Raw genomic sequence first — 136,707 nt, 5'->3', positions numbered from 1 at the left:
ATTAACAGGATTGCTCTGGGTGGAGGGAAATGGATGGGGGCGGATAATTAATGAAGAGTAAGGGTGGATACAGAGAGACCAGTGAAGAGACCATCCATGAAGGGAACTTTTAGTGGAAAGGGGCATGGAATTTATATGTGTGTAGTGGGTGGAGTTGTCAGCCCCTGATATGGACAGTATGGAAAGAAGCCAAGGATGATTCATGGCCTTCCGTCTTATGCACCTCAGTGGATGACTGTGCCATTAGATTTGGGGCACTGGAAGAGAACCAGCTTTGGGGAACATGATTATGACTTTGGCTTTGAGTGTGTTAACCTGGAAATACCTTGGAGATGGTCAAAGGGGAATTTCACATAGGAAGTAGGTGGTTAGGTGCACAGGACTGGAACACAAAGCTGGGTCAGAGTCATTGGTGTGGCAGGAGGCCGTATTGGAGTGGGCCTGCTCGTAGAGTGAGCAGGAGGTGATGAAATGAAGACAGTACAGGCAATTCTTGCAGTGGGGCTATGAAAAGGGAGAAGAAGTTCAGGGCCCACTGTAGGCTCTAAAGGTGAATTAGCCGGCAAGGATGATTGATGGAATGTTTCCAGCAAGGAAGAGGTCATCCTATCCCCCTCCTCAAGATCCTACATAACGACAGACCAAAAATAACCAGCTCTGCCATTCTGGGAGGCAGGGTCCTAGGACCTGGAAAAATGAATATCATCACGGAGATTGATTCTGCTCATCTGCTGGGCTGCAGGCCAGCCACACTTCCTGAAGAGGGGATGGAAGGTAGAGGTGGGCTCGCAACAAGACCTCAGCTCTAGGACCTCTGGGAGGAGGAAGCTTTGGACTCCCTGGGGAAGTTTCCAGGGTACAAGATAAAGGCACGTGCCCTGGGCTCTCGGCAGTTGTTGCCCCTGCTGCTCCTGACCAGGCAGGAGCAGGGGCAAGCCCTCCCCACAATCCTCCCCACTGGGCCTGCTCCAGGCTGGTATGTCCCCATCCCCTGTGGTGCATGGCACAGCCCCAGCCATCAATCCAGGCCTCCCTAGAGTCCACCAAGAAAGTCAATATTTAATTTGGGCATCATGTTAATGCTATCGATTGCTGCCTCCCCTTCTCCGCTTCCTCAGGCTCATTTGTCACTTCCCACCTACTGGGGGCTGCGGGGGTGGAGTGTGCTGGAGCGCAGAAGAGGCAGAGCTCACTCTGAGGTTGGCTTGAGAAAACTGGCTTGCACATGAGGGTGCTGCCCTGAGCCACCTTGCTTCCCGTTCTGCCTGAGAATCTCTGATCTGCTTTGTTTGAGTTTCCTGAGCCCTGGCCCCAGGGAGTGCACTGAGGTGGGGAAGAGAGAAGTCGACCTTCCTCCCTGGTGGGGACTGTGTCTAATTCCCTGTAGGGTCCACAAGCAGAGCGGATGTGGTTGGAATTGAATGGTAGATAGAACCTGCGAAGCACACCACTGTGGGAGAGAAGTGAGAAGGGAATCCTAGGACCCAGGGCCCAAGGGCTATTCCATTCAAGCTTCTGGAACCCCTCTGGGTGCCTAGCACTGTGCCTGTATAATGCTGTGGGACCCACATGGAGACCTTGAGACGAGGATCCAGCTCTAGGCCCAAGGAGAGGCTTGGGAGTGCTTTGAGCTTAGAGCTCAGCTGGGCAGCAAAAGAGGCCGAGGGGAGGGCAAAGCTCACCTCAAGGCTGTGCTGGGCTTTGCTCCACAGTTTGTTCTTGTCACCTCTGGGGATCCAGATCCAGGCAGATGGGCTGTGCCCCTTGGCACTCTTGCCCAGCCTGGCCTACCCACCCTCAGGAGGGGAATGGAGTTGGCTTGGGGGCCAGGCTCATGCTTAAATTGCAGCTTGATACTTGCCCAGTGGGCTCGGGCAAGTTAAGTAAACTTTCTGAGCCCTAGATTCTTCCTCTGAGAAGTCTCTTAGGGCCTTGGTCACTGTACAGTTTTCAGAGGGTCAGAAATGGGCAGGGGCAAGCCGCAGTGGCCCAGGGGGCGTTACCAGCCTTCTCGCGCTACACACCTGCCAACTCTGGTGCAGCCTTGAGAAGCTGCCAGCAAATGCTGCCACAGGCCACTTGCTATCAGTTAGGCCTGGGCCACCGTGGTACCTTGGCACTCCTCATTAGCCAGAGCCCGCAAGCTGAGACCACATCGCTGAGGGGATAGTTGGGCCAGGCCTGCCTTCTAGCACTGGTTGACCGAACGGTCCGGCTTGGGGCACCAGAAGGTGACAGCAAGACACATACGCACACACATACACACACGTTCAGAAAGAAATTCTGCTTCAATAAGCTTATCCAGAATCTCGCAGTTGAAAAATTGGAAAAGAAGTTGTTTCCGTTTCAGCATATGCGTATTATGCTTCACAGAATAGCATTATTTCTATTACGAGTTATGTATGAAAAATGCCAGACTCTTCTCAGTGGGCAGGACACTTGAATATCTTAATCTGGCCCAGGTGACTCCCATCCGGAGCTGTCCTAGGACGCCTCAGTGGCCCAGTTCATCCACTCTGAGCCGCTCAGTCAAGCCTGGAGTCAGGAGAGCCTGAAGTGGTCGTTCACATAGTCAGTAAACGTTGTCCACTGCCAGCTCATGCCAGGCCCAAGCTGGGCATTGACAGTGCGAAGATGAGGAAGACAACGTCCCTAGGAAGGATACCAAGGAGGAGGGAAGCAGGACGGATTTTGTTTCCTCTGCCCAAAACCTCCGAGGGGCCTTCTTTTGCTCTCAGAATAAAGCTAAGCCTTCCCACTGTGGCCCGAGAGGTGGGGACTGATCTGGTCCCTGTCCGCAGCTCTAATGTGTCCCCTGCCACTCTCTCCTCACTAACGGAGCTCCAGCTATGTGGCCTCCTTTCTGCTCCTCAAACACATTTCATGCTCTCTCCTAGACGAGGGCCTTTGCGCGTGCTACACCCTCTACTTGAAAGGCTCTTTCCCAGTGATTTGCTTTGCTGGCTCCTCATTTTCTGATTGAAGCCATCTCCTCAGAAAGGCCTTCCTTCCATACCCTTCGCCCCTCCGAGTCCCTTTGTATCACATCACGTTTTGTATGACATTTTATATTACAGCCTAATCCTTCCATAGCACTGCTTCCCCCTCCCCCCCCATACGAAATTACAGCACCTGCTTATTGTGTGTCTCCACCCCTCCCCCCCCCCCCCCACCCCGCAACTAGACTGTGAACCTCAGAGCACAGCACAGGGTGAGATTCACTGACATACATACCATTGCCTGGCACATGATGTGAACTTAATAGATATTGCTGAATGGATGTGGAATTGAAGGTTCCCATAGGACAGCAAGAAGTGGGGGACCTGGAGCTAAAGCTCTGGCCCTTCCTGCTCTGCCACAGGCTGACTGTGTCTGTGTCTGGACCTGGGGGTGGGGGGAGGGTATTGTATGCGCAAGCCTGGAAAGGAGAAAGCCCCACAGGACACCAGCCTCAGGGCATGCATATTGCAAGAGGCTCCTTCCTTGCATATTAACTTGCTGCCGGAGGGCGGCTCTGGCTCCTGCTGAGCTTTTCACGGTCAGGGCCGGGGTTGATTGGGGGTGGGGTTTGGGAGGACAGAGTATGGATGTCCAGAAGACCACATACACCTTGGGGCGAGGGTGTCACCTGTGGCAATATAGGCCGGGGCTCGTTCCCAGGTGGCCATGTATGGGTGCTACGTGTGCAGCTGCGTATCCCAGCATGCCCTGCCCTTAGCTGGCCTGCGGTGCACACAGGTGGGTGGCGTTTTACATGTCATCCCTTCCAAGCTCAACCGAGAGAAGGAAGGGCCCTTAGAGACCATTGCGTTCCACTCCCTCCCCCCTCCCCTGCATTGTGCAGAGAGGACAAGGCCCACAGAGGGGCGAGAGGTTGCTTGAGGTCACATCATGAGTCCATGGAGGGTCAGGGCTAATGTTGAGTGAATAGCGAGCATTTATGGAAAACCTCTGGTATACCTGGTGTTGTGCGGGACACTGGGGACTCCCCACGCTAGAGAAGCCGCAATTTGGGAGCTGGGGCTAGGGGAAGAGGGAGTCAGACATGGACGTAAGCAATAGGCTCCAGAGCGGGAGAGATCTCCTCTGCCTTTGTGGGGAGGGTATCCAGGAAGGCTTCTTAAAGAAAGGAAGCACATGTGCTGAGCTTTGAAGACAAACTGAAAGCTCAGCAGGCAGAGAAAGGGGAAGGGGCACTCCAGGAGGAGGGTGCCATGTAAGCAAAGGAAGCATGGAGGCATGAAACAACCTGGCAAGTCTGGGAAACCCTGTGAATCATGTGGTTTGGCTGGAGGGGAGGGGAAGGGAGGGGAGGAGAGGAGGGGGTGAGGGGAGGGGAGAGGAGAGGAGAGGAGAGGAGGGGGTTGCGCTGCAGACATGAGGCCAGGAGGGAGGCAGGTTCTGATCACAGTGGGCCTCGAAGGGCCACGTTAGGGGTTTGGATTTTATTCTGAGGGTTGCTGGGGGAATCACGGAAGCAGACCTGGGTTTTGGAAAGATTTCTGTAGCTACAGAGGAAAAGCGAATTCGATGTACGCATTTTGAGCACTTACTATGTGCCAGGCACCCCGCTAGGTCCTGATGATTCAATTTGGAGTGAGGCGCCCAGTCCCGGCCCCGCGGTGCGACAACAGACAGGTGTGGCAGGTAGAGATCCTGGTGCACAAACTCCAGAAATACTCCAATTCTCTATTCTTGTTAAGTCAGCTCCAGTCTGACTCACGCTAAGCCCTTTCCTACGAGTTGGCAGAAAATGCAATCTCAACCATCACCGGGGTCCCCTGCCACCTTCTCCAGAGTCTCGTGCAAGGACCTGCTGTCTCACTTGGGCCTAAGCATGGAGGAGGGGTCACCTGTCTTTGATCACACAGAGATGCCCATTGTCTTAGTTTACGTGGTCGCTGAAGTTTCCGGCTATTTAGCTGTTCCTCTGTTACTGAGGCTAGGCCTTCCCCCCTCCCCCACCTGGACTCCAGCCTCCCCAGGTGCACCATCTTCCACAACTCCCACCACCAGTCAGGGGTGGGGCTGCTGGACACATGTCCCCACCACTCCCAGGACCCCCCCTTCTGCCCACTCTGCAGCTAGCTGCTCTGTCTCCATTCTCTCCCCCCCCTTCCCCTCCCCCGTCGGCTCCCACCCTCTAGGTGGGAACACCTAGCACAGTCACTTTCAGAAGGTTAGCTTTTTCCAAAGTCAGGATGAGCCATCAGACTTCAAACAGCTTTTGTGAGCAGCCCCACACTGTTCCCTGGGGCTAGGAAAACCAAAGGGCTGGGCTACCAGCTTGGAACGGGGAGGGGAGCAAAACAACATATCAATACATTATCCTCTGTCGCGGGAGTGGGTTAGTGACCCTAGCAATGGCGCTCTGAGACAGCTCCGAGACTGAAGGGACACACCAGGGACAGGAGGGAGCTCAGACAAGGGGCACCGGACTCATTCCTAGGGGGTCTCCTCCCAAGGAGCAGAGTTTCTGCCAGACTGAGCCCTGAAGATGGTGAGGAAAAGTGTTGCAGGAGAAAGGAACAGCAGGTGGGAAGGCCTCTTGGTGAGAGCCAGCGGGGGTGTGTGAAGAACTGACCGTTGGCCTTCGTGAAGGAGGTGGGGCTAGGTGGTGAAAAGCCGAGGTTTGGAGTTCTTGACCATAAAAAGCCTTTGAAAGATATTTACCAAGGGAGTGACAAGACCGGATTTCTGATACAAAACACCACGTTGCTGGCAGTAAAGAATGGATGGGGGAAGGGGTAAAATTGGAGGCAGGGGCGGCGGTTGGCAGGAGCTGCAGAGATCCAAGGACAGTGGCTGCCTGAACCTGGGGCAGTGGCCTTGAGGGACGGCGGAAGAAGACACCAGCCACAGATCATTACGAAGGGGCAGGACCTGGGGCTGGGGGTTGGGATTAGGGGAGGACAGGCCTTCGAATGACTATCTGGGGCCAGTCCCTGAGATGGAGCAGATTGGGTTGGGATGTAGGTGCCAGCAGGACACCCAGGGAGAAGAAGGATTTGGGGTGCCGTGGACCCCTCCCCCCACCCCACCTCGGCATCCCCCCTGCGATTCCCAAACTTCCCGCTAGATGGAGGACTGGTGCTAAGAGACCGGCTCCCCCCCCATCCTCTGCACCTCACCCTGGGAGGGATGGGCCTTCACTTGGGCCTCCTCAAACCCCGCGTCCCTGAACTCGCCACGAGAGCTCAAGTATTTGGGGCCCTCAGCTGCCCCCGCTCCCCAGGACCGTGGCCTCAACCTCTACGGTCCAGTAGTGGGGGTATCAGCCCAGTGACCTCTGCCTCAGCCTCCTCGGCATACCGCCGTGTGCCCGCGAATACAGCAGTGTTTCCGTGTTCCGAGGGGCCTCAAAAACCGGCGGGCTCCCACAGATACGCCCTCAGCTTAGAGACCTTCCTGGCAAGGGCGCCGTGGTTGACCCCCACCCCGCGACGCTCTCCTTCTCCCCGACCCCACGCTGAGGGAGGAGGCACCCGTTCCTCTCACTTACGTCCCGGCCCCCCAGAGGCAGGCCTCCGTCCAGTCCCAGGCCGTCAGATGTCCGGCATCTGGGCCTTTCTGGACCTTGCAGACGTGATGCAAGGTTGGCCAGGGCCAGGCAGAGCCAAATAGGAGGCGGGGCCTAGGGTGGAGTCGACCGTGGGTGCGGCCTGAGGGGCGTGGCCTGAGTGGTCCGGAGGCGCGGCGGGCGGGAGTGGGGGTGTGTTCGGGATCCCCCGAACTTGGAAGCTTCTTCCTCTCTTTCCCTAGCCTCTTGGCTCGCCCGGGAGCCCCGCCCGCCCTGGCCCCCAGTCCAATAGCCAGACAGACCCGCCGTCGGGAGGCTCCTGGCCCTGCTTAGCAGAGGTCATTTGTCGGGAGGCCGCGCCCAGCTCCCTGGAGCTGCCAGGCCTTGCAGGGAGGAGGGTGGACGGGGGATTGCATTCTCGGGCCTGCGCCGAAATCCCTGCAACTTCCCCCCACGCCGTGTTTCCATTCTTTTCTAGATAGGCCGCTGGAGGGCCTGGGGGCTTGAGCCGGGAGCGGGGAGGAGTTGGTCAGGCCCCTGCGCCCCTACGAGGCCCCCCTTTCCTGCCCCTCCGAGCTCAGGCCTGGAGCCGGCTCTAAAAATAGACCTAGGCGCCTAACGTGCCCACCCAGGAGGGGGTCTGGGATGCCTGAGTCACCCTGCCGGCAGGGCCTCCCCTCATCTCTGGGAGCCGAGGCCAACTCGATGGCCGGGCATCACTCCGACTCTGTTGGCTGCACTCTGGGCTCTTGGCTGTGCCTTGTCCTCCTCCCGGGCCCCGGGAACCGGCCAGGCGATGGCAGGCCAGGCTGGGCGTAGCGGTAGCAGCCACAGCCGGGAAGGATTAGAAGTTCTCGGCCCTGATTTATTTAGTTGTTTTTGTGCGTCTGGCGACGGTGCTCCCCCACCTCCCTGGCGGGACAGTCAGGTCTACACCTGCCCTTCTCTCCCGCCCAGGCCCTCTGGGCTGTTCTAGGCTTCTGGGTGGGGACCTGAGCTCAGAGCTGCAAAAAGTCTCAATGTGGATCTTATAGATTCTGGAGCTACCACCCCATTCTACAGATGAGGAAACTGAGTCCCAAAGAGAGGAAGGAGTCTATCACAGAGCAGACTGTACTGTAAGAGCCCTGGATTCAAATCCAGTTCTGCCTCTTAGCAAGCCACTGTTTCCTTACTGTAAAGTGCTCAGGCTGAGGATGAATAGATGATAGATATGTAGGATTGTCCTGATGATTAAAATTACTTTTTAGAAAGCAGCCAAGGCGTATTGGGAGTTTCACTTGGGTTCAACCCCAGCCCAGCAAGTTCATTGCCATCACTGGCACCTATATTTCTCCCCTCTGGATGTGCAGAGGCGGATGAGTGGGTGATCTCCCCTCCTTGGAGCCACTCAGCTAAGGTGGTGTGGGCATGGTCACAGGGACGCTGGGATGGACGTGCAAAACTTGGCTCTGAGTGGGGAAGGGGGAAGGGGAGGCGGCATTGCATCTTGGGCTTTGCACAGGTCTGGCTCACCCGACCCTGTTTCCAGATCTCACGAGGGGGAATATGTGGGTCAATCCAGGTTTAAAACCTGCAGACTTGGGGGCATGAATGGGCTCAAGAGTTCCCAAGTTCAGTTTTACCTCGTTGCCAAAGGGTAGGGACACCTCCCCCGCCCCGCACCCCCCCCCCCCCCCCCCGCATTGAGGAAGCCCTGGCCTTGAACCCTGGTCCACAATCTTAAGGTCTCTGGAAGAATCCACCTACTTCCAGCCACCTGTCCTCTTTGTCAGGCCTTCTCTGAATGGTCAAGGCTGACAGCCCTCCAGTCGGTTTTATTTCTTTATATATTACTTGTTATTTAGGCCGCTTCGAGGCGGCGGGGGAGAGGGGGCGGGGGCGGGGGGAACCTGACTTATATCGGTCAGAAATGTCACTGACCTCTCAAGATGACATGAAATCAGCTATGTAAATAGTGAAGGGGCCAGGGTGGGGGTCAGATATGAACATGGATGTGAGCTACAGGGCAGGAATGAATTATTAACACTCCCCAATAATAATAATGTTAACAATGAACATTTGTGAGTGTTTACTATGGGCTTGGCTTAGTTTCACATGCGCGAATTTAATCCGCCCCCCAATTCCATGTGGTTAGGGTTATCATTAAAACCCCATTTCATAAATATGGAAACCAAGGGCTCAGAGAAGTGAAGGAATTTGCCTAAGAGAACAAAGCCAGGAAGTAGCAGAGTCAGGATCAAACCCTCTCCAACCTTTGATTTTATTTTCTGCCTTGATGAAAAAGTTGAATTTTCACCCTGAACTTCCCCTTCCCCTGCCCAATCCCTTAGGTTCCCTTCCTGGCCCAGTTGCCAAGGTTGACAGGCACCGCCCCCCTCCCGGCCCCCCCCCCCCCCCCCAGCCCAGCCCTGGGCACCACTGGAAGGAGGTGGGGCTGGAAAACAACAAAGCTTCTCTCCACCCAGAGATTCCAGGATTCAAGAAATTTACGAGTCCAAATGTCTGAGGCTTTTGCATGGAAAGGAAGAATCTGGGAGTCCCTGGATGCTCTCCTCCTCACCGCACCGCCCCCAGGAGACTCCTTGGCCTGCCCTCCAGGGCGGGGAGTTTGTCCTTTAGAGGGGCTGGGCCCCTTCTTTCATTCATGCGGCAAATATTTATAAGGCGGCTTAGTCTGTCATAGGCTCTGGGGGATAAAATGGTAGCAAAGCAGCTCTTTGTATGGCTTATAGTCTCGAAGGGCACAAAGACACTCAGATAAATCGGTGGCGGATAACTGATGACACCGCTCCCTCTTCCAAGCTTCTGTTGAGATGTGCCTCTTCTGAAAGACGGGCCCCCACCCCAGAGTGGGCAAGAAGGTGAAGACAGTCTCAAGAAGAGTGTAGAGGGCTGGGGGGCGGGGTGGGGGGAGAGCCTGCCAAGAGCTCGCGCGTGTCGTGGTGGTGAGGGTTACCCTTTCTCATCGTGTGTACGGAATAGCTGCCATCTACGGAGGTCCGGGAACCGAGCTCGGCACTTTCGACGTGGCGTCTCACGTAGCCTTCAGTGCCCCCTTGTGAGCTGCCAACAATTCTGTTTTACCGACAAGGAAACCGAAGCTCCCCGCAAGGGGTGGGGTGATTTGCCACAAGTCACAAAGCTGGTAAGTGGTGAGGTGGGGTTTGAGCCCAATTATTCTGGGGCTGGAGACCCCATCCTCACCTACTATGCTGAGTTCTTGTTTGATTTTTAAGTGAAGAAACTAAGATCCAGAGGGGACTAGGGATTGGCTAAGAGTCACACAGCACAGCACGATTGACTTGCCTTGGTTGGTGGCCAAAGGGAGGCCCGGGTACTGGTCCAAACTGTCTCCCACCAGGGTCTTGGGAGGCCAACGCTCTCCCCTCCCACCCTCCATGAAAGGGATTACTGGGGGTGGGGCAGAGCTCGGAGGAAGGCTGGGGGCCAGGTGGGCCTGGGGGTCCTCAATGCTGCCTGTGCCCTATCCTCACCATGTTCCTGGAGGCCCTGTGCTGTGGGGTAGAGGCCCTTTGGGGTGCCTTTTCTTTGTTTAAAAAAAATTTTTTTTAATGTTTGTTTATTTTTGCGAGAGGCAGACAGAGCACGAGTGGGGGAGGGGCAGAGAGAGAGAGAGAGAGGGAGACACAGAATCGGAAAGCAGGCTCCAGGCTCTGAGCTGTCAGCACAGAGCTCGACGTGGGGCTCGACGTGGGGCTCGAACTCGCGTCTCAAGCCGCGAGATCACGACCTGAGTCGACATCGGACGCTTAACCAACTGAGCCACCCGGGTGCCCCTGGGGTGCCTTGATCAATGAAAGCTACGTCTACCGCCCCTTCGGTGCTTGTTCTGAAATGTCCCCTCCACGCAGGCCTGGGGCCGTGGCTGGTAGTCAGGAGAAGAAGTGTCCTTCACCTTCCGGGAGCTTCCAGTCTGTCTGGGGAGGCGGGGAGTTGCCTGGCTTGGGGATCCTTTTACCAGTGAATATCTATGAGCATTTACTAGATAGCTGGCACCATAAAAGTGCCTTTCTCTTTGTCATTATCTCCCTTAATCCTTTCAGCAAACTCTAAGTGATAGATATTGCCTTTATCTCTGCTTTGCAGAGGAAGAGGTTAGGCGACATCCCCTGGTTATGAAGCAAGCAACAGCCAGAGCCAGGATTTGAACCCAGGGACAGGAGATCTAATCCCAGGCTCTCCTGCAGGAGTTCTCTATACGGTTTCTGGGCCAGCAGCATCTGCATGGCCTGGGAACTTACTCAAAAAGCAAACTCCACTGAATCAGAAACCCTGGGGGACTGCTGTCTTTGAAGAGTCCTCCAAGCTGGAGGACCTCTGCCCTCCCGCTTTGTAGCCCTGGGGCGATTGCAGGTGACTGATTAGGATCGGGAGCCCTGGGGTCGGGCAGAGCTGAGTTCAAATCTCTGCTCCACCACTTCCCAGCCCTAGGACCTTGAGACTTCAATCTCGAACCCTTGGCTTTCTAGCCCACGAAGAGGTAAGGACGGTGCCTTACCTCCTGCAACGGCTGCTGGCTGGGTTAAGTGAGATCCCACGTGCTAGGTGGAAAAAGAAGGGAGGGGAGGCTCAGAGATGGAAAAGGACTTGCCCAGGAGTGTTCCCAGCGAGGGCTCTGTCCTGTGGGTCTGTCCCCAAATGACCAGTTCGAATCCATCTCTACCCTTGCCAGCTATGTGACCTTGAGCTGATGACGCACTGCTCTCTGCCTGCGTCCCCACACTTAGAACGGGCAGCGCAACAGTACCCGGGGCCTCCTGTGGATGATTGTGAGACTGAGATGAGTTTCTCTACGTTTGGTGCCACCCAGTGCTTTAGAAAGGCTCAATAAATCTTAGCTGCCGCCACTAAAGGCCGAGCCGGGAATCAACGCTGGTGTCTTCTCACGGCCCCCACCCCTGGTCAGAACACGAAGAGTTCGCGGGCGGTCAGAGAGCGCGGGAATTCTGAGAAGCAGAATTTTCCCCGTGGCGTAGAGCAGAGGTCCTCCACCTCGGCACTGCTGACATTCTGGCCGGATAAGTCTCTTATTACGAAGGGACCGCCCTGCGTGTTTGTAGGATGTTCTGCGGCATCCCTGGCCTCTACGGCCCCAAGTTGTGACCATCAAAAACGTCTCCAGACATGGCGAAATTGGGGAGCAAAACTGGCTCGGTAGAGAACGACTGAGGTAGAGTAGTCAGGCGAGGTGCTTTGAGGTGCTGTCGCACACCAGGTTAGGTGGGTTGATGGGGGATCCTACAGTGCTACGCTGGGGAGGCAGGAGCCTAGGGTCTGGGTAAAGGTAGGACCGGAATCCAGGGCTCTTGTGTGCCTGTTACCTCCCCAAAGATCCCTCGGAACAGGTGCGCTGAGCCCAGGGGACAACCGAGTTGGGGCCCAGGACTGCCTGGCATGTTCTCCCTTCCTCCCTCAGGTGTCCACCTGTCTGGCCGTTGCCACATCTGCATCAGTGCCCGTCAGCACCTGTGTAACAGGTACTTCTCCAGGTACAGGTACAGGTACTTCTCCAGAAGCTCCAGGGTGGTCAGACCAAGCAGGTGCCTGGTGCTATGCGCTGTTGAAATAAGGCCCCCTGGTTGGGCATCTGTAAATGCTGCCAGGGCCAGGGCTGTCTGTGTGGAGGTTGCCGAGGCCCTGCAGGGGAGGTGGGCATCGGCAGAGTAGAGCACTGGCCCAGCCGCTGGGGCCATAAAGCTGCCACCAGAGGTGAAAGATGGGTCTCTCTGCCACAGGGATGTGGACAGCCGTGGAGATGTGGAGGCAGGGCTGATTTAAGACGGAGGGAGGGAGAACGAAAACCAGAGTCAGAGAGTCAGAGATACAGAGCCAGAAACAGAGACGCAGGTAGATAGAGACAGGGAGAGACAGAGACAGCGGCCGGGTGAAGAGAAGCAGAGAACAGGGCAACTCTGAGATAAAGAGAGGAGAGAGGGACATAAAGATACAGAAAGTGTAAGGAAAAGGACAGAGACCAGAGACACAGAGAGACGGAGATTCGGAGTTAGGGAGGCAGCTCCCCAAACAGAGGGACACAGGACAGTTAGAAGCAGCGAGGCAAAGGCAAGAAGAGAGAGCCAGAGAGCCACAGAAGGGCCCGAGTCACGGGGAAGAAGGCGGGCTAGAGAACCAGAGGTTGACAGAGACACAGAGAAAAGAGGACAGAGAGAGGGGGAGACAGCCAGGGTCATAAGGAGATGGGACAGAGACACCCGGAGAAGCCAAGGGAGGCAGAGAGTGGCCTTGGCGCTCTGGTCTCAGTTTCTCCTCTACGGCCCAGAAGCTGCGTGCGTGTGGGTATTTCTGCACACGTGTACCTGCATGCCTACGCTTGTGGGGGATACCTCCTGTGGGCGCGCGTCTGTGTCTGAGTGCCTGGAGGGTGCCCGTGTGCATTTACCCGCTACTTCCCCAGTGGATGCCTCTGGGTGCCAGGCTCAGCTGTCGGTGAAGGGTACCAGTGGATATGACCCCTCGTGGAGCTTCTTGCTTATTAGTAGAGAAAGACGGTACACACACATGCACACACACACACATACAAATACCGCAGCTACGCAGAGATTTGAAACAGACTCAGGATTAGGAGCGACTGGGGATTCCTCTGGATCTGGTGGACGGGGAAGGCCATTCTAGGAGGTGACTTCGAGGTGAGGCCTGTCAAAGAGCCAGCCCAGTTAAAGATCAGGGGCAAACCCTGGCAGAGGGAGGGGTTGGTACAAGGGAAAATCAACCTGGCGAATTCAAGACTGAGAACGGAAGCCAGTGGGGTCCACAGCTTCTGGGGTGAGGCTAAGGAAAAGATCTGGGGTTTCACTCTAGGTGAAATGAGAACCAGAAAATTGGAGCCGGAGCGTCAACCCAACAGGTACGGATCTGGAACGGCCTGGATGGCTGCTGGGTGGGAAGTAGGGGTTGGGAGTCTCCCGCAACAGTCCAGGCAGAAGAGCGCGTGGCTTGGTCTGTTGTGGCCATGTGTGCGCGCATGTGTGTGCACCTGTGCATGTGGAGCTCAGACCACCTCTGCTTGGCTGTGGGAGCCGCTGGGGCCTGTCCTGGGACCAGGCCCCATCTTGGCTTCTCACTTTCCTCCGGCTTCATGTACTGCCCCTGCCAGATGGAGATTCCCCAACGGCCAGCTGGGACAGTGGGATGGGTGGCCCTTGGGCAGAAGCTGACATCTGGGCATCCTACCCGGGGCCCAGGAGGCCTTGGTAGCCCCACCCGGCAGCGGCAGGCAGGCTCCAGGGCAGCTGGTGGCGATTAGCAGCGTTGATTATCTCGTGGCGATGCCATCTGGGGTGAGGGCACTGAGCCCAGCCCCACAGGATACCCTGCTTGCTGGCGTGTAGAGCTTTCTGGGGCTGAAGCATATAAATGTGTCAGCAACGCTTGTGTGCCTGTATGTGTGTACATGTGTCCGTGTGTGAGTGGGGGGTTTCTGTGGGAGCTGCCCGTGTCTGTGTGCACATGTGTGTGCGCCCCGTAGATCCTCGGGCTTCTCTGCTTGCATACGTGAGTCGTAGCATACGCTACCTGTGGGCACGGGTTTGTGTTTCCCTGTGTATGTGCATACATATCTGTGCGTACCTGCATGTATCTGTACGTTCAAGTACACACAGGGCCGTGCGCATGTCCAGGGATACATTTCTGTGGGTTCGTACGTGCTCATGTACGCGTCTCTGTGTGTCTGTTTATGTGGAGTATGTGTGTGCATGTGGCTGTGTAAGCATAAGTGCCCACATCTGCGTGCGACGTCTACACGTGTGTTGTGAGACAGCGTTATCTGTATGTTCCTGGATATGTGCACGTACGCGTCAGAGGGAGGGAGAGGCATAGGTACGTTTCCAGACTGTGCCTGTAGTATCTCCAGGCTTGGCTGTTCTTGCGAGTGCCTTGGGGTGCCACGAGGGGTTATCTGCATTCCACCTTCTCTGGTCCCTCCGGCTCTGGCTGATCTGGGTCCAGCCCTCCCTTCCTGCCTGGGAGAGTCGACTCTGAAGGGGGGAAAGGTGGGGGAGTTGCCCGGGATGGCACAGTAGTTAAGAACGTGTGCTGGGAGTCCAGACTAGCTGGGTGTGGGTCCCCGTTCCACCACCTACTAGCCCTGTGATCTTGGGCAAGTTGTGCTGTTCCTATGCTCCAGGTTTCCCCATCCGTAACATGGGGATAAGAATAGAATTCTCCCCGGGCACCTGCGGGCTCAGTCAGTTAGGCACCCGCCCCTTCATTTAGGCTCAGGTCATGATCTCACGGTTTCGTGAGGTCAAGCCCCATGTCAGGCTCTGCGCTGGCCGCTCCGGAGCCTGCTTGGGACTTGCTCTCTCTCTCTCTCTCTTTCTTTCTCTTTCTCTGCCTCTCCCCTACCTCCCTCTCTCATGATAAATAAACTTTATTTATTTATTTATTTATTTATTTATTTATTTATTTTTAATGTTTATTTTTGAGAGAGACAGAGCGTGAGTGGAGAAGGGGCAGGGAGAGAGAGCAAGACAGAACCCGAAACAGGCTCCGGGCTCTGAGCTGTCAGCACAGAGCCCAGTGCGGGGCTGGAACTCGGGAACGGCGAGATCATGACCTAGGCTGAAGTCGGACACTCAACCGACTGAGCCACCCAGGCGCCCCATAAATAAACTTGAAAACATTTAAAAAAAAGAAAAACAAGAATAGAATTCTCCCTCCTGGGGTGGTTGTGAGGAGTCAAGGAGTTAGCCTCTGTGAAGTTCAGTTGGCACAGACCCTGACCTATTTGTGTTGCCTGTTAGTTCCCAAGTGCCCCCCTCTGGGACAGCACCCTACCCCGAGGCAGAGCCAGAGCTTACCCACCCCTCAGGCAGGGAGTGCCCAGAAAGCCCCACCCCTCCACTTCCCGCCTGCTGAGCTCAGCATTTCCCAGGCCCCACCACTGTCGTAGCCACATCTGGGACGGCTCCCTGGGCTGGGACGACAGTGGGGCTCCTCTTGTGGCCTTGGTTGGGGTTTCCGCTGACTCAGCGCCTCTGGCTCTTAAGGCGGGAAATCCCAGGCCTGCTCCCCGCTCTCCCGGGTTAGATGGGGCCACAGGGCTACCATTCAACCATGTTGTGTCTACAGGAAGTCTCCCCTGGTCAGGACACCCCAGTTGCTCCCTCCTCCCCCCATATCCATTCCTAGGACTTGGGAACCGATTTATTTATTTATTTGAGAGGGCAAGCTGGGGAGGGGCAGAGAGAGGGGGAGACAGAATCCCAAGCAGGCTTTGCACTGTCAGCACAGAGCCCAAGAGCCCGATGCGGGGGCTCGACCTTACAAACCGTGAGATCATGACTTGAGCCAAAATCAAGAGTTGGCCGCATAACCCAACTGAGCCACCCAGGCGCCCCACTCATGAGTCTTTTGAACCCAATTCTGGGTAGTTCCTCAGCCTTGGTGCCCAGAAATTTGGTTGCTGCCTTGGGCAGGGGACCCTTGGGAGGGTTTGATCATCCCTGCCTCTGGATGGAAGGGGACACTGTACCTGCTCCTTTCTGCTCAGAAGTCCCATCGCTTGTGTAGATGTTTGAATCCCCACCTCCTTCCCTCCCGCTATCCCCACCCCTGGCTGGTGTTCACAGTCATAATAACAGTGAATTATTTATTGAGTTCTTTTTTTTTTTTTTGTATGATACCATTTTTATTAGCTGACAAACCTAGTTTCTTACAGCTCTTCTTTTTGGGGGGTGGTTATAGCTATTCTTGCATGTTTGTTTATTTTTTTATTATTTTTAAGTAAACTCTACCCCCAAGGTGGGGCTCGAACTCACCACCCCAAGATCAACAGTCCCATGCTCCAGCGACGCAGCCAGCCAGGCGCCCTATACTGGGCTCTTTTGTGCCAGACCCTGTATAAGCACTTTCACAGACTAACGGTATACAGGTCATTATCTCATCATACAGATGAAAAAAGGGAGTCAAATAGTAAGTTCCAAGCCACAAAGCTAGAGCCGAGGACAGAGACTGGAGCCCTTCTAACCTCACGGAGTCAGGAAGAATAAGGGAGCTGGCTGGGTTCCACTTCCCCGGGGATGGGGACGAGGCTAGAGCAGAAGGGGTTAATGAAGCGCCCACTCCCACACCCGAAGGGGCCCTCCCCCCAGTTCCAACCGAGAGAAACCGACTAACTGGGACTGTGAGGCTGAGAAGCTAGAAAAAGCTGACCGAGGAGGCATGGGCAGCAGCCACGTCACCGCTGCCACGGAACTGGGGAGGAGGGTCTCCAACACCCCCCCCCCCGCCCCCCCCCTCCCGCAACACTCCTTCCCCCCGCCCGCCCCAGCCTTCTGAAGGCCCGGCCAGGAGAGGCGAAGGGGGTGGCACCGGGGAGGACCTTCACGTCCAGCCGGGCCCTTAAAGGGCCGGACTCCCCGCCCACCCGCCAGCCCCCGCCAGCTGCGGAGTCCCCCTCGCCGGGCAGCTCCGGGCACGCAGGGTCCCCGCCCCGCTCGCTCGCTCGCTCGCTCACCTGGCGGGGAGGCGGGCGGGGCGGGCCTGGGCGCGGGGCCAGGCCGGGAGCGGGGCTCTGCGTCCCGCCGGCCGCCTCTGCCACCGCCGGAGCCCCCTCCCGGCCCTCCCTCCCGCCTCCGGCGCGGCGGGCGGGTCCAGCTGTGTTCCATTAGCGGCCCTGGCAAGTCCCCAGCCCCCTGGAACCGCCCCTCTTCCCCCACCCGGAGTGGCCGGCGGTCCCCGGCAGACAGGCGCGCGCTGGCTCGCGGGGCAGCCTTCAGCCCCAAGAGCTTGCGACCTGGGAAGCCGGGGCCCCGCGCCGCCAGAAGTGACCGAGGACCCTCGCAGCGGGCCTGAGGATCCCAGGCCCTTTTTCCCCTGGCTGGCTGCCCTGGGCTGCCTGCATTACTCAGTGAGGTGGGGGATCCCCAGCCACGGTAAGTGGGGGTGGAGTGGGCTGCCTCCGGTGGGGGGCTGGGGACTCGGCGGCCCCCAACGTGCTGTGTGACCTGGGCCGAATGGCATCCCCTCTCTGGACCTCAGTCGCCTTCTCTGTAGGGGAGCTCTAAACTCCATCCCAGGTCTGCGCTCGCTTGCTCGCTCCCTGCCCCCAAACCTGCGCCTCTGTATTGGGATGGGATCACATCCTCAGGAAGCTTCTCTCCTGTCCCCGCAGCCCCTGCCGTGGCTGGGGCCCAGGGGAGTGGAGGCTAGAGAGGAGGAGTCGGAAGGGGACACAGGCACACTGATATTCCCCCCGCCTCCACATGCGTCCACATGCCTCCCGCGGTTGGTAGCTCTTCCACTCACTGGCGAGACTAGGAGGCCGGAACGGGGTTCAGGGATGGGATGTGCACCCCACTAGGAGGAAGGATGAGTAGGATGGAGAAACAGTTCTGCCCCAGGAACAAGGGGTCTGGGGTCCTATCTCCAAAAGTATTGAGGTGAGGGGTTCTTCCTGTGCTCACTCCCTATTCAGGAAGGGTGATAGTATTCCGTAACAGCTGGGGGGGGGGGGGGGGAGGAACGAGGTCAGACTTGCACAAGAACTTCCCGGCAGGAGGGCCGACCGGAGGGACGGTCACAGGCTGGCTATGGGCACGTGCGTATGTCAGGGTGTATCCGTGAACGTGTGTCTCGGGGAGGATGCCGGTGTGCAGGTAGGTTTGGATGCATGCATGCACTGGCACAGATGTGTGTGTGTGTGTGTGTGTGTGTGTGTGTGTGTGTGTGTGTATGTGCCCGTGTGCCGGCATGTGTCATGCTGACACACGAATGACTCCGGGTGTGCCCGCGCGAGCTGCCTGTCTCGGGGGAGGCCGGATGATGTATGGCTCTCCTGGCCGCTCGCTGAGCCTGCATTGATTTATCTGGGCCCATCCATCAGGGTTTAATAAAACTAAGAGACGAGCATCCATCAGCAGGGGAGGTTGGCAACAAGGTCCTGAGCCCGGCGACCTGCTCTCCCACCCACTGTACCCAGGGGGGAAGCTTCCTTGGCCCGCACACAACTCTGTGATACCTTCCAGGAGACTTGGCCTCTGACCTTGTGGGTGCCTGGCAGGGCTGCCTGGCTGAGCTGGGTGCAGCTAGCCAGGTACCAGGCTAGTATATGCACAGGCGGTTAAGATCTTGAAATACTTCCGAGTGGCTTGGCAAATAGTCTCTGTCTCGAGGCCCCTCCCTATCCCAACTCACCTGGCCTTCTAGGACCCTCTAGATTTCTCCTTCACGCAGCAACTATCCACTGGCGCCATCAGATACCGCCTGGACCCAGTCTCAATGCTCCGGCCAGCATTCTGCTCTGGCTGGTCGGTGTCCGTGCCATACCGGTGGTTAAATATTTTGAATATCACCCTGGCGAAAAGCCTAGCCCAAGGCCTATGGTCGGGCCTCTGAGAGGGACGGGTGCCTGGCCAGACCTCTGCCACCCCAGTACTAGGGCCTGGGCCCCATGGGCCGGCTGCTACTCGCCTATGTATGATGCTGCGTGAACTCAGGAATCCGTGTTCACAGTCTCTGTGGTTTTCAGGTGCTGCAGCTGTGGCCGACCTCTCTGGATCAGGATGTGGGCACCTTGGGTTTCTGGCTTGTGGCTGCTCAGTCTCTGGGCCGCCTGCAGCCATGGGGCAGATACAGGTGAGATGACACAGGAGGCTCAGGGTGCCATAGGCCTCTGACCGGCTCCTTGAGATACAGGAGCCCTGTGTACATATGTGACCCCGTGCCTCGATCACGTGGGCATTTGTAAGAGTCCCAGGCTGGGCTCAGGGTGGTCTGAGGTGTTTGCACCCGTGAGCCTGTGCAGTGTGAGCTAGAGTGTATGTATGTGTGTTTCTGTCTGCATGTTTGTGTATCTCTGAGCATCGCAGAGTCTCTCTGTGCATCTGTACATATCCCTCTGTCTCCGTGTACGAGAGAACAACTCTCCTCCCGGCACGTAAACTCACCGTGTGCACAGAGTGTTGGCAGGGCCGGTGAGGTTCCTGCAGAAGGAAGCTGCATCTTGAGAGAGGCCCAAGCCCTTCCAGTGCCTTTCATGGAGGAGAATCCGTCCTCCAGCCCACGTGTTCCTCCTCCACACGGCTGGCCCTGGATCCTGGATAAAGAGCCCGCCTCGAGGCCCAGACGCTGGATGGGACAGAGGGTGCAGCTTTCCAGGGCCCAAAGCCAGAGGAAGTTGACCGGGCAACTTGCCCTGCCCTGCTGGGTGCCCTCTGGGCTTCGTAGCTTAGCTGCCTCGCTGAGCAGAAATAGAACTCCTAGAACCCTCATCTAGCTGAGGGCGGCACAAAAACCAAGGTGCAGATGTGAGAGGGGTGTGCCCCCAGGGTGCACGTGACTGCCTGCAGGGCTGTGTGCGTACATGTGTGTTTCTGCATGTATGCGCGAGTGCCTTGCTCTCTCCCTTACCGGGTCGCCTGGGGGATGGGGCAGAGAGTTTCAACATCTGTAAGGAATCTGGGCCCATGGCCAAGGGTGAGTCACCCATTGCTGCTGCCGATGCTGAAGACAGTGATAGTCTTTCTGGCCAGACCTGGGGGAGGGAGACTCCAGTGGGGTCACTGGGCCTAGAGATCCAGGATTCCTTCCTCAGTTAGGCAGCCAGGGAGTCCAGTGCCCAGCTTCTAGGAGTTGTCCTCATTATCCTGTCCCAGCTACCGCAACTGCACTGATGGGAAGGCCTTTTGGAGTCTCTCACCTCTAACTCCTGTTATAGCACCTTTCTTAACATTTTGCTCAGTCAGCCTGGAGAGGAGGCAGCCCCATCGTTGCCCATCTGTCCCTTCAGGGTTCTGAAGACCCTAATTAAGCTATCTCCTTCTCTAGGAGCCTCTACCCACTTACCATACCCCGTCTGGACCCCCAAGGTCCTAGAGGTTCCCTTTAGCTTGTGGTCTCTTGAGGCCCTCAGTCTCTTCTTACTGTTTCATAAGGTAGTTATTATCTAGGTGAAAAGTCATTCTGTTGACTCAAGTCTTCTGTCTGGCCTGCCTTTCTGCTTTAGATGTAGGAAGCAAACCCCAGCCATTGCTGAGAACACGTGTACCAGCTGCACGTGGCATCTCTGGTGGCACGGGTATCCCCAAGTCACACGTGTGCAGACATGCAAATGTACTTGTATATAACACAGGCATGCATAATGTGAGCTTTCTTTACCTCCGAAGTGTTTCTCTGCACCCCCCCCCCTCCCCACGCACACCGACTAGGGTATATCAAGGAGAGAGCACATGTATATATCCAGCCCCCATTCCGTCTGAGTTCTAGGGCTGCCCCGAGTTTCTTTTGCTCTCTCTCTTGCTGACCTGCCTCCTGAAATCTCGGGGGTTTGGGTTCCGGGAGTTCTCGTCCTGCTCTGCTGTGAAATCAGTGGCCCTGAGCGCAGCCTCAATCTCTGGGCCTCGGTCTTCCCATCTGTATACTGGGGGTCCTCCTGGCTCCCGGGATAGCCAGGGTCAGAAGGCAAGAGGTAAAAACAGCCCCAAGGCAGCGCCTGGTTAAAGGTCCAGAATGGGGAATAAAAACTTGCTTCTCTCCAGCTTTCCCAAGGGCCTGGCTGTACAGCCACCTCAGCCAGAGCTTACTGAGTGCCCCACTGCCAACTCTCTTCCAGGTGAGCAATGCCCACCTTCACACCAGGAAGGACTCAGGTTAGAACACAGAAGCCATGTATCGACTAACGTGACTGGTGAGTGCCCATCTCGTTCAGCCGTCCCTCCTCTACGTCTTCCTGGAGTGGCTGTTACCCCTTCCCTCACCTGCCCAGCTGAGCTCTTCATCTGGTGTCTCCCCCCAAAGGCTTTAATCTCATCCGCCGACTCAACCTCATGAAAACATCTGCCATCAAGAAGATCCGCAACCCCAAGGGGCCCCTCATCCTGCGACTGGGGGCAGCCCCCCTCACCCAGCCCATGCGGTAAAGGCCCCAGTGTGACCACTGGGAATCAATGCTCCCCAGCAACTCTGGACGTGGGGGCCTGAACCCAGAGGCCCCTGTGGGTCATTTTATCCCACCCTTTGCCAAGGGTCGACCTGGTCTCCACCCCCTGGGGGCTTACAGGATAGGCACAGAGGAGATGCCTGGCAGGCCCACCCTCTCCTCTGTCCCTCCCCTCTTTCTGGCTAGCAGTCGGGGGACAGGTCTGTACCCTAAGGGCACTGTGAGGACTCCAGGATGTGTGTGGGAACCTGGCAAGAGCTGTGTGTGTGTGTGTGTGTGTGTGTGCCCACACACACCTACATGTGCCCACATGTGAAGTTCAAATTCCTACAAGTCTCAGGGAGGTCTGGCCCCTCCTTCCCTCTCCAGCCTTATCTTCCAAAATGGCCCTCTTTCTTTCTTCCTGCTCTCGTCGGGCTGCATGCTCTTTAGCTTTCTCCAAAACCTCTTCTCCTAGGCCAGCCCCGGTTATTCTGGATTCCAGGGCATCCTGGATTCTTTGGAAGAACTTAAGTACAACTGTAATGAAATGGTGACGTGGCCATCCTGGGGAGTCTGTGTTTAGGGCCCTACCTCTCCCCAACCCGTCATCAGACTTGAAGCCTCCTCGAGGGCAGGCACCCTCTCTGTGTTTTCACCACTGTTATCCCCGGCAGCCAGACCCACCTGGCACATAGCAGGCACCCAATAACTGTCGGTAGAGTGACATGCCCATGGCTGTGTCGGTTTGGAGGAGGGGGCCGGTGCGTGTCCCACGCAGGTTCGGCGGTCCCGAGGGCCCAGGGTGGGCGGCAGCTGGCCTCTCACCTGAGCCTCAGGGTCCCCTCCCTGCTCTACCCCCAGACGAGTATTCCCTCAGGGCCTCCCTGATGAGTTTGCCCTGGTGCTGACACTATTGCTGAAGAAACACACCCGCCAGAACACGTGGTATTTATTTCAAGTGACCGATGGAGACGGGTACCCACAGGTGAGCCGGACCCCCTACCCCGCCCCCCCATGGATCTTGGGGCATCTAGCATGCCAGTCCGGCCCAGCCTCTGACCCAGCTTGTGAATTCTGGGGCCTCTCTGCTCCATCCCGGCGCCCACCCTCCAGGCTAGCCCTGCCCCAGCGACACCTATGCCTTTCTTTCAGGGCGAACTGCTCTGTGACCCCCACCAGCTTCCTTCTCTCTCTGGGCTTCAGTTTCCCCTCCTGTGAAATGACCTCGAGGGCCCCGAACTTTGCCATACTGGGGGCCCTGGGGCTCTGATTCTCTGTCCTTTCCTTGTTCAATTCCACACAGATTTCCCTGGAAGTCAACAGCCAAGAGCGGAGCCTGGAGCTCCGGGCCCGCGGCCAAGATGGTGACTTTGTGTCCTGCATCTTCCCGGTGCCCCAGCTCTTTGACCTGCGCTGGCACAAGCTGGTGCTGAGTGTGGCTGGACGCGTGGCCTCCGTGCACGTGGACTGCACCTCAGCCTCCTCTCGGCCTCTGGGGCCCCGGCGACCCATGCGGCCTGTGGGCCATGTCTTTCTGGGCTTGGATGCCGAGCAGGGGAAACCCGTTTCGGTGAGTGCGAGGTCGGGCTCTGGCCTCTGCTCCCGCCTTCTGGGAGCCTGAGTGAGCTCCCGGGAATCTGCATCTGACCAGGTCCTTCCTTTGCTCAGAATCCTCTCGTGGTTCCCCACTGCCCTCCAGATGCAGCCTAAACATATTAACCTCGCATGCAAGGCCCTTCATGATCTGGTCCCTAGAAATGTCTATGGTATTACCTTCCTTTACATCTCTCCATACTGTTTGCTCTGGTCAGTTCCTTCCTAGCTGGACATCTCACCTATTACTTCCCCACCCCCACATCTTTGTCTTTGCTGTCACCTCCCCCTGGAATGCTTTTCCGTGCAGACCCATCTGCGGAATATCTACTGGTCCTTCAAGGCCCAGCTTAAATTTTTTTTTTTTTAACGTTTATTTATTTTTGAGACAGAGAGAGACAGAGCATGAACGGGGGAGGGGCAGAGAGAGAGGGAGACACAGAATCTGAAACAGGCTCCAGGCTCTGAGCTGTCAGCCCAGAGCCCGACGTGGGGCTCGAACTCACGGACCGCGAGATCGTGACCTGAGCCGAAGTCGGACGCCCAACCGACTGAGCCACCCAGGCGCCCCAAGGCCCAGCTTAAATGGAACCTCCTCCGCCTTGTTCCTCTGGGCCAAAGTGAACTTTCCTCCTTCCTCTCCCTCTTTCCTGCGTGTGCGGTTCCGTTTTGCTTTTGGTGACCACCATATTCTTGATGGTCTCCCCAGGAGAGACCGGAAGGTCTCTGAGGGCTAATCCTGGGGTGGAGCCATCTCTGTGCCTCCCTGGCAGCCAGGACACTGAGCTATTTGGTAAAATGAAGTGAAACTGACTTGTGTGTCCCCTGCAGTTTGACCTTCAGCAGGCACACATCTACTGCGACCCAGAGCTTGTGCTGGAGGAGGGATGCTGTGAGATTTTACCCGGAGGGGTGAGTGGCCCAGCTCCAGCCCAGCTGGGAGGGTTTGGGGCACTTCCCAGGGGCTAGTGTGCTACAGATGGGGAACCAGAGAGGGGATGCGTTGAAATCTTGGGATGAGAGGGGGAGGGGCAATCTGACTTCTGTACTGACCCCAGCCCTTCCCCTGTGCTGGACAGTGTCCCCCAGAGACCTCCAAGGCCCGCCGGGATACCCAGAGCAATGAGCTCATTGAGATCAATCCACAGACCGAAGGCAAGGTCTACACTCGCTGCTTCTGCCTGGAGGAGCCTCAAAACAGCAAGGTAGGTAGACAGGTACCTGTGGCACCTACCACAGGTAGGTACAAGTGGGACTCTCCTCCCCTGACCTGACTGAGGTCCAGCACTGGGTTCAGTTGTTCCCAGGGTAGGGAGGGCACCGGAAGTCCCGCCTATCTATGAACTACCCCTATAGGATTCAAGGAAGCAGAGAGCCCACTGCGTGAACTTGTGCCTACCTGCCTTTTGGCACTGAGGGATGTATCCATCTAGCTCTGCCACTACCCAACCCCTCACTGATGCCACCCCAGACCCTCCTGGTGAGGTCAGGACCAGGCTTGCACCGAGGGGCAGTTTCTCCGGGACAAGGGTACCCGGGATCAGAGGCCCGGCCATACTGCTTCCCTCGGGGCTTGCTCGCTGTCCTGGGCCCAGCCCCAGCCACTGCCAGGCTGGTTCTACACCCCAGCACCATGGCCAGCTGCCCTACCACTCTCAGGTTCTTTAGGGTGGCAGGGAAGCCCAGTTCCTCCCTTAGCCCCACCCCCAGGCTGGGCAGCCTCCCTGCCCGCTGGGCATCGTGCCCAGCCTTTGGCTGCAGGAACACAGGATCCCATTGATTCATGGTCTTGTTTTCTCCGACATCACGTGGGTGGGGGGAAAAGGAGGGGGGGGGCCTGTGGGAGTGCCAGGGGCCTGAGCAGGCTCTTGATGCCTTGGGACGTGCCCGCTGAGGGGGTACCTGGGGTCCATGCCCCTACCTGGGTGCCCCTTTCCAGCATGGGCCCCTGCGCTGCCCCCTCTTCAACAGTTCCTATTTGCTCTCTCTGCCCAGGTGGATGCCCAGCTGACAGGAAGCATCAGCCAGAAGGCAGAAAGGGGAACAAAGGTAGAGACAGTGGGTATAGGGGGAGGAGTTCACGGTGTCCTCGGTCTGCTCTCCGCGCCCTCTGTAAACCCCTTGACTAAGCCACTCTACTCCCACATTCTTTCCACCTGCCCCCACTCCTGGACAGAGCTTAGGATGTATAGGAGCCAGCTCTGGGAAGGAAAGATGACTGGGGGCGAGACAGACAGTAACTGGCACTGTGTAGGGCACCCGCTCCCGGCAGTTCTTGGGTAGGAGTGTTGGAAGCAGTGCTTCGTACCCTCTGCTTCCTGCCCATTACCATGCCCTCCCTCTTCCCAGGCCCGTCAGGAGACAGCGGCCGATGAGGTAAGCCTCCCATCTAGACTGGCAAAGAGGAGGTGCCAGCATGAACCCTTTGGACAAGGCTCTGGGGCACTGGAGGCTGGGCGTAGGGGGTTGGGAGGACTACATAGCTCCCAGCATTCCTTCGGGGCTCAACGCTGGGCCCTGTCCGCCTGCTGCCTCTCTCCTTGGGTGGGTGGGTGGGGGGGAGGGTTGGGCTTAGTCCTGGACACTCCTGCTGTGTGGGCAGCAAGCGGCCATACACATCGCGGGAAGAGTCCGGGCCTTGGCTGCGGGACCCCAGATCCTGGGCCTCACCCTGCCCCCCGCATGCGGTGTGACCCAGATCGCACTGCTCTTCCTCTCTGGGCTACAGTGAGAAATGGCTCTGGGTTGCTGGGAGTTGGGAGATGAGGCTTGTTTGGTAGGATTCCCATCTTCCTGCTCCCTTGGACTTCACACAGGACACACGTGATGTTCTGTGTGCTCGCTGTGTGTAAGCGGGGGAATGGGGTGGTGAGGGCTGGTCCCAGGCTCTCAGAACTGACCTCCTGGCCCATTCTTCCCTTGCAGTGCCCACCCTGTGTCCATGGTACCCGGGAGAGCAATGTGAGTGAATAGAGCGTGTGCAGGGTGGGGTGGGCGGGGGCTGGGAGTGGGTTAGAGGTTGGCCTGGTAGCTTCCTGGTTAAGCACAAGGGGGTCTTTGTGCTCTTATCACACCGCCTCCCTGCCCATCCCCCAGAGCTGGCCTTGACGCCCACCCCAGCCCCACCAAGGGCTGCACGGAAGGAAGCCTCACGGCTTGTGATCTGGGCAATGCACTGGGGACAGGGTGGTGACTGGTGGGATTAGGACCTTGGTTGATGATCCCAGCTTTCCGTTCCCCCACGAGGACTCAGGGCCGTTCTGCTTGAAGGCTTCCTACGTCACCTTGGAGGCCTCGAGTAGGGGAAGGCTGACTCAGGGTGACACAGCCCGGCACTGGTGCCCAAACACATGTTGACTCCGGACCCCCCTCCTATCCCTCTCCAGCTGGCTCTGGTCCAGCCTCCCTCTGGGGGTCTAGAAAGACAAGGGAGAGGGGCTCAGTGAGAGCACAGCTGGTACCCAACTGTGCTTCCTCTGTGGGTAGCGTGAGTCATTACTTTCCCACGGCCTGACATCCTGAATTGACGTACCACGTTGGTCCACGAATGGCATAATCCCGGCTGCCCTTGGCTCCAAGCCCCCTGATCTCGGGGGACATCAGGAAGTACCCCCTCTGCTGCCTGGCCTTCTTTCCATCTAGCCCCCCCCCCCCCCCACCGAATCCGGTGAGGCTGATGGTCCCCAGGTATGCAGGAGTTACCATGGCAACCGCGCAGCTGTGCAATCCTAACAACTAGGGGGTGGAGCTAGCCAAAGTCAGGCAGTTTAGAGAAGGTAGGTTAGACCCCTCTGCAAGTCTGACAGCCTTGGGATATAAAGTCGGCGTGGTGCTTGGCCTGGGAAGCAGAGCAGGGGCTGGAATTCAGGCTGTTGTTGGTGCAGCCACAATGCTGTGTGGCCCTGGCTTAATGGCCTGCCTTCTCTGTGCCCTCGGTCTTCTTTCCATCGCTTCGGTATAATGTTCTCTTTGCCTCCCCACCCCCCATCCAGGTCACAACTGGTCCTTCTGGACCCAAGGTGAGTCCAAGATGGAGAACAGGACACTCTTGCCCTCTTTGGCAGTCCCAGCCTGTCTCACAGCATGTGACCCCGTGGCTGTGTGTTTATATTAGGGCTACCCAACCCTATGTGTGTGGGAGGTGAGTGTGTGTGTGTGTGGGTGTGTGTGTGTGTGTGTGTGTTGGAGAGAGTAGGAGGTTGTGCACGTGTGTAAGGATGTGATGAGCTCCCCTTTTCTGGCTCCTCCTGGCATCGGGCTCTGGGCCTCACTTGTGCACACTTGCCTTCCTGCCTCCTCAAGCATCCAGTGGGGACAGGTCCTATCATTTTGCTTCAGAAAACACTGAGTGAGACCCAGCTGTGCCCCTGTGTGGGACTGGGGGTGTCAGAGTGATCGTGTGGGGGTCTGGCGACGTGCTTCCTGGGACACATGTTCTCCTGTGCGTGGCCCGCTGTGACGGGGAGAGCGAGCCCGTGTGCCCGTAGGCCCGACAGCCCCGTGCGGCTTGTGAGCGACGGGACAGGCCGTGCACGCGTGAAGGTGCGACAGCGTGCTGGTGCGAGCCGGAGAGTATGTAGCACAACTTCCGGGGGCCGCCTTCGTGTGAGGGCCCAGTGAGTGCCAGGCCCCGCGCTGAGCACCTGGCCTGTGGTGTCGTATTCCGTCCTTGCCACGGCCCCCGGAATCCCTTTTTGTCGTTAAAGACCCTAAGGCTCAGAGAGGTGACTTGCGACTTGCCCTGAGTCACGTGCCAGTAGGTGGCGGGGGCAGGATTTGAACCGAGGGGGCCTGACTCTCGCCATCACCGGCTCTGTCATTCTACGTGTGCGTGTCCACGCACATGCGTCCATGTGGCCCCGGGCGGGCTGCGTGCGAGCTTGCGTGCTTGAGTAGGGGCGTGGGGGGAGTACCCTCTGTGTGAGACTCTACATTTGCCAAATATAGCCTCTTGGGGTGGGAGGGCCATATGGACGAATGCATATGGAATCCATATGCTGCGTGCACGGTTGGGGGTTGGGGGGTAGTGTGCTCACTTAAACACCCTTGTGTGGTCGATGTGTAGAGAATTCAGACTGGGAGAGCTTCCTCAAGTCTCCCATGTGGTCCCTCTGGTCCCAGCCCCCGATTTGATCTCGTCCACAGGGAGGGAGAGGTGAGCGAGGCCTTCCTGGCCCGTCAGGCCCCAAGGGAGAGAAGGGAGCCCGGGTAAGTGCCCCAGCCGGGCCCACCGCGGGGGGGCCCTCCCCGGCCGTGCCTTGAGGCTGGCCTGGCGTGTGAACTGTCCCCCGACGGCTCAGCCAAAAAACCCTGCAGCCCAGCCCACACGGGGGCGGAGGGGTAGGGTCTTTCTAGGAGTTAGTATGGGGAAATGTCTAGTTTTTAGGGGTCCTTAGAAAATGACTGCTGGGACTGCGGGATTCTTGAGCCCAACCTTCTCAGAACAGGGTCCCACCCCTGATCCCTTGTTCCCTACCCACAGGGCAGTGACTGTGTCCGGATCTCCCCGGATGCCCCGCTTCAGGTAAGACCTGGAGGCAAGGCCTACTTCAAGACCACTATGGGGTCAGCCCCCGGGGAAGGCCACAGGGTGACCCCGGGACCCTCTCAACGCCTTATCTCCCTGCTCAGTGTGCAGAAGGCCCGAAGGGAGAGAAGGGAGAGTCAGGAGCCTTGGTGAGTGTGGGACCAGGGATAGGGCAGGGCAGGGGGGTTCTGGCCCAGCCTCGCCCGCCTTCCCTCACCTGTTCTTTTGTGTCCCCGCCTTACCTCAGGGACCCTCAGGACTTCCGGGCTCTACAGGCCAGAAGGTAATAGGCGTGGATTTGGAGGGGTGGGTGGCAGGGAGGTGCGTGGGCCTTGTAGACTTGAAGAAAGAGATGTCTGGAATCTTCCCAGAGGAAGGAGGCCACCAACCCTATGAAAGGCACAGAGCTGGCACTACTCACTCTCCCTCCCAGTCACCCTGTCCTGTCCAAGTTCCCACCAGACCCAGAGGGCAATGCCATAGACTCCCCGAGAGTGGCCTGGCTGGTTCGAAAGTTCTTTCTGTCGTCTACTTTCCTGTAGTGACTGAAGCCATTCCGTCTCAGGGGAGGCAGAGACCAGGGGTCCAGAAGGCAACTGTCCTTCCTCCAGCTAGAGCTGCTCTGGTTCTTCTGGCCCCTTCTTTCAACCCCAGTCACTTGGCCTTTTCCTTCCCTAGGGCCAGAAAGGCGAGAAGGGAGATGGAGGCGTTAAGGGCTCGCCGGGAAAGCCAGGCCGAGACGTACGATGCTGGGGACCCTTCCTCACCACAACCCCGTGTCTCTCAGTGAAATGCTGGATTTTGCCATCAGAACCCAGCCTGCTAGCCTTGCTCCCCAGAAAGGGGGAGGCTGTGCCCCAGGAGGCAGAGCAAAGAGGGGACAGAAAAGGACCTGAACCCAGGAGCCCTGGCTCCCAGCCTAACAGCCCCTGATCTCTAATGCCCAGAGGTTGACCTCTGATGACCTTGGGACACAGGGATGGAGTCTGGCTTTGGAGAGGGGCACTGAGGGTGGGCAGGTAGGTGTGGCCTCTTCTCAGCAGGGCTGCTGCCTCAGGGCCTCAGGCTTTTCTTCCACCTTCCCCGACCCCACAGGGCCGGCCAGGGGAGATCTGCGTCATGGGACCCAAAGGGCAGAAGGTGAGTTGTGGGTATCTGTGGGATGCAGAGTGGGAGGTGGGGCTGGGGCGGCGGCTCTCTCATACCTGCCTTGTCTGTGCCAGGGAGACCCTGGCTTTGTTGGGCCTGAGGGACTGGCAGGAGAGCCTGGGCCCCCTGGCCTCCCTGGGGCCCCTGGGATAGGACTTCCTGGGACCCCGGTGAGTACTTCCTGCCCCTTCTGCTATTCTTTCCTCGGAGACCCTTCTGCTGCCTGGCCAGGGCTGGGGAGATGAGGCTCGGTCTGGGGGTCCTGGTTGAAAGGAGGGGGCTAGAGTTGGTCTTACTGTGATGTGGGGGCTCCCTAGGAAGCCTCTGGCTGATGCTCTTTCTGCCCTCAGGGGGACCCGGGTGGCCTGCCAGGCCCTAAGGGAGACAAGGTAAGCACACGCAGGGTCAGGGGCGCTTGGGGGAGCTCGCTGCATGATGGAAGGAGAGAGGAGAGCAGTCCAGGGGCAGCAGGCATCCATGGGGGGCAGGAGCCAGGCGTTCAGCTGAGGCTGGCTCAACTCAGCCAGGCCCCTCCGTGGGGAGTGTCCCCATCCCAGGCCCCTCGGTGGGGAGTGTCCCCATCCCAGTGCTTGCTGACATGGGAGCCCTGGCCTGGGTTCCAGACATGGGGACAGATAGGCCTAAGTCTAGTAATGACCAGAGAGGCCTTAACTAGAGGGCCCGGGCTTATTTTAGGATCTTGTGCCCTGGAAACGTCTGACCGTCTTGTCTGCTATGGTTCCTCTGGCGTCACCTAGATTCCTCTTGACCTGCTGTACCAGGGAAGGGGTATACAGGGGTATACAGAGGGAGTCTGAGAAAGGACTAAGTGGGGGAGGGGTGAATGGGCTGAGGTCATGGCCAGGAGCCTCCCCCTTAATACTTCTTCTGACCGCAGGGCAGCGCGGGAGTGCCAGGAAAGGAAGGTCCCGGTGGGAAACCTGTAAGTAAGCCCAGTCCGGTGGGGAAGGGGTGCTGTTGCCCACCATGCCCAGGGCTGCTCTACCAAGGCCTCCAGAGAGAGGGGGGCTAGGTCCTTGGGCCCTCTCTTGGCCTATCAGTCCCTCTGCCCGGCACTGATGTTCACTGCTTCTTCTCCAACAGGGGAAGCCAGGGGTGCCGGGGCTGAAGGGAGAGAAGGTGAGTCCCAGGCCGGGTTGCACCAGGGCATGGTGGGAGTGGGATCTCCTCTCTGAAGGCGACACTCTGAGCATCAGCGGTACTGGACCTTCTCTAGCAAACCCCATCTTTGTTCCTACGGTGTGTGCATAATTACTAAATCAAGAGCCTGGCTTGGGAGTTAGACAGCAGGGTTTGAATCCTGCCTCGGCCGCTCACATGGTTTATGAATGTGGCAAGTCAATTAGCTCCTCTGCGCCTAAGTTTCCACATCTGTAAATGGGACACAGTGGCTTCTCGTGGCTTATTGTAAGGATATCGTTTTGTGATGTCCAGGAACCGTAAGTGGAGTGAATGAGTCAGTTGAACAGAAGGCCCCTCCAGTGATCCCACTGTCCACCTTGATGTTGGGGGTAGGGTGCCGGCACATCCAATGTCTAGGGCTCCTTGTCTTCCTCGGGGTCTCGGCCTCAACTTGTCTGCTCACGGTCTCTCCCTTCTGTTAGGGTGACCCCTGTGAAGTGTGCCCAACGCTGCCTGAAGGGTTCCAGAGTTTCGTAGGGCTCCCTGGAAAACCAGGGCCCAAGGGGGAACCAGGTGATCCTGCACCAGCCAAGGTGAGTGCCCAAGGAGGGGCGCCATTGAGGGGCACCACAACAACCTGCAGGCGTGGTTGTGAAGAGGAGTTGGGTACTTGGCAGAGGGACTGGGTACATCTCTTGGCCATAGAGAGATTGTGGGCAGAGGGTCCCTGCTCTTAGCTTGAGGGGAGGGGGGCTGAACCATAGAGTTTAGGACTGGGCTAGAAGGTCACCCACGTCTCCACAGCTACCTCCTGGGGTTCTTGAGGAGGCTCTAAGATGCCCTTTGGGCAAGCTGGGGTGGAGCCCACCCTTATAGTGAGTGAGGCTGGCCCTCCTCCTGGCGATTGGAGATTGGTTGGGGGTGGAGGAAGGGAGTGGGCTGGGGCGGGTTCGGGTCCTGGCCTTGACTCCCCACCCCACTCCCTCACTGACACTTTCTTTCAGGAGGGCCTGAGATCTGCTGGATGGAAAGGTGATAGGGTAGGTACAGGAACTTTCCAGTGAGGTAGCTTAGCCTGGCCTGATTTCCTCCATCTATTACATGGGTTGATGAGCCCCGGCTCTGGGTGCTAATCTTGAACCCCACAGGACCCTTGGGTATTTGAAGGGTTTGTGGTATGTACCATTGCTGTCCTCGCATATGGCTAGGAAGTTTGGGGTGCCCCGACGTGCCCAGTCTCAGCCAATAAACCTTTTTCCCCTGCAGGGAGACCCTGGCATCCAAGGTCCCAAAGGAGAGAAGGTAAGGCAACACTGGTCCCCTGGCTGCCCCCCTCTGACTCCTGGGAACCTTTCCAATTCTTTCACTTCCTTCCCCAGGGGGACTCCTGCTTGTCCTGCAGCTTAGCGGTAGGGGCCCAGCATCTTGGGCCCTCTACAGGGGCCAAAGGAGACATGGGCCTCCCTGGCTTCGGTTTGCCCGGCCTTCCGGTGAGTGACCAGCCCATCTTTGCCACACTGGTGGCTTCCCTGGCCCCACAGCCCCCGAGTCTCAAGGCAGAGACCAGGAAGGAGGCCCTGAGGCAGGTGTCCCAGGCCTGCAGCCTGGTCTCTCCCTCCACCCCTACGCCCCCCCGGGTTGCTTGCCCCGGAGTTCCCTCTTAGAATCTCCAAATGCCCGGCTGCATAAAAGAAGTAACTGCCCAGCTACCGCTGGAGTTGTGGCATTCGTAATTCCAAGCTGGCCTTTCTCTTTCTGGGGGGACACTGGAACCATGGAGTTTTGCAGGGGTGGGAGTGGGAAGGTGCTCTAACTGTGATTTGGTTGTTTTTCAGGGGAAAGTTGGGGCTCCAGGGCCAACAGGGCTGAAAGGAGAGAAGGTGAGCTCTGGGTTAGCTGTCAGTGACGCCACGGTTTCTTGGCAGGGAGGCAGGGAATAGGGACGATACAGACGAGAGATCAAACTGTAAATCCACAGTGAAATAAATTCATCCGTGCTTTGCAGACTGGAGTCAATGAGCTTATTTGGAAGACCCTTGCCTTCTCCAAGAGAACTCCTTAGTGCTGTGTGTTTATTTTATTGATAATCTAAAACAATTAAGCACGTTTAAGACCACCTTTTAATAAAATAACAATATTTGCCTCTCCTTTACCACTTACGATGTGCCGGGCACCGTTCCAAGTGCTTAGGCACGTATTAACTTGTTTCATCCCCCTAAAACCTTTTGGGGGAGCTACTCCATTATTGTCATTTTACGGATGAAGAATCAGAGGCATAGAAGGCCAAGTCAGTTACCCAAGGTCACATGGGTGTTCGGGTGTAGAACTGGGATCCGAGCCTAGGAATCTGGCTCCAGAGTCTGTAATCTTCGCTGCTCGGCTGGGTTACTCGATTTCAGTGCCCGTGTTCACATTTGTAGTTATGATTGCGTTGGGGACAAATGACAGCGTTGAACTTATAATGCGGTGTTACCCAAATGAGGGCTTCCACGGGTGGATGCGTGTCCAAGCGTGAGAAATACCAAAATATATGTTCGGACTCTGCTCTGTCAGGCAAACCACACCCGTCATTTCTCAAGACGGGGCCCCTGTACCCTCACTTCACAGCTGCCTCCTCTTCTAGATTTCTCTGTCCCAGTAAATGGCACGTCCCTGGCTCCTCAGATCCCAAACCTGCCGCAGCCTGGATCCCTGCCTTCCCCCACGTCATCTCCCCCAGTCCTGTCAACAGGCATCTCTGTCAGCTTCCCCCCCACTCCTCTCCACCTCTGTGAGCGCCACCGCCATCTGAGTCCCGACCAGTCTCACCTGGACTCTGGTGGCAGCCCCCCTGTCTGGCCTGCCTGTGGCCACCGTAGCTCATCCACAGCCCGTTTGCCACCCAGCAGCTAACATAACGTGCCCTCGCAAAAAGAACTCGGGTTTCATTATTTCCCTGCTTAAAATCCTTCATGATTGACTCTGTAGCAAAGTCCTGCTATGCTTAACAAGACCCTGGCCGGACCCTGCCTGCCTTTCCGGTTCTTCCGCTCTCCTCCGTTTCCCTTTCCGTTTCCGGGGCTGTGGATGTGCTGGCCTCCTTCCGCTCTGGAACCAGGAATGTCCCCACCTCTTAGATTCTGTACTCGTGGCTCCCACCATCTCGTACGTTCTCCCTCTCTTCCCCCCTCCCCCTATTCTTTCGCTGGATGGCCTTCTTCTCGTCTTTCTGATAATAATTGTGGTCAACACTTCTCCGACCACCCTGTCCAAAATGGCCTCCCTTGTGTCTGTGCCCTTCATAGCCCTCCTGGCTGTTTACACTTACTGTGACTTAAAAACTACTTCTTGTCCCCCACACGTGTGTAAATTGCACAAGGTGTTCGGGCGTGCTGTTCACTGCGACCCACCAGCACCTTGCCCGGGGCACAGCCGTGTAGGCATCCAGTGAACAAATGAATGAGCTAATGATCTTCGTGTGCTGGGTGAGGGCTGCGTGCGGGGCTAGGATTCTGTGAAGTGAGCCTGGGGAACATGCCACAGACTCTCCTGGGGACCTTGGGGAAATCCCTGGCCTCAGTTTCCCTAGCCAGGAGATGAGAGGGGTAGTCTAGACATCCTAAGAAGCAACTTTTGTGGTTTGTGGCTGGGGACTGACCCAGCACCCTCTCTTTGACCCTTTGCTCTCTGCTTTGCACAGGGTAATTTTGGGGAGGCAGGGCCAGCTGGCCGGCCGGTAAGTGCTCTAGAAACAACAGCTCTTGGGAAAAGGGGAAGACGGGAGGTGCTACCTACTACTGGGGGGGGGGGGACGACAGATCTGGACTGTGCCCCAGCATAGCCCAAGCAGGTGCTGGGCCTCACACGTGGCCTCTTTTTTTTTTTTTTTAATCACACAGGGTCCACCAGGGCCAGTGGGATCCACAGGCATCAAAGGGGAGAAGGTGAGTCTGGCGACACTCTCCCCTCTGCAGCCAGGGTGAACTTCCTAAACACACACTTATCTTGCTCTAATTCAATCCCCACAAGGCTCCCCACTGCCTGAGGGTAACATCTTATTCCTTAGCATGGCATTCAAGACCCTTGATGACTTGGCCCCCACCTTCATTTCTTGCCTGTCCTCCCGCGATCTCTCCTGAGATATCCCTCGCCCAGCAGGGACGCTGTGTCAGGCCCGGCTCCGTTCCCCAGCCCCCGATTCCAGGCCCGGCCTGGTATCCCCCAACCCTGTGTCCTCACTTGGCAGGGGGAGCCTTGTGAGCCATGCCCAGCCCTGTCCGAGCCTCAGGATGGGGACAGCTACGCGGTGGCCTTGCCTGGCCCTCCTGGAGAGAAGGGAGAGCCTGGGCCCCCGGGCTTTGGCTTGCCAGGGAAACAGGTGAGCTCCCAGGTTGCTGCAGGAGAGGCGCAAAGGAAGGGACGAACCCTGCCCGGGTCTTTTGGCTCCCTGGATGGTGGGGAGTAGGTGGGAGTCGATGGAAGGGTCAGTGCTTCTGTCCCCAGAGGATGCCTCAGCCCTTCATCCTGGGACCCGGCCTGGCAGGGCCTACGAAAGAAAGAGCACCAACTCGGGACCAGGCGGGCCTGGGTTCAGATTCTAGCTCTGCCTTTCACTCACGCTTTGACTTGAACAAGTTACTGTTCTCCTCTCTGTGCCTCTGTTTCCTCTGCGTGGTGGTGTTGCAATCACCAACACCTAGGGCCTGGGAATCGCGTGTGTGAAGCACCTCGCGGCATACGATAGGTGTTCAGGATGACCCGTGGTTACCACGGGACTGATTATTATTGTCCTCGCTCTACTGGTCACAGCGAGCACTGCCATAGCGTATGCTGGGTGCCACACACTGCTTCACACACGTTAGCTCGTCTAATGTCACAAGGACTGCAGGGTAGAAGCCAACGCCATTCTTAGCATTCCCATTGACAGGTAAGGAAACCGAGTCACAGAGAGGTTAGGCAGCTTGCCGGGGGTCACCCAGACAGGACTCTGGCTCGGCTCCTCTCTTAATCCATCCGGCATTGCTTCGCTAGGACGAGAGAAGAGATTTTGGACTGTTTTGTGCCCTGTTGAGTTCCCTGGGTCTAACACGGTGCCAGACGCTTAGGGGTGTCCGCTATGAGTGAGTGGGTACTAGAAATGCTTTCTCCCCAGGGCAAGGCTGGAGAGCGTGGACCGAAGGGGAACAAGGTGAGAGAGCCTCGTGGGCACGGGTGGGCACCGCCTCTCTGAGGCGCCTTCCACTTCCTTTTCCTGATCGCCCTGTGCCCGCTCTCCACTCCCTGGGCAGCCCCCAGGCCCCAGCAAAGGGCTCTGAGTGCCTTTAGCTCCCAAGAGGCAGTCTGCCCCCAGCTGGGCCACCTCTGCCCTCCTTGAAGCCTGCTCCTTACAGGGTGATGCTGGGAACCCTGGAGATCCTGGAGTGCCAGGCACCACGGGGCGGCCGGGACTGTCGGGAGAACCTGGCGTGCGGGGCCCCATGGGCCCGAAAGGAGAAAAGGTCAGTCGGGTAGGGGGCACTTTGTTGCCCGGACAAAAAGAAATGGGGCTGAGAGCTAATGAGGTGAAGGACTGCGGAGTCAGGTTGCGAGCCTCGCGGGATACCGGAATCGCTGGGTGATGCCTCAGCTCTTCTGCAAGGCAGGGAGGGGAAGAGCAGGGAGGGTCGGGGGCGTGTTTTGATTTCCCAGACCGAGGTGGGGACAGTGGAGGGGCAGAGCTCTCAGAGGGGCGCAGGGACCCCCCCTCTTTCCGGTGCCTCTTCCTGGCCCGCCTGTCAGCCCTGGCTCAAGGAAAGCTGGCTGCGCCTCTCTCTGACCAGGGTGATGACTGCACTGCCTGCCCCAGCCTGCAGGGGGCAGTGCCGAGCACAGCAGCACTGCCTGGGAAGCAGGGCCCCAAAGGAGAGCCGGGCCCAGAAGGTGTGGGCCGGCCTGGGAAACCGGTGAGTTCCCGCTACCAGCCCTCTGGTCTCTCCCTGCCTGAGCTTTGCCTTCTCTCCCACCTGCACCCTTTTCCCTGTGGGACCCATGGGCCACCTGTATCTTTTAGGGCCAGCCTGGTCTACCTGGAGTTCAAGGGCCCCCAGGACTGAAGGGCACCCAGGTAGGTGTGTGTACGGGGAGCTTGGGCTGCAGGTATGTGTGGTGAGGGTTGGCGGTGGGGGGCATGGGCCTGGAGTGGGGAAGATCAGCCCCAGAGAAGGGAGAAGGTGGAGGTGCGGGGGTAAAGGAGAAGAGGCTGGGGAAGAGGCTATTGGGTGAGTGGGGAATCCCAAGCCAAGGTTTGTCCTTCTGTCTCTTCAGGGAGAGCCTGGACCTCCGGGAAGGGGAATCCAGGGGCCGCAGGTGAGTCTCTAGCCTTCCCTTGGCCTGCCTGCCCCCAGCCTCCCAATACTTCTATTAACCATCTGCCCACTCCTATCTGTCCCCAAAACTATGGGGCTCTGCCTGGCCTCCAGTGCTCAAGGGCACAGCTTTGGGAAGAAGAACTGGGCTGTAGCCCTGGCCTGTCATCACTCCTGGGGGGGGACCTTGGCTTTGAACCCCACCTCTCTGACCCTCACGGTCTTGCCGGGGAGCTCTCTTGAATTTGGGCTGGCAGATACCCCACCCCAGACCAGGTCTGCCAGTGGGGCAGGGCCTGTGGCCCAGTCTGTCTTTTCTAAATTGCAGGGGGAACCTGGAGTCCAGGGTTTGCCTGGCATTCAGGTACGTCTGCTTTTGGCCTAGAGGAGTCTGGCGGGGGAAGGGGCCACTTCGGGCCAGTTCCTTAACTGTGCTTCCTTCTGTCTGCAGGGGCTTCCGGGACCTCGGGGACCACCTGGCCCCACCGGAGAGAAAGGTGCCAAGGTGAGCCTCTGCTTCGTAGGGCGCTAGACCTGCGGTGCTTCTGAGTGCCGTGGCAGGGGGGACAGGGACATGGGAGTGAGTGATGCCCAACGGTGGGCCACCCAACACCTGGTCTGAGGGGTCTCACCTGCCCGATTGACGCCGTTAGCCTCTGTGCTCTCTCTTCTGCAGGGGTCTCCGGGGCTGAAAGGAGCTGCCGGGCCGATGGGGCCCCCTGGTGCCAGTGTCTCTGGGCCTCCGGTAAGGGTCCTGTCTGTGCTCTGTGCTGGAGGCCCTGTTGGGGCCGGGCTGGTGCTGCTGGGAAGAGGGCACAGGGCTGACTGACCGGGCCCCACAGCGTGGGGAAGGGGAGGAGAGAGGCTCAGCCTCCGAGAAGGAAAGCCACACTGTCTGGAGGGGAGGGCACCTGAATGACATCACTGATCACCACCATTTCTGGAGCAGTGACTGCGCTGAGGCCTTGTGCTGAGCTCTAAAGCAACAGAGATTCACTTAAACCTCACAACAGCCCTATAAGGGACTGGCTATCATTGTCCCCCGGAAGGCCAGAGAATGAGCAGGCAGAGTCAGGACTTGAACCCAGGTCTGTCTGACTCAAAGCCCATATGTTAACTCACCCACCCCACTTCAAAGCCTGGTCCTTGGGGGCTCATCTAAATGGGTGCTGCCCCATAGAGCTGTCCACAATGATAGAAATGTTCTATTCTGCTCTGCCCGAGAGGGTAGCCGGTAGCCACGTGGTTTTCAAGCCCTCGAAATGTGGCTAGTGTGACCGAGGAGTTAAATTTTACATTTCATTTCATTTCAATTCATTTAAATTTTAAATAAGCACATGCGACTATTGGCTACCATACTGGCCAGCACAGATCTATCTAGACCAACCTCATTACCCTCAAAGACCTCTCTTTATTCCTGTCCCACCCACGATTCCCATGTTTTATTTATTTATTTTTTTTATGCTTATTTATTTCTGAGAGAGAGAGAGAGAGAGAGAGACAGAGTGTGAGCAGGGGAGGGGCAGAGAAAGAGGGAGACACAGAATTCGAGGCAGGATCCAGGCTCTGAGCTGTCAGCCCAGAGCCCGACGCGGGGCTCGAACTCACGAACCATGAGATCACGACCTGAGCCGAAGTCAGACGCTGAACTGACTGAGCCACCCAGGCGCCCCTCATTCCCATGTTTTAAAAGATGTGCCTATTGAACAAATTGCATAGATTAAGTAATAATAAATGCCTTTCCTTATTTTCATTCATCAAATACCTGTATAATAGTCAGCGTCTACTCCACATGAACCCACTAGAATTTTACGAGATGGTATAATTCTAGCCTAAATCAAAGCAGTGCTACCTTGCAGCCAGGCTGTGCCATGCCAGGTCATGGGCAAGTGTGTAATTTCTCTTGGGTTTCTGGGAATGTTGAAAACAGCCCAGTGAAAGATATCTTTTCTGTGTTTATGGGTCCCTAGAGAAATTCCAGTTCCGGTTTGGCAATATCACTGATGGGGTCCCCTTGAGGGTGCCCTGAAGCCCAGAGGGGCCAGGGACTCGCCCACATCCATGCAACCAGTCTGTGTCGCCCAGACACAGGGTCCCTGGCTGTTCCAGGGAGCCTCTGGGTAAAGGCGGAGGTAAAAGTGAAGACAGTCCCGATTCTCGTGGAGTTGCGAGTCCCGTGTGTGAAGGTGGCATGTCCCACAGGAAGGCAGCCATCAGAATGCCCCTGAACAGCCAGGCAGACTTCTCCAGATCTTCTTCCCTCAGGCTGAACCCCAGCCGGGAGGCCCCCCCCCCCCCAGTCCCAGCCCCACACACCGTGCAAGTTGTGTGACCTTAGGCCAGTGACGGCCTTTCAGAGTCTTCAAATCCTTGGTGATAAACTAAGGGCAGAAATTCCCACCTCCTGCTAAGTCATCTGAGATGACCTTTGTGATGGAACGTGTGGCGAGCACTAAAGGGGGAGAGAGAGGGCGCGAACAGGGACTTTGGGCCGCATATAGCTGGGTGCAGTGATTCTGGTGGGTCTATTACAAAGTTTCTTTATATATTTTTTTTCAACGTTTATTTATTTTTGGGACAGAGAGAGACAGAGCATGAACGGGGGAGGGGCAGAGAGAGAGGGAGACACAGAATCGGAAACAGGCTCCAGGCTCCGAGCCATCAGCCCAGAGCCTGACGCGGGGCTCGAACTCCTGGACCGCGAGATCGTGACCTGGCTGAAGTCGGACGCTTAACCGACTGCGCCACCCAGGCGCCCCACAGAGTTTCTTTAAACCTCAGTTTTCTCACCTGGAAAACAGAACGGGACCGTCCTGCAGGGATGGGAGTGGGGATCCCACTCTGTTCTCCGACAGGTGCTGGGCCCCGTGTCTGACCCCCCGAAGGTGCTCAGGAAATGCCAGTCTTTCTCCTTCTTTCTCTCCTTGTCTCCTACGCCAGAGTCCCCTCCTCTAGGACACAGGCACTGGGGTGCAGGCTTCTGCTTGTCCCATTGCCCTCCCCTGCCGGTGGGCCACATGGCTGGCTACTGTCCTGGCTCACCACTGACCATGGGCTCTCTCCCCTCAGGGCCCTGATGGGCAGCAAGGACTTCCAGGAGCCAGAGGGATTCCAGTGAGTACAGTGCCTCAGGGCGGCAGGAAGCCCCAGCAGGTCTCGCCTCCACACCCCTATCTACTCACCTCACTGTGTTTCTTCCCTGCAGGGTGAAAAGGGACCTCAGGGAGAGAAGGTAAGTCCCCAGGCCCTGTGGCCAATACCGTGGAGAAATTAACAACCCCTAGAGCCCCCCACCCCACCCCCGGGGGAATGTATGCCCACGGTGGTGGACTCCAAGACAGGAGCTGAGGAGTCATTTTGGTCTCCTTGCTACTATTCCGACAGGACTAACAGTAGCGCTTAGAACTTGAGGGCTGAGTGCTTTCCGTGGGGCAGGAACTCTGTATGCGTTCATCCATTCCATCCTCCTGATGGCCTATGCGTTTAGTGCTCTGCTGCCCATTTTACAGATGAAGAGACTGAGGCTTGAGAGGTTGAACAGGGTGCCCAAGGGCACAGTCGTAAGAGGCGGATTCTGGATTTAAACGCTGGCCTCTCCATCTTAGAGCCTGTGCTGCCTCCCGGATGTTGGTTTCCAAAAGGTCCCCCATCCTTGCCCCCCTTTGACAAAGGCTCTTATCTTTTCAGGGCGAGCCAGGGGAGTGCTCCTGCCCTTCTCGAGGGGACCCCATCTTCTCTGGCATGCCGGTAAGTGATGCTGAGAGCTCTCCCCCCGGCCGGGGGGGAGAGGCCTGGCTTCCTGTGTTGGCTCAACATGCGAGGGCCCCGCAGGGCTTTGCGCCCCAGCCAGCTGCCTCCCCACGCAGCCCTGCGCTTGGTGTGAACGTTGCCTATAACCTCTCCCTTCTTTTGCGACCCCCACTCCCACCCAGGGTGCTCCGGGACTTTGGATGGGCAGCTCCTGGCAGCCGGGCCCGCAGGTGTGTGTCGCTTGTCTCCTCTGTGTCTCCACTTGTCCGCCAGCGCCCTGTGGCTTGCCCACCGTGATGCCGCTGCCCCCAGCGGTGGGGCAGAGCTTTCTTTTGGGTCTGATTGCTTCTCCTCTCCCTCAGGGTCCCCCGGGTGTTCCTGGACCCCCTGGACCCCCTGGAATGCCGGGGCTGCAGGTAAAGGAGGCGCGGTGGCAGGGTGGCAGGGCTCGGGGTCTGTGTGGGCCCCTGAGTGGGCCGCATCTCCGCCCGACACCGACGCGTGCCATCCTCACTCCTGTGTGTTCCTGCTCCCCAGTGCGGCATGGGGTGGGGGGCGAGGCTCTGAGCCCTTAGCACGGGCGGTGGGCAGTCCTGGACCTTTCTTGAGCAGGGAATACCCTGCTCTGCGCTGGCCCAGACACCCTATGGACACCCGGGCCAACCTCAGGCCTTGGTCAGCTGTCAGGAACCCAGGATCCGGGTCAAATAGTTCCATATACCGTGTGAAGCTCCCCTGTTTTGGAACGGTGTCCAACATTCATTCATGCAACAAATCTTTTTGCACCTCTGCTGTTTTCCAGACACTATTTTAGGTGCTGGTGCTATAGCAGTGGGCAAAAATAAAAACCCCTCCCCTTTTAGAGTGTGCATTCTAGTAAGAGACACAGACAATAAGCAAGATAAAAATAAAACACAACATAGCATGTTAAAAGAGCGGTATGTGCTAAGGAGAAAGATAAAGCAGGGAGTGGGGTCAGAAAATGGGAGGAGGGCAAGGAAGATGTTGGAGAGGCGTGTTGGAAGGCATCCAGACTGAGCGGAAATGAGCGAGGGAGAGTGTTCCTGACAGCGGAGAGCAGCAGGTGCAAAGGCTCGGAGGCGGGACTGTGCCTGACAATCGCGTGGAGGCCAGTGACAGTGAGGGGAGAGCAGTGGGAGGGGAGATCCGTGTGGCACTGTGATGAGAGTGTGCATTCCAGAGCCAATGAACCTGACCTTGAAAGCCAGCCCTGCTCTGTGCTAGTTGTGGTGTGATGCTGGGCAAATTCCTTACCCTCTCTGTGTCTCAGTTCCTTCATCTGTTAAGTGGAGATAATTACAGCAAGTACCTCATGGGGCTTTTGTGAACGTGAAGCAAGTTAATGCACGCGAAATGTGTGGGACCATATGTCCTAGCACATAGTAAATGCTTAGAAGGCATTAGCCATCATTAGGACCATGACTTCTATTATTATCTTACGCCCGTACTCTCGTTCGTTTGAGTCTTACATCAACTCCAACAGGCAGGTGGTGTTATCCCCAAGTCACAGCGAGGCAAACAGGCTCCAAGAGGTGAAATATCTTGTCTGAGGTCACCCAGCTAGGAACCGGCCGCGCTGGACAGGGCTTCCCAGGACAGAACATTTGCTTCCTCCTGCCGCTGCCCCGCAGGACGGTTCCCCAAGGGTTTGCACACCAGGTCACATTTCCTGAAGGTCCTAGGCTTCTGCAGGTCTGGCCCCCAGCTCCTGAGGAAGCAGAGCAGAATCCCATGGAAGCTTCTTACAAACGACTCCCCCTGCCCTGGAGATTTTATACATCCCCCGCTGCCACCCTGGGGTGAGAATCTGTTCTGGTGAGTCCCCATGGCTGATGGGAGTCTCTGCCGGGATCCAATTTTCTCTGTCTCATCAAGAGCTCAGCACCAGAGCCAACTCTCAGTCCCCCACGGGCCAGCCACACATTTGCCAAGTGTCCCTGCATCCTGCCGCACCACCAGGAAACAGGAATCTGTCTGCAGGGGTCTTTTGCAGTTTGCTTGGGGAAGCATGAGAGTCATTTCAAAGTGACCCATTAACACACTGATGGAGTGTGAACCCTGCCAAGCCACGCTGGGGGAACAAGGCAGAAAGAGTGACTGCAGAGTCTGGTCCCAGGCACCGGAGTCCTCGTCTGGTGCCAGTGCCGTAAACCAAGCCAAGCTGCCACTAATAGGCACCTGCCCCGTGCCAGGCAAGGTGCAAGTCTTCCTGGCCAGGTTGGCCCTGCAGCCCTTTCAGGGAAGGGACGCCCGGCAGCTCCTGTCTTCAGGCTCAGAAGCAGGCCCAGAGATAGACAGCATGTATTTGCCCAAGTAATGTAATCCCACGTAATCCCCATCCGTTTCCCAGCGGGGGAAACTGAGGCAGGGAGGTCAAGCAATGTGCCCGAGGCCATACAGTTAGTAGCTAGTGAGTGCGTAGCTTCTGGCTTCTAACAGTAGGACAACAGGTGGGACGTCTGGTTCCAGGAGGGCAAGGAAAGAAAATCACCAAGTATCCGGCTTGAAGTAACACACAGGCAGTGGGGAGGGGAGCAGGGGTGAATGATTTAGGTGCATAATGATCACGAATGGGTTCGAGGTGTTTTCCCCGCGCCAGGCCCTGTCCTTAGCACATGACCCTGGTAACTCACTCAGGACGCAGAAGGAGTGGCACAGGGGTTGCCGGAGGTAGGCCGACCCCAGTCTGCCTCGGGCCTCGCTAGAGCCTGGGCTGAAATAGGGCGGGCTCGCCGGGGAAGGCGGTGCATTCTGTCACCGGAAGCCGGGACTTGAAGGCAGGCCAGCTCTCAGGACGGGCCAAGGAAATCCCGGTGCGGGGAGAGCAGGGCGAGCAGCAGTGCGTTCACTCTGACACGTATTTAATGCATGCCTCCTCTGTGCCGGGCACTGGGGATTGAAAAGGGAACATTCTCCTGGCCTCCACGGGGTATTTAATATGCAAATGTGCACCGCGAGCCTGCAGGGGCGACAGGGAGTCTGGGCGGCAAAGCTCTCGTGTGAGCTCCTTTATGCCTCACCATAAACTAACTGTCCCTGTGTCACAGATAAGGAAACTGAGGCACAGAGATTTCTTTTTTCCAAGTAGCCCTCCAGAAATTACCCAGGTGGTTGGGGTTCACACCAACTGGCTCCCGAGCCTCCACCTTGCTGTGTTCCAGGGAATGTCTTTTGAGGAAGGTGCTGGAATCACGCTTAAGGGAGGGGTTGAGGGCAGTGGTCCTGACTCTGAGCCTCACCTCTGCATTTTGCTCGTCTTGTGGCCTTTGGCAAGTTACTTGCCCTCTCTGAATTCGTTGCTCTGGTTTCAAGTTGGAGGTGATAGCACCTAGCTGGCCAGGAAGTCCGTGATTAAGGACAATACAGAGGACACGTGTGCAAGAAAGAAACGCCGTTACTTACTGTGCAGAAGCCCCTTTGCCTGATTTCTGATGTCCCTCTAACATGTAGGAAAAACTCCCATCGGACTGGTTTTGGGGGTCAGCCTTCTGGGCCTCCTCGGCTCTCCCTGCAAACAGTCTGGAGGTTTTGAGCTAAGAATGGGTGCCAGCCTTATGCCAGCCAGGCCCCCGGTTCTGCAGGAAGAGAAGAGGCAGTGGGGGTGGCGGGCACGAAGCAGGGTGGCCTTCGGGCTCAAAAGAAGAGCCCGCTCACTCGTGTCTCTTCTTGGCTGCAGGGAGTGCCTGGAAACACCGGTTTGCCCGGACAGCCTGGGCTAACGGCCGAACTGGTAGGTCCCAGCCAGGCGTCACTGGGCAGCCCCCTCCCTGCCCTTCCCTGCCCCTCCCGGGGCTGACTTGTCATGCCAGCTCCCTTAGATGCAGGGGGACCCTCTTCTCTCCCTTGTGCAAGGCAGGGGGAAGCCGGGGTGGCACGGGGCTTCCCAAGGTTCTACCTGATCCCATAAGTCTCCATCCCCCTTCCCCACACCTGCCTGAGCCCTGGAGCCCTCCTGTCTCCTCTCTTGCAGGGATCCTTACCAATTGAACAGCACCTCCTTAAGGTAAGAGGGTAGGCGGGGAGGGGTAGGAATTGGCAGGGAAGTCTCCTGAGGGGATTATCGTAGGAAGTCTCAGCACAGCACAGGGGAGCTACAGACGGAGCTGTTTGTGGGGAATGTGCATTCCAAGCACCCATCTCCGAGGGCCTAGCACGGCGCCTGGCTGCTGCCAGACCCTCCATTTTACTTGCTGGATGAGTGCGTGAAGGAATCCCGCGAAGGTACCCACGTGATGGATGTTGTGGGTAGTTCCTGCCCCAAAGCCTGCCCACAGGAGCCACCAGTGAGGCCCTGTGCCACCCTGGTCATACCGGGGCAGGGTCCAGCAGCTTCTAGAGCACAGCAGGGGGGTGCAAGTGCAGTTATAAGGGTCATCAGGCAGCGAGCTGCAAAGGTCGCATATGTTTGGACGGGACTGGGTTGAGGGCCTGGAAGAAGGCTTCAGCTGTCCTCTGGTCAATGCAGAAAGAATTCAGGGAGGTGATGGGATTTCAGGAACAATTCCAGTGGCACAAGAGAGGGGACTTGGGGTCCCGGCAGGGTTGGCCTGTGCCAGGACATCAGGATCTCACTGGGGGCTCTGGCCGGGCCTCCCAAGCTGGGCTGGACCGAGGGTGACGCGGGCCTCCCTCGCTCAGTCACCTGTGGAGATGAGGGCTGGTCTCTTTTCTCCTCCAGCCCAGCAACTTCCGGGGCCCCTCCCTTCTAGCACTGACTACCCAGTGCCCTGGACCTCCCACTTCCCCCCGTGGGTCCTGGTCAGACCACAGCATGAGGACTGCCTGGCCGGCCCTTGCTCTGGACAGCAGATGTCTCCAGAAGCGGCTTGCAGTTAACCTCCTGAGAGGTTAACTCAGGTTAACCTCCTGACAGCAGCTATAGGTTGATCACAGGGGAGTGTGGCAGCGAAACCCCAGTTCTTCTCCCTTAGGCTCCCGGCAAGCCCAGGGTTCCCCCAAGTCCTGCCCCCGGGCAAGTGATTGCACGACTCTGTGTAACATGTCACCTGACGGCTTCTTAGTCAACGTGCTCTGTGGAGGACCCCAAACCGGAACCGTGTGTGGTCTGGAGAAGGGCTCAGATGCCACCCCGGAGGAAACCCGGGCCCGTGGACAGAGTGCCAGCTCTGGCCTCAGCACAGCAGCACCCAGTACAGGCTCCCACTTACCTGAGACAAGTCACACTGTCTCTTTGAGCATCGGCTTTCTCATCTCCGGAATGCTTATAAGATTACCTGCCTCATTGCACTGTCAGGGTTGAATGTGATAATGTGCACAGGCCTATTCTGATGGCTGGCATCACGGGCGCTGAGTCAGTGACAACCATCATCCCCGGACTTTGCAGCGAACAGTGAAGGTGGAGCGGGGGGCTCCTGACGACGGGTCCAGGGACAACCCCCGCCAGGGGTGGGCGAACCGGGGAGCCCATGCCAGTCGGGATCTGCTGGGGCAGGAGGGCAGACCCCATCCCGCGGGGCGTCTGCAGAGGGCCTGGCTCCTGCAGCCGCTCCTTTGCTCCCTTGGGCAGAGAGGCTGGTGTTTGGGGCCGGCCTTTTCAGCCTGAATCCTCACGGTGTGTCCTCACAGTGGGTGCAGGTTGCAGGAACAGCCGGGACAGATGGTCCCTCTGCGGGCCCCTCCGCCTCCTCCCACACGCCTGTCTGGAAAGTGGCTTTGGCTTGGCCCCACAGAGCTGCTTCCTGGAGAAAACTCAAAGCCAGTGTTGGGATTGGGTCCCCTGAGGATGGAACAGAGCCGCCACAGGGATGTGGCTGGGGAAAGAGAGAGTGTGGGCGGGGGGTGGGGGGGGAGGGGAAGACTGCCGGGCAGGGCGCCTTGGCTGAGTTCAGGGTGGGGTTCCCCCGTTCGGCCCGCCCTGGCCTTCTGGGACCCACGCCCCACTGCCCTCTCCTCTCTCTTGTCAGAGCCTCTGCGGGGACTGTGTCCAGGGGCGGACGGCCCACCCGGTGGCGCTCCTGGAAAAAGGGGAGAAGGGAGACCAGGGCATTCCCGGCGTGCCAGGCCTGGACAGCTGTGCCCGGGTAGGAGGCCGGGTTCAGGGGCGGCCTGGTGAGGGGAGAGCACCCGGCCACCTCACCTGACGGAGGGTTTCCTGTTGTCCTCAGTGCTTCATAGAGCGGGAGCGCCCCAGAGCCGAGGAGGCCCGGGTGAGTGCACCCGTGCCCGCTTCCTGCCCGTGCCCCGGGCCCCACAGGGAGGGCCCTGGCCGCTCAGCTCACCGTCCCCATCCCACTCCAGGGAGACAACGGCGAGGGGGATCCTGGCTGTGCTGGAAGTCCTGGCCTGCCCGGTCCTCCAGGACTGCCCGGCCAGAGAGGAGAAGAGGTAGGACCAGGCCCTCATCTGGGCAGGGCCCCAAGGGGGCTGGCGTCTCCATGTAAGTGGCCCTCACTTCCTAGGGGCAGTTTCATTCCTGCCAGATGTCCTCCTGGGCCCTCCGGTGGCTCCTTCAGGGGTCTCCGAGCGTCGGGTCATCCGGTGCCTCTTGCGGCTCTGAGCCCCTGGCCCTGGTGGCACGCTGGCTGCTCTTGGCCCGTAGGACACCCTTCCGCCCCTGCCAGCCGCTTCCTCTGCCCACAGCTCTTCTCCAGGGCTCGTCCCTCCCCCCCCCCCCCGACCCCCTCTGCTCAACTATCCCTTTCGCAGGGAGACCTTCCCTGACCACCCTCTCAAAAAGCTGACCATGCCCCACACCGTCCCTAGAAACCCCAGTCCCCTTCATGCAGTGCACGTGTCACCCTCGGAATACCGTGTACTTCATTCGTTTAGGAACAGTCCACACACATCCACTGAGCACGAGTCAGCCCCTGTTCTATTTGTTCTTGCCTACCTCTCCCCTAGAGTTGTCAGTGCCACAAGGCAGGGATTTTTATGTTCCTTTTATTGCTGTGTCCCCAGCACCTGGACTAGTGCCTGGGACATAATAGCTGCTCAGTAAGTGTGTTTTGGATGATTGAATGAACTGAACGAAAGGTTTAACGTCAGCTGAATGGCCCTGCTTTGAAATCTACCAGCCTCTGTTGACTCTGGCCGTGGTGAGCTGGGAGGAAGGCTGCAGAGACCCTGGGGCTCTGTGGTGGGGCCTGGGCCTCTCCATCCATTTCCCTTGGCTTCCTTTGCAGGGTCCGCCTGGCATGAGGGGCTCCCCGGGTCCTCCAGGCCCTATTGTAAGTATCCGTGGTTTCCTGGCCCACTTGAGAAGCTCTCAAAGGGGTCACCACGCCCAGACACCATTCTACTGCCTTGTATCCGGGAAACTGGGCAGGGCAGAAAGAGGGGGAATTCTGCTGCCCACTCCTTTCCCTCATCAGAGCATCTGTGGGGACTGTGGCCCCCCCACCATCGAATCCCCTGGAACTGGCCTGCTCCGTCCCACTTTGCCTGTGGTCCTGCTTAGGGGAGGCCCTCAAGGGCACACTCGTGTCTCCCTGTCCCCGTCCCCGCAGTGTCCTGCACCACGGACCCAGGCTGCCCTGGCGGGAAGGCCTAGGCTTCTGGCTCATGGTCTCGGCTGCCAGGGAAGTGTATGGCAACCTGGCCGGATCTCTTCATGCCTCCGTGACACCAGTCACTACAGGGGCCAGCATCGCTGCATTGCTCTGTGGGGCCATCTCTAGGACAGGTCTACGAAGGCCAGACCAGGGATGTCTGGTGTGGCTATGGCAGGAAAATAGAAGTGACCAGGAAAAGTCTGGAAGAACCGAAAATGCTTTCTTTGGAGAACAAGTGGCTGGTGGGAGCCACCTTAGAACCAGGGAGCCACCCGGCCGGGGGCCTATGGAGGTCAGGTGGCAGGCATGATGGGCTTGCTCTCCAGCAAGGTGTCCAGCTAGACTCGGGGGGACTCTGGGGGCTGTTTCTCATCTCTGCCGACGGCGGAGCCATTCTTCCTGGAGCCGAGGGGAGGAGCGGCTGCCTTCACTGAGTCTCTTTTCCAGCTGCCTTGGAAATATTCCTGTGACCTCCTCTCCCCATGACCCCCTGCCCCCGACTATGTCCAGGGTTACTGTGCTTGTGAGTTGTGACCTGCCTGTTTCTCCCACCAGGGCCCCCCAGGTTTTCCTGGTGCTGTTGGCTCCCCCGGATTGCCTGTAAGAACCTAGCGCTGCTCGACCTCCCCTTCCCCCGCCAGCCAGGTCTCTGTGGCTTTTGCTTGTGTCCCCTCCTGTTGAGGCCTGGCCCCTCCTCCATGTTTGTCTCCGTCCCCTGCAGGCACGTAACGACACAGGTTCCCCCTGAGGTCCCAGCGGCTTGGACATCCTCCCAAGTCTCTGCCTCCTTTCCCTCTTCCCTTCTCCCCCTGCTCCTGCTTTCTTTCATCTTCTCTCTTCCACCTGCCTCCCCTGCAGTCTCCGTTTTCTCTCCCCTAGTCCCACGTCACTGCCCCCCCACCCCCCACCCCCAGGCCTGCTTTACCTTCTTATTTGAAGCCGGTGCCTCCAGGGGCCTCTTTACGCCTCCCTTCCCACTTCTGCCTCCTGCTTCTCCCACCTTTGCTGTTGGCTGAAGATTTGCTGGAAGTAGTTCTTGGGGCCCTGCCAGGCGCCTGGCACAGAGCCCGGCAGAGATGCCAAAGCTTTAGGGCTTCACATCGCAGGCTGGCACAGGTTGCCACCCCGCTGCTTGGCAGGGCCGTCCAGAGGCGCCCCGGGGATCCGAAGGCAGCCACGCTCGCACCTCGCCCAGCGTCCTAGAGGAAACTCTCAGCTTCCTCCTCTTCCTTTCCTCTCCCTTGGCTCCGGGCCCGGTCTGCTCCAAGGCTGGGCAGGTGACGCCAGCCGGTTGGGTTTCTGGGTGTCGTGGGGCCCTGCCCCTCTGTGCTCGGTGCGTTGGCCTGCCCCTCCCGCCAGGTGTCGTTAATTGCCCTGCCTCCGTCATCGTCACGAGTGTGTTTAAATCGTCCCCATCGTCACTGTTGCTCCCTCCTGGGTCACGGAAACTAACCTCCTGTTTGTCAGATTTGGTGTTCCCGGGGCCTGGCTCCTCTCCTCCCGGGCCTGGTGATGGAGGCTCAGGGAGCGGGGCCCCTCCTGTCACAGCTCCATCTGTCCCCATGTCCTCATCCTGGCCGGACCTTGTCTGTTTCTGCTTGCTTGGGTGAAGGGGCCATCTGTCCGTCTAGCCATCTGTCTTGTGTTGTGGAAAGGTGTGGGCACCGTCTCTCGAGGGCGTGAGGGACAAGGGGCAGACGCAGCCCCTTAAGGCTGTGGCGAACCCACAAGGGTCGGGGTGGGGGCTCTGGCTTTGACTGAAAGTGACATCCCTTTCCACCCTAAAAAGTGACAGGGACTGCTCTGGAGGGAGCAGTGTGCTCGGGGGGCCTTCCCGTGCCTCTCCCCTGTACCCCTCAAAGAAGGTGATTTGGGGCTGGGGCTGGGGGGCGCACAGGTAAGTGTTGGGTATCCGGTGATACATTTTGGCAGAGGAACGTCACTGTAGGGACGCCACTCCCGACAGCTGCCCCTCACGGGGAGCACACACGTGTCAGCCTCCTAAAGGTACACCCCAGCCAGTTACCAAAATAGGGCACACCGATGACAGTCACCTGCCTGACAGGTACCCTCTGAGGGTCACCTACCTGGGGGGGGGGTGCATATCTCTGTAGTTACCTGTCTTGGGGGTATGCTCTTGAGAGGCACCCGTAGGAGGGAGTTTATACCTCTCACAATTACCCTTCCGGGGTACACCCCACGGTCACCTTGCCAGGGACCCTAGGAAGGGCATCAGGAAAGCCCAACTCTGCCCGGACCGGGGACAGAAGGCTGCAGGGCAAGGAGAAGGAGTCGGGGGCTGGGTGGGGACTGCCCTCCCCTGTAGGTTCTCATGATTTTTCTCCCCAAGGGTCTTCAAGGAGAGCGAGGCCTCAGGGGCCTGACAGGAGAGAAGGGGGAACCGGTAAGAGGGGGCTGACAGGGGAAGGAGACGGATCAGGAACCCTGGGGAGACAGAAGTTGGGCCCCCAGGGATGAGTGGAAGATGGGAGGGGGACTCCTTTTGAAACTCTCTGCCCCTGATCCCTCAGATTGGGGGGTTTTCACACCCCCCACCCGGGGATCAAAGGAGGCTGATCTCCTTGTATCTTGACTCCCCCCGGAAGGGGCAAACAGACTTGCCCCCTGGCTTCTAGCAGCATCCTGGGGGCTCTTCTCCCTCCCTCCTCCTGCAGCATTTAGCTGTTCCTTCCATACCCTACTCCCCCCCCCCCCCCCCCCCCCCCCCCGTCCTCATCCTCCCTGCTCTGGGCATTTTCCTCTGCCTCAGCTCCCAGGGTCCTGGCCAGGCTGGCACCTGTCATCCAGCCCCAGCCTTGCAGTGGCGGTCTCGACCAAAGAAACCTGGGCCTTTGGGAACTGGTCCGAGGTGGTGGCTGTCCTGGGGTGGGTGTGTGTGCCTCCCGAATTGGCAGCTCAGGCATCCTGGCTACGGCTACGCTTTTTGCCCGGGGAGGGGTTCATAATGTCTACCTTTCTTTGTAGGGTCCTCCAGGGCAACCTGGTTACCCAGGTGCCATGGGCCCCCCAGGACTGCCTGTGAGTAAGGGGATGCTGGCTCTGGAGGTAGCAGAGCCTGGGGATGGTGGTCAGGACAGGACCAGGCTGGGGCATCCCCCAGCAGCTCCCTCCCTTCCAAGCATACCAGCCTGTCCCTCTGCCAGGCTGTCCCTGGAGAGGTCCCCAAAGTCCCTTTGGTAGTGCAGCTTGGCCCTGCCCCTCCACTTTGCGAGTCTGCTGCAGCCGCTGCACACAGAAGGCCAGATTCTCAGAGCACACAGACCCCAGCCCTGAGATCTGCCCCTGGGGGAGTGGGGGGGTGGGCAGGAGAGCTGGGGAGGCCAAACCCATGCAGGAGGCTGCTGGGTGGGCGGGTCCCGCTTTCCACTGGGGGCCACAGCGGCGGGTGGGAAGCAGCCCCCCTCCTCCTCCCCCTGCCGTCGTCATTGGTGCCACCTGCCTGTAAGTGCCAGCCTGTGCCAGCTGCAGTCTCCACCCCTCGCATTAGCGCCATGACGGGCAGGCCACGGGGCTAATTCAGCTCTCTCTCTGCTTGCTTGTCAGGGCATCAAGGGGGAGCGGGGCTACGTCGGGCCCCCGGGAGAGAAAGGAGAATCGGTGAGTCTCAGCTCAGGGCAGGAGGAAGGGGTCTGAAGGGAGCAGTCCCTGCCCCGCCTCCACCTCCACCCGAGGAGACTTTCCCAGCAGCCTGTGAAGGGGGAGACAGGACCCCTGCTTCCCTGCCCCCCTGAGTCCCTCCAGCTGCAGCTCAAGCAGGCAGCGCAGGCTGGTTGCTGCGGAGGCGGAGGGGAGGCTGGAAGGAGGATCCCAGCAGGTTTCGCGGAGACGGGCTGGGGGCTGGCTGGCCACGGCTGCCAAGGGGCAGGGAGCCTGGAGTCGGTGGGCAGGAGAATCTCCTTCCCCCCCACCCCGCCCCACCCCACAAAGGCAGGCAGGCGGGCAGGACAGCCTGGGGAGAGGCAGGCCTGGAACCCTAGATCCAGCGTGGAGCCTAGCCTGACCCCGCAAGCCCTGAGCGACCCTTCCCAGACTGGGTGAGGGCAGGAGCTGGGGCTGTTATCAGGCGAGGACATCACATCCGTGAGGTTATCCCTGAGGCTCAGGAAGTGGCATGGCTCACCCAGCATGCTGCAGCCAGTTAGCGAGTTAGGGCAGAGCCTGGACTGGAACCCAAGTCTGTTTGTGGCCAACCTGCCAAACCTTAGTCTTATCTTCTGTTCACACATCGGGCCCCGGTGGGATACAGCAAACCCCACGTGCATTTATGCAATAACGGACATTTCTCATGGGCCTTCTGGGTGCTAGGCTCTGCCGTGAGGGTGTCGCCGTGAACAAAACAGGCACTTGTGTCCCTTCACCGCAGGGAGCTCACATTCCAGCGAGGGAGGCAGATAACCGATGAATAAGCCAATACACATAAGTGATGAGAAAGCAATAGAGAAGATAGAGCAGGGCAAGGGGCTGGACTGGTGTATGGGGTGCCAGTAGGCAGAGGATTGGGAGATCTGTCTGAGGAGGTGGTGTTTGAGCGGAGCCCTGAATAGAGTTGAGGGCGGGGAAGACACGTGGCTATCTGTCCCGGAGAATCCCACAGTGGGAGGCCCTGGGTGGGGGCACGTCGGAAACAGATTGGAGCCATCTAATCCCTGGGTAAGGTTTTAAGGGCCCTGGAAAGGATGGGGGTAATGGCAGGCATTCTAGGTAGAGGAGACAGCTGTGCAAAGGCCCAGGGGTATGAATGTATAGAGTATGTTTAGAGAACAGCGGTCTGACCAAGCAAGGCAGAAAATAAGACAGGGAGAGGGAAGTGAAGCAGGAAAGGGTGGTTGGTGCCAGATCACAGGATGCCTCAAAACCCAGCACTGGTGGAAATTGGGCACTTCATTCAGTGGGACAGAGGGGAGCCATGGAAGGTTTTGGAGCAAGAAGAGTGTTATAATCGGAACTATGTTGGAGAAGAAAAGATGGCAGCCAGTTGCTGGCTGGATTGACATGAGCCAGGAGGTGGCAGGACTAGTTAGAAGACTGGTTCGATAGGTCAGGCAAGAGAAAGGAAGTCGGGGCGAACCAGGGGGAAGTGTCCCGACAGCTTGGAGGGACCTCCCACCACATCCCCTGCATCTACTCTCTGCCCTGTCCCCTGCCCCGTCCCCTTGATCTCCCACTTACCCTAGTCAGAGTGACTGATTCCGCTCCTTTGTGTCCCCAGGGCCCACCAGGATCTGAAGGCCTCCCAGGTCCCCCAGGCCCAGCAGTGAGTAAAGGAGGAGACGGGAGAGTGGACATGGGGCCCCCTGGTCCTGGTCCAGCCCTGGGGTCTAAGGGCAGAAAGACTGGGTCCTAGCTTCATTGTTCTCTGTGGCGACAGGGTCCCCGAGGAGAGCGAGGACCCCAAGGGAATTCGGGAGAGAAGGGCGACCAGGTGAGTGACCACAGGACCTGGCTGGCTGTCCTGACCATGAGGGATGGCTTGGGGGGTGGGGGTGGGCACAGGGAAGGGGTCCCAGAGGCTGGGTCCTCTCCCTGATGGCCACCCTCACGTGTGGAGGGGTGACCAGCTCTAGCCTCCAGCCCTCACCCGCCCTTGTATTGCAACCTCCCAGCTCATGGCTCGAGTTTCACCTGCCGGTCATCTTGGGCAGAGAGGAGGGCAAGGCCCCATGGCTCGAGGCAGCCTCACCCTGTCACTCTTTCCATTTGGGCAGCCAGGCGGGAGGGAGTGGGCGGCTCAGCAAACTGTCCCTCGCTTCTTCCTCTAGGGATTTCAAGGCCAGCCAGGCTTTCCCGGCCCACCGGTGAGTGGAGACACAAAGCCAGTTCTGTCTGATGTGATCCTGTTTGGGAGGGGTAGGCCTGACCAGGCCAGGCTGGGCGAGGATGGGCCTGGGGAGGAGAGGGAAGAGGCACGGGAGGAACGGCCTGGGTGGCCAGGCCTGATTCCAGGAGCCGGGACCTGGAGGGCAGAGCCTCCTGGGTGGGCCCAGGACCAGCAGGCCAGCCAGCAGTACTGCTCCTGGGTGGTGTTTCTAGGAAGTCAGAATGCATCGCATTAACCACAGTGAAGCAGACCCAGGTGGAAGAAGGAAGGAGATCTCCCCCCGCCCCAAGCCCCACTCTCATCCTCGCCTGCTCCTTTGTTGATACAGGGTCCTCCTGGATTCCCGGGCAAAGCTGGAGCACCTGGCCCCCCCGGCCCACAAGCGGAGAAGGTGAGCAGGACCCCAAGGTGAGGTGGCCGCCGCCGCAGATCTGAGCCATGCAGTTCCCACACCCCGATCCACCCCCACTACCGGCCCTCTGGAAATTCAAGGAGTGGCTCAGTTACGTCAAGGGTGGGGAGAGAGATCTCCAGCCTCGGCTCATCAGCTGCCTCTGGGCAACAGACCAGTGGCCCCCAAGCCCAGGATACCCGCTGGCCTTTGTGCTGCCAGAGTCCCTGCCTGGTGGGGATGAGGCAGGGGGTGTAGTCAGAGGCGGGGACTCAAGGGGGAGGGGGAGGAGCTGAGCGAAGGAGGGGAGCACATCCAGACTGGAAACCCCACAGTCCTGAAGCCAGAGCAGCTTGGCCATTTGCCTTCTGGGTCTGACAACAGCAGGAAGGAAGCATGCTCAGATTGTCCCCAGGGGCCCAGGGGGGCCAGGCATGGCCTATGAGCTGATGACAAGGGTCAGAAGGACAGCAGCCTGGGAAGCCCCTGCACTGGCTGCCCTGGGTTTGGAGACTAGCTCTGCCGTGGCCTGGGGGCTGGCACTCCTGTCTCCGCCCAACCCTTGGGCTCCCCAAATGTGATGGCTGGGTAGTGTTATGAGGCCCCAAACTGACTTCTAAGCTTGGGGTGGGGTGGGGCGTTTATGACCCAAAGGGAGAGGCAAGAGGCCTACAACCTCAGACAGAGCCTCTTTCCTCTGAAAACACACCGCACAGCTCTCAGAGCTAGAAGGGACCGCTGAAAGGGCCACCTTGGTCTAACTTCTCACTGTCCCGGTGAGGAAACGAGGCTCAGAGAGGTTAGGGGCGCCCCAGGGGCACACAGCAAAATAGCAACAGAGCTGAGACTTCTCTCCCAGCCCAGGTGAGCCCCCAGGCGCCTCCCCGCCTCCCCAGAGCCAGCGTGCCTATCAGCCGCGTTAGAGGCGGTGGTGGGTGTCACCTCCCTTCTCAGTGGGAGCCCCTGCCAGAGCCCTCCATGCTGGCTCTGTACCCCCAGCACTGCTTGCTCTCCTTAGGCTGGTCACTGCAGAGAATCCCAAACCTCTGGCCAGTGGTTCTCTGTCCCGACTCCCTGTGGGACTGACATTTTCTGGGGCTGTGCTGACCCCTCCTGGTAGCCGATGGCATTGCAATGCCACGGGGGGCTTTCCTCCCCCCCCCCCCCCCATGGGAGGGTGAGGGGTGTCTCTAGCTAGATCATTTCCCCTTGGCCAGTTCCACAGCCACTGCTCCAGGGCAGCTACCCTCTCTCCCCTGGGGTACCCAGCAGCCCTCCACACCAAGCTGCTTGCCTCCTCCCTTCTCCCGTGAACATTCTAGCTCACACCTTGGTTCTTATCACTCCCCTGCTTTGAACCATCAGTGGCTCCCCAGTGCCTGTCGCAGTGGTTCCCAGACTTTATGTTGAAGTTCCTGAGCCCTGTCATCACACAGAAGCTCCCGTGAACTCTCAATCAGATATGAGTGGAGCTGCTCTGACTGAGGCGGGAGCAAGGGTCTTGGGTCCCACCCTCTGGGCTCCCGCTTTGTGCCCCCATCTCTGACGCTCCTCCAGGAACCCCCAGGGCTCTGAGGAGTACAGTGTGAAAAGCACTGGTCTGTCGGATAGACTCTGGCACGGTGTTCCGGGCACACCCCCCGTCAGGCTCTCCCTAGAGCCTCCAGGCTTGCCTCCCACCCCTCCTGTCACACTGGCTCCCCAGACATCCTGGCCAGGCCAGGCATGTGACCACTTCCAAATCTGCATCGTTCTCTGAAGTTCCCTCCGGCAGGCTCTTTTCTACTTGTCCACTTGCCCGAATCCCACCTATCCTTCAGAGTCTAGCATCTGGTGACGCTTCTGTGACACTCTCCCTGACCCCTGGCCAGAGTGAGCGGCCCCCTCTTCCGAGCTGGACCGTGAGCTCCTTGAGGACAGGGAAGAATCAGAGGCTATATAGTGCTTGGCACTTTGTGGGGACCGTCGCGCGCTGAATGTATGCCTTCAGTCAGTACACGTTCCTGCACACCCACTGTGCCAGTCCCTGGGTCAACCCTGAGGAAGGTGCTAGACCGAAAAGGCTCTGTCCCTTCCTCATATCACAGTACAGAAAGAGGGATGCTTTGCAGACAAAGACAGATCCTTCCGGGGGAGTGGTGTGGAATACATCCAGCAGAACTGGGGCTGGAAACCAGCGGTCTTGACTTTCAGTAATCATCAGAACCCGGCGCCTAGGGCCTCATCCCCCGGGGGTGGGGGCTTGGTGGGGGGTGGTGGTGGGCAAGGCCCTGCTGACTGTGTTGTGGGGGTCGGCTCCTTTCCAGGGCAGTGAAGGCATCCGAGGCCCACCAGGCATGCCTGGTCCCCCTGGGCCACCAGGATCGCCTGGGATCCAGGTGAGTGTGTGTCCCCGTGGCCTGCCAGGTACGTGCGGCGTGCATGCGTGTGTATGCGTGCCTGCATGTGTGTGTGTCTAATCCGGGTGGGAGCTGGGTGAGCGGTGGACAGGGTGGAGGGGCTGGGTCAGGTATCTTACCTCCTGGGGCTCTGGCAGGCCTCCACACATTCCTTTTTCCTGTTTTTAGGGCCCTGCCGGCCTGGATGGTCTGGATGGGAAGGATGGCAAGCCTGGCTTGAGGGTGAGAGGATGGGCACCCTTTCCCTTCTCTTTCCTCCTCCAAGAGCCAAAGTCAATGGAACCCCGATGAAGGAAACGGAATCCCCTCCCCCCACACCCCTGCCTTCCCTCCACCTGCTCCTGGCCACACCCCCCTTCTCTGATGGCACCGGAGGCCTTGGTTCCTTGGTTCTTCTGGTAGCCTTAACCAGGTTGGATGAGCCGGGTCTCACCAAAGGCAGGCAGTGAGGGGGGTGGGTTTATATCCAGAAATTCAGGATACTAAAGATACCAAGCCGGGTGTCAGAAAAACAGGCCGCAGACCTGGCAGGACCTGAGCAGCCCTGGATCCCTGGGTCTGGTGCTGCTGGGGAATGTGAAAGGGATGCGACATGGCAAAGGGCAGAGCATCAGAGTCAACCCCCTTCTGTACCCTAAAGAAGGAAAATCGGGGCTCAGAGAGGGCTGGGATTCACTCAGGGTCCACAGCCAGTCAGAGACCAAGCCCAGCTTGGATTCTTCCCTCTGCCTCCCATGACATTCCCTCCACCCTGGGATAGCCGGGGGAGGGGCTGCCGAGAGGGAAGACAGTGGGAAATGTGTGCTCGTCCTGTCTCAATGCCCCTGGTCTCTTCCACAGGGGGACCCTGGCCCCACTGGCCCTCCCGGACTCATGGGACCCCCGGTAAGTTGAGCTGCAGGAAGGAGTTGGGAGCGGGGAGGTCCCAAAGCTGACGGGTGCGGGCTCTGCCTTAGAGGGTGGGCAGCCCGAATCCAGATCCGCTGGGGACCAGGTTGTGACTTTGGGTGGGTCTGATTCCTTCAACCTGCGGGAGGAGGCAAGGGAAGTCGCCTCTGCTTGAGGCGAGGGCCGTGGCAGCCTCCCACTTTTCCTTCCAGGGCTTCAAGGGAAAAACGGGACACCCTGGCCTCCCAGGACCGAAGGTAAGGAAGGGCCTGGAGACTTCTGCCAAGCAGGTGTTCACGGCCATACCCAAGGCCTGACCCCAGGCAGACATGGCAGCCTGGCACCAGTGGGCTGAGACGCCATCCCAGCATCCAAGCCTCCTGAGACCACGGGGGCCTAGAGGATCGGGTCAGGCTCTGCCGTCCACCAGCCCGAGAGCATCCGAGGGCTGCTGGCCAGAGTCTGGGCAGGGGGCAGGACTCCTCGGATGTGGGGTCGCCTTGGGGCTGGGGGAGCCAAGTAGAGGTCTGTCGAGTTCCAGCTGGCCCTCTCTCTTGCAGGGTGACTGTGGGAAACCAGGGCCCCCAGGCAGCAGTGGCCGGCCAGGAGCAGAGGTAAGGGCTGAGGTCCATACGTGCTGCCTTCGGGCAGCCTTTGGGGCTCTGCTGAGTCCAAGACTTACTGGCCAAGGGGCTGCCTTCCCTCCTGGGCCTTCTGGGGGAGGTTTTGCCCCAAGATACACGCCTTCGCCTCCTCCTTCCTCCTGCAACTGGTTCCCCTCCCTGCAGGCTGTTGGATCACTCACCTAAAAAGCAAGGCCTGGCCTTCTCAGGCTGGGGGCTCTGACATCTGTCTCCAACAATAATCGTGGGCAGGGCTGGCCCTCGGGCCCCAGAAAGCGTGGGCCTGGAGGCCAGGACCCAGCTCAGCTCCTCTATCGGTGTCCTACCTGCTCTGCTCAGCCTCCTTCCCAATAACAACCCCGTGTGTGTAAGTCTGTTTCTGTATTGCTTTCTTTTTTTTTTTTTCTGGCTCCTATAGGGTGAGCCTGGTGCCATGGGACCTCAGGGAAGACCCGGCCCCCCTGGCCATATTGTGAGTTAAACCATTTTTGCCTCTGCCTCTATTAGAGTTAGGATCCTCTTGGGGCTGGGGTGGGCAAGCCGGTGATGGCCTGAAAGAACTGACCACAGGGGCAGCCCTACAGAGCAGTAAGGGGCCTTGGGCTCACCTAATCCAGTGGTCCCCAGGCTTTCTGCCATTTTCTTATTTTCTGGGCACATTTGAGTTTACTGATCAAACAAAGATCATTCAGTTATTCGACAAACAATAATTGAGCACCTGCTCCATGCCAGGCACTGTTCCAAGCATTGGGCTGTGGCAGGGAGCGAGACACACAAGGTCCCCTGATCCCAGAGCTTCCACGCAGGCCCAACAAACAAACAAATTAATGCGAAAGCTTCAGGCAGCTATGTGATGTCACCGGGAGGGCCTGGGAGGCGCCTTTAGAGGAACCTTTACTGCAGAAGTGGCATTTGAGCCGAGGCCTGAATGACAAGAAGGAGCCATCTGTCCAGCAGTCTGGGGGGAGAACGTCCAGGCAGGAGTCGGGGGGCGGGGGCGGGGGAGGGCAGCTGATGCAAGGAGCCCGAGGCAGGGAGGGGCCCGGTGTGTCCGGGGAGCTCCAAGGTCAGCGTGGCTGGAATGGAGTTTGAGAAAGGCATGAGTGGGAGCCAGAAAGCTATGCTTCCAGAGGACCTGGTGACGACCTCGGACCTTGGAGGACCTCAGGAGGAGAGGGGCACGGGTGGCAGCCGAGGTGTCCCTGGGTGGTGGATGGTCGGGTGGAGCTGGGGTGGCAGATGGGCTGTGTTTGGAGTACTTGCTGCCGACTTGGATGGGGGAGGGGCGGGGAGCGGTGGAGGGAGAGGAGCCAGGGATGACTCCTGCGCGTGGGTGGGCGGCTGGGGGCATGGGTGGTGCACTTACAAAGGTAAGACGACTTGGAGAGGACAGTTATTAAGCAATAATGAGTTTCCCATCTGAATTTACTCCTCAGTAACATAGATGGCTGCCTATGGGCGCCTTTGATCAGTGTGACAGCTAGAGCTGATGGGGTTCCTGAGCAAAGGAAACACTCTGGCGTTTGATTGCAGCCCTGTTGTGGCAGATGTACAGTTTCCAGGAGGCTTCTGGAAGTGTTAAAAATAGCTCATGATCAAAAAGAGGAACTCTCGGGTCCTCATCAGTGCGTGTATGGATCTCAAGGGGTCTAGCGGCCCCGGATTAGGGACCCCACGTCCAGCCTAGTCCCTGTTCACACTGCAGATGAAAGGAGCCACACACTGATTTGTGATCCCATTGAAGACTCATCGGGGGGCTGGGGAGAGGGGGCACAAGTTTCCTCCTCTCACCTCCGTCTGCCCAGCTTCAGCCCCTGCTCCGTGCCGGTCCCAGTGCCGGGCATTCCCGCCCCCAGAAGACTTGTGATGAGCGGAACAGAGTCCGTGCCTCCAGAACTTTCCATCTGGGAGTGTGGAGGGACATGCTGGGAGAGAGACCTGTGTGCCCTGGGCTTCAGAGGGGTAGCTCTGGCCAGGGAGCTGGCACTTGAGCTGACTCAGAGCTCAACTTGACTTGAACTTGAACTTGACTCAGAGATGGGGTTGGCATTCCAGCCCCGCCCCAGCCCAGCAGGGTGACAGCACTCTGTGTGTTGAGTCCCACTGCTCTCCAGGGACAGCAGAGTGGGAGACCCAAGGCCTGAGGCCAGGCTTACCCACTGGGTCTCTGGGGTTCGAGTTGAGCCCCTGCTTCTCCCACAGAACAGGAGGAGAGGAGCTAGGAGGGCCTCAGAAGACCTCAGGCCCACATAGTTAACCTTCAGGCCTTTGCCCCCTGCCCTCGGCTCTGGCTGTGGTTTCCAGATCATCCCTTTGGCACAGCCCAAGATGAACCACTCAGTGCGCGGCAGGCGTGAAGGTCCTTTGAGCTCGGGGACCCCCCCCCCCCCACCCCACCCCGGGTGTCAGCTCTGGCACAAGTTTTTTGGGAGAAGCTCAAGTGCAAGACCGGAAGGGAAGGAGGGTTGAGGGAAGAGGGATGGAGTTGCTGAAGTTCTGGGCCTGTTCCTGCCTTTGGTCCCTCGCTGCCTCCTGGGGGGGCCTTATTATCAGAGACTCTTTCCATCCCGCTGTCCTAATGTTTCTTTAGGGGCCACCGGGACCTCCAGGCCAGCCGGGCCCAGCTGGGATCTCTGCAGTGGTGAGTGATCTACTCCCCTCGTCCCTCCCTCCTTCCCAGGACTCTGGCTGGGGCTTCTTTCACAGAGGGGGGTGGTGAGAACAATTTGTGCCTGTCCCCCTCCTTCCCTGCCTTCAGCCTCTCCCACCTCCTGGGTCTCCCCAGATGGCATTCAGTAAAGGCCTTTGGAGAGGGCTGGAGGCCATCACAGGCCCCGGCCTCAGGTTCAGGCCACGCCACCCTGCCCCACAGGGCCTGGGGGGGTGGGTGCATGGTCCCTGGCATACAATCACGCCTGCCTCTCTGCTCTGTGGGGTTCACTGCCGTCTCTCCCGTCCCCTCTCACCACCCACCTCCCTTCTCTTCCAGGGCCTAAAAGGAGACCGGGGAGCCCCTGGAGAAAGGGGGATGCTAGGCCTTCCAGGCCAGCCTGGGACCCCCGGACACCCTGGCCCCCCGGTAAGACCCCACATCTTACTGCACAGCCCTGAGGGAAAGGGACATTTGGCTTTGTCAGTCGAGCACAGCCCCACGCATCTGGGGTCTCCAGGGGAGGAGAGGCAGTTAGCAGGGAAGATGGCAGCCCGACGAGATCATATCACATCCGGAAGAAAGGACAAGTTCTGCAAGCCAGCGCTTGCCAAGCGCACCCCAGGCCGCTGCCTCTGACCGTGCACCACCCTAGGGGTCAGGCCGGGGAGACTTGGCGCCTGTTCTGCCCCTGCCCTGCCCCCTCCCTGGGGGAGCTCTCCGGTAACCACAGAGAATCTGTGCATGTCAGGAGCCAGAAATGCAGAGCCGTTATCACAGCCCTCTCGGCAACTCACAAACCGGTCCTTGGTCTCAGCTAGTGTTTAGTACTAAGACCTATGACATGTTGGTCACCGACAATGCACTGAATGGTGAGCCAAGTGCTTGACATTTGGTCATTTAATCCGTACCGCAATCCCGTTTAGTAGGTCTGATTGTTCCCATTTTACAGATGAGAAAAGCAAAGCTCAGCAAGGTTAAATAGGTTGCCCACCGTCACATAGCTAGCGAGTGGAAAAGCCTGCCGGATTCCTGAACTTGCATCGTCCTTAGCCACTCTACAATACTCCCTCTTTCCAAGGTTCCAGACAGTTGACCCACATCAGGTGGATGGATTGCCAGTCTCAGGGATGAACTCTCCTGGGGAAATTGAGGCAGGAGCTCAGGTCTCCTAGCCCCCGGGTCGGGGGATTTTCTTCTGGGAGCAGTGGCCATGACCCTGGAGCTGGTGGCCTCAATGGGGTGGACGACTCCTGCCCGTGCAGGGGTGATGGTTGGTGCATCCGCCAAGAGGGTCGAGTCTCACCTACTCACTCGGATTCTCGCCAGGGCCCCGGGGCAGGCGGGTCCCTCCAAACCTCTGTCCCTCCCTGCCTGTAGGCTCAGGAGCCTCCAGGGTCCCTAGCTGAATCTGCCAGTTGCCTTGCAATCCCAGATTCCTCTTCCCCACAATCATACCAGAAGCAGGCTGGGCCCAGGGTGTGTGGCCTGTCCTATCCTGGGGAGGGAGCAGGCTCAGGCCACCCTGGCCTGTCTCCGGGACCTCACTGAGGACAGAGGTTCACAATTACCGCCTTTGTTTGGCAAACGTGTAACAGAAACTCACAGCTAGGGATCCCGCGAGATTCTGGGACCTCAAGCCAGGAGCCAGGCAGGCGCAGTCTGCTTGTCCCTTGCATAGCGCAGTCAGGGAGGCGGCCCAGGCTGCCAGCGTGGGGCTCCAGGACAGGCTGGAGTGTGGGGTGGGGTTCTAAGTTTCCATGGCCTGTGTCCAGAGCGGCTGAGGGTGAGGGCTAGAGGATCATGGTTCCTTCGTGGCACAGGGGCTGGGCATGCGTAGCGGGTAAGGGCAGCCAGATGCCATGCTGGGGTGGTGCTGATGGCTTTTTACCACTCTCTACTCCACAGGGTGAGCCTGGTGCGGACGGTGCAGCTGGCAAAGAGGTACTGTTGTGTTGGGTTTCTCCTTCCCTTGGGGATGCTGCTGCTTGCCCCTCACCTTGCCCCCACCCTGCTTCCTTCGCTCAGTAATCACTCCCTGAACGCCTTCCAATATGCCATGCGCTGGCCCTTTCATTCTGACTTCTCACCTCTTTTTGTCTGTGACAAGGGACCCAACCAACACGATGATGCCCTAGGGGACATCATTCTACCTTCTAGCTGTCAGCCAACAGAAGGGAGGCTGTCACCCTTCCTCACCCAGAGCTCAGCTGGACACAGCCCGGGCCCTAGGGTTGTGGCAGATGGTCCTTTCATGACACCTGCCTCCCCAGGACGGCTCAGAGATGCTGCCTAGATTTGACCCCTGACTTTTGCTTTTCTCTAGGGACCCCCTGGAAAACAGGGACTTTATGGACCCCCCGGTCCAAAGGTGAGTGGGCACTGGCTGGTTTTGAGATGAAGAACTCACGAGTGATTAAGGCCAGCTCCAAGCTATGACTTTAGCCATGGAGAGGAGATGCAGGAAGGCCAGTGGGCAGGAAGAAAAAAGTGAGCAGAACTCAGAATTTGCAGCAACCTCATCTCTGAAAGTTTCTCACGGGGGCCTATTTCTTAGCTACGATTGGGAGGGTGGAAATCTCAAGTTCATTCACTCATTGATCAGTTGATTGACTCATTCATGCTGCTGGCACCTGCTCCCTCTCATGTTCCAGGTCCTCTGTCCCAGCTTTGGCTAAACAGAGGTCTCTGAACAGTAGCCACTCACTTCGTCCAGCCACACTTATGCTAGGGCATGGCAAGCTTTACATAAGATTAGACATAGCACCCAAGTCAGCCCGGGGAGTCAGGGAGGCTGTGCATAGGACAGGAACATTTCAGCTGAGCAGGAGGAGTGAGCCGGGTAGAAGGAGGGAGAGGGCATTCCACGCAAGGAAGGCTAAGACAGCGTGGCTGAAGCAGAGACATAAGCAGTGAGGCATGGCTGTAGGTTCGAGGGCAGGGAGATGAACCTGGAAAAGAGGTGATGGGAACCACATCATGAATGATCTTGAGTGCCTGGCCAAGGAATCAACTCTTTAGCCTGAGGGCAGCTGGGAGGCATCAGAATTTCTAAACACGGAGTAACAGCATGAAGAACTGTCTTTTCGAAGGACCCGGACTGCTCTGGGAGCTGTGAGGCCAGGCAAGCTTGTAGGATGCTGTGATCACAGTCAGAAGAAGATGCCAGGGGCCGGTTGGGGGGATGGGGAGAGAGAGAGAGGGTGAGAGACAGAGAGAGAGGCTGATTGCTGAGACATAAAAAGAGGTGGACTTGACAGTCCTTGGCAATGCTGGTTATGGCTTCCTGTCCTTGTAGGGTGATCCGGGACCTTCAGGACAGAAGGGCCAGGCAGGAGAGAAGGGAAGAGCTGGCATGCCTGGTGGGCCCGGCAAGAGTGGCTCCATGGGGCCCGTTGGGCCACCGGGTCCTGCAGGAGAGAGAGGCCACCCTGGATCTCCGGGGCCTGCGGGGAGCCCTGGATTGCCCGGGGTGCCTGGCTCCATGGTAAGGGGAACGGCTGGCAGCCAGGGGCCCCGCCGCACAGAGCAGGCATCCAGGGTGGAGCAGAGACCATTGTAGAAGCCCCCGAGGGAAAGAGCATGACTCCCACATAGGTGGTTCTTAACCTTGCTTGGGAGAGCTGGGAGGCGTGGGAACCCTCTCCCCAGGAAAATGCACTGATCCACAAAATGTTATGCACCAATTCGGGGCGGGTGGGGGGGTTAGGACCTTGGATTAAGTACCTGTGGGACGCTCCTAGAAGCTTTCTTTCCACAAAGTCTATTCCCAGGGGGAGAGTATCAGGCTTGGAAGGATAATTGAGGCAGGTTTTCTTTTCTTTTCTTTTTTTTTTTTTTCCTCAGGGAGACATGGTGAATTATGATGAAATCAAGAGGTTCATCAGACAAGAGATCATTAAAATGTTTGATGGTAATTGGCAGCTGGCTGGGCGGCGGTGGGTGCTGCTGGCTTTTCCCCACTGTTTCTCTGCCCTGCCTTGGCCTCCTTTTCCTTTAGAGCCCAATCCTCCGCCCCAGACCCCTCCTCGCCCACTTACAGGCATATGTTCAATCAGACTTCAGACCTTCCTTATCACCTGCTCTGCCCTGAGATACAATGAATCTCCCTGCCCTCCCCGAGCCCCCACTGCAGCAGAGGAGACAGACAGGAAAGCTGAAATCAAACGAGTCTGCATGAAGCGAGCTCTAAATAGAGGGGCAAGCAGCAGCCATAGGCTAGCTGGTGTGGTTTCGCTTCTAAGCTTTTTTCCCGTGCACTTGTTCATCCGGCATGGCCGTGCTAGGGCCTGGGGAGAACGTGGCCCCTGTCCTGATGGTGCTAGCCATCTTGCTTGGGAAGCAGACCTTGAATGCAAAGCAAGGAGTCCGGACCTTCTTGTGAAGCCAGCGGTAGACTAATGAGGGTGTTGGAGAAGAGGGAGGCCCTGATCAGGTCTGTGCTGTCGAAAGACCACCGTGCAAAGGATAGTGAAGGCGAGGGCACGGGAGGTGTGTTCCTTGCTCTGACTGCCCTTTGAAGAAAGGCGGCTTTGGACTCCATGCTGGTGGCCCGTCTGCATCCGTCTGAGTCCCTGGGACACCCTGGGACCTGTCCCTGTGCTTTCTTACAGAGAGGATGGCTTATTACACCTCCCGGATGCAGTTCCCCATGGAGATGGCCGCCGCTCCGGGACGACCAGGACCCCCAGGAAAGGATGGGGCTCCGGGCCGGCCAGGTGCTCCGGGATCACCAGGACTTCCTGGTCAGATCGGCAGAGAAGGACGCCAGGGTGTGCCAGGAATGAGAGGTAGCTCTGCCCTCCGGTGCCCCCGAGGTGCACATGTGACTCTTTGGGGCAGACAAGAGCATTGCATGAGGTCCATTGCGAATATGATATTTGTGTGTGTGTGTGTGTGTGTGTGTTTCAAATAATCCCACTGGGGTGTCATTTCTCCGCTCAGGAATAGGACTCATTTTATTCCTTTTGTCTCAGGATTGCCCGGTACCAAAGGTGAAAAGGGGGACATTGGTATTGGCATGGCTGGCGAAAATGGTCTCCCCGGCCCCCCAGGTAGGAAGAGCCAGAATCTGAGAGCATGAATCTCAAGCAGCTGGTATCTGCTTTCCTTATGTTCCTTCTACAGCACAATATAGTTGTGTAGAACCTCAAATAACTACAGGTCTATCATGGTAATGCCAGTGTGTGCCGGGGGCGGGGGGGAGGGGAGCAGGAGGCCCAGGGCCCGTCCCCAGGTCCTAAACTGGGCTAGCAGGACACAGGGGAAGACAGCCAGATATGGTGGGGCCAGCGAATGAGAGTTCATGTCCTGCTCGGCGCCACGCTGGCTGTCGAACCTTGAGAAGGTCGCTAAGTCAGGCTGCATAGCCTAAAAGAGAAGTGACCAAAGCCCGACGGCCTGGCTCTGAGACCCGGCCTCCCTGAACACTCGAACTCCCAAGTGTGCAATCTCTCTGAGCCTGTGTCCTCATCTACAAAATGAGGTAATCGTTTCTTTCTCACGGAATGGTCGTGAAGATTCATCGAATTATGCATCAGAAGCACTCGCCTGGTGCCTGGCACGTGGAAGCTCCCAATAAAACCAGCCAGTAATGTTGTTACTGTTAAATTAACGGAAGGATCAGATCAGGTGTCCGTGAAAACCTGTTACAGCCTGACAAATATTTATCAAACGTAAGGTGTTAGGTACCGTGACCATGATTTCTTCTTTGTCGCCTGGGTCTCCTGACCTCCCCTCTCTGACTCTTCCCTCCCTAGGTCCTCAAGGCCCTCCAGGGTATGGTAAGATGGGCGCGACCGGACCCATGGGCCAGCAAGGCATTCCGGGCATCCCTGGCCCTCCGGGTCCCATGGGCCAGCCAGGCAAGGCTGGCCACTGTAACCCCTCTGACTGCTTTGGGGCCATGCCGATGGAGCAGCAGTACCCGCCCATGAAAAACATGAAGGGGCCTTTCGGCTGAAATCACGGCCTCCGTCAGATGAAGGATTCCATTGGGAATAAATGGCCGACACGTACAGGACTCTGTGATGGGTTGTGAATGTTTTGTGTTTCTTAATTGCTATTAATATTTTTTTACCAATAAATAAATAAAACTACATGCAACCCCACTTCCAGTGGGGTTCTCTGGTGCTGCCCCTGCCTCTCTGTCATCCCCCTTCTGTCGTGTGGTCCCAGGGTCAAAAAGGGGCATTTCCCACGTGTCTGTGGCCAACCAGTGGAGTCGTGGAGTTGTGGGATGCTGCTGTATAGGGTGCCCCCAGCTCAGCTCTCCTCTCTAGATGCTTCGAGTCATGCTTCGGTCCTCTGTGGACTTCGGGTCCTGCCCTTCGTGGCGCGCCTCTCAAAGTCAGAGTGGGGGCATCACTCAGCCTGTTCTCACCAATGAGCCAAAAGCAGGTATGAAGTCCCAACTTATGGCTCATAAAGGCCCCTCCCTGTTTGCTTCTGAGAGAAACCAGTGCTCAGTTCCCCACCCACCCTCTGCCCACCCTTCTGACTTCTTGAGCGCGGCCCAGAGCCAATCCACGTTGCCCCTGGGGAAATGCCACCCAGCACGGAAAGCTAGGCTTCAGCCCCCGGCCTAGGCAACCAGGGACCGCTTCTCCGGGAAATGAAATGGAACCTTCTGCCTGTACCGGTGCGTGGCCCTGTCACCAGCTCTCCTGGACCCCAAATGGCATCTTTTGTTAAACCTTGTTCATCCAACGCGTGTGGTGCTTTTCCCACACGTCTCAGCCGAGGCCTTCAGAAACAGGTTGCATCGGCGGAAAGGGCACAGGGGTCATGGGCAAGCCATGATCAGATCTAAGCACAGGGTCTTCAAAGTCCGCTGGGAATTTGGTGATCTATCTGCCGTCTCCTTCTCAATATATAAAAAGGCCAGGAAGAAAAGAAGACAAAAAAAAAAAAAAAGAGAGCGAGAGAGAGAGCAAGTTGAATATTATGGAAACATTCCATCTCAAGCCTCTTCCTTCTGTCTTTTTCACATCTCTTGTGCTGATGGGCTGACTGCCCTGTGAGAAAGCAACAGGGCACGTCCAGAGGGACTTCTAAAGAAAGCCTTTTTACTGGTCCCAGCTTTCTGGAGGGTTTATTTAAGTTGGATAAACTTCAAAGGGATCACAGAGCAGGCTCAGAAATGTACCCAGAGTCTAGATGCTTATCCAAACTGCCTGAAGCCCTCAAACTGGCTGTCATCTCTCCGGAGCTGGCATGTCCAGCATAGTTCTGAAAACTCCCTCCTCCAGTAGGGCCCCAAATGCCGGGAGACCAGCCCACTGATGGCTTTTCTGAACCTTTGCCCTATTTTCCTCCTGCCAGGAGCAGAGGTGTGCCCGTGGCCAGGGGAATGATATCAGGCAGGCTCTGGAGCACGCCTCGGTGTCTCCCATGATGCTTTTAGATTAACGAGGTGCCGATTCTTATTTCGTCCCTCATCAGCAATTCTCAGCTAACCCTGGTTCTAACATAAAACATGAAAAAGCAAACGCATCATATTTGCATTGAAGTAGCAGCCAGCACTGGACAGTGGATGAGGACAGATGTTAAAGCGTTCCCATTGGAAGGCCCGCTTCCACTTTCGGCCCAGTCTGCGAAGCGCTAACTGATGACTGGCCTCGTGATAAGGACATTGGCGTGAGTAGAGAGAGAAAAGCAGGACCAGCTGTTGGGTTGAGCGCATTGGCTTTGAAGGCCAGAGGGGAATGTTACTATGGGGAAACGTCACACGCATCCCCCTTTGAGGGCCCCCAAGGAATCCATCCTTACATAGTAAATGAGGCTTTCTTTCCTTTTCTTCCAGAGTCAAATTCATGCTACTCTTTAGGGGAGTGCATAACAGGCTGGTTTAAGCTGTCGTGATTTGAGTGCTTGTCTCCCTGGAGTTTGGAATTGCTCTATTTTCTTGGACCGTGAAGAACCAGATGGAAAGCTGGATTTTATAGTCTCTTCTGTTACTGTGGTCAGCAAAAAAAAAAAAAAAAAAAAAAATCCATGGATTTTGCTCATAAGTTTGGGAGCTGGGTAAGCTGAAGAGAAAGAAGGAGGGGCGTAAGATTTCCACTCCTTTTAGGCGGCTCTCTCGCATTCCTGCCCTGTTATTCTTTGGTCTTCATTTCTCAGTATATTCCAGGCTTTAAAGGCAGCATACAGAGACGCCTGGGTGGCTCAGTGGGTAAAGTGTCTGACTTTTGATTTTGGCTCAGGTCATGATCTCACGGGTTCGTAGGATCCAGCCCCATGTCAGACTCTGCACCGACGGCAGGGACCCTGCTTGGGATTCTCTCCCTCCCCCTCTCTCTGCCACGCCCCCGCTCACATGCACTCTCTCTCTCTCTCTCTCTCTCTCAAAATAAATAAACTTAAAAAAAAAAATAAAGGCAGCATACAGATCATTCAAACTGGTAACATCTAACTTGGTGAGCCTGTTTTCTCTCACTACTCTGTGCCAGGAACTGTCACAGGGAGTCCGGGGCAAACAGGAGAGATGTGGCCCCCGCACCCACGGAAAACAAGCAATTACAACAAAGTGGAAGAGAGGGGCAGTACCAGGCGCCAGGGGAGCGCAGGGCTGAGGGACCTCAAGCAGAGGGAACACCATGTGCCAAGGTCCAGAGGTGGCTAAGCACAGCGTGCTGAGTGACAGGGGGACCGTGTCTTGTGGTTGGAATGTGGATGGTGGGCAGCACAGGCAGCGGGAGACAAGGGTTTTATGCAGGGGGCCGCTGGGTCAGGTTTGCCTGCTGGGGACTTCACTGGCAGCAAATTGAAAAGTGAGAATGTGAGAAACGCTCTGCTCTGCGAGAGGGAGAAAAGGCTGCTGCACACTCTTTCCGCAGAGAAAAATCCCCAATTTGATGCCTTCTGGAATTCAAACCTTCCTTTTTTGTCATTAATAGTTTCCCCTGTCACCAGAATTCAACAGAATCTAGACGCTTTCTTCACATGTGGTCTGTGAGCCCCATTACGAGACTAGCTTTTTTGTTGTTGTCCTGAATAATTTATGGGAAGAGAATATATCAATGTAGTCTCTATATGATCCCATAATGGAAAAGAAGTGTGGCCAAAATGCCACGTCTGCTGTTCTCATTTTTCTGTTGGTTCTGCGGAAAGCTGCATATCAACCTCTCCTCCACAGCATCCGACTGCAATTTAAATTTCAGGACTGGCTCTAGTTGGAATCAAAGAGAATTAATTCCACAATAATTAGGTGACCGTTGGTATTCCTTCTCAGTAAGCAATACTGGAGCTTGGAGCTGAGCCAGGATGCCAGGGGGCAGTGGTGGGGGGCGGATGATGTGTCCCTAGGGGAGGTGATATTTTCCAGTGGATGGCCCTTCCATTACCAAGCTCTGCCTCACCTCTAACTGGTCAACCACAGAGCTCCCACGAACTCAGCAAAGTGCTCTGTGCTTTACAAAAGGACTGGAATCCAAGTGTTCCCCTTTGGCTGAAGCTGAAACAATAACAGGAACTTCCCCACCCACCTCTGTCTGCCTCAGGTAGTTGAGGTTTTGGAAGTGAGCTGATTGTTTTTCGGTCTTTGGAAGATCCTGATCCCCCTTTTATCCAGCGTGCTCCAAAATAAACACACCTGGGCCTGCCCCACGTCCTCCGAGGCACAGCCCTGGATGTTGGCGTTGGCTGGTCTCAGTACCTGAGAGAGGACTTGGACAATCTTGCCCCTAAAAAAGCACAGACATCCAACAGAACGTTCTCCTAGGAACACTTTGCTGGGCAGAGGGGGTTAGGGGTTTGAGATTTTCATAGACATTTAATCCTCAGCACCTAGAACAGAGCCTGGCAAGGGGTGGGAATGCAATAGGTTTAATATTTTTGTGGAATGAAATGAGTGTGCATCTTGCCGCCCAGGTATCAGCTATTTTCTCTCCCAGCAAATACCCCTTGACCTTCAGCCCACACTGCAGGACTTCTGCCTTTCTGAGATTTTGCAATTCCATTCTACCCATTTTTGGGGGGACTGGGTGAAAGGGAGGCAGTTTACAAAGTTAAGACAAGACTACTGAGTAGTCAAAAGATGTGCACCTGGGTTTAAATCCTGACCTCTCCATTTATCTTTCTGATAGTAAGGAAGTCACGTAGCCTCTTTTCAGCCTCAGTTCCTCATGATAAACGAGCAGAAATATCTATCTCAAAGTGCCGTAGTGGAAATAAAACAACACATTGTACTTAGCACAACAATGGGCACATAGTTAGCATTCAATACAGGATGACGGTGATGATGGTGATGTCTAATAACATTTATTAAATTCATGCCAGGCACTATTCTAGGCACTGGGGATACAGGAGTGAATAAGAAAAGAACAATCCTGCAATATGCATGTAAACTTTAAATAGGACATTCAAACAGTGACAAGTAGTATGAAAAACTAAAACAGTGTGAGATGATAGATGACTAGAATGTGGGGGAACAGTGCTACTTTAGATGTGGTGTCAAGGAATGTCCCTATCCCCACAAGGGGATTTTTGAACCGAAACCTGGATGGCAAGGTAGGGGCCAGCCAGTGAAGAGTCAAGGCAGGAGCATTCCAGACAGAGGGAAGAGCTAATCCAAAAATCCGGAGGTAGGAATGAGCTCAGTTCCATGGGTGAAGACCAGGTCAGCATGGCTGGAACAGAGGGGGACAGCAGGAGCAGGAAGTGAGGCTGGAGACACAGGCAAGGTGTTGGTCACATGGGGCCATGAAGTTCATAAGGCTGTGTTTAGCTTTTATTTTAAGAGGTATGGGAAGCCTCTGGAGGAATGTAAGCCCAGGAATAACACGATCTAATTTACATATAAGACAAACACTGTGGCTGCTCCACGAAGAATAGAGTGTGGGGAAAGAGTGAAAGCAAGGACATTGACCATGAGGCTACTGCAGTGACGTAGGCCACAGATGACGGAGTCTTGGATTAAAGTGATAGTGCAAACAGGGAGAAAAGAGTAGATGTGGGTCTACTTTGGAAGCAGAGCAAATGGAAATGGGAAAATATGTGGAGAAACAGAGGCCACCCTAGAACAATCCTAGGTTTCTGGCCTGGGAGTCTGGGTGAATTTTCTGAGATGAAGGAGAGGAATGAGTTTTGGGGAAAACATCAAAGAGAACTCTTACATGAGGCAGGCTGGACTACAGCACAGTGACAGGACCAAATGCCAATGAGACTGGGTCACATTGTGAAGGGCCTGGGGTGCCAGAATGAAGAGGCTGGGGCTTTTTTGTAGGTGCAGATGAAGAGGAACCATTGTAGGCTGCCCAGTGGGCAAATAGCATGATCAGCACAATGATTTTGGAAAATGCCTGGCTAGATGGTTAGATAGATGGGCTGGAATGGATAGCACTTCGTAACACTTCCTTTATTGAGTTTTTTTTTTTTTTTAATTTTTTTTTCAACGTTTTTTATTTATTTTTGGGACAGAGAGAGACAGAGCATGAACGGGGGAGGGGCAGAGAGAGAGGGAGACACAGAATCGGAAACAGGCTCCAGGCTCCGAGCCATCAGCCCAGAGCCCGACGCGGGGCTCGAACTCACGGACCGCGAGATCGTGACCTGGCTGAAGTCGGACGCTTAACCGACTGCGCCACCCAGGCGCCCCCCTTTATTGAGTTTTTAAAAACTACAGTGCCAGGCACTGTACTAGGTACAGGAGCTATGACAAGCAAAACCACACACAATCCATGCTCACATGGAAGAACTTAACAAATGAGTCAAATAAGCACGCAAACAAGTGTAGAGCCTAAACCACCAAGACCAAGTAAGTACGACTATATGCGGTCACTTAGTAACCAGGATTTGACTTTGTGGACCAGTCAAGGCTTCCCTGCTGAGAAATGGGCATCCACGGACACCAGTTCTAGGCCACCTCTGCCCCAACCTACTGTGAACTAGGGCAAGTCACTGTCTCTCTGGGCCTTAGGATCCCCATTTTAGGAAAGAAGAGACCCTACGTGATCTAATTTTCCTCCTCTGACGGCGGGGGATTTTCCTCTCCAAAGACCACAAATCTCACTCCAAACCTACTAATTGGCACATGGTGTCCTGACATTAGAGCGAAGTACTTCGCTGTTGCCTCCATCCTTTCCAGGAGGCCTGGGGCTGTTTCCCGTTGTCACGGCAACCGCCTGGGCCCTCCTCCGGCGGGCGGAAACTTAAGAGTGACTGACAACTGAAACTACACCACTATCACGCGTCCCATTTGCCAGGTTAAAACATGGCCACCACTGCAACAACCGACCCAAGCTTCTCACCAAATACCCGGGTCTGAGCAGTCCTGGGGCCTAGGCTAGGTCAGGAAAGGGAGCAACAGCACCGCGAACACAGCGAACAAGATTTCCGGAAACCTCCACCCAGCCCTTAGCTCCTCGGGCCTCTCCGCGAGGCACCCGACCATCGCCCTGTAGCGTCACTCCCGACGGCCCGTGCGCCCAAGATAGACAGCGACGGACACCCAATTAGAAGCGTGCCCGCCCCCCAGGCCCAGGCGGGGCAGGTTTAGGACCGGGAAGCTCCGCCCACCGCCGGCGTGTGACGTCGAGTCGCCATGGCCAGCTACCCGTACGGGCAGGTGAGTGTGGGGGGCGGGCGATTCCAGGAGGGGCCTCGCCGAATCCAGGCCCCGGCCCTGCCTTGCTTTCTCCCGGATTTCTCCGCGCCCTTCCCACGCTGAAGCTGGCTTCAGTGAGGTCTCGCGCGGGAGAGAAGGCAAAAGGGCTGGTCGGTCGCGCCCGTCTCACGTCACGCAGTGCTACAGGTCTGGGAGGTCGCGTCGCGCCCCCTCTGACGTCGCGCCGGCGAGGATTTGGGGACCTTGGACCCCACGTAACCAGGCTGGGCTCCGCTTGGGCCCCACACCTTCTCAGGAGTCCCGCGGGGGCTCCCTGCGGCCTCACCAACGCCAACAGAACATTGAGAGCACTGGTTTCGTCGGCATCGTTTGGGGCGTCGGAGAAAAACACACCCTGACATACTGCATGCGAACAATCAGGAGAATCTGTGGTTTTCGCGGGTTCCATGAGTGACCTTGCTTACTTAGTCTCACACTTCCGTTTCACGCGTAGGAAAAGTGAATCCCAGAGAAGGCAGAACTCATCTGAAGTCTCTAGGCAGGCAGCAGAACCCGGAAGCCTCAGCAACATGCCCTTGCCCACCTCCAGCCCATTTTGATCCAGCCAAGAACATCACAGCAAGGGGATTCTGTCGCCAGAATCCTTTGTTGGACGACAGATTGGTAGAGTGGTTAAAGTTCAGCTTGGAGTCAGAGGAAAGCTCACACCTTGGCTCTATCACTTAAATAGTTTTGAGCAGCTAGGCAAGGGTGTATTGCCTTTGTGAGCCTGTTTCCCCCTTAGTAAAATAGGGCCCAGTAATAGGGTCTACTTCATAGAGCTGCTAGGAAGAGTAATGAAGTCATGCTTGTAAAGCACTTGGTACTTCTAAAAGTGTAACTATTTTGATTTTTTTCTACACTCCTAGAAAGCCAGTGGTGGGGTGGGGTTCCTCAAATACCTTCATTTTAAGAAACCGAAGCCCAGGGAGGGCTCTCGAGTTGCCCAAGGTCATACTAATTTAGGAGACAAAACCCATGCAGGGAAAGTTGGAAAACAAATATATGGGATATTAGCGCCCCGCTGAGTATAGTCACGTGCCAAAAGAGTGGCGAGGAAGTGCGGCACTCTGTGGCTTTTGTACACAGTATTTGGACCTTTATTATCTCAGCGATGAAGGTCCTGTAGGCCGAATCTCTGGCAGAGATTATTATCCCCAATTTATAGCTGAGGAAGGAGCCCAAAGAAGTTAAGTGGCTTGCTCAAGGTCACATGTAGCAAGTGAGGGCTAGAACTTAGAACTCCTTTCATTGCGTATCTAACAGAGGTAGGGAAAAAAAAAAAAAAAAGGCTGCCATGGGCTGAGGTCAGGAGGAAGCATAACCTAGCAGGGTTTCTGAAGTTCCATTCCATTTGTTGGATCTTATGAAATGTTAATAGGCATTGCTAATAGAGGAAGATTCTGTGGTTTAGGTAGGTTTAGGAAATAGTCTGTTAAATACTACTGAATAAGTTTATTCAACATGGGGCATCTCTGAATTCTTAATTTGTTAATATGCTTTGTAAATCTGCCAGAGAGGACTGGGATATGCAGTATTTTTTTTTTTTTTTTAATGTATTTATTTTTGAGACAGAGACAAAGCATGAGTGGAGGAAGGGTAGAGAGAGAGGGAGACCCAGGCTCTGAGCGGTTAGCACAGAGCCCGATGCGGGGCTCGAACTCACAAGCTGTGAGATCATGACCTGAGCTGAAGTCAGACGCTCGACACAGCTGAGCCACCCAGGCGCCCCTGAATATGCAGTATTTCTTAAACTTACTTAACCATGGAGCTCCCTGCCACCCACCCACCCCCACCTCAACTGGCCGCTTTTTTAATGTCTGGTCATTTTTTTTTTTTTTTTTTGGTAACACTAGTATTCTGGAGAAACACAGTTTGAGAAAACATTGCCATCACGCCTTGTTTCTCGGTGGATGGTTTGGGTCACGATCACCTAGGAGCTTGTTTAAAAAGCACCCCTTGGGGCGCCTGGGTGGCGCAGTCGGTTAAGCGTCCAACTTCAGCCAGGTCACGATCTCGCGGTCCGTGAGTTCGAGCCCCGCGTCGGGCTCTGGGCTGATGGCTCAGAGCCTGGAGCCTGTTTCCGATTCTGTGTCTCCCTCTCTCTCTGCCCCTCCCCCATTCATGCTCTGTCTCTCTCTGTCCCAAAAATAAATAAACGTTGAAAAAAAAAAATTTAAAAAGCACCCCTTTTGGGGCACCTGGGTGGCGCAGTCGGTTAAGCGTCCGACTTCAGCCAGGTCACGATCTCACGGTCCGTGAGTTCGAGCCCTGCGTCGGGCTCTGGGCGGATGGCTCGGAGCCTGGAGCCTGTTTCCGATTCTGTGTCTCCCTCTCTCTCTGCCCCTCCCCCGTTCATGCTCTGTCTCTGTCTGTCCCATAAATAAATAAAAAAACGTTGAAAAAAAAAATTTTTAAAAGCACCCCTTTGGGTTCCACCTCAGACCTATTCTGTGCCCAGGAAGGAACCAAGCATCTACATCTTAATAAGCATCTGGAGTTCATTTGTATGCATCCTAGAGGCAATGACATAGAAATTAAGAGCCTGAACTTCCAGGTTAGATACAACTGGGCTAGAATCCTAATTCTAGCACTTAATAGTTATGTGCCTTTGGACAAACCATCTACAGGCTCTGAGCCTCAGTTTCCTCACCTTTAGAAAGGGAGGAATGATAAAAGGGAGGATTCTGGGGCGCCTGGGTGGCGCAATCGGTTAAGCGTCCGACTTCAGCCAGGTCACGATCTCGCGGTCCGTGGGTTCGAGCCCCGCGTCAGGCTCTGGGCTGATGGCTCAGAGCCTGGAGCCTGTTTCCGATTCTGTGTCTCCCTCTCTCTCTGCCCCTCCCCCGTTCATGCTCTGTCTCTCTCTGTCCCAAAAATAAATAAACGTTGAAAAAAAAAAAAAAAGTTGGAAAAAAAAAAGGGAAGATTCTGCCTTCATAGGGCTGAAATCAAGACAAAATACGATGAAGCCTGCAGGGAGCTTGGCACATTGCTGATACCAAGGGTGTGCAGGGCCTGGTGATGGCTCTTGCTCCCGCAGTTGCTGTTACCATGCTGCTTGGGCTTATGCTCAGAGTGAAATACTGAAGAGGAGCCCGAAGAGAAATGTGTCTAGAATAGAAGAAGAAATGCTTTTATCCCCCCCATTATACCCTTCTCTGCCTGTCCCTCCTGGTCCAGGGTATTCCAAGAAAGTGCCTGGTTGTTTTAGAGCATCCAAAGGCTTCGTTAACACCAGCCCCGCTTCACCCAGTAAGTACGTGGCCCTGGAGGATTCCATCCTATTGTTGGGAGTCAAAACTCCTCTCATTTGCCACTGCCTCCAGCCGTGGGGTCCTCAAGCATGGACTGGGTGTTGGGAGTCAAAGTCATAAAACTCAAGGACCCTTTCTTTGGTCCTGGGTGGGAGGGGGGCAGCCTTGATGGGTTTTGGTGAGTAAGAGCTTGGTCTCTGAGGCTGAGAGATTTGGCTGCACATCCCTGCTCTGCCATTTCCTTGCAGAAGTTTCTTGCAAAAGTCCAAGGCTCAGTTTTCCCTTCTTTAAAATGGGGTCATAAGAGAACCTACCTCAAGAGTTACTGTAGAGATTAAAGGAGATAATCCACGTAAAGTGCTTGGCGTCGTGTTTGGCATGTAGTAAATACTCCAAGGAAAGAGTGATACAGATGGATAAATTGTAGAATCGGCGTGATAAGTATTAAATGGGAGTAAGTGTAAGGCACTAGGACAGCACAGGAGGGACATCTAACTAAGTCTGGGGGTGAGGAAATCTTAGAGGGGGTGACATTTAAGCCAAAAGCTGAATCCCCAATCGGCATTAGTTGAGTGAAGAAAACGAGGGACTAGCGTGCACAAAGGTCGGGAAAAGAGAGCCTGATATCTTGGAGGAATTTCAGGAGATCGATATGTAGTGAAGAGGGGGGAACGGCTAAGAAATGAGACCAGAAAGGTAAGCAAGGACCAGATCCTAAAGGACTTTGTATGCCTTTCAAGGGAGTGCGGACTTCATCCTGACTAATGAGGGGAGCTGTTGAAGAGTCGTCTCTCCTTTGTGCTTTGGAGCTGGCACCATGGGGCACTGTGAGAATGGACTGAAGTAGGAGAGACGAGGCAGGGAGACCAGTTTCAAAGTGGTTGAAGCAAACTTGATTACAGAGAACGGCGACCTGGTGGAAATGGATTTGAGAAGCGTTTGGGAGGTAGAATTGAGAAAACTCAGTGCCTAATTGGGGTGATGGAGGGGAGGAAAGAGGAGGTGCCCAGGAGGGCACTGGGGTTTCAGGTTTCAGGTTTGGGTGACTGGGTGGGAGGTACTGTTCGCTGAGATGGGGACACAGAGGGAGGGATACATTTGGAGAGAAGATCCAGGAGGTTGTTGGGTATGTGGGTCTGCAGCTCAGGAGAGATGGAACTGGACAGACGATTTTGGAGTGTCAGCACCGAGGCGGTAATTGAAGTCTTGGGACAGTTCTTGGCCCACTGTCTATTGGCTGCAGGTTTCTGGCCTTTTAAATATTTTAGGAGGCTCTGCTGGTGAATGCCCAGACCACTCCTGTCTTCTTGATTGTTTAACCCCTTAGAATGGGCTGTCGCCTCCTCCAGCAGACACTTGAGGGACAGCCCCAGAGCACAGGCCTCCGTTTGCAAGGCAGCCTGCCTACTCCCTACCCCCTCAGGACTCGGCACGCACCCGCCTTTGATATCTCCGAACTCCACGAGGGTCTTGGGGGTAGAAGAATGAATGAATGCTCAGAGCCGAAGGAAAACACAGAGCTTCTTGAGTCGGTCCTGTAGGGGGAGCTGAGCTCCCCACTACTTGCGTGAATGCAAACAGAGGTTCAAGATGGTGCAGCAGAGATTCCATCACCTACTGAGAGGTTGGACTGGAGGGCCTTTGGGGTCTCTTACAGTCCTGTGCTTCTCAAATCAGGTCTGGGCGCTGGGCTGGAAAAAGAGTAAGATTCTTCTGAGTCCTGATTTCCGGGCTTGAAGCGTCTGAAAGATCACCCAGTCCACCTTCCCGCTTCAGCCCTGTCCACTGTAGAAACCCCTCGTATTTGACAGTTACATGGAGGACAGTCCCTGTTCAGTCACAATTGAGTGAACACAGCAGAGGGTGGTAGAGTAGAGGCCCCGTTTTGAATCCCAGCTCCTCTGTTCTAGTTGTTTGTCCCAGGCACATTAGTAAACTCTGTACCTTAATTTTCTCATCTGTAAAATGGGGGCAATAGCCCTTCCTCACAGGACTGAGGATCAGTGAGGGTCAGTTGAACTGGAAGCACCTAGCAGAACCTCAGTACGATGTGAATTGCCCCTTCCCTGCCCCAGTATGTCAAATGTTTATTTGCGTTTAGTAAAGACCTAGGGATAGTTTTCTGTGATGCTTTGGGAACCGTGGTTGCAGGACTTCTCCCGTCTTTTTCTTTCTTTCACAGTCTTGTGTTGATCAGCATGAAATGCTCTCGGAAAAAGCCTCAAAAGGGTTGGCAGCATGGAGTAGCATAAAAGAACAGGGAGTCAGGGACTCCGGTTTTCATGTCTGGTTCAGACCTTCGCTAACAACTCCATGACCCTGGAAACCATCTTCCCCAAACTTCCTCCGCAGCCTGGAGGCTCCAGTTCTTCGTGGGTACACGCTGGAAACCTGAGTCATTCTAAACACTTCCCTTTCCTTCCCCCTCCATCTACTCCCTAATCGAATTAGTCGTCAAGTCATGTCTAGCCTATCTCCGAAATAGCTTCAGAACCCATCCTGCTCGCCCCATGTCTAAGTCCGCTGTCTGGTTCAAGCCCTGCCTGCCTAGCACCTGGGCTGCTGCCTCCCCCGCTAGCTCATCCTCCACCCCGCTGCTGGTTAATTCTCTAAACAACGCTCTGATCACGTCCCTCCTCCATTGGAAACCCTTCTGTGGCGCTCTGTGTCCTCAGGCATAAAGCCCAAACTCTTTAGAGTGGTATTCATCTGTTCAAATATTTATGGAGGCTTGCAGGTGCCAGGCACTGTGCTGGACCCTGGGTACCATGATGAATGAGGCCCAGTGTCTGGCCTCGGGGAGCCCACTGTTGCATGGAGGAGGCAGAGACAGACAGAAAATACCTTAAGACACCAGTAACTCACCAGCTAACAGAAATGCAGCAGGAGGGGAGCTTGGTCAAGGAGCGTGTAAAGAGCCAGCCTTCCTGAGTTCACGTTGCATTCTTGTCCCCGCCCCTGCTTTTCAGGCCATTCCCCCACCTCTCTGTGCTCACTCATAGATGTGTGCCTTCATCAATCTTCTCCCTCCTGTCTGGAATGTCCTTTCCTGCTTTCCTTTTAGGGAATGCGCGCGCATCCTTCAAGGCCGCCTCCAGTATCACTCCTGCCTCCTCCAGGAAGCCTTCCTTGATCCACTTCATGCATTTCTTCATTTGATTGCTCATCCGTCATTCAACGAACAGAACAAATTACTCTGTTTATGTCTCCTTGATAGCAGTTAAGTAGACTTTTCTGATGGCACGGATCAAACTGTATCATAACCACTATGGGCCACAGTGGGATAGGCCCTATTTAGTTTTGCCCCGCCCCATACCTAGTACGGTGTGGTCACTCTATAAATACTTGCTGAATGAAGTCATTTCACAGGTGTGAAAAATCTTCCTTTTTCTGTTGGAGGACTGTTGGCAGGATTCTTCCAGGAGCAGTCGTCTCTCTCTCTCTCTCTCTCTCTCTCTCTCTCTCTCTCTCTCTCTCTAAGTGCTCTGTAAACTGCACAGGTAAAGGCTCTAACACAGGGCAGACCAGAAAGGGTTTAGCTGCTGCCAGACTGCACCAGACCCAGCAGGCCCCTGAAATGTGACAGCAGGAGGGTCAGAAGACCTGCCTGGCGACACCTGCTTTGGCGGCCTGGGGGCATTTCCCAGGGGGAAGGCCTGTGCCTCAGGTGCCCTAGGCCAGGTCCAGTTTATGGCTTTGCTCACAGGGCTTGTTGCGGAGCAGCTACTTCCTGCCTTGGTCTGGCCTGTTCTTTGGGTGCGCCCAGTCTCTGCAGGGCCCCCACCCCTTTTCTCATCCTACGCTGGAATCCTGTGCCCTATTGTTTAAGGAAAGAGCACTGTAGCAGGAGGCATTGGGAGTCACTGGGCTCGGGTGTGGTGGGGAGTGGTCTGCCTCCACCTCTGCCTCCAGCTCCGTGTGATTTGTGTGATTTGTGTGATTTGTGTGATTCAAGCGGTTCCCTTCCCCTCTCCTTAGTTACCCCATCCGTAAACTGAAGGGGTTAGGTTAGATGACCACCTCCTGGCACCCCTCCCATCACACTGCTCCAACTCCCTTCTTTTTGTCCCAGCTCAAATGCGGCTTTCTCCTGGAAACTCCCCTGATCTCACCCTCTTTCCTTTCTGGTCCCATGACGCATGGCTTATGCATCCATTCGCAGCACCCGTTTCCTTCTGCTGTTTTGTTAGATGTTGGAGAATGTTTCCATGCCTCTTCAGTTAACTGTTCAGTTAACTGCTCCTTCAGACTGTTCTGCTTCTTTATACACGCCCCCCAAGAATTTATCTGGTCCAGGGCTTTGCCGATGATAATTAATATAATAATAACAACAGCCAAGATTTATAGATCGTTTGCTTTTGCCAGGCACTATTGTGAGAACTCTTTTTCTCACATTGGTGGTTTTCTTTTTTTTCTTTTTTCTTTTTTTTTAATGTTTAATTTTGAGAGAGAGAGACAGAGTGAGAGCAGGGGAGGGACAGAGAGAGAGGGAGACGCAGAATCCGAAGGCTCTGAGCTGTCAGCATAGAGCCTGGTGCGGGGCTCGAACCCATGAACCGTGAGACCTAAGCCAAAGTTGGACGCTCAACCGACTGAGCCACCTATGCGCCCCACTTTAGTGGTTTTCAAACTGTCTTTCGAGTCACCATAAGGTTTCTACAGAGCTCCCTCAGGATCTGACAAGAGAGGGGGCCAGCATGGTCGGGGCTCTAAAACCCCCACCTCGCTTCTACCAAAGCAACTTGCTTTTATCTGTTAAAATTACATTTTATCAGAAGAGTCTTTAGCTAAGAGTTAAACTGACAAAATTCTGCTGCATGTATTTCTTGTAATCAGCAGAACCTTCCAGTGAGGGAGAGATTATTATATTTTACTTGTGAGGAAACAGGCACTGGGAGATTAAGCCAGTGGCCCACGGTGAGAACTCAGCTGGTGAGTGCAGAGTTTGGAATTGAGATTGGTCTGTGATTTCACCGTGAAGGAGCCTTGCTGCTAGCTCTGGCAGTTTCCAGGGTGGAAAAGCCCCCACGATGCCGAGTGGGGAAGGTGGAAGGACCTCTTCCTGCCCTCCCTCAAGAAGCCTCCCTTCCTTGAGCAAGCCGACCTCCTTTAGATGAAGTGTGAATTTGGCCTTAGCCTTGAGGAAAGGTGCCCCAGAAGCTACCAAACACAATAAAAAGAGGAAGTCCAGGCTCTCAGCAGCTAGTCCACTGGTGTGCGTTACAGGTTTATCTAGAACACGTCCAGATGGTACCCTCCTCAGAGCTGGGCCCAGCTGCTCCCTATGCCTTTGAGCCCAGCCTGTCTGCAGATGTGCTGGGGCTGCCCTCTGTCATTTAGGGAGTTGTAGCTGAACACTCGGAGTTTGTGGGTCCCTGGCTAGTGGTGTGGGGACGTGGACAAGAGAGGGAGCACCCCCTTGTATGTGTGCTACCATATACGTGGCCTGGGCTCAACAGCTGGGAGACCCAGGTCCTGGTCCCAGCCCCTCCACGTGGTCTATGCGTGATTTTTCTGGACCTGGCTTTCCTCCTGCCTAGCACAGTGCTGTTATTAATAGTTAATGTGTTTTGAGTGCCAGGGCCTCGGTCGGGCACTTCACATGATCGGTGTCATTTCGTTCACATACCAACCTGGGATAGGCGCTGTTTTTATTCCCACTTAGAGCAAAGGATATTGAGGCTTAGAGAGGGTAAGTCATGAGTCCAGTTCATAAATGGCAGAGCCTGAAGTCAGACTGGTCTTTTTTGCCTCTTACCGATCGCACTATGGTGCCTAAGGAGTAGGGTCTCCCCTGCCTGTCTCCCAGAGTCACGAGTGAGATGCTTTTGTGTCTCAGGCTCTTCTAGAATAAGGAAGCCATGCTGCCGATACAGCATCTGTGATCGAAGAGGGTCGGGGTGTGTGGTGCAAATCACATTTGCGCCGTGAATTCGCCACACAGGGCTGGAGGTAGCACAGGATGAGGATTTGGGATTTTGATTCATTCAGCTCCTCATTCGTTCAGTAGATATTTACCGAGCATCCATCCATTCGGCACTGGGGGCTGGGGATACGAGTGGCAAACCAGACACGATCCCAGCCCCCACGGAACCCCTCGGCGTGAGAGGAAGGGGAGCCAGGAGGGCAAGCCCTGACTTCACAGGTCGTTGACAGTACGATCTTGCCTAAGTTTTATCTTCTCTGGAAGCCTCAGGTTGCCCGTCTTAGCAGTGAGATCATAATTCCAGCCCTGCCTATGGGGTCAGCTGCAAGAGGGCGGTGGCAGTGGCAGTGCTTTGTAACTGTAAAGTGCCAGACTGTGGCTGGTTTCCAGCCTTATCATTCTGACGGATATTTTGCTCTTGTTACAGGGCTGCCCAGGAGCTGGAGGACAAGCGCCCGGAGCCCCTCCGGGTAGCTACTACCCTGGACCCCCCCACGGTGGAGGGCAGTATGGCGGTGGGGTACCCCCTGGTGGCAGTTACGGCGGGGGTCCTGCCCCCGGGGGGCCTTATGGACCACCGGCTGGTGGAGGGCCCTATGGACACCCCAATCCTGGGACTCCAGGAGGACTATATGGTAGTGCGGCCCCAGGGGGTCCCTATGGCCAGCCACCTCCGAATTCCTACGGTGCCCAGCATCCCGGGCCTTACGGACAGGGACCTCCTCCAGGTGAGTAGGGATCTTGGACTCCAGGTGCCTCTGACCTTGTTCTGAGTTATCTGGGGCCCGTCCTTGCCCTTCCTGTGGGTGTGCGGGCAGTCTCGTCTCTGGCTCCCTAGCATCTTGCTTCTGGCTCCAGCTTGCAACAGCAGAACAAGGAACGTGTTAGTTAACTTGCTGTGGTAACAACAACTCCAAAATCACTTCGGCTTACAACAGCAGACGTGTATTTCTATCGCTCGCTCGCACTCACTTACTCTTGCTTACGTGTCAGCGGCTGAGGATTTGGCTGCCGAGGTTCTGAGCCACATGTCTGTGCTTTCCACGTCCAGGCTGAAGGAGCAGCCCCTGAGATACGTTGCGAATGTGCAGGAAAGATGGGGAGGGCTGGCAGGAAAGCACAGTGCCCCTTAAAGTTCCTGCGCTGAAGTTCTTTACATCTTCTTCCACCCGCGTTCTGTCGGCCCCATCACAGCCCCTGGTCAAGCCTGACCTACCATCAGTAGGATGGGAATGGATAGTCCTCTTGCGGAGGGGCTCCACAAGCCACCGGGCAGTGGAGAGGGCGTACGGCACTCTTACAGGGGAGGGGCGGGGGAGTCGGCAAACAACTGGAGGCAGTGCACCTCGGGGAGGACCCATTTCTGGGGGAGGGAGATTGGCCCTTATGTGTAGAAAGGCAAGATAGTGAAGTTGTTGAAAACCCGGGCTTTTGGGGCACCTGGGTGGCGCAGTCGGTTAAGCGTCTGGCTTCAGCCAGGTCACGATCTCGTGGTCCGTGAGTTCGAGCCCCGCGTCGGGCTCTGGGCTGATGGCTCAGAGCCTGGAACCTGTTTCCGATTCTGTGTCTCCCTCTCTCTCTGCCCCTCCCCCGTTCATGCTCTGTCTCTCTCTGTCCCAAAAATAAATAAACGTTGAAAAAAAAAAATTAAAAAAAAAAAAAAAAAAGAAAACCCGGGCTTTTGATACCAGACCACGTACTGACCTGACCAGATCACTTCACCTGTTTGTGCCTCATCGTCCACACGCGTAAAATGGGTGAATGCCACGACCTGATGAGATTATTAATGAGGATTCGATGAGAAGGTGCAGGTGAACGCTGGGCACGGCGGGAAGGCCTTAGTACCCACTGTGCTGTAAGAGGACTCGTTTGGGGACATCTCAGCAAGGAGGTGTTCCGCATGTAATGGGGTAGCACGTGTGACGAAGGCCTTACCACTGAGAGGTACTGAGACAGGCAGGAGAATGCCGCAGGGAGAATAAAGATCAAAGATAGTGAAGGTGAGGTACTGGACAAGGTCGGCGGCGGGGGGAGGGGGGCTTGGAGATCCAGTGGAAGCAGAGAATCCTGGTGGGCGGCCTCAGGCTCAGTGCAAATTTCCAAGTGGCTGCAGACAGGGGGTCAGGGAGGGGGAGTGCCTGGGTCCCTGTGTCCTCACGGACTCAGCCTCTTCACAGAACGCTTACCCCCAGGAGACCAAGCCAGCAGCACGGCATCTAGAACCGCCCTGGCGCACCTGCACGGCCTCCAGGGAGCGGCCCCGCTGGGCGGCTGCGGCATCTTCGCGCTCGTTCCCAGGCGGGCGGCCTCGAGGGAGATGCTCACACCTTGGGGGTTCTAAACACCGAGGCAGTGGCATTTATCTTGTCAGAGCTCAGAGCTTCTGGCTGTTTGCTTTCAGCCCAGCAGCTTCATGGCGGAGTCCCTCGTCCTTTTGAAATCTCGTCTGTGAGCCCACGTGAGGTCACTGCAGGGGAAGGAGCCCCTCTCTGGGAGGCTTATCCCCGTAGGACCTGAGGGCAGAGATCATCTCTAGGGCTGCAGAGAGAGGAGAAATGTGCCTCAGACCTTTCGCTGCTTGCCATCTACGGCTTCCCCTCGTGTGGCCACCTTTGTCTCCTTTCCAGTGCAGCTAGTGACTCCCTGGAACAGCGCTTCCTAAAGCCTGATCCAGGGGCGCCTGGGTGGCTCAGCCGGTTAAGCATCTGACTCTTGGTTTTGGCTCAGGTCATGACCTCACGGTTCATGCATCCAAGCTTCTGTGCTGATGGTGCGGAGCCTGCTTGGGATTCTGTCTCCCTCTCTCTCTGTCCCTCTCCCACTCGTGCACACTCTGTCTCTCAAAAAAATAAAGTTTTTAAAAACTAATAAAAAAAACGAGAGAAGGAGTACAAAGGAGAGGGGAAGGAAGCCGGTCCAGAGATGGAAGAATAGGGAAGGCTTTATGGAAGGAACGGCATTTCATTTGGGTGTTGCAGGGAGACAGGAAATGGATGCAGAGAGATGAGGGAGAAAGGGTTACACGGCGGGGAGCAGCAAAGCCTCCGCTGTGGGAATGAGCAGGGGTGGCTAAGAGTGAGTATATAATGCTCCATCTCGGCTGGAACAGAGCTGCGAGGGGGACAGAGTGCGAGAGGTAGGCAAGAATGGACCACATTGCGGGAGGGCCTGGCATGCTGTGTTAAGGATGCTGGACTTTATTTTGCAGGCGGTGGGGAGCCTTGAAAGAGGTTTGAGTTGAGGCGAGGGGTAATGGGTTAGAACTGAGTTAATTTTGGAGATGACTCTAAAGGGACAGGGTGGCAGAGAGTAGCTGTAAGGATGGGTTGGTTAGGCATTTTGGTTTGTTACAACAATCCACGTGAGAGGTGTCTGAACCAGTGCAGGTGCGTCGGAACGGGGAGGAGGCACCTGTGTGTGGATCTCACAGAACCGGGCAGCTCTCTCTGGGTGTGTGGGGGTGAGGAGGTGTCAGAGATGTCTCCAGGGAGGTTTGGGGATGGGTCCTCGCGTTGGAGGTGATGGGGAACAAGAAGAGGTAGAGTTCTGTGGCCACGCACACTCTGGTGACTCCTGATAGAATATGTCAGCTGTCACCATGCCAGGAAGATCAGACCTGGATCAGACCTGATTCCCACACCAGAGGGCCCCTTGCTGCTGTGACTCTCAAAATATTCATCCCTGGGCTGTGCCTGGTAGCTGCTCAGCAAATGTTTTTGGGTTGCCGGTCTTTGGGGAAGAGATAATCCTTCTTTGCAGAGAATTCTCAGTCAGCCGGAAAGTCCCTGTTCCTTAGAAACTTAAGATCAAAGAGAGAAATGACTGGAACACTGTAGGAAAAGCCCAGCAGGTTCACAGAGTAGAAGCCGGCTGCAAATACTCGTTGAGTCTGCACCGAAGGTCCTCTTCCATGAGAACAAGGCTGTTGGCTTAAGGGGAGACGGGGTCGGTGGACCTGTGAGGCTTTGTGGGTAAGGAAAACCCATCGCCAGCGAGGCACCGAGGCCGGCCCTCCCCAGTATTTCTTCACACTGGCCTTGAGACCTGTGACTAATTCCTCTGGCTTGCACCCCTTCCTGCAGGTGGTGTTCCTCCCAACGTGGATCCTGAGGCTTACTCCTGGTTCCAGTCCGTAGACTCTGATCACAGTGGCTACATCTCCATCAAGGAGCTGAAGCAGGCTCTGGTCAACTCCAACTGGTCCTCGTTCAACGACGAGACGTGCCTCATGATGATAAGTGAGTCCTAGCCCTTCCCCGTGGGCTCGAGCTGGGGCAGTGCCACCTGAGACCTGATGGTGGCTGGGCAGCCATTCTGAAGAGAAATCTTCCTGCCAGGGAGGATTTCAGGCAGGAAGTTGGGTTCAAGGTGAGATCCTCTAGACTGAGAGCTCCTTCCCTGAGATCTTTTCTCAAGTTCCGGACCCCGCTGAGTCACATGCCGTTTTCCGTTCTGCAGAGTGGGACCCCCTACCCTGGTAGCAGATGGCACAGAGGTGGTCAGCTGCCAAGCGTACAGAGAATACGCAGTTCTGGAAGGGCTAGAGCTGAGGGTGGCCAAGGGTAGGGGCTGGTCAACACTTGATGAGAGTGTGTCTCAGGTACAAGCATCTGGGCCTCGGGCCCGTGGCTCTGTGGAGTCTCCTACTCTGGCCTGGGTTGTACCCGCGGACCCTCGGCCCTCAGTCTTGAAGCTTTTCTTCCCTCCACCCCGTCTCCACCCAAGACATGTTTGACAAGACAAAGTCAGGCCGCATCGACATCTATGGTTTCTCGGCTCTGTGGAAGTTCATCCAGCAGTGGAAGAACCTCTTCCAGCAGTATGACCGGGACCGCTCGGGCTCCATCAGCTACACTGAGCTGCAGCAAGGTGAGGGCCACGGTGGGGACTCTGCACAGGCAGAGCTAGACTTTTCCATTTACTCCCTATGCAGGGAAGGGGGTTTTCTCTAGCCTCTGACTCCCACATGTCCACCTACACTCTAAAACTCAGCACGGATCCCTTCCCCATCCCTTCTGTGATCAGGCTGGGGCACTGAGCCAAGATCCAGGGCAAGAGGGCACCTGGTTCCGGGATCGGGGCTGGACTCCTGGTACCACTAGATGAGAGAGACCAGCCAGCAGGGAGCCTCGGGGATGGGAGCTCGGCGGCCCAGGGCACTTTGAGACCAGTGTGTGTGGCCTGTGTGGCTCTTTCCTCTCTAGTTTCTAGCATGCAGAATGGAAAGAGCCCTGTACAAGGACTCAGAAAGGTGGTTTTTGTTACCAGCTCTGCTAGAAGGCAGTTTCCTTCCCAACCCTGGGATCCAGACCACGCTAAAAGTTGCATTCGGGTAAGATGGCCTGAGGCCGTAGCTCCAGGTCTGGTTCCATTTCGGACTCTACAAGATGGGTGGTTAGTGGGGTGATAAGAATCTGACAGGGAGCTTTGCCACCTGGGAGGGGGAAAGGGCTTCCTGAGAACCTGGCCCCTTCCTTGCTTGACTGTGGATTTCAGTCAGACTGAGGAGCTCTGGGTGGGGGTGAGCTCACCATGTCTGTGCCCTGGTTGAAGGAAACAGAGATGACCTGTACTGATCATGCTGGGTCCTGTCACGGATATTGGTGAGGGTGACGTTTACACCAAAATCGGTACTTACAGAGCGCTTGCTGTGTGCCAGGCACTGTATGAAGCACTTCTGATATGTTACATCACTTGTTCTGCCCGTGCAATAGCTACTGTTTACTGTTCCCCACTCTTAGGTGAGGGATCTCTTATTATTGCCCCTTTACAGGTGAGAAAACTGAGGCTTAGTTTAGGCAACTTCCCCAAGGGCCACGTAGCAAAAGGGGAGCTTTTAGCCTGGGCTGGTAGATGTGCAGAGAGGAACAAAGGAAGCCTCCCAGGTGGAGGGACAGAGAGCGGCACTCAGGCCGTGACCTTGGAACTGCCCAGCAGCCTCGCCTGGGGAGAGGAAGACGATTTGATTATTTTTAACAAATAACAAAGTGTTGTTATGTGTCAGGCACTGCGCCAAGTGCTTTATAGGATCACCTCCTTTAATCCTTACTAGAACCTACAAGGTAAGTATTATTCCCATTTTAGGGATGATAAGACAGGGGCTTAGCAAGGGTAAGCAACTTGCTGAAGGGCTGTCTCGACTACGGAGCAGGCCTTTGTCATGTCTACTCTGTCGTACCGCCTCTGATGTCCGCCCCGGGAAGGTTGGTCCCGGGGGCGCGGGCTTCCTTCTGTAATGCACATGAGTCACAGAAGAGCTAGCCCCGTGTCCTTCTGGGACCCCGTGGCCCCGACTGAACAGGCAGTAGTGGAGATTTGGAGAAAGGGATGGGAGCTTTCCAGCTAAGGGCACCATCCAGCTAGAGCCCCTTTTGTGCTCCCACCATCTTGGACAGACCCTAGGGACCTCTGTCCTCTCCGTTTTGGCGCTCATCTCCTCCAAGTCCCCTGCACTGCCGTGCTCCACGGAGCTGGTGGATGGTGGTGCCCGTGGTAAGGTTTTGTGTCTGCTCTCTGTGCCCCTCCCTCCCCTGCAGCTCTGTCCCAAATGGGCTACAACCTGAGCCCCCAGTTCACCCAGCTCCTGGTCTCCCGCTATTGCCCGCGCTCTGCCAACCCCACCATGCAGCTAGACCGCTTCATCCAGGTGTGCACCCAGCTGCAGGTGCTGACCGAGGCTTTCCGGGAGAAGGACACAGCTGTACAGGGCACCATTCGGCTCAGCTTCGAGGACTTCGTCACCATGACAGCTTCTCGGATGCTATGACCCAGCCCATCTGTAGAGTGGAGTGTACCAGGGGCCTTTCCTGGCCCCTTAGAGCGGGAGAGGCGTGCGGGCCTCTCCGCTTTTCCTGTCCCTCCTAGAAAAAGATTCTCCCTTGCCTGATGCAGCGCTGTTCCCGAAGAGGGCTGGGAGTCTTGTGTCAGTCACCAAATAGCGGGGACCTAGGCTGAGGCCACACAAGAGGTGGCCAAAGAGAGGACTGGACGTTGAATGCCCTTGGAGCCCTGAGTATTTCAATGGCCCAGCCTCGTGCCAGGAGCAGAAGATGCCAGTTAGTGTCCAGTCCGCTGGGCTCTAGCCTCTAGCTGTCACTTCTCCACCCTGACACCAGGGGTAAGTGATCATCAGCCTCATGCCATTAGCACCTGAGTCCCTTCACCCATACCGTCTTGTCAGATGAACCCAGTTTCTCCAAAGTGGAAGCTGACCAAGCACGAGGGAGGTTTGTCCGCGGGACCAAGTGGCTTGGATTCCACCACCCCGTGTCCCCAAATCCCCGTGTGTTGTCTTGTAGCTGCCTGGCTGCTGGCCCTGCTCGGGGGCTTGGACCGCCTGCTCTCTGGGCACCCTTGGCCAGGCTACCCCTCTGCAGCTCGGACCCCTCACTTGCCTGCCATTCTCTGCTCGGCTTCAATCCCCAGGGGACAGTTGTCACCTCCCACTGCCAATGCTGTTTTTTTAAGTTGTGTGTTTTTTCTTTCGGGGCCAAAAGTTCAGTGAAACTGTAAGCTCAATAAAAGGACAGAACTCTGGAGTTCCGCGTTTTCCGTCACACTTCCTGGCTCCAGTTCACACCCCCGTGTGCGTGCCCATTCGGCCACTCGTCTCTTCCTCGTTCACCGCGTATGTAAGTACATAGCGTAGACCACACCATGCAGAAAGAAGTGTCTCGGGGGGACATGGCCCACGTGGGGCTGGTGCCATTTGCCAGGGTGAAGTTGAAATGTAGGGACTGGCCGGGTTCACTTCAAGAAGCCAGCTGTGTTTGATAACGGTTTTCGGGCTGGCGTGGTAGGCTACGGGCAGCCGCCCTAAACTTTTCACAGCATGGCTTTTTCATTATCTCAAGCCTTAGTTTTATCTTACAGACAAACTGCATTTATTAAGTCATAACTTTCCCCCCATTTTTATTAAGCACAGACATCTGTGCTTGCCAGCTAGATCCTTAGATCAGCATGATAACCAGTCTACACCAAATGTCTGTAGTGATCTGACAGAATTTCAATCAAAAGCTAAGACACCAGACATTCTGGTTTGTTGGGGGACTTTATCATGGGCACCAGTGTGATAATCCTTTTGCTTTGGGTGATGAAGATAAGAAAGCTCTTGTCCCTGCACTGGGTGCTTGGGGGAAGCAGCTCAGTGAGCCCAATAGGTTTGCCGGGCTCAGCCAGTTCAGCCCTGTTGTCCCCTGGGCTGCCATGTGCTAGAATCCTGGCACCAGACCAGCCTCCACCCGGGGCTAGATCTCCCCCTTGCCCCACCCTGAGTCCCGCCTCTGCTTGCCATCCTCCGGGGACAGCTCAGTGCCCTTCCAGGAAACAAGCTTCCTCTTCGACAAGCAGCACTTCTTCCTGATGGGATGCCAAATCCTGCCACCTTGAAAACACCACCCATGACTATGGTTTTCTGTCTTGGGCCACCCAGAACCTGTATCACCCCTTTCTGCATGCCAAGCTTCTAGATACCTGGAACGTGCCACCATGTGTCCCCCGGGCCTTCGTTCCCTGGGCTGGGTGGTCCCGGGTGCTTCAGCAGCTCTTCCCTGAGCACTGCTCACCTGGGTATCCTGGTCCTCTGAATTTTCTCCAGCTCATCCGAATCCCCCCCAAAAGGAGGCCTCGGGCCCACCAGGGGACTAAGTTCAGCCAGCAGGGTAGAGTAGAAATGAGGCCATTAGGGGAAGCTTCTGTTGTTTCTTTGCTCCCACTGAGCCAAGTGTCTACTGAAACCTGCCTCTAGAGTGGTGCCAATCATAGTGTCAGCCTTGTGCTAGGCCAGGGCCGAGGAGCCCCAGGCCTGGGTTCGTCCCCGTGGGTTGGTCCCTGTGGGTAAGTGGTTCCGAGCTCGGGTCCAGCCCTCACACCTCACTCTGCCCACTGGACCTCCGAGCCTGGCTACACGAAACTCCACACACAGCTTTGGATCCTAAGGCCAGCGGGAGTGCGGAAGGAGAGGGCAGCCCGTCCCGCCTGGCAATGACCGCACATCTGTGAAAATGGCCACGAGCGCCAGGTTGGTGAGTCATCCAAGGGGTGGATGACATACTTAGGCCGTACCTTCCACCTGCTCTTGGAAAGCGTGATGTCTAAGAGGAGGGGTGTGAAAGCATTCCCGGGCTGGGCCCCTGGCAGGACCGTGCCTTCGCCCCATTTCTGGACGGGTGAGGTCAGAGGGAGCCCGAAGCTCCATTAATCAAGTTAAGCAGAGCCGGTGGTGCGCACGGCCGAGCCGGCCCCTGCCAGATGCCTCCCACCCTCTCAGCAGAGCGGTGCTTCAGACTGCACTCCACTTCCTGCTCTGGCAACGGGGATCGGGGCCTCTGGCAGCCCTCTAATCATCCTGGTGGCAGACGGAGCATGTCTGCGGCTTTCTCTTTTTATCCTGTGAGTTCAGAGAAAGTAAATGCGAGCCCGATTTCCAAGAAGGGGAAGGTAACAGTAAATCAGTCTGTGAACCCTGCTGTCTGCCCACCGCTCCCCGCCCCGCACACTGCTGCCGCCATCTCCCTTACCTCCCAGAGGCCGCCAGGCCCAGAAGCGGACAGATGTGGCAAGGATCTGGGTCCTGGGCATTGGAGGGTTGGCACCGCCTGAGGGGGCGGCACCGCGTGCGCTCTGAATCCTGGCTAGGAGCCCCTCTGGGATCCAGTGTGTTGGGGGTGGGGGGTGGGAGCGGTCAGCAGATACTAGCATTCCAGTGCTGCCTGTCTGCTCCCCTCCCCCAAGCTTCCCCACCTTCTCTCTCCTCACCTAGGCAGCACAGATTTTGTGCAATGACAAGGAAAGGGAACATTCAGTGCCAGGCTTTTAATTACAATTGCTTCAGGCTGCTGGCCTCCATGCCAAATGGCCACATGGAGAGTGTTCTATCACACCAGAAAGCCAACAGAGTCCAGTCTATGGTGTGTGCACCAGGCGCCTGTTCCCGCTGGGAGAAGGCTGGATGGACCCAGATTAGTTCGCCCGGGCCTCAGAACAACTGGGCTTTAGCCGGAGCCACTCGGCCAGATGGGAATACCTGCCGGGACCCTTGCAGCAGACTCCAGGGAAGGCCTGTGATTGGGTGGGAGGGGGATCTTTGGGAGGAAGGCCAGGCTGCGGAAGGACGATGGGGATGGATGGTACCGTGGGGCACAGCCACTCGAGAGGAATATGATAATCCTATCCATGACACTTCCCAATCTACAAAAGGCTTTCCGCTTTCTCGAGCATGCTTAATCCTCCCATCAATCCTGCTTAGGAGACAGGGCTCAGAGAAGGGAAGTCACTTGCCCAGAGTTAAACAGGCAGAAAACCAGGTCTGGAGCCCCAGCCTCCCCCCTGCATCCAGCAGTCTCCACGAGGAGGTGGGTCCCCCAGGAGCCAGAGGAGCAAGCCCAAGGCTTGCACACCCTGCCGCCACCAGGGCAGCCCTCGCTCAGGGCAGCACCGTGGTGACACTGGTGAGCACCACGTGCTCAGGGACTTTGGAGACGGAGCACCGGCTGTGCAAGGAAAAGGACTTGTGGCTGGCAGAGGAGCGGGGGCTGGGGGCCTTCGGAGAGCCGCAGGGACCCAGGCCAGGCAGGCAGCAGGAGAAGGCGGCCTTAAACTGCTCCCGGAATTTGCCTTGGTTGGAGACAGAAGACACAGCCATAAGGAGATGGACGAAGCAGGAAGGGCCTTGGGCCCAGGGACACCCACGCAGCTCCAGCCAAGCTGCCTGTGAGGGGGCGGGAGGGCGGAGCAGAGCTGGGATGGAGAAAGCCCGAAGGCGACCTCGTCACTGCCAGGGAGAGTGAGGACAGAGGCCCTGGAGCAGTTCCCAAGGAGAAATGCAATTTTCATCTGATTCCTTGACTGCGCTCTGGCTCTGAGCCGGGCTTAAAACGTGGTGTCTGGCTCAGGGGCCTGGGGCCACCTCTGCCCTCCTTGGCGAGTAGGTGGAGGGGCTCAGGCCCCCCAGCCGGGGCTAGGCTTTCCCTACCTGTGCCCCATGGTGATGGAAAGAACAGCAGCAGCCTGCACAAAGCACGGTGCCAGGCACCCCTGCCTCCCCCCCCGCCCCCCTCTCATCCCAGCACCCTGAGAGGCTGGCAGCTTTTATCCTCACCTCACAGGGGAGCTGCATAGAGGTGCAGAGACTTGCCCGAGGTCACCCAGCCAGAGTTCAGGCCTGGTTCTCATTCCAGAGCCCTTCGCTTCAAGGGGAGGACAGAGTAGGGAAGGAGGGACTACCACAGCCACCTCGGTCAGCCAAGGGACACCAGGGAAATAGATTATGTCCAGAGCAGAAACCTCCTTGACCATGCTTCTGTGGGGCCCCAGTGGAGGGCTGGGCACACAGTAGGTGCTCAGTTAATGCAACCCAGACAGGAAATGCCCAGCAAGAAGTCTGCTGCCGCCTCTGCCGCAGCCCTTATCTCTTCTGTTCTCCCCTCTGAGCTCCGGGAATACTTCTTCAGTCTCAATGAGGGTTGTGGTACAGACCCCTGGCCCCTCCTTCTTCAGCCTTTCAACTTTTCTCAAAGATTACTTGTGCCCAGGCTTGAACAGCCATCTGGACCAGTTTGTTATGCCTAGTTCTGGGGCCAGACGTCTTGTGAGCCACTCTTCTGCTGAACCCAGGTGGGTCCGAGGGTGGAGGTGTTACCATCCCGGGACTGGGAGGTCCAGCGAGGGGTGCAGAGGTCCCAGCGAGGGGTGCAGAGGGGAGTGGCCTGGGGTACGGCTGGGGGAGTGGAGACGCGGGGACTTCCAGAGAGGGGACAAGATGGCTGGTCTTGGGGGCAGGTGGATCCAGGGAAAACCCCTCTGTATTCTGGCCACTCTGCCTGTACCTGTCTAGCTGGGCATAGGGAAACCCTTTCCTGGCCCTGGGCCGTCTCTGCTGGTGACCCTCCCTTCCCCCGATGACTCAGTTACACAGTCACCTTCCCAGGCAGGCACTCCCGGCACCTCTTCCCACAGGCCTGGCTCCTTCTGGAGCCTGTGTTGGCCAGACCGGCCGACTGGAGGTCCCGCTGTGCAGGCACCAGGCGGGGGTGGAGGTGAGCTGGCCTAGCCCCTGCCTTTCCCACCCCCTCACTGGTCTGCATAATCTGTACAACTGGATCCGGGCCGCCGGTGGGAGTGAGGCCCGCCTTCCACTCAGACCAGGGCTCCTGGGCAGGGCCGAGTCTTTCCTGATGCGGGTTCCCAGAGCAAGCTCACGACGATCCCCAGGAGGGATTAGGGGCCATCCCTTTATTCAGCCTGGATTGGGGGTTGGCAGCCTGTTGTCCTGGGCACCGCTGCCACCCTCGGTCGCCCCGCCTCCCCAGCCCACTCACCACTGAGGAAGTTGTAGATGATAGGATTGGCTGCGCTGTTGGCATAGACCAGCCAGTGGGAGAAGGTGAAGCAGGCGTAGACGGCCTCTCGGTCACTGGCTTGGCGGAACATCCCAAACACCCTAGGGCCGAGGGGACCACAGTCAGAAATGGGGTAGATGTGTGTGCATGTGTGCAGGTGGGGCAGGAGTCGCTACCCTCATCTAAAAGACAGGAAAACCAAGGCTCAGAAAGGGAAAGTGATTTGCCCAAGGTCACACAGCCCGGAAGCCGCCACGCACACACACACACCGAGATCGGCTCCTGACGAGCAGCCCGCGCTCCTTCCCTGCACCCTGCGGCCCCTCACGTGCCAAGCCCCGTCTTCCCTCCGCTTCGAGCCCTGTCCCTCCAGACGCCTGTGGGGCCTCGTCCCTCGGTCTCTCCCTTCCTTCAGATCTCTGCCAGATGTCATTTCCTCAGATGAGCTTTTTTTTTTTTTTTAAAGATCGTATCTTAAAACACATACACACACACAACCGCACCAACTCCTGTCACCATCGCTATCCTCTTTCCCTATTTTATTTGTCTTCATAGTAGTCTCACTGCCTGCCAGTACAATAGAGACTTATTTCTCTCTCCCGCTAGATGTAGCCTCCACGAGGGCAGGGACTTTGTCCTGTGGTCACTGTTCCCAGCCCCTGCGATCAGATGGCTGGGTAACTAGACGGAAGAATCTTCACAATAGCCCTGGCAGGCCAGGACTGTTATTATTCACGTTATATAGATGAGAACTTGAGGTTCGGAGGCTTGGAGAAGAGAGATGACCCACCCCAAGGCCACACCGTGGGTGAGTGCCCGAGCCGGTCTTCCTGCAAAGCAGAGAGAGCCCCTTCCTCCGGGACCACACCCACCCCCCCCTTGTGCTCTCACCTCTTGAGGACATTGAGGACACTGATGGGCAGGTAGCAGAGGGCAAACACCAACAGCACCACCATCAGCATCTTGGCCGTCTTCCTGCGAGCTCGCACCTGCTTCACCTCGGCCAGGAAGGCCCGGGCCCGAGGCGGGGGCTCTGTGCTGGGGCCCTGTCCCTGGTCCTCCGACTGGTCTGAGGGCCGCTTCCAGTTCCTCACCAGGGCCGAGGTGGTGCCAGGGATCTGTCCAGCACACACAGAGATGGTGGCGGTGGGCAGAGCTCCCGGGGAGGGTCTTTCCCCTTTGCCGGGTCCCGCCCCCCCGGGGTGGACCCTGGGGCAGGGTGCAGGTGGGCGAAGGGAACAAACGCTCTCGCCGCCATGCGAAGAAACCTAATATTCACGACGAAGACTGACACTCCGGACTGGAGGGTGAACAATGCACTTTCACTTTCCATTAGCTCATTGTGAGCCCACCCACAACGTGCCTTCTGGGAAGGTGTCACTGGCCCTTAGTTAAAAATGACGCAACCGAAACTCAGAGAGGCAGAAGACTCTAGATCATCAGCTCCTGTTGTGGGTGGGGGTAAGGGCGGGGGATGAGTTGTGCCTCCCCCTGGCCTGTGCCTGACTGTGGGGAGGCCTGGGCAAGGGGTGAGCAGGTGGGCAGCTCGGAATGGCCTGGACCTCAGAGCACAGTCCCTGCCTAGGTCAGTGACCGGAAGCCTACGAGCGTTGCAGGCTCCCGGAGCAGCCATAGATATCCTTGAAGTCTCACACTACTGGACACCTAGATCACCCCCCACCAGAGGGGCGCGGGGCTACAGCTCAGGAAACTGGGGGTCTAGGGCCAGCTCAGCCACCCGCGAGTTACGTGACCTTCCTCGATCGGCTCGCTTTCCCTCTCTGAGCCTCAGTTTTCTCATCCATTAGATGAGCACAGTGACTCTCGCCATCCTGACTGGGGAGCTGTTAGGGGTGGATGGTTAAGTGCTGGCAGACTGCGGGCTGGTCACGTTCTGGTCTGTATCCTCTCATTGCCCAAGCACGGGACCCAGAACTTGGTCCTGCTGGTGCCAGGAACTTCTGAGCAATTCTCTCCCCCACACTCCACCCCAGACAGAACCTGCTGTTGGTCAGTTGAGATGGTTGTGAAGACATTCCTGCTACTAGAACGATGATTAGCTATTAGATACTGAAACTGATATTAGTCACTATCCGGTTCCAGGGGAGGCACTAGCACTTTGGCCTTGACCTTGCCATGTCCCTAGGCCTTGCCTCTCTCTGGTTGCAGCCAGGATGGCATGTTCTGAAAGCACAGGACTGTCTATTCCCTTAGACCAGTACCCCCGTCCCCTCCCAGCCCGGACAGTGACACCAGAGTGGGCCTCACCTGGCGGCCCCAGAGCTTGCGGAAGATCTGGAAATAGGCCATGGCCATGAGGCCCAGCGGGGCCAGGTAGGTGACAATGAAGAAGCAACTGTGGTAGATCTTGGGATAGAGGTCATCTGTAGGGGTCAAGAGATAAAAGGGCTGGACCCACTGTGGGAGCGTCCAGCTTGTCGTGCTTAGCAATGCCACCCTCCCCCAACTAGAGCCATGGAGCCCAAGCAAGTGGCAGGGCCTGATACAGACACCGTGGCAGAGAGACCCCGCAGCTGCCCGGCCTGGGGGTATCCATTCTGGAGGGACTCCTAGCAGATGTCTAGACTCGAGGAGGTACCCACCCTGGAGGTATCCCTGGTAGGTGGCTGTTCTATGGCATCCATGAAGGGGTTATACCCACCCTGGGAGGGTAGCCGGTAGAAGGCTACTCCAGGGTGTCCTTTTGGGAGACACCCACCCTGGGGGAGCCCACCCCAGAAGTACACGGACAGACACCTGCCCTAGGGGTATGTGCCCCAGAGGTGCCCATTTCAGGGATGCCTGCTCAAGGCTCCCGCCGTTACCTGCCCAGTGTTCATCACAGACCGAGAAGAGCCGGGTGCGGTTGGCTAGCTCGGGGAGCACGCTGCGGCATTCCATGACGGCGGCCTGGGGCACCATGACAGCCAGTGACACAGCCCAGATACCCAGGATGGAGCCACGGGCACGCCGGGCGGTGCTCTTGAACAACAGCGGGTGGCAGATGGCATACCAGCGGTCCAGGGCGATGAAGCTGAGAGTCAGCACTGCCACCGACACAGACACGGCCTGCCCCATGGGGACAGGACGTCAGCTTTCTGGGAGGCCACCCACAGACGTGGGGTGAGGGACGGGGCTCCGAGCTCCGAAATACCAGGCAGCCAGGGGTGGTGCGCGTCCTGACCGCGCCACTCACTGGCTGGGCGCATGTGGGTAGATCACTCACCCTCCCTGAGCCTCATCTGCAGGACGGGACCATGTCAGCCACCTGGAGGGATTCTTATGAGAATCCATGAAATAAATCATGGATGGAAAACGTCCAGGTCGAGACCTGGCCCCTACTGGGTGCTCCTCTACGATGAATAACTTACGCTCATGGAAACTACTCCATGCCACTGTTCTCTTTATCCTCACCACAACCCCGTGATGTGTACTCGCACCCCCGTGTCACAGATGACGACACTGAGGCACAGAAAGGTTAAATAATTTGCCTGAGGTGAATGTCCTCACCGCTCCCCCCCCCCCCACCCACCCTGTCTTTATTCTCAGGGTTGCCGGGGTTAATCCATTGAGCGGAAGACCTGAAAACGATGGAAATCCGAGAGGCATTTCTCTCTGCCCAGGATGCCATCCCTTCCCCAGGCCGTTAGGAAAGAGCCTCGTCCTGGGAGGCAGACACAAGCCTAGGCCAGAGGTGAAGGTGGGCACTGCCTCCAGGAGAGCACTCCCCCTGCGCTCTGGGGTACGAGGAGAGGGTCGAGGGGTGCAGCTGAGGGGCCATTCTGGCCTCTGGTCAGCCCTCTTTCCACCCCACCAACCCCATCTGGACATCCTGATTCCCACCTCTGGGGAAGGGAAGGCCCTGGCCAGGGATGGTAGGGGAGGGGGGATACTTTCCAGCGACCCCCGCAAACCAGCCCCCTTGAAATCAAAGAACAGGCTCAGCGTGCATCTGCGTCTGTCACCACGGGCTTGTGCCTCTCTCCTCCACTGTGTCCCAGGCGCCTGGAGGTGACTGTACATGTGTCCACACATGGCTGTGTGGGGGAGGGTCTGCGGGTGTGACCAGGAGGGGATCTCTGCAGGGGGAGTGTGTGGGGCTGTGTCTGTGTCCTCAAGTGTCAAGCCTCATGGCCTGCCCCCGCTGATAATAGAGAATGACAGTGCAGAGGAACCGAGCCACCGTGTCCTGTCTGAAAGGCAAGTCTGAGGGTCACTGAGGTCTAGGCAAGGCCGTGGTTTCTGGACTTGGGATGACAGAGGGGTGACGAGCAGCACCCGGGCAGAGCTCACCTGGAGATAGGGGATGACCTTGCAGAGGGCGTGACCGAAGAGCCAGGACTCAGTGATGTCCACCAGCAGGCTGGCTGGCAGGCAGATGGCTGTCACCAGCACGTCAGCCAGGGACAGGTTGACAATGAAGTAGTTGGTGACCGTCCTCATGTGGTGGTTCCTCCACACGGCCAGGCAGACTGCAGGGCAGGTGGGGAGGTGGGAAGAAGAGGAGGAGGTGAAGCCAGGGGCAGAGCCACGCCCACCCTAGCCAGTGTCTCTCCCCCACCAACCCCCCCCCCGCCACGCTACCCAAACCATCCCCCACACTACCCAGCCAAGGGAAGGTAGGGGAGGGGGAGAGAGAGAAGTGAGGCCCAGGACCCCTTCCAGTCCCCAAGGGAAATCCGCAGCACCACAGGAACCTAAACACCTACCCAGCGTGTTGCCCACCAGGGCCACAAGGAACACAGCCACGTAGGCAGCGATGAGGACCCACTCGTACTGCTTCGGGTACAGATAATCGCGCCACAGATAGCGCAGGAACTCGTCTTCGTAGTCAGGAGGCACCGGTGACGGTTCCCCACCACCAGTGGGGGTCCCCGTCTGGGCCCCTGGGGTGGCTGAGGGCTCCATGAGCTCAGAAGCTGCTGTAGCCGAGGGGCATCCTGGGCTCTGCAGAGGGAGGGGAGCCCTGGCCTGGCCTCAGCCCACTTCCCTTGCACCTAGGTCTCTGGGGTCCCAGCCCCAAACCTCCTGAAGAAAGGAGGGGAGGAAAGAAGAAAGAACATTAGGAGTGTGCCAGGCAATTAGCATATAAGCTCCCTCTTAATTCTCACAGTGCTGTTAGGTTACAGTGAGCCCGAAATAGATGGAGAAAGACAGATGTGGCTCGCATCTCAATTTCATGCAAGTTGCTCTTGGGTAACTTACGTCGCCCTTTTCAGCCTCGGTTTCCCCATCTATCCAAAGGAGTAGTAATCACCTGCCTCACAGGGCCACGGTGAGGGGTAGTGAGGTCTAATGCATGTCTAGGGCTTTACCCACTGAGGGGGGGCGGGGAGAGCCGGCTTCAGGGTCGCCTGGGGCTACCATTAGAGAACCCTGCTTTGCAGAAGCAGCTCAGAGGGGTTGAGCCCCTTGCTCAAGGTCACCAAGCTACTATGCCAGGTCTGTCTGAATCCACCAAACACCATAGATTTGTGAGGGGAAGCCATCCCGATGGCAAATGTTCTCTCCTGAGTCAGTTCACAGGCCTGAATTTTTTGGTTGAAAAAATGGTCAAGGGACGCGTTAGAGACCCAGGGCCCGCCCCCCACCCGCCAGACCTGGACCCTCCCGGCTAGGATACACACACACACACACACACACACACACACACACACACACACACGGGAGAGGTGTAGGGAGGAACCCACCACCTCCCCGGAAGCCAGAGAAGAGCCCCAGGCTCAGCGGCCAGGCCCCTCAGACCCCCGGGGCCGCGATGCGCCCCGACGGCCGCCAGGGGTCGCTGGGCCGGCGCGCAGGCCGCTCTCTCCATTCATAAATCGGGCCTCGCTCCCCGCCCCTCCTCTTTCGCTCAGACCCCTCCTTCCCAAGGCTGGGCAGGGACGACCCCGGACGTGTGTGGGAGGGTTGCCGGGCCCCGGTGACCGCTGGGGGGAGGGCGAGGGGGGCTCCTTCGTACCCCCTCCCAGCGCCGGCGAGCCCACTCCCTCAGCGGGACCTCCCTGCACCTCGGGCGCTGTGGGAGGCTGCGGGGAGTAGGTGGGGGAGCGAGGGCGCTAGGGGTTCTGCAGAAGCCTGCCGGGAGGAGGGCACTGCCTACTGGGGACCCCGCCTCCCAACACCCAGGTTTTGCCCCGAGACTCCTGGCCCCCGCCGAGGGTCCTTTGGAACCCCCACCCCGGGCCTGGGGATCCCCCAAGCCCCGCACCTGTTGGCTCCGGGACCCTGGCGTCCTCGGCTGCTGGTCCCCGGACTTTGCACCGGGGACTCCGCCTCCCTGCCCGGAAGGTCGGGCTCCAGGGGCCCGGGCCGGGGGAGGGGTCCGGGGAAGCCCCCTCCCAAGGCTGCGCTGCCTGGGCTCGCTCTGCTGGGCGCGAGCCGCGGCTCCAACGCGGGCTCTGGCTGGGCGCGGGCTCCGCCGGCCTGCGCGCCGCGGGGAGGTGGGGGGGGGGGGGCGGCCGGGCGGGAGGGGCCGGCGGGGAGGGGAGCCCCCAGCGGGTCTCGGCTTCACGTCGCTCAGCCCGAGACTGGGAGGGCGGGGGAGACGCTCGTTCCTCCTCGTCTGCCACTTCTTGCTTCCATCCCACCTCCATTCACGCGTCCGTCCGTTCATTCATACGTTCGCGTTCAGTCGGCATTTACGCCTCCGGTCCCTGGGCGTTCAGAGCGCACCTACTGTGTGCTGGCGGGCCCTGGGCAGCTTCGGAGGGCCACAGCGCGGAGGCGGGGGGGGGGGGGGGTCCCAGCGCCAACTCTCCTCGCGGCCTCACCTAGCTCACGAGGATGATGGCACAGGTGGGTCACAGAAGTGAGAGCCGGTGCCTGCACCGCCCCCGGCCAGGCTCCGGCTGCAGCTGCTGCAGTGAGCGCCCTCCTCGTCCATCTCCCAGCGCGCCCCCCCTCCTGCCCCGTTCTATCTGCCCCCCTCCATCCTTTTCCTTGGTACCTACTTTAACCCCCTCCCAAGATGTATGGATGGTAGGTGGGGGCAGGAAGAGGGAAGCCAGAGGGGCTGACTAATTCAACAAACACGTACTAAGCTGTGTGCCAGCCAATGGGCTAGAAAAACACAGCTGCCACTTGCATAGGCCCCACCATGCATGATCTCACTCATTCTTCAGGCCAATCCGGGGAGGTAGTTGCTATTGTCCCCATTTTCCGGATGAGGACACTGGACTCACTGGGTTCAGTGGCTTGCTCGAGGCCACACAGCAGAGGCAGAGGTGGGGTTCAGGCCTGTGATTCTCTCTGGGTTTACCCACCTCGTTGCCGGACAGAGGCGCCCAGGCGGGCTGGGGGTGGGAGGCTCCCAAGCCAGCAAATATGCTATCGCACGAGGATTGCTGTGAGGAGACCCAGAAGGACAGACTGCTTCAGCCGGGGCATCAGGACAGACTTCCTGGAGCGAGAACACGGGGACCTGAAAAATGAGAAGGTAGCCTTGCAAGGGGGATTGTGGTGGCCCCAGAGAGGGTTCCAGGTAGAGGAAACAGCAGGTGCAAAGGTATGGAGGTTGGGCGTTTCAGGAACCACAGGTAGGCCACGAGTGACCCCCCGGGCATCAGGCAGCCACCTTGGCTGTGCCTGCCTCAGGACAGGACCTTCCTAACACATCAGATCCCACCATTCTCTGTCACCTTAGGAGACTCACACTCCTTCGCTCCCTGGAGGTGATTCCTGAGATGTAGCCTCCATCTTCCCTGTGGCAGCCAAAGTCCTTTCTCAGAAGAGCTGGAGATGGACCATCAGGGCCCAGAGTGTGTGAGAGGGGAGCTGGAGGAACACAGGGGACAGGTCAGTGACCTTCACCTCCCCAGAACAGGAGGAGAAGTGAAGCTGACCCCATGGCACAGCACTGTCCCTGGGCAGGATGGGTGCCGGGTCATAGCGTCCCTATGGTTCTGGCGCTCTGTCCTGCCTGCCTGGGGTGCTGGCAGAGGCAGGGGAATGGATGAGGGGACTCGAGACAGAAGTGCCTGGTTTGTGTCTCTGAGTGTGTGCGTGAGTGGAGAACAGGCTCTGGGGTGGTGACGTGGGGGTCACCTGGGTGAGATGTGTCTGTATGGGGCTTTGCTTTGTGCGGTTGTGTCCATAAGGAATGTGTGTGTGTGTGTGTGTGTGTGTGTGTGTGTGTGTGTGTGGAGGGGGTGTCTGTCTCTCTGTGTGTCTGAATGTGCAGTTGTGGCTCTGAGGAGCACAGGCCTCCCGGCATGTGCCCCTCTGAGCGTGGGAACGTGAGTGTGCGCATGCCTTTGTGTCCGCAGCACCGCGACTGTGTGTTTGTGGGGCTTGGTATGTCTGCCCCCACAGCGATGACTCATCTCATCCCCCACGCTACCCCCCCCCCGCCCATCTAGAGCTGTGATTGCTTGCTGTGGAAGCACTGGGGAGGGGCTACGACGTGGGGTGGGAGCCAGATCGTGCGGGGACACTCAAACACCAGCTGCAGCAAACGACAAGGTGCAGCTGGTAATGCGACAGGTAGAGACCCACGCAGACACCCACCCAGGCAGTGGGCCCCAGCGGAGTCCAGCATGGCCCAGGCTTAGAGCCCAGCCCAGAGCTTGGGATGCCATAGTCCAGGACCTCCCGTACCCCCTAGGCTGGAGTGAGCACGGGGCTCCCCAGGTGCCCCAAACCATTATACATGGGGTGCATGTGTCAGCGTGGGGAAGGACTCGTAGCTGAGAATTCAGCTTCACAGAGCCAGTCTCAGCTCCCCTTAAAAGGGATCCCCAAGGCCAATCCTCTGTTCATCCTTGGGGACCCCAGAGACGGCTGCTCTCCAGGAGGAAGGATCAGGAGTGGTTCCTTCTACCCCCCAGGCAGCAATATTTCTCCCTATCAGACCCTGGTCAGGGAGGAGGCTTTGAGCCCCCAAGTCCCTCTGGTCCTGAGTCTGGCTCCCTCAGCCATGGCCTGAGGAGAGAGGCCAGTTGTTTGCAGAGGTGGACACGAGGGAGAGACGCCTGGGCAGATGCTCAGAGAAAATCCTGCGATACCCAGAGGGGCCAGTGACGCTCTGGAGGACCCACAAGGGGCTGTGGTGCTTTGGTCCTCGGGCCCAATAGCACTGGCCTCTGGCAACTCCTGGCCAAGCACCAGTGCCCAGGGGAGGCATCCAGGGACCTCATGCCCTCCATCTCCAGGCTGGGCACTCAGCCCTGGCACCCGCTCTGACCAGGAAGGAGCGGCCTGAAGCCTTTGCTTTGCCTGAGCTGTCTGTCAAACTGGTGGCCACATGACCTCTTTCCTGGAACCAGCCATCCCCGGCCCTGTTGATCTAATCCTGAACCTCTGAGCCACAGGTCCCTGTCACATCCATCTTTAAGTGCTATCCCCGGGCACCGGCCCCAGGTCTGCCTCCCCGTCCCTCTCAATTCCAGCGTGACTTACAGTAACCTCTGTCGGGCTAGGACTAGAATAATCGGAATGTAATTGGGTTTTCGACTTGCTGATGCTGCCACAGGCCTGGGTTGTGCGTGGGAACACTCAGGGCAGGGCAGAGGTGCCTCTTAGGAGACCAGAAATCAGAAAACAGGCAGAGGTGTGTGCAGGGATGAGGGGTGGGCCAGCAGGGGCGGGGCCGTGGGTCCCAAGTGGGGGATTCTGAGCGCTGAGCCCGGCAGGCCACTGAGGAGGCTGTGGGGTTCGGTCCTCGGGCCCAATAGCACCGGGCTCTGGGAGCTCCTGGCAAAGCGCCATGCCAACAGGAAGGACCCAGGGACCTCATGTCTCCAGGCCAGATGCTCAGTTGTGCCCCTTCTTCACAGGAAGGGCTGGCCCTCCTTCAGGGTTTGGGTGGCTCGAAGGGGGTGGACATCCACTGAGAGAGCAGGGGCCCCAAGGCCCACCCAGAGCCAGGCATCCTTGGTGACTTCACAAGCGACAGAGCATCTTCAGGCTAGGGCAGGGGCAAAGAGGGAAGGGGCTGGGCCAGAAAGACTTGGGTCAGACTCCTAGTTCTGCTGCTTACTGCTGTGTGATCCGGGACTAGTCACTTCGCTTCTGTGACAGGCTGGGTAGTGGCCCCCAAAGATGTCCGCATCCTGATCCCAGGCACCTGTGACACATTACAAGGCAAAAGGGACTTTCCAAATGGGACTAAATTCAGGATCTTGAGATGGGGAAATTAGCCTGGGTTATCCAGGTGGGCCCAATAGAATAACGGGTGTCCTTGTAATAGGAGGCGGGAGGGTTAGAAGGAGCAGATGTGGTGACAGAACAGAGGTTGGGGTGATAGCAGCGCTGGGAGGGGCCGCAAGCCGAGGAAGGCGGGCGGCCTCTGGAACCTGGCAAAGGCAAGGAACAGATTCTCCCCTAGAGCCTCCAGAAGGAATTCAGCCCTTACTTTTAGCCCCATTAGACCCAATTTGGACTTCTCGCCCCCAGAAAGAAATGTGGCAAGAAAAAAAGCTGCGTTGTTTTAAGCCGCTCGGTTGGCAGTAATCTGTTATAGCAGCCCCAGGAAACTAATGCTGCTTCTCTGGGCCTCGTTTCACGGGTTCTAAGGGCAAAAACAGGAAGGTTTTGCGTATAGAGTCTCGTAAGGATTCACTGCGGACAGGCAGGGGGGCAGAGCAGCCGTGGCCGGGCAAGACAGAGACTCATACTTCCGTACACACAGTATCTAAAAATAATTTAATATCGGGGCACCTGGGTGGCTCAGTTGGTTAAGCGTCTGACTGTGGCTCAGGTCATGATCTTGAGGTTCATGGGTTCGAGCCCCGTGTCAGGCTTTGTGCTGACAGCTCAGAGCCTGGAGCCCGCTTTGGATTCTGGGTCTCCCTCTCTCTCTGCCCCTCCCCTGCTCGCACTCTGTCTCTCTCTGGCTCTCAACAATAAATAAATGTTAAAAAAAATTTTTTTTTAAATAATTTAATATTTAAAAAAAATCAGAGTGGTCATCATGGGAAAAATCAGGGTTTTGTCAGATGTCCTTATGGCTATCTTGTCATTCGGTATTGCTTTTATTTTGAGTCACATATTGGTGCAGGAGCCTACTAGTGATCTTAAATCCTAAAATTATAAATAATATTAGTTACAAACAATGATCATGGTAAATGTGTGCTGATGTGGTTATTTTGACCCAGGAACGCACAAGGAAAAGAAAAGGAGAAGACTGATCTTTCTGGGAGGGTGTGTGTACATATGTGTGTGTGTGTGTGTGTGTGTGTGTAGACTGAGTTGTTTTGTTTTGTTTTGTTTAACCATGATCTGAACTGCCAGACATTTGAGGAAAATCTTTAACAGGAGAACGACCAAGATAAACAGAAAAATATTCCAGAGGCAACTTGGGCTGGGTCTTGAGGGATGACTAGGAGTTCACAGATGGGCTTTGAGTAGGACATGCTGAGCGGGACGGGGAGAGGAAGGGGTGCCTGGGTGGCTCAGTCGGTGAGCATGACCTCACAGCTTGTGAGTTCGAGCCCCGCGTCAGGTTCTGTGCTGACAGCACAGAGCCTGGAGCCTGCTTCGGATTCTGTGTCTGTCTCTTTCTGCCCCTCCCCTGCTCTCTCTCTCTCTCTCAAAAATAAATAAACATTTATGGGGCGCCTGGGTGGCGCAGTCGGTTAAGCGTCCGACTTCAGCCAGGTCACGATCTCGCGGTCCGTGAGTTCGAGCCCCGCGTCGGGCTCTGGGCTGATGGCTCGGAGCCTGGAGCCTGTTTCCGATTCTGTGTCTCCCTCTCTCGAGGGGTAGACACGGCCCAAGGTCTGTTCTGGGTCCACTGTCAATGCCAGTGGGGTCCAAGGGTCCTCCCTAAAAGAAGAGTAGCAAGAAACAGAAAGATGGATGAAAGAAAAGCTGACCTGAATCTAGGCTGAGGGGCTTGGGCTCCATCCCAAAGGCAGCGGGGTCCCTGAAGGGTTTAAGCAAGGTTGTGATGTGAATTGATCCACACCCGGGCCCTCCAACTTAAACACATTTGCAATGAATACAAAGCCCATTTTTCTCATCATAGGCTCAAATCACTAGGAATGAGATCAAGGAAAATCATTGCCTTCAATTACCTACAGTAGCTATTGACTCTGGTATTAGAATACAGCCCCTGTAATGAAGACTCCCAAATGACAGTGCCTTAGGAAATGGAAGTTTCTTTTTCTCCGCAGGCCATCCAGCGCCGGCTAGACGGGTTCTGCAGTCTTCGGGAAGCCCGAGTACGGTCAGGGTTGAAGTGTTGTCACGGTCATGAGCACAGGTTCTGGTGCCAGACTGTCCAGGTTTAAGTGATGGGTCTGCCACTTCTGAGCTGCTGTGTCACCCTGAGCGTGCCACTTAATTTCTTTGTGCTTGGGTTTCGCCATCCGTAAAATGGGGATACTATCTATGAATCTGAGGGAGGGAGCATAATGTTTTGCCAAAGATGTCTATGCCCTAATCCCTAGAAATTGTGACCGTTATGTTATACGGCAAAAAAAACAAAACAAAAACAAAACAAAAAACAAACTTGGCAGAAGTGATTAAGACTCTCGAGTTGGGGATATTATCCCGGACTGCTCCGGTGGGCCCTATGCAATCACGAGGGTCCTTAAAGGAAGGGGGCAGGAAATGGAAATCGTAATAGGAGATGCGATGATGGACATGAGAGGCCATAGTGACATGAGAAAGGACTGGGGAGCCAAGGAATGCAGGTGACCCACTAGAAGCTGAAAAGACAAGGGAACAAATTCTCCCCTGAGTCTCCAGAAAGAAGCGGTTTATAAATTTTTTTTTTTTTTCAACGTTTATTTATTTTTGGGACAGAGAGAGACAGAGCATGAACGGGGGAGGGGCAGAGAGAGAGGGAGACACAGAATCGGAAACAGGCTCCAGGCTCTGAGCCATCAGCCCAGAGCCTGACGCGGGGCTCGAACTCACAGACCGCGAGATCGTGACCTGGCTGAAGTCGGACACTTAACCGACTGCGCCACCCAGGCGCCCCGAAAGAAGCGGTTTAGACGACACTTTGATTTTAAACTTCAGAACTCCAGATCTGTAAGGGAAAAAAATCTGTGTTGTTCTGAACCACCAAGTGTGTGGTATTTTGTTACAGCAGCTATAAGGTAATGAATACACATCCTCATTAGGTTAAAGCACCTAGAAAACCACCATGACTAGGGGTGCCTGGGTGGCTCAGTTGGTTAAGCATCTGACTTCAGCTCAGATCATGATCTCCTGGTTTGTGAGTTCAAGCCCCATGTTGGGCTCTGTGCTGACAGCTCAGAGTCTGGACCCTGCTTTGGATTCTCTGCCCTTCCCCTGCTCCCGCTCTGTCTCTCTCTCTCTCAAAAATAAATAAACATTAAAAAAAAACTTTAATTACAAAAAAAAAAAAGACCTGTTAGAAAACATAGTTAGAATATGTCTAAGTGTTAGCTATTATTATTTACACCAAAACTCTTGGCCTGGCTCAGAGATGGCCAATCACATCTGTATTCCAGCTAATGGACAGCCACATCAGTTCTGTTTGCATCCAGTTGGTCTGAATTTGGTCACCTGATCCCAGGTAGCTGCAAGGAAGCCTGGGAAATATCCTGTTTCCCTGGATAGCCACGTGTCCAGGGAAACGCAGGGGTTCTGTGAAGGGAAGGAGGGGAGCTGGTTACTGAACTCACAGTGCCTGGCACCATGCCCAACTATGAAAGATGAGAAGTTTAGAAAGGTAACTTCCCTCCAGAGTTCGGTTGGATACGCATTTTCCAGCTTTTCTTTCTTAGGCCATTCATTTCATGAAATATCTCTTGACTCCCCACTGTGTAAGATGAGACATCCTTTATCACACCTGCCCTCCCTCCTCCTAAATCTTCTTGCTAAACCACTACATTTGCATCTAGTTCTGTATCCATAATTAAAGTGTTCTGGTTTTGTGTGTGGTCTGTCTCTGAATTTCAAAAATTGAAAATCAATAAAGTGTTTTTAAAAAATATTGTGATTATGTAAACATCATTCTCTGCAGAGCTAACTAGCATCCGGGGACCCAGAGGGAAGGAACGGTAATCTTATGATTTAAATGCTGCTTGAAGGGAAATGCTCCAGGCTTCAAGTTCAAATGTATTTTCCTATACTCCCTCCAGATACTCAAAGTCATGCTATATTTTAATTCACTTCATATCTGGACCACGACTTTCTTCTACGAGTTTTTGTTCTCCTGGAATTTCTAATTGCTTTTCTCTTTTCTTCTCGAGAAAAGAAACATATGCCTTTTTAATCAGGTCACTAAAATCTTCCAGCGTCTTAATTACATTATTTGTTGAATGAGGCCCATTTTCTTCTTAGAGACTTTTTCCTCCAAACCCGGACTTCCTGTTCTAATTTTGACTGATGGCTTTATGGACCTCTGGTATTTCTATTCGTTGCACTTGTGGGTTAATTCTACTGTTTGGTGAATCTGTTACCTCTTACTTGGTGTTTACCTCTGTTTTGCTGGAGGATATCTTCAAATAACATTTTTAAAGGGGGGTGCATGGAAGGAAAGTCTTCTGAAGCTTTGCATGTCTGAAAAAGGTTTTAAATTTGTCCTTACTCTTACTGAGTGGGGACATCAACCCACAGGCTTCGCTTTAGGGCATGTGGAAAGGAGGCAGACAGGCAAGCCGGCACCCAGGTTCTCACCCCGGGCCAACATAAGGAGGGATTTATTCTAGATCGCCAACACTCTGAATAGGAATTCTGGTCCATTTGAAAAAGATTGCTCAATTTCTTTAGAAAGGAGTTCTCTCTCACTGTTTAATCTACCCCCTCTCTGTATGTTCCTGATGTGTATGTGTTTGCAGGGGATTGTTGGTGGCCGAGGCTGGCTTGTTATTCGTTAAACAGGCCTTTCTTTGAATTATTTTCTAATTTTGGTGATTCTCATAACAGCATCTCTATTTTTGCCATATCTTCTTACTACCTGTATTAATATTTACTCTCTCTTTTTTTGGTATTTTTAATGACTGAAATGAAACAGATCTAAAACTACAGCTTCTGGAAGAACCATTTGTTTTTGCTGGTCTTGTACGTCTCCTCTCCTTGTACCTCTCGTACCTCTCTTCCTTGACCTTGGTCTCTTGTCAGGCTTTGCATTTAAGAGCAGGGTCTCTGAAGACATCCTTGTTGATGACAGTTTTGTCCAAGGGGATAGCCACAGAGTACCTTGTGGGCATGAGGTGACTGTAGTTCTAAACTTTCACAGAACACTTGATCTTTGACCTCTTGGTGATTTTCTTCTTGCTCATGGCAGCTGTCACTTTGCAGGGATCACGGGCAATTCCGGCCACCAGAGTGTGGCTGTAGGGACGGTCTGAGGTGCCGTCACCAATGTTCTTCATGATGACTGGAGTAGCGTCCAGCCAGGACCAACATTTTCAGGTTACACAAACTTGCCCATCTCAACACCAGCCACTCAAGCCAACGGCAGACAGAATATTTACTTATGGTATGACTTTTGCTTAAACTGACTCTGCTAGTTATACCTATCAAATTGCATGTTTCATGTTAGACTTGTATCTCTTGTTGTTTGTAATTATATAGTTGTATTTTCTAATCTATATTCCTAGGGTTTTTTTATGTGTTTTTTTTTTTTTTTTTTTTTAGAGACAGAGTGTGAGTGGGGGAGGTGCAGAGAGAGGGAGACATAGAATCCGAAGCAAGCTCCAGGCTCTGAGCTGTCAGCACAGAGCCCCACGCGGGACTTGAACTCATGAACCAGGGGATGATTACCTGAGCTGAAGTCGATTGCTTAACAGCCAGATGCCCCCTATACACCCAGTTCTTAAGAAAACAGAAGTTTAGGGGCACCTGGGTGGCTCAGTCAGTTAAACATCTGACTTTGGCTCAGGTTATGATCTCATGGCTCGTGAGTTCGAGCCCTGCGTTGGGCTCTGTGTTGACAGCTCAGAGCCTGGAGCCCGCTTCGGATTCTGTGTCTCCCTCCCTCACTCATACTCTGTCACTCTGTCTCTCTCTCAAAAATAAATAAACATTAAAAAAACAACAAAAGTTTTATTTACCACCAAATAGCATTCACAGCAATGGTGCATGTACCAAACTTTGGGAAATATTTCTTTAATTAATAATCATGTCGGTTACCCGTTAATCGATTGCCTGAGCTTTCTTTGCATTCCTGCCAAGGCCCTCCAAAGAGGTCTCCTTTCAATAGTGCCTCTCCTCCTTGGCTTGTTTCCGACATGCCAGGAAATCAAGTAAAAGAGTAATTATGGAAGGCAGAGTATCACTTTTGTTATTGGTGATGTAAAGTGATGGCTGTAAAGGCCTTAGCTTAGGGCGAGGGCTGTTAACTGAGCCTCCATCACTGCCTGGGGAAGCAGGTTGAGCCCTCCTTTCACAGGGAGTGGCTCACAGGCTCAGCCAAGCCTCTCCTGGCCACTCTTTGTGGCATGTGGATAGAACAATCAAGTATCTTGGGCTCAGGTACATGTTCAGAGAGCAGACAGTCCATATCTTATCCAAATTGCTCTAAAAGGTAGAAAAAGAGTGAAAATTACCCATTGTGTTTTGTGCAGCTAGTAAAAACTTAATATTAAACCGAGACTAGGAAGTTTCAGACCAGAAGATCTTAGATCAGTGAATTCTGGACATAGATTCAAACATCCTAAAAAGAAGGTTGTCAAACTAAATACAGCAATATATTTAAAAATGCATAAGGACCAAGTTGGGTTTATTCCAGGAATGCAAGAATAATTTCAACATTAGAAAATTATTATTTTAAGGCTCAACATTAACAGATTCAAAGACATAAAAAATCCTACAATCACATGAAACAGATGGGAGAAAGTGCATTTGATAAAATTAAGCTGTTTATAAAAATTCTTGGCAAACTAGAAATAGGAGGGAACTTCCTTAATGTGATACATTGATAAGGAGTATCTTTCTAAAACCTGCAGTAAATGTATCACTTGATGGTAAAAACTTAAAGGCATTTCCTTTAAAGTCAGTAACCTAAAAAGGATGTTTACTACCTCTGCTTCTGTTCAGAGCTATACTGGATTCCCAAACCCGTGCTAGGAAGAAACAGAATGGTCATCATATATTTGTAGATCATATGATTGTTTACCTAGAAAATGGAAGAGATTCTACAGACCAACTATTAAAATTATCGGGAAGATTCATATTGAGAGTTTCCTTGGGTCGGTTGCATTTCTGGATGCTTTGCAAACAGAGGCACTAACTGACCTTTGGTTTGGGACTTTTGTTCTTGTTTTTTGGGGTTTTTTTTGGACAATCTCTTCAAAGATGTTTGTTTGTCGACCATCTTTGGAATATAGAGTAAATCTCTTCCTCCGGAGCAGAAGGCAGATTTGCTTATTACCCAGTGTAGTGAAGATAATGTCTCCCTCTGCAGCAAAGATCAGACAGCTGGGTTCCCTGAGCTCAGGGTTCCTCAGTGAATATGCAAACCCACTGAGTGCATGCGCAACATCCCTGTGGGACTTGGGGAACCAGAGGAGCAGAGCTGCTGGCTCAAACATGAGGCACATGCTTCTTGTTGAGCCATGAGTAATGAAGTCCTTTGTCTCTGACCTGTAAGACTCGTGTCTTCTGTGGCATCCCTGATGCTGTGGTAGCTAAGAGTCTGATAGGGTAAAATCCCAGATCCTTTACATTCTTGATGGATGGTTCAGCCATCTCACTTTTGAATGCCAGCAACAGACATAAAGTGTTATTTATAAATGGTACCATTTAAAAAGGCACAAAACACTCTTCAGTGCCTACAAATAAATCTAAGAGATGTGCAAGATTTTTATGGAGAAAATTAGAAACCTTGATTGATGGTCATTCAAAAGATACAGATAGATGGAGAGGTATAATTCGCCTGTAGAAGGAGGGACTCGACTGTAAAGATGTCAATTCTCCCCAAATTAATCTTTACATTTATTTCACTGTCAAAGGATTAAATAAAGGGGCTTTTAAATTAATGTTTTTGGAAACATTATCCTAAAGTCATCTGAAAGAATAGCTAAGGGTAGCCAGGCAACTTTGAAGAAAATGAACACAGTGAGGAGAATCACCCTCTAGATGTCAGGACTTCTATAACTAACTAAAGTAATTGAGACAGGGAGATATTGGCAGAAGGATGTACAAATAAATAAATGGGGCAGGATTGAGGGTTCAGAGACAGAAGTGTGCAGACTGGAGGTTTGACATATGTCAGGGGTGGCATTCCAACCAGTTCCTTTCATGAGGTGCCTGGCTGGCTCAGTTGGTAGAACAAACAACTCTTGATCTCAGGGTCATGGGTTCAAGCCCCATGTTAGGGGTAGTGCTTACTTTTAAAAAAAAAGAGGGGCACCTGGGTGGTTTAGTAGGTTAAGCATCCCAGTCTTGATCTCAGGGTCGTGAGTTCAAGCCCCACAAGCCCCGCACTGGGGTCTGTGCTGGGCATGAAGCCTACTTAAAAAAAAAAAAAAAGATAGTTAAAACAGTTCTTTCCAATATATTGTGGTGTGAAATTTGGTTTTCCATGTGGAAAAAAGAGAATTGCACTCCTATATCCCTGTGATCACCAAAGTCAATGCTGAGGGATATTAAATGTGAAAAATAAAACCTAACACTTCTAAAGAAAAAAATATTTTCTAGGGTGCTTGGGTGGCTCAGTCAATTAGGCGTCCAACTCTTGACTTCGGCTCAGGTTATAATCTCACGGTTTGTGAGAGCAAGCCCCAAATCGGGCTCCTCGCCAACAGTGTGGAGCTTGCTTGGGATTCTGTCTCAGTCTCTCTCTCTGACCCTCCCCTCACCCCAAAGAAAGAAATAAACATTTTAAAAAATATTTGAAAAATCTTTTCTAGACCTCACGGTATGAAGATTTCTTAAATAAGTTTAAGAAGCATAAACAATAAAGAAAACACAGATAGATTTGACTACATTAAAATTCCAAAGTATTGTATAACAAAAACATGATAAAGAAAATTAAAATCCAAGCCACAAGGCTGGGAGAAGATACACATATAATGTACACAACAAAGCATTAATATTCAGGTTGCATAAAGAAGTTCTATAGATTGGGGTGCCTAGGTGGCTCAATCGGTTAAGTGCCTGACTTCAACCTCAAGTCATGATCTCAACGTGTGTGAGTTCGAGCCCTGCAGCGGGCTCTGTGCTGACAGCTCAGAGCCTGGAGCCTGCTTCAGATTCCGTGTCTCCCTCTCTCTCTGCCCCTCCCCCACTCACACCTCTGTCTCTCTCCTTCTCTCAAACGTAAATAAACATTAAAAAAATTTAAAAAGTAAAAATAAACAAAGATTAAAACAACGGAAGTTCTATAGATCAATGAAAAGGTTACAAACCACTCAACAGAAAAACAAGGGTAAGACATAAATAGGCAAACAATACAAATATGTGTGAAATGATGTTGAATCCTACTTGTAATTTTTAGAATGCCAATGAAAACAATAATGAGTTGGAATTTCACTCCTCAGGATCGTAACGCAAACATTTCCAGCCTGAGTCTACTAAGTGTTGGGGAACAGGTGGAACAGGGAAACTCTTGTTAATGCCAAAAAGGGTTTAAGTTAAACCACTTTGAAGAGCAATCTGGCAAAATCTAGTGAAGTGCAGCGTGTCTGCGCATGCTCCCCGAACTAGCCCTTTAGTTCTGGAAATAAATCGCAACTCTTGACAAATACAAGAATGTTCATTACAACACCGCCTAGAGTGAAAGATTGGAAACAACGGAGTAATGTACAAGTCAACCTTGTCAGAGCTACAAAGTAGACCGTGAAGAGGAACGCGCTGGAGAGATACGTACTGATTGACAGGCTGCCCCTAACATTTCCGAGGCCCAGGGCAAGGCTCGGGGCCCATCCCTGTTCTCTCCCCACTCTGCCTCCATCCCACTCGGCGAAAACCTCATGCGCACATTTGTTGACACTTTAGCGTATTTGTCCAAACTGCGTCCAAATCAGTACTATCAACTGTTCACGGATATGTACGATAGGAGCAAAATTATACAAGCTTGCATGGAAAGGACACCTGCGTCTGGCAGCCTGGCAGGCTAGGTACTCTCTGAAAGGCCTCCCATTCCCAAAGAATCAGATGCTGGAGAAAAAAAAAAAAAAGTGTAATTTAAAATTTTACTGGTAGATTTCTAGGAAGTGAAATCTCTAAAGAGACAAAGCAATATCGTGAGCTGAGCCCAGGGCTCTGAGGGGCGCATAGTCAGAGTAGGTGTTACCTAAGGCAGACGCCTACTCAACACCACAGGAGTGCTGATGGGGCTAGGAGCAAGCTGGGGAAACTGAGCCTGAGATTCCTGCGTTGAACGGGGACCCTGCAAGTGCGTTCAAATGGTTTTCAGATTCACCGTCCTCCCCAGCTCCCACATACAATTATATCAAAATTAAAAAAAATTTTTTTTTAAGTTTTTCTTTAATGTTTATTCATGTTGAGAGAGAGAGAGAGACAGGCAGAGTGAGAGTGGGGAAGGGGCAGAGAGAGAGGGAGACACAGAAATCCAAGCAGGCTCTAGGCTCCGAGCTGTCAGCACAGAGCTCCACGCAAGGTTCAAAGTCACGAACCGCGAGATCATGACCTGAGCCGAAGTCGGACGCTTAACCGACTGAGCCATCCAGGTGCCCCCTCAAAAATGTTTTTAAATCACCAATAGACCTACATTAAAAGAGCTTCCAAGTATGTACCTTGGAGAGCAGAAAAATGATTGAAGAAGACGAGTCTGAGATGAAGAAGGAGTGTTGAGAAAAAAAACAGTGATAAACACCTAGGTAGATCTAAACACACGTCGTACGATATATTGAGCATGAAGGCAAATTTGTGGGCTGAGAAAAGGACAGGCCGAAATGCAAGTTGGGTGCAGGTGGAAGGGACAGATACTGGGGTTAGTGTTCCTAGGTGATTGTACTGCTTGGCAAGAGGGATGGGATATTAAATATAAGCCATGTTAAGGGTGCAAGGTCAAAATGTTAAGAGAACCCCTCTAAGAATAGGAATGGGGTCAATGACTTCCAAACCAGCAGACAGAAAAAAGAACAAGAAAACAAAAACTCAGTCTACTTTTAGGAAGGCAAGGAAGGGGGCACCTGGGTGGCTCAGTCGTTTAAGTGTTTGACTCTCCATTTCGGCTCAGGTCATGATCTCACGGTTCATGGGATCAAGCCCCAAGGCTGACAGCACAGAGCCTGCTTGGGATTCTCCCTCTCTCTTTCAAAAATAAATGAACATTTTTTTTAATAAAATAAAAATAAAAAATAAATAAAAAAGCAAGGAAGGAGAATGAAATGCAAAGCAAAGGTGAGACAAAGAGAAAGCAAAGGTACCAGGGTAGAGACAAGCTAAATAAGTCAGTAATAATAATACATCGGCAATACAGGGTTCTAAGCGGGATAGTTTACAACACCTCTCTTTATTATGGACTGCTGTTTCTAATCAGAAAAAGAATGATGAAAAGTATGGGCGGTTTGAACCTCACACTGAACAAGCCCAGCTTCCCGACCTAAAGAGAGTCCAACACTGAGACTCACTCTTCCCAAGCACACGTGGAACGTTTAACAAACATTGAGCACATTCTCGGCCTCCCAGCAAGTCTCACACACCAGTCACACACACCATATTCTCCCACCAAAATCCACTTAAGAATCTGTAACAATAAATAATTCCCACCTGTCTGGAAGTTTAAAAACACGCTTTTGGAGACAGCCCGAATGCTCATCAACAGTTGAATGGATAAATAGGTTGCAGGAGATTCGGACCGTGGGATGCCGCATCCCAAAACGCATCGGACACAAGCACACGTGCCTAACAATTGCGACAGGCGACACGGGGGAAAGTCGCAGAATGACTGTTGAGTGAAAGAAGCCAGAAAAAGTAAATACTCCATAATTCTATTTGCGTGAAACTCAAAAGCAGACAGAATTAATCTACAGTGACAGAAGGAGAAGAGCGGTTTCCTCTGGGACGACGGCAGGGAAGCTGAAAAATTCTTTCTCTCACTTAGAAAATAAAAAAGAACCAGAGAGTAAACCCCATGAAAGCAGGGCGAAGAAATGGTGAAGGTGAGAGCAAACAAAAATGAGTAAAATAGAAAACACAGGCACAGCGGAGAGGATTAGGTGAGTTCTTTGAAAAGATTAAAAAAATACTCAAACCTCTGAGGCTGATTTGCATATAAAAAGGCACAAATAAGTAAATATTAAGAATGAAAAGGATGTGATCACTATAGATCCAGGGGAGATTTGGGAGAACAGTCTACACAACTGTTTCTTTAACGTGACGTTTTCTTTTTCATTTCCATTTCTTTTTTTTTTTTTTTAAGTTTTTTTTTTAAATGTTTTTATTTATTTTTGAGACAGAGAGAGACAGAGCATGAGCAGGGGAGGGGCAGAGAGAGGGAGACACAGAATCCCAAGCAGGCTCCAGGCTCTGAGCTGTCAGCACAGAGCCGGACGCGGGGCTCAAACTCACAGATTGTGAGATCATGACCTGAGCTGAAGTCGGATGAAGTCGACTGAGCCACCCAGGGGCCCCTTCATTTCCATTTCTTACGTCAGTCTTGATAAGTTATCTTTTTAAGACACACCACGTCTTCATTTTCCGATTTATACGCACAAAGTTGTTTCTCGTGGTCAGCAAAAATCTTTGTCTAGGTAACTCCCTCTTTCAATTATTCATTTGGGCCTTCTCTCTTTTTTCTTAACCACGCTTACTACAAATGTACCTGTTTTATAAGTCATTTGCTTTGGCGATCATCCGTGCTGGTTCTTTGCTTTCTGTTCATTGGTTTTTTTCTTATCTTTATTATTTCCTGCTACGGGCGGGGGTGGGGGGGAGACATGATTATGTTGTCTCTTTCTGGTGTCCTAAGTGGAATGCTTAGGTCACCAATGGGAAATCTTTATTAAGGTGCAATCTTTTTTTTTTTTTTTTTTTTTTTTGGGAGAGAGAGAGAGAGAAAGCATGAACAGGGGAGGGGCAGAGGGAAAGAAAGAAAGAGAGAGAGAGAGAGAGACAGAGAGAGAGAGAGAATCTCAAGCAGGCTTCATGCTCAACATGGAGCCCGACACAGAGCTTGATCCCATGGTTCTGGAATCATGACTTGAGCCGAACTGAAGAGTCAGACGCTTAACCGACTGCACCACCCAGGTGCCCCAAGGTGCAATCTTTAATAAAGGCATTTAAGAGGATACGCATGCCCTCAAGGGTTGTTTTCGCTGCACTTAAATTTCAAAATGTATTGCTTTCATCATCAGCCAGTTCTTATATTTTGTATTTTTCTTTGTCCCATTGAGCCTTTGGTTTGATTTTAATTTTCCAATGAAAATTTACCTTTTTGTTATAGTTTTCTCATTTTAGTGGATTGTGGTCATAGAAAAGGGCCTATGAGACATCAGTTCACTTTGTGGGAACACTTGCTTCATGACCTAGTATGGGAACAATTTTTGTAAACATTCTCATACTGCATGAAAAGCATGCCAATTTTTCTGACCAAACTTCTTAATTGTGTTATTCAAATATTCTACATATTTACGAATCTTATGGCCACTTGGCTTAGTAACTATGGAGAAAGGAAAGATAAGATCCTCAGGAGGATTAGGGATTCATCCATCTTTCTCTGAATTGTCTCAAGTTTCACTTTCTATCAGTGGTCATCAGACTATGGTCTGTGGACCAAATTTGGCCCACTCCTTATTTTTTTTAAATAAAGTTTTATTGGAACACAGCCATGTTCCTTTGTTTATGTATGGTCTCTGGCTGTTTTCTTACTACAATGGCAAAGTTGAGTAGTTGAGACAGAGGCTGTATGGTCTACAATGTCTAAAATATTTACTATCTGTCCTTTTATAAGAAAAGTGTGTTGACTCTGCCTTATGTAACCTGAGGGCTAGGCTGTTAGCTTCAAAGAAACTCAGAATTATATCTCCCTGGTCAATTTTTCTTTTCTTTAAAAAATTTTTCTTGTTAATCATTATACCATGACTCTCTTATCCATAATGATGCCTTTAGTCCATTACATCTGAGATTTATAAAGCTACACCAGCTTTTTTTGGCTTAGTATTTGCCTCCTGTGCTCATTAGAAATGCTTTTAGGGGCTACCTGGGTGGCTCCGTTGGTTGAACGTCTGACTTCAGCTCAGGTCATGATCTTGCAGTTCGTGGGTTTGAGCCCCGAGTCGGGCTCTGTGCTGATGGCTCAGAGCCTGTAGCCTACTTCAGATTCTGTGTCTCCCTCTCTCTCTGCCCCTCCCCCACTCATTCTCTCTCTCTCTCTCTCTCTCTCTCTCTCTCTCTCTCACAAAATAAACGTTAAAAAAATGCTTTTAGCTGAAAGTAACAAAACCCAACGACAGTGGCTAAAGCAAACTGATGTATGTTTTCATCAGTACCCAGGCTTGCTCTGTGTTTCCTTCTCTTGAGCGTTAGCCTGGAGGCCTTTGTGCTCACACTTGTCATCAAGATTGCAAAGAAGCTGCAGCACTCTGAGGCACTGGTGTCCACGGGCCAGGCAGGAGAAGGGAAAGGGAAAGAAACACTTCCAGATTTCTCTTTACATCCCAGTTTCCAGAACTGGGGCACTTGAGCGTCTTTTCCTTAATCACTAACCAAGAGAAATGAGATTCCACGATCGGCTGAGACCAAATCGTGATTGATCCTTTGCAGCTGGTACTTTGGCATCACAGGAAATAAACTGAGGCTGGTGGACAGACACTCCTCCTGGACCAACAGATCTCTGCCTCCTCCCTGAAAGAAAAAGCAAATCAGGATTCAGTGTCAAAGTGCAAAAGGTTTGGGCTGCACTGTTGCTCAAACAATGGGCAGTTATACCCTAAGTGTCTTTTTTCATATTTTTGCTTTCAATATTCCTGTAGCTTTGTTTTAGATGTCTCTCAGGAGCGGCACATAGCTAGATTATGTGTTTTCTTGCACTACGATAATCTAGCAACTGCTGAAACCAGTCCATTGACATTTTTTGTGATGACTAGCATTTAGAACGTTATTTCTAAATCCTCTTTTGTGTTTTCCATTTACCACGTGTATGATCAATAGTTCTCTATTGCTATGTAACAAACGACCCCCCAAAAGAGCATTTCAAAACAACAAACATTTATTATCCCTCCTAATTTCTTAGGGTCTGGAATCTGGGAACCACGTAGCTACGCGATCCTGGCTCAGGCTATCTGTGAGGTTGCAGTCAAGTTGGCGGCCAGGGCTACAGCCATCTGAAGGGTCTGTTGGGGATCTGCTTCCAAGTTCATTCCCATGGCCAGAGACAGGAAGCTTCCGTCCCTTGCCACATGAACTTCTCCATGCTTGTAACGTGGCTTCCCCAGAGTGAGAGATCCGAAAGAGACAGCACACAGAGAGAGCAACGGTCTCTTCTAATTGAGTCGCCAGATTTAGCCAACAAATACAGGATGCACAGTTAAATTTAAATTTCAGGTACTATTTCAATATTCGCACGGGCCATATTTATACTAAATACTCATTCATCGCTTATTCGAAATTTAAATCTGACTGGACTTGCTGAATTTTATCTGGCAACCTTACTGATAACCTGACCTTGGAAGCAAAACTGGCTACATAACTCGTAGGGTCCCTTGTTAAATTTGTAGGAATTTCAAGTGAGCGAGAGCAGAGCACTAAACCAAGCATGGAGCCCTAGTGAGGACAGTGGCCTTTGTCAGAATGTAGGTTATACTCCCAAGACGGCCAACCCTGTTTGCAAGTGATATACCATCACTTCTATCATATTTTACCACACAGGAACAAGTCACTAAGTCCCACCTGCACATTATGGGAGGGGATTCCACATGGGTGTGGGTCCCAGGAGGCAGGATCATTGGGGCCATCTTGGAAACTGATAGCCACACCAAGCTTTTCCTTTGCTTCTTTTATTTGTCATTTCCTGCCTGGAGGTGGACGAATTGGACTGTCTTCATTCCTTTTGTTTCCTCTCTGCAGGTTTAAATTTTTTTTTTTCAACGTTTTTATTATTTTTTAGGACAGAGAGAGACAGAGCATGAATGGGGGAGGGGCAGAGAGAGAGGGAGACACAGAATCAGAAACAGGCTCCAGGCTCTGAGCCATCAGCCCAGAGCCTGACGCGGGGCTCGAACTCACGGACCGTGAGATCGTGACCTGGCTGAAGTCGGACACTTAACCGACTGCGCCACCCAGGCGCCCCTCCTCTCTGCAGGTTTAGAATACATTCTATTCCTGTTCTTCCATTAGTCATCCTGAAAATTTTTTAACATGCCCACTTCAACATAACAAAGTCTAAAGTTAATCAATGTCCTCTTCTAGAGCTACCAAGGACCTTAGTTAGAATACTTTTGAACCCTGATCTTAGCTTCCTGCCTATAATTTGATTGTTCCCAGTTTTTTGTTTGTTTTTTTTTTTTTTTTGGTCTTACGTTCTTTATTTTATTCCCCAAATGTCTGTAAAATTTTAATTTTTTAAAAAATTTTATTTCGGAGAGAGAGAGTGCATGTGTGCGGGAGTAGGAGAGAGGGGCAGAGGGAGAGAGAGAGAGAATCTTAAGCAGGCTCCTTGCTCAGTGTAGAGCCCAACTTGGGGCTCAATCCCATGACCCTGGGATCGTGACCTGAGCCGAAATCAAGAGTTGGATGCTCACCCGACTGAGCCACCCAGGCGCCCCTGTAGAATTTTTCTTAAGTCCACTCTTATTTGAATTTCCCACGCTTAATCATGTTTTTGCTTTCCATTTCTTGCAAGCTACTTTTTCTTTCTGGGTTTATTTCCTGTGTCTTATCTATTATCTTAATTTGACATCTCGTCAGAACTCTCCATGGTGTTTTAAAGTGATTTTTTAAAAGCTTGACTGCATCTCTAGTCCTATCCTTTTTGTTCCTAATATGGTATATTTTGTGCAAATAATTTGTTTATTTTGCTGAAGCTTTTAAAAGAATTTACTAAGTCTTTTTAAAAGAATTCAACTTTCTGTTGGTTTCCATAGCGTTCCTTCCTGCTTTATTATTTCCTTCCTTCTGCTCTCTTTGGGTTTTCTGACGGCCTTTTCCTCGTCTCAAGTCAGACACTTAATTCATCGTTGTCAATCCTTCCTGTCTTTAATAAATGCATTTCAGGCTAGAATTTTTCCTTCAAGTTCCACTTTAGCTTTATTGTGATTTAGTTTTAAATATCTTGTAATTTCCATGATAATGTTCTCCTTATCCCATGACTTATTTAGAAATGAGTTTTTAAGTTACAAAGCATATTGGATTTCCTTGGCCAACCTTTTATTGTTGGTTTCTGATTTTATTACATTGGGATTAGAGAACTTGGCAGTGATATTGATTTTTGGAAAAAATTGTAGACTTTCTTCATGCCACGTATGTGATTTTTTTTTTTAATTTTTTTTTTCAACGTTTATTTATTTTTGGGATAGAGAGAGACAGAGCATGAACGGGGGAGGGGCAGAGAGAGAGGGAGACACAGAATCAGAAACAGGCTCCAGGCTCCGAGCCATCAGCCCAGAGCCTGACGCGGGGCTCGAACTCACGGACCGCGAGATCGTGACCTGGCTGAAGTCGGACGCTTAACCGACTGCGCCACCCAGGCGCCCCCGTATGTGATTTTTTTTAATGTTCCACTTGAGCTGGAAAACAATGAGTGTTCTGTGTTGGGGGCGCTGTAATAGAAGTTTATGTTTACCCAGTAGATGAAGCTCCTTAATTACATTCTTCAAACTTCTGTATCCTCACTAATGCTTTGCTACTTGAGCCATTGGTTTTGCGAAAGTTTAATGAACACTTCCCACTTTGTTTATAGATACGTTACTGTCTCTTTACAGTCCTGCCAGATTCGCTTTATATGTCTCACCAAAATAAATATAAGTTCACGATACATATAAATTCGCGATTATTCTAACTTCCTGGCAGGTGTTTTCCTCTGCGATTGTATTGCTTAGGATTGGACCAATGTGACAAAGACTCTAAAAACAGTGCTTAAAATAAGAGAGAAGTGTATTTTTTGTTCATTTCAAAGTCCACAGCTGGGGCATCCTGTGGGGTTTGGCAAATGGGGATCCCAGCAGGAGATGAGATGGAAGGAAGAGAGTGGAATCGGGGTGTTTATTTCCCAGCTCCTTCTCTCTGAGGTCTCCTCTGCTCTAGAAGCCCTTTCCATCTGAGCACGGGTCACCTCTCCCTGGCTTTGACCCTGCAGGCTTAGGGGTGAAAGCTTTGCTGCTGTTGCTAATGCTGCCCCAGGCTCTTGCACTCTCCCTTGTGACTCCCCTACGCCCTGCTTTGTCATTAGTCCTTTTAAAAATAAATGCTGCCCCAATTCCCCTAATCAAAGTATGCCATCCGTTTCCTGTTGGGACCCTGAGTGATGCAGGCTGGCATCGTGTGTTTAAGTCATTGATTCTGAATGCCTTTAGGCAAGGGCGCGCTAACATGTGCTGGACACAGGCGCACTCCCTGCTTTCACACTCCTGGCTCGCTCTTGGATCTGCCTGGTCTCAAAGACCATTGAGACGGAGACCCTGGGTTCATAGCCCCAGGCTAAGAGAGTCACAGCCTCCAGGTCTCCAGAGCTTCCTAGTGCCCGGGGGGGAAAGGGAGTACTCAAAGCCCATCAGTAACACCCACTTTGTCCATTTCAACACCTGTCCAGCTTGGCCACTAGTTCAATAGCCAGAGCTGTCTCTCCTTGGCCAAACTCAGTATCTTGGGGTCACAGGGACTCACCTTTGTCTGAGGATGCTTTATTACTTTAGGTGGGTCAATACTTTCACTTAATGCCTGTCAGCTTCTGCAGGACCACACTAGCCTGGCCCTTTGAGATGACTTTGGACATCTCTACTCTGATTCATTACATATCAATTTCTTGTGTCCAACTCTCAGTGGGCCCAGCTTGTTTCCCTCATATCCTCATTCTCAGGGAAGTTCTCAATTTAGGTCTCACAGAGGTCCCTGTTCCCATTGTACAGACTGGGAAACTGAAGATCAGAGTGGAAAGTGAGATTCAGGAATTTAGGGGAGCTGGAATTTGAACCTGGGTCTGTCTGGCTCTGAGTTAGAGGCTTTCCAAGGGAAGTGTGTGTGTGTGTGTGTGTGTGTGTGTGTGTGTGCGCGTGCTGGCAGGGGATGGATGGGGGGGGGAACAGGGCAGCCTGAGTGGAGGCAGGAGGGGGGGATGATGCCACAGGTGAGAGAAACCTCAAAGCCAAAACCTCTCGCGGACAGGCTGGGGCACGACATGTGGGTAACTGGTGCAGAGTGGGGGCCACAGCAACCACAAGCCTCTGAAGGCCAACAGACTGAGAGCCATCCCCAGTTCTTCCCCTTCCTTCTTTATCCCCTTGGGCCAGTCTCCGGACTCAAAGAGCAGTTATGAGGGAATGTATGTCCAACATTGGTACACAGTCAGCTTGGATCTCTTCCTGATCTCTCTGGGCTGCGGTAGGGCGACCTACGGATTCAGCCACCAGGGGGCCCTGTTGCCAAGGGTGACCAGGCATCTGGGCCCCGCCAGGGTCATCCATTCCTTCAATCATTCCTCCACTCTCCCAACAAACAGCTCCTGTGTCCCTTCTGTGCCCAGTAGAGGTTGGAGGGATGCCAAGAGCACAGAGGGCAAGGCACAGCCCTGTTTGAGAAGCCTACAGTCAGGAAGGCATACTATGCTGGACAAAGTGGGGTGGGGGTAGGAGCTCAGAGGACTGTGATGACCATACAGAGTCAGGAAGGCTTCTCAGAGGAGGAGGCTTTCAATTAAAAAAAAAAAATGTTTATTTTTCAGAGAGAACAAGTGGGGAAGGGCAGAGCGAGAGAGGGCAACAGGATCTGAAACACACTCTGCCCTGATGACAGAGACCATGCTCTGGGGCTCAGACTCACGAACCATGAGATCATGACCTAAGCTGACTCTGACCGAGCCACCCAGGTGCCCCTGAGGAGGAGGCTTTTGAACTTGACTTTCCAGGATGAGCAGTGATTTGCTCCTGCTCTGCAGACTCTCACACCTCCTTGCAGCCCCAAGCCAAGCCGTCCTGGGTGTTCATAACCCACATGACTCCCCCTCCCTCCAGGCACACCGTGACCACCAGCTTCTGTGAGCCCCCAAACTTCAGGCCCTAGTCATCCCTGCAGAGTTAGAGGCCACAGAGCCTGCTTGGGTACAAGATGAAGGGCAGCTGCGTGTGCACAAGGACAGAGGGCAGGGAAAACCCAGGCTTTGGAGCCTGACAGTTGAAGTTCTCTACCAGTTCCTAGCAATGCGTCCTTGGGGAGGGCACTTCACTTTCCCTCCCCTTCCCCCAGCGTTTCCTCCCCGTAAAACAGGGGGGAGGGGTCGGGGGGGGGCGGGTAATAACCATCCTTGCCTATAGCGCATATGTCCAGTAAGGCTCATTTGGCAGCCGTCTCCCTGATCTATGAAGTGGCAAACTCCCGTTAACCATCTCGTCATCGCATTGAGAGGGCATTGAGAGGTGGACCCTGCCGCGACCCTTGGAATAGGAAGCAGGATGCTACCCTCCAAGGGTTGCTTGGACTCAGCCTTGCTTCACCTTGGGAAGAGGCCGCCTTGCAGGTTGTGGTCAGAACCACAGAATTTTCAGGAAGTGGGTGAAATCCTCCAGGGCTCAGCAGGGAGTCGGGGGGGGGGGGGGGGAGGCTGGCGGGGGGGGGGGGGGCGCGTGGGGAGGAATCTCTCACTCTTTGACCTGCAAAGGGGATCTCTACAAATTCACTGGAAGACAGTGTGGTCCGTATCCAGCTCCACCATTTATCAGCTGTGTGGCCTTAGAAGTCACCCCCCCTCCCTGAGCCTCGACTTCCTTGTCTGTCAAATAGGAGTAACAGTGATCCCTAGCTGCCATGGGCATTGTTCTGTCATCTGCTCAGCTTCACCCACTTGCCCTGGAACAGCAGCCCTCTCCTTTTTTGGGGATCTCCTCCGCTCCAAACACTGTTAAGGCCAGGGCTGTCCCCACTCCTATGATCCTGTCCCTTGGCCACAAGTGATTGGCCCACAGGTGGACATCTGACCACAGCCAGGCTGATCAGAAGCCTTCCCTGTTCCATCGGTCTTGTTTGGAACCCAAACTGAGAAAATCGCTGCGGGCTGAAAAGCTCAGGAGCTGTCATCACTGGCCACATGTCCTTCCTCATGGCAGTTCGTCTGCAGAGGGAAAGGCAGAGGAGAGAGAGGGACAGTCGGTAGACCCAGCAGTATCTGGGCCCCTGTTTTGGGCTGTGCTCGGGCCCAGCAGCTCTGCTCACAATCTAGGAGTTGGCCTCTCCCTTGCATTCTGAGAGTCACCTCTCCGGTTGGCATCGATTTCTAAAGATATACTTTCTCACAGGGATGTGCGTAGTAACAAATGAGCTAAAGCATGTGAAGCACCCAACCCAAGGCCCGGCCTGCTGCAGGCTCGGTAAGCATAGATTCCTTTCCCTTAATGGGCACCAGGCGAGGATGAGGATTTGGCAAAGATACCAGGAAGATGTGAGGCGTCAGTACTCGTGAAGTGATAGAACTCAGCAGCTCCGGGGAGACTAGAGTCAGGTGACTCGGGACCCCACAGGGCCCCACAGGAGACCAGGATGAATGCCCAAGCAGAACATTTAGTGGATAGGAAAGGACAGGACTAAGGAAAAAAAAAAAAAAATCCTGCCTCATTCCTGCGTAGGAGCAAAGGTTGTCAACAGGTACTCCGGCTGTGCCGAGAATGGTGGACTAGACCATGGACGCCAGGAAAGGAGCGTTTGAGCTGGGGTTTTAAGGACGAGTAACAGTTTCCCAAGCAGGGAGAGGACTGGGAAGGGACACTGGACCATCACTGCCAATCAGCCACTACCACTAACGCAAAGCCGATTAGTAGGAGGATTCAGCCCTCCTGGGTTTGAATCCTGCATCGGCCAACTTTCAAGATTCTTCTATGCTTCTGTTCCTTATCTGCAAAATAAGGAAATAGGAGTTTGTTTCTAGTATTAAATGAGATCGTATACGTAAAGCACTCGGAACAATGTGCTGGCAGAAAGCTGCGGTTAAGCACTCAATAAATGCTTAGCTCATTATGAAAAGCCTCTGCATTATCAAGTCCAATGCCCTTAAAATGATTACAGCTGTCACCATTTGTTGAGCCCTTCATAAGTCCCAAGCATTGCGCTACATGCTTGGCATGTTTTGTCTCCTGTAATCCTACCAACACCACCAGGAGATGAGTACTATCATCCCCACTAGAGAGAAAACCAGAGGCTCTGAGACGGCAAGATTAAGCACCGGGAGTGTAACCAACAGAGCAGGGGTTCAAACCCAGGTCTGCCTCAAGACCCAAGCCCTTGGCCCGGAGAGAGAAAGGGACCAGCCTCAGGACACACAGCAAGGGAGTGGGATGCCAGGATTTATGAACTACCCAAGGGCAGGTACCCTGGCTGACGGAGGTTACTGAGGTACTCGCTCAGCCCTCCCCAGCACCCTTCCGCCACCCGCACCCGCACCCTCTCCCGCTCCAGGGCGGCCGGGAGGCCCTGGGGCTCCCTGGCCGCGGACAGAACTGAGGAAGGGCTGGGCCGACCGCCACGGGTCCGCAGATCGCCCGCCCACCCCGTGTTGGCACAGCCGGAGGCCCGAGACGCGGCCGCGCCCCTGTTCCCCTCCCTTCCCCACCCCGCTCTGCTTCCGCCAAAGGTCCTTGCAGAAAATTCCAGCCTCGCCCGGCCGCACGGGCGCTGGACGGGGGTTTTTCCCAGCGGGGTGGGAGCAGCCGGGCGCGTCCCGGCCCCGCGGAGGCGGTGGTGGGCGGGCGCCCCCTCGGGCCCCGCTCGGGACTCCCCTCCCGCCCTCGTCCCCGCCCGCCCCCCCCCAAGGCGGCTTTGGCTCCTTGCGGACGGGCGGGCCGCCCAGGGGAGCCGGCTCGGGACGTCCTGGCAAACAGGAAATGAGACAAAGGCGGCCGCTTATCGGGAGCCCAGCATTCCTTTCAGGTGATGCCGGGACGCGGTCCCGAGGGGCTGCCTGTCCCGGAGGAGGACCTCCCGCTGTCCCCCTTCAGGCTCCCCCTGCCTTTCGGTCGGCGGGGTCGGGACCAGGACGATTGCTGCCTCCGGGAGCCCCCTCCCCAAGCGCAGCCCTCCTGGGCTCTTGGAAAGAAAGGGACCCCAGCGCCCAGAGGGACCGGCTGGGCGGGGGTCTTGGGAGCCAAGTGGAGGGAGAAAGAACAGGGCCTAGCCACTCAACCATTCCACAAACCGTAATGCCCCCTTATACCAGGGTACAGGTGTGGGTGCCAGGACCCCTAATGAACCCGACCCAGTCCCTGCTCTCAAGGAACTTCCAGCATAACAGAGGAGGTAGGTAGACACCCAGAGAAGTGAAAATACTGGGTGAAAGGGCAGGGTGTAGATGAGTCCAGGCAGGGGGTGTCGAGGCCATGCTGGGTGGGGTTGGTGGTTTGGGAAAGCTGGGGTCCCTTGCACAATACCTGACACATCAGCAGCCCCTTCAGGTACTACCTGAATGAGGGTACAGTGGAGTTGGCTTTGAAACAGCAGAGGGGCAAGCGGAGGATGGAATGGAGGGGCATCTAGACTGGGGAACAGCATGTGCAAATGCCTGACGGTTCTGCCTGTGCACAGGACATCTGAGGGGCAGTGAGGACTCTGGAATAGCCTGGGCACGGGCTGAAGAAGCTTTGGTGAGGAGGCTGGTGGAGTGGGTCCTCATGGCCTAAAAATACGGGGATCCTGGGGAGGTGGGGTAGGGAGAGTACTCAGAGAGGCAGGTCCAGCGTGGCCCAGGGGCAGGGGGAGGAGGCAGTGGGGGGGGGGGGGGGGCTTCGCCTGGGTGGCTTGGAGAGGCTGATCTGCGGAGACAGAGGCTCCAGCCTCTGTGGGGCTGTGCCCCCCTTGCCTGCTGGGTACTGGCGCCAGTTCTGCTGATTGGTGGGTCAGGCTCCCCCCACTGGGCAGCGCTGACTCAGCGTCTGAAAGGTGGTTCCCACGGGCCCATGTCTCTCTGAGGGCCAGAGGCCATGCCATCCATGCCCCACCTCCAAGTGGGTCCGTGCCCAGGACCACTGACAAATAGGGCCGAATGGCGGCTAAGATTTCTAGCCTCCCCACCCCTGCCGACCAGCAAGGCCTCAGGCCCTCCTTCCTGCTGTCTGACCGTATGCCATACCAGCCAGGGCCTGGCTTTCCACTCCCCAAAGTTCCAAGGTACTACAGTTATCAGTACTCTTTTTATTTTTAAAACCGTGAGAAGAAAAATAAATATCTTTGGAGGATAAGAGTACGGGGGTGGGATGGGGTAGTGGGGCTGGAGACTTGGGGGTGTCCTGGCTTCCGTGGTCTTGAGCCGGGGGGGTGCCCGGGGCCTGGGATCTGCAGGCCCGCTCCTCCCGGGCCAGGCCCTGCCCAGTCCCCGCTGGGAGGTCTGGGGGCTCCGCCAGCCTCGCCTGCCCGCGGCTCCCAGGCGGGGCGCTGCGTCAGCGGAACCTGCGCGAGGGGGATTAGACCCCAGGCGCCCGCCTGCGCCCCCGGAGCTCCGTCGGGCGGGGCGGGATGGGCAGCGTCGCCCCCCCCAGGGGCTCTTCCGCCGGCCAGCCCGGCGCGGTGCCAGGGCCTCAGCGGTGCGCCATGTCCTCCATGCCCACGCGGCCCCAGACGCCCAGCACGAAGCTCTCGATGTCGCACTCGTTGGCGCCGCGCACGATGCGGAAGTGGCCCCTCTCGCCCCAGGCTGGGCCCCACGAGTTGGCCGCCGTCTGGGGATGAGGAGGGGCGGTGGTGAAGGGGGCGGGCAGGGGGAGTGGGGGGCGGTGAGAAGGCAGCAGCCGCAGGGCACCCCCCGCAGGGACTCACCCAGTATTTGAGCGTTCTTCCGTCGGGCAGCGTCTCCTGTCCCCACCTGAGGAGGGCACGGCAGAGCCAGGGAGGGAGAGGACGCTGATTCCACCTGCCTTGAGGGGCTCGAACCCCAGGGCACTTTCCGTTCCAGGCTTGGGCGGGGCTCTAACCCTCTCTCTACTCTCAGTCCCCACCTTTCAAAGTCTGTGTGCCCACGCCCACGTGGGGTTGGGCACCAACGGAATAACTGGAGGGGTGAGCCGAAAGGGGGAGAACTTGGGCCTCCCTCCTCCAGGGCCCCACATCCTGGGGACCAGGTCTCCGGGACCTCACAACTTCACACGTCTGCCTGCCCTCTCTCCTCACTTGGGAAGCCAGGGAGGGTTGGGTACCAGGGACCGCAAGGTTGGGGTACCTTGGAGGCCCCAGACTCCCACTGCAAAGTACATTTCATTGGTTGGACAATTGAAATCAGTGACTGGAACATCTTTGGGTATATCAGGTGGGGGCACTGAAGCCCGGGGGTGGGGGTCCGTGAGTCAGGCAGAGTTGGGGTGGGTGCTGAGATGGAGAGAGGTTGAGCAACCCTTGAATCCTTGTCTGTATTACACTGCAGTGGATTTTATCACAGTGTGTAAGGGAGGACCAGTTCCTAGAAAACCTTCAAAGGCCCCCACTCTCGAGTGCGAGGCAAACCTCTCCTCTTTTTCTGTCTTGGTCTGCTCCTCTTCGAAGCGGGGCTTTGCAGAGAGACGGGACGGATTCGAGGTAGGCTCGGAGCCCCCCAGTGCAAGCCCTGCGGCCCCCTCCCCTCTCTGCCCTCCAAGCCCCTCACCCTGTGATCTTGACCGAGTGGGTCCCGTGCCGGCGGTATCGCTCTGGCCTCCCAAGGCTCACTGGGGTGTGGCTGTAGATGCCGCCCTGGTACAGGAAGAAGTCCTCGTGCACCTCCATGAGAGCTGTGGGCAGAGGTCCAAGTAGGCCCGGCTCAGTCCATCGGCACAGGTCTGGAGACGCATGCCCAGACCCATACCAAGACTCTAAGTGTCCCCCCACCCCCCTCCCCGCCCAGGGTGCTGCCCGTGGGGAGGGGACAAGGTCCCACTGACTCCCAGCCCCAGTGGGAGTTGCTACCCAATGCTGTGCAGACCCCCTGTGCTGCCGTGCCGTGCTCGGTCTCAAGCAGACACGAGCTTCTGGAACCAGGGGGCAGGATGAGGGGCGTTTACCTTGGACAGGGCCGTTCTCCATCAGTTCCTTCATGATCTCCTTCTCCTGGAGGGTTGGGGGTGGGGAGGAGAGTGTCGATCAGGCGTGAGGCTCCAGCCTCTGGCCAGCCTTCCTGCCTCTGCCCCTTCAACCAAGTATAAACTTACGCTGGAGCCGAGGCGGTAGGCAGGAGTGACCTGGTAGATGTCATTGGCATGGACATGGCTACTGGGGCATCGGGCAGTGGCCTGGCGCTTGCCCCGACCCATGGCCCGGCTGTGCATCATACAGCGGGGCGCGGGGCCAGCCTCGTCCCGCTCGCTGCCCATGAACGGGTAGCAGTGGTCGGACACAACCCTGGAGAAGGAGGAAGGAGCAAGGAGAGGTGAATGTGATGGGCGTGGCCCTGGCCCCTCCTGAGGGTTGCCTTCCTGAGGCCCCCGCTTCACATCCTCCTCCCTGCCCACGCCCTCTGCTGCTCACCCTCGACGTCGCAGGAACCACCAGGCCCCATCGAGACGCCCACCACGGCAACCCTGCTGGTTGTGGGTGTTACAAGACAGCAGGTTCTGGGGCGACAGGACAGGTGCCATATGCCCCAGGGAATGGATTGAGACGCGATCGGATGCCACGGCTGGTGGGGGAGGGGGGGAGGCAGAAGGGTCGTCAGGGGGCTCGGGCCTTGGCCCTCCTTTCCTGCTGCCCCAGCCTCCACCCTTGGACGTACCTGCTGTGGAGAAGGCCCAGGAGCCTGCACAGTTGCCCTGGTCAAGAGGCCCATGGATCAGGTTGGGCCACTTCTCAGAGGCCTCGAACGCTGTGGGCAGCACCTCCCCTGGGCCCAGAACTGTCTGCAAAGCAAAAGTCACTCCGTCTGCCTCCTGCCTCTGCCCCTGTCTACCCTTCAGGGGCCCGTTGGCACTGAAGGGCCACCAAGAGTCTAGGGCCTTCCGCGGTTCGATCTTGAGCATTCCTGCTGCCGAGCGATTCCAGTGATCTCCACATCGACTCAAGGGGAAGACCCAAGCACCATTTGATGCGTTCTCAGGGTCAGGTGGGGGTGGCCAGTCCTGATGAGTTGCGGATGAGGGAACGGAGGCCAGCAGAGAAGTGGCCAGGCCAGGGTCACCCACTCTTCCTTCTCAACCCCCACTCCCTCATTCTTCCTCTGCACCTTCTGATCTGACACTTCCTTCTTCCCACCAGGACCTTGGGCTTTGGGCCCTAAAGGGCAGGGGAGGGAAGAAGCAGTAAGGTCCTGTGACCAGGCAGGCTGCCAAAGCAAACAGCAGGAGGCAGAAAATAGCAGAGGCCCAGGGGAGTAAGGACAGGGGCAGGGGCTGGTCACCCCAGCCTTGAGCTGCTGTCCCTCTGCAGGGAGGGGTACTCTGGCCAAAACTGCCTCCTCCCTGCCTGCCTCTGATGGACAGATCCTGTGGCATGTGCCCCAGCCCCGTCCTGCTGCGGTTCCCCTTCCTCACCCTTTGACTATTCTGGGGATGGTTCCCATTTCTGCCCGAAGGGGGTCCCACTGGCAGGAGGGGAGAAGCCCCCTCCTCCCTCGGGGTTCCACTGAGTCGGCATTTGTTTCCGAGAATTCCTACTCTCTAGCCGGAGCCAGAGGACAATCTGTCCCTCCCTTCCGAAAATACCAAGGTGACCTCCTGGCCCCTTGGGCCCCGACCCAGCTGTACTGGGAGGAATAGCATTTTTCCCAGGCTGGGCAGGCCACGAAGGGACTCGGGCTGGGACCGCAGAACTCAGAATGCGAGCATCAGTTCTCTCTGGGCAGCACATCTTGTTATGGGCAGGAACTGAAGACCCGCAGAAGGGGAGTGATGTGTGTCCAGGGACACACAGCCTCTTGGAGGGGTCTAGGCCCGGGGCCTTGGAGGAACAGGACCCAAGGTGCCAGGGTTCCTGGGGTCCCAGGCCATGGGGAGATGGCAGGATGGACTTACATGAATCTCATTCATATTGGTGACAGAGGAAGAAGGGCGGATGGTGCCCAGGCGGTAGCGAATGCCTTCATCCAGGGTCATGCCCCAGAAGGCGCTGTGGTTCCCAGCCCGCCATCTGAAAGAGCAGGGGATGGGAGTCACAGATCTGCCAGGGCTGAGGGTCCTAGAGGTACGTGCGTATGGGTAGGAGAGACGCATCCTGGCCAAGCCTACGCGTGGGTGAAATCTGGGTGTGCCTGGCAGCACGTACATCTCGGGGGGAATGTATGTGTGTCTGTGCCACCTGGGGGCATCTCCAGGGCCTCTCACCCGTAGTTGCCCCGGTTGATGGCGTTGATCATGTCTTCGTCCACCAGGCATGGCTCCTGGTCACACTCCCACTGCCCTTGCTCCTGGCAGGTGCTAGAAGAGCAGAAACGAAGACGTGGGGGGGGGGGGGGGGTGGGGGTGGGGCTGGGCATCCTCTGAAGGGAGGGGGGCTCAGAAGTCAACATGGACCTGAGGCTCTGTGCCAGCGGTGATGGGAAGACCCCTAGATGATCCCATTCAGCCTGGTGGCTTCAGATGTCAACGTCAAGTGCCCAGTTCTCGGGTTTGTATCTGCTGCCTGGATGGATCTCTCCCTAAACTCCAGATCCAAGGACACAATCTCACCACTGGGGTGTCCAACAGCAGCTCAACCCGACCACATCCCAAGCCGAATTTCTGACCCCCCCACTCCCATGCGTGCTCTCCCCACGGTCTGTGGAAAACGTCCACTCCGTCCTTCCCGAACCTCAGGCCGGGAGCCTGGGAGTCACCCTTGACGCCTGCCCTCAGGCGCTAATTTGATTCATTGGCAGGTCCCGTTGGCTTTCCCTTAAAAGCACATTCAGGATCCAAACCGCGTCTCATTCTCTCCTGCAGCCATCGCGGGCCAATCACCTTTCCCCTGGATTCTGCCACAGCTTCTCCGCTGTTCTCCCCATGTCTGCCCTGCACCCACACTTCGGTATATTTTTACTACAGCTACCAGAGGACCCTGTGCAACCCAAGTGGTATCATGCCATCCCCCTGCCCAAAACCCCCCCTTGGCTTGACATCACATTGTAAGAGCCGGCGTCCTGGCCGTGTTAACAAGGCCCTGCGTGATCTGTCCTCCTGTCCCCTCTGTGACCCCCTCCTCTGAGTCCTGGCTCCTGGGCCTCCAGCCAGGCTGGTCCCCTGACTGGTCAACAACAGCCGTGCTCCTGCCCCAGGGCCTTTGAGCTGCTCTTTTCCCCATATCCCCAACGCTCACTCTCACTTCTTCCAAGTCTCCATTCACACGTCACCTGCCCTGGCCACCTTCCTATCCCGCTTCCAGGTTTTATTTTCCCCTGAGCACGTCGTCACTCTCTGGCACGCTATATCTTGAGCTATGTGTACAGCTTATCCCTGCTTCCTCACAGACGCTCAGGTCCTGGAGAGGAGGGATTGTGTGGTATCTTCAGAGCCTAGAAACCAAAACCTAGCACATGGCAGGCCCCCAATAAACATTTGTTGGATGAACGAGTGAATGAGGCACTGTGGTGAAGAGGCTAAGAGCAGGGGTCCTGAAATTCAAGTCTTGGGTTCCAACTGGCTGACTAGTCATGTGACCTCAGGTGAACTCTCTCCCTCAGTGTTTTTGTCCATAAAACGAGGAAATGAATAGTCCCACCTTCCAGGAATTAAATGGCAGGGTTTTATAAAGCTTATAAAGCATTTAGCACAGGGCCTGGCCCATCTTAGGTGCTCAAGAATCATTACCTACTGCTCTAGGTCTTGGGCCAGACACCCCAGACTCCCCGTCTCTGGAGTTTCAGACTCCCATCCACCTGGCCCCCTCACATCTCCTCTGGGTGTATCTCAAACTGAAAATGGCCCACACTGCCCTCCCCCCAACCCGCTCCTTCCCTAGCATCCTCAGCTCAGGAAATGGCACCTTATTCACGCAGGTGTTCAAACCAGAGCTCGCCGCGGTCCATGGCGTGCCCCCATTTCCTGTGCCCGCCATCAGCAGGTCCTGGGATGGCACATCGTGGAAGGCTCTGCATTCACCTGCCCCTCACCCCCCCCCCCCCCACTGCTACCACCCTCCTCCAGTCCCTTGTCACCTGTCACCCGGACCATGCCTTCCTACCCAGGCTCCCTGCCTCTCTACACCCCCCACCCCCGCCCAACCCACCCCCACGGTGCATTCCCTAGCCACTCTGAAGCCCGAGAGATCTCTGAATGACATAAATCAGGCAGTGTGCCTCCAAGTGGCTTCCCCCGGCACTTAGAACAAAATACAAAACCCTCAGCACGGCTTATGAGACCCATGGACGCGGCCTGTACCTCCTTGGGCCTTCTGTCCCCACCTCATAACCACAGTGAGGTCTGTCCCACCTCCTAGCCTCCCATGAGCTATGGCCCCCATGCTCCCTCCTTGTCTAGCCATCTTCCCTTGTCCCTACTCCACTCTACACGAGGAACCCCCCCACCCATGATGCCCTTTCCCCGCCACACCTGTCGCAGGCTGTCATATGTTTATTTGTGTGTGGGCTCCTTCGTTGTTAGACCGGAGGCTCCCGTGCAACCTCAAGGGCGGTCTACCACATCTGGCTGCACCTCCCTGGCCCGGCACAGGGCCTGGCACATAGTAGGTCTTTAACAAATAGGTGTCAACGGATCAGGGCATTCTATGAATTCTATAATGCTTTTACAAGCTCATAACTCTGCTATTACAAGAGGCTAAACTGCCTCCTTCCCCTGTTGCCTTTTAAGGAGCCTCAAGGGAAACAAACCCAGTATGGCTGGGCTCCTAGGCCCTGGGAGTGGGCGGGGGCACTTTCGGGACAGAGGGAGGAGGCTGCGTAGGAAGCGGCTCTCTCAGGCTTCTCTTCCTTCTCAGGCTCTCCAAGCATTCCTCGAGGGCTCACGCAGCCTAGAAGGCCTGCAGACACGACCCCACACCCTCACTCAGGTGCCGGGCACAGGGAATGGGGGCGACCAAGTGCAGTGAGGGACCTCGGGCTGGTCAGTCCTTTCCTGCCACCTCCCTCTTTGCCCCCAGGGCTGCCCAAGCAGGTCTAGACTGGGCTGGTGGCAGCAGGCCCCAGCATTCCAGAGGGGCCCAGGGTGGCCAGGCCCCAGGGATAAGAGTGGGAAAGAGGTTAACCCATCAATGCCCAGAGACGTCCTATCTGGAGCTGCAGGCTCGTGCAGGCACGTTCCATGTTTCTGCACACACGCGCCCAGTCCACACACACTCACGCCATACCCACACGCGCGTTCTCTCACGCGGACACATGCTGAACCCTATTCGTCCCCACTCCCCTGTGACCCAACACCCCTCACACCAGTGAGGCAATGGAAACAGCTTATGCGTAATGCATTCCAAAAAGTGTCCTCCTCCCTGGGGCCTCTGCAGT

At 55.4% G+C, this 136,707-nt stretch overlaps 4 protein-coding genes and 1 pseudogene across 10 annotated transcripts in view; 2 read left to right on the top strand and 3 right to left on the bottom strand.

Annotated features, from left to right (window-relative positions):
• Positions 1-17,300: 17,300 nt before the first annotated feature.
• Positions 17,301-67,330, top strand: COL16A1 (collagen type XVI alpha 1 chain). 3 transcript variants are annotated; one of them, XM_086716289.1, is made up of 72 exons: positions 17,301-17,439; positions 19,035-19,141; positions 21,117-21,191; positions 21,302-21,419; positions 22,287-22,410; positions 22,729-22,995; positions 23,850-23,930; positions 24,098-24,223; positions 25,014-25,067; positions 25,368-25,394; positions 25,944-25,979; positions 27,011-27,037; positions 28,164-28,226; positions 28,501-28,542; positions 28,650-28,694; positions 28,793-28,828; positions 29,224-29,286; positions 29,641-29,685; positions 29,769-29,864; positions 30,045-30,083; positions 30,593-30,637; positions 30,799-30,834; positions 31,320-31,430; positions 31,842-31,877; positions 32,104-32,139; positions 32,217-32,327; positions 32,673-32,717; positions 34,517-34,552; positions 34,716-34,760; positions 35,063-35,194; positions 35,969-36,004; positions 36,207-36,314; positions 36,636-36,758; positions 36,866-36,919; positions 37,120-37,161; positions 37,489-37,524; positions 37,612-37,665; positions 37,837-37,905; positions 40,230-40,274; positions 40,366-40,392; positions 40,848-40,907; positions 41,093-41,140; positions 41,273-41,326; positions 44,608-44,661; positions 44,902-44,934; positions 46,856-46,972; positions 47,057-47,098; positions 47,190-47,276; positions 48,074-48,118; positions 48,998-49,042; positions 50,793-50,846; positions 51,428-51,481; positions 52,007-52,060; positions 53,673-53,717; positions 53,832-53,885; positions 54,223-54,258; positions 54,610-54,672; positions 56,979-57,050; positions 57,240-57,293; positions 57,912-57,956; positions 58,172-58,216; positions 58,520-58,573; positions 59,001-59,054; positions 61,173-61,223; positions 61,572-61,661; positions 63,141-63,176; positions 63,559-63,603; positions 64,531-64,719; positions 65,079-65,145; positions 65,846-66,022; positions 66,209-66,286; positions 66,992-67,330. In XM_086716289.1, exons 2-72 carry the CDS (start codon positions 19,069-19,071, stop codon positions 67,192-67,194), a joined length of 4,869 nt encoding a protein of 1,622 aa, XP_086572415.1. In that variant the 5' UTR covers positions 17,301-17,439; positions 19,035-19,068; the 3' UTR covers positions 67,195-67,330. The 3 variants fall into 3 exon arrangements, with proteins under 3 accessions (XP_086572415.1, XP_086572417.1, XP_086572416.1); XM_086716291.1 differs by lacking the exon at positions 41,093-41,140; XM_086716290.1 differs by lacking the exon at positions 48,998-49,042.
• A 6,333-nt stretch (positions 67,331-73,663) lies between these two features.
• On the top strand, positions 73,664-90,560 carry PEF1 (penta-EF-hand domain containing 1). 3 transcript variants are annotated; one of them, XM_086716293.1, is made up of 6 exons: positions 73,664-73,800; positions 83,450-83,750; positions 87,105-87,260; positions 87,748-87,891; positions 88,291-88,354; positions 89,559-90,560. In XM_086716293.1, exons 1-6 carry the CDS (start codon positions 73,777-73,779, stop codon positions 89,884-89,886), a joined length of 1,017 nt encoding a protein of 338 aa, XP_086572419.1. In that variant the 5' UTR covers positions 73,664-73,776; the 3' UTR covers positions 89,887-90,560. The 3 variants fall into 3 exon arrangements, with proteins under 3 accessions (XP_086572419.1, XP_025789792.1, XP_025789783.1); XM_025934007.2 differs by having other exon boundaries at positions 88,227-88,354; positions 89,559-89,717; XM_025933998.2 differs by lacking the exon at positions 88,291-88,354 and having other exon boundaries at positions 73,665-73,800.
• Positions 90,561-92,820: 2,260 nt separating this feature from the next.
• On the bottom strand, positions 92,821-101,741 carry HCRTR1 (hypocretin receptor 1). Its single transcript, XM_086716292.1, has 8 exons — positions 101,572-101,741; positions 100,070-100,388; positions 99,654-99,832; positions 98,186-98,429; positions 97,629-97,744; positions 96,252-96,478; positions 95,340-95,461; positions 92,821-93,636 (listed from the first exon to the last, which is right to left on the bottom strand). The coding sequence occupies exons 2-8, from the start codon at positions 100,266-100,268 to the stop codon at positions 93,446-93,448; spliced, it is 1,278 nt and encodes a 425-aa protein (XP_086572418.1). The 5' UTR covers positions 100,269-100,388; positions 101,572-101,741; the 3' UTR covers positions 92,821-93,445.
• An 8,645-nt stretch (positions 101,742-110,386) lies between these two features.
• Positions 110,387-110,715, bottom strand: LOC112871941 (large ribosomal subunit protein eL27 pseudogene; annotated as a pseudogene).
• An 18,780-nt stretch (positions 110,716-129,495) lies between these two features.
• Positions 129,496-136,707, bottom strand: part of TINAGL1 (tubulointerstitial nephritis antigen like 1) — a 10,252-nt gene continuing 3,040 nt past the window's right edge. For all 3 annotated transcript variants that reach the window (XM_086716280.1, XM_086716279.1, XM_086716281.1), the window contains 9 exons: positions 133,601-133,693; positions 133,292-133,406; positions 132,058-132,181; positions 131,814-131,964; positions 131,498-131,687; positions 131,351-131,396; positions 130,957-131,080; positions 130,137-130,182; positions 129,496-130,039 (listed from right to left, as the gene is read on the bottom strand). In XM_086716280.1, the coding sequence (XP_086572406.1) occupies positions 129,899-130,039; positions 130,137-130,182; positions 130,957-131,080; positions 131,351-131,396; positions 131,498-131,687; positions 131,814-131,964; positions 132,058-132,181; positions 133,292-133,406; positions 133,601-133,693 (1,030 nt within the window). In that variant the 3' untranslated portion in view covers positions 129,496-129,898. The remainder of the gene's footprint in view (positions 130,040-130,136; positions 130,183-130,956; positions 131,081-131,350; positions 131,397-131,497; positions 131,688-131,813; positions 131,965-132,057; positions 132,182-133,291; positions 133,407-133,600; positions 133,694-136,707) is intronic.

The sequence above is a fragment of the Puma concolor genome, chromosome C1 (assembly GCF_028749965.1).
Source record: "Puma concolor isolate L17-30 chromosome C1, mPumCon1.1.hap2, whole genome shotgun sequence".
Lineage (NCBI taxonomy): Eukaryota > Metazoa > Chordata > Mammalia > Carnivora > Felidae > Puma > Puma concolor.
Note: the sequence above shows the minus strand (reverse complement) of the source record. Positions and strands in the feature narration are given on the sequence as shown.

What these genes read in the sequence shown, in the direction of transcription:
- PEF1 (XM_086716293.1), top strand. Translation starts at nt 73,777, where the DNA reads ATGGCCAGCTACCCGTACGGGCAG. An exon ending in CGGACAGGGACCTCCTCCAG is followed by an intron (nt 83,751 to 87,104) that starts GTGAGTAGGGAT and finishes CCCTTCCTGCAG; the next exon opens with GTGGTGTTCCTCCCAACGTG. An exon ending in GACGTGCCTCATGATGATAA is followed by an intron (nt 87,261 to 87,747) that starts GTGAGTCCTAGC and finishes TCTCCACCCAAG; the next exon opens with ACATGTTTGACAAGACAAAG.
- HCRTR1 (XM_086716292.1), bottom strand. Translation starts at nt 100,268, where the DNA reads ATGGAGCCCTCAGCCACCCCAGGGGCCCAGACGGGGACCCCCACTGGT. An exon ending in CCTGGTGGGCAACACGCTGG is followed by an intron (nt 99,833 to 100,069) that starts GTAGGTGTTTAG and finishes CCTGCCCTGCAG; the next exon opens with TCTGCCTGGCCGTGTGGAGG. An exon ending in CTGTGATGAACACTGGGCAG is followed by an intron (nt 97,745 to 98,185) that starts GTAACGGCGGGA and finishes TGACCCCTACAG; the next exon opens with ATGACCTCTATCCCAAGATC.
- COL16A1 (XM_086716289.1), top strand. Translation starts at nt 19,069, where the DNA reads ATGTGGGCACCTTGGGTTTCTGGCTTGTGGCTGCTCAGTCTCTGGGCC. An exon ending in CTGGAATGCCGGGGCTGCAG is followed by an intron (nt 41,327 to 44,607) that starts GTAAAGGAGGCG and finishes TCTTGGCTGCAG; the next exon opens with GGAGTGCCTGGAAACACCGG. An exon ending in ACGGTGCAGCTGGCAAAGAG is followed by an intron (nt 63,177 to 63,558) that starts GTACTGTTGTGT and finishes GCTTTTCTCTAG; the next exon opens with GGACCCCCTGGAAAACAGGG.